The sequence below is a fragment of the Mytilus galloprovincialis genome, chromosome 12, assembly GCF_965363235.1.
Source record: "Mytilus galloprovincialis chromosome 12, xbMytGall1.hap1.1, whole genome shotgun sequence".
NCBI classification, from domain to species: Eukaryota; Metazoa; Mollusca; class Bivalvia; order Mytilida; family Mytilidae; genus Mytilus; species Mytilus galloprovincialis.
Window position 1 is genome coordinate 25,311,449 of NC_134849.1, and position 128,843 is coordinate 25,440,291.

A 128,843-nucleotide genomic window follows, 5' to 3' on the forward strand; every position below is an offset into this window, starting at 1 on the left:
TTAAAATTTAATTATCTACGTTCTGCCATGCCTTAAAACTTTTGCTTGTGCATAAGTTTGTCTGTTCTCAAACTGTTTTGTCAATACGATCGTATTAGTCAAAAGGTTATGATAAACCTTAATTGATTTATGACTACTGAACAGCGGTTTAATACTGTTGTCTGTATGTGTTACATTTCACTAGAATCTGCTTACCCTTCCAGAGCACCTGCGATCATTATTGGTCTAATTAGGGAGGGTTCGTAATATAGATATACAGTAACTTTTGATGTAAACAAATTTACGTGCATACTGATGTAGTTTTCGTTGCACATGGGAAGTTTGAGAGGGTTTGCTAAAGATAAAACAATGAATTTTGAGTAGACGTTAACATCAAAAGGTCAAAACATAACTGCCAAAACTGTCATATTAATACATTTACGGCCGTCAGTAAGGGAAATTATTTTTTTGATTGATTTTATCTTGTGCAGATTTCTTTACTTCTTACTTAAAAACTTAAAACATCTGATTATTATAGCTTCCCTGACTGCAGTAATAGTCCATTTCCGACAGTTTAAACGATATATTCACTAACAAAATTCTATTGCTATTTATTCTTCCATTGTATGTAGATGGTAAGCTTTAAAATGCCAGACATAAAAAAAAACATGAAATAATTTCTAAAAACGAGAAACCTAACGGCCTGATTTATACCAAAACAATTTACGACATAACAAACCAAATAAAATGACATGACCCTTACTGAGATACAGGCTGACATAGGAGATGCATATACATAATATCTTAGGGTTAAACATATGTGTCAGCGCTCAACTATCCCTTGAACTGAAAAGTGATATAACAACACAGACTTGATAACAAACTGTAAAAATCAATAGAACTCAGATTGATTGGAAGTACAAACATAAAATCTCAAAAACAATAGATTCAAATCACCGATCTAAGAGTAGTGTCAGTTTTAAATGCATTGAAGACAAGTCCAACGCCCAGTACTACTAATGAACAAATCATGTTCTCCCAGAAGTATCTTTCTGTACAGATTAAACAGATTTTTAGGGAAAGACATCATAGATATTCTGATTAACGAATGATTGTGTGCCATATCGGAATGTAAGTAAACAGTATATACAGGGTGTAGGATCCTATATACTGATACATATACATATAAAGCAGAACAATTAGTGTTTTTTTTTTTGTTTTTGTTTTTTTTTGATTTTTAAGAAAGACAATGTTTGTAACAAGATTTAAATATGAATAACACAAACTAAAATATAAATTTACATTCATGAAGAGGATTAACAAACATGCACAATATGCTTATATTAATCTGTCTACATGAAGGATATTTTATTACTGTGTTATAATAGAGGGACGAAAGATACCCGAGGGACAGTCAAGCTCATAAATCGAAAATAAACTGACAACGCCATGGCTAAAAATGAAAAGGACAAACAGACAAACAAAAGTACACATTACACAACATAGACAACTAAAGAATAAGCAACACGAACCCCAATTGTAACCTTTAATCACATTTTATTCAAGAGAAAATTGAGTTTATCCGTATTGTATATAAACTTACAGACTATATAAACACCTAATGCTAGTGTTCCCATGCTGTCGTCCTTTCTTCCTCTTGAAATGTCTTCTTCTTTCAAATAGTGTTGTTTTGTTGACTGATTCGTTATTGTTAGGGTTTGTTTTTTTTTTTTGGGGGGGGGGGGGGGTGTCAATTAATGTCATAATACTGTTGGTATTTTTTTTCTTTTGGTATTTGCCACCATTAATTAGAATTTATTATACTTCACGTTACAAAGCCATATTTTGATTGGCTAATACGAGGGTGTTAATTTACTCTTTCACATGGCTGAGCGGGTGACAATTATTTGTGAATGTCACGCTCTCATCCAGGCCATTCAAAATTCCATAATTAAAAGGACAATGAATTGAATTTACATCAATGTATTAAAGACAATGCTTAAATTCTACTTTTTGGCTCAGATTCTATTATCTGACTGTCAAAATAAGAAATAAAACATCTCGCTTCACTTCTGTTGATTCTCTTATACCCATAATATTGTTATGTACGTGACGTCATAGGAAATACTTTTAAATATAATTCATCTGTAAAATACAATAATGATTGGACATTCAGTAAAACATATTAAATAACACATAGCTGAGAGGGTGATCGGATTGGTACCCCTCGAAAAATATTGTCAACCTAGGCTTTTCTGCAACTGACAATCTTTTCTCGGGGTACACAATACTCTATCACCCTCTCAGCTATGTGTTATCTATATAATGTAAACGTCTTTGTTTGTTTTGATCATACATTCGCTAAGCGATGATAAGACATGATCAAAAGTTTCCAAATGTTCTGAACATTTTATCTATGATGAACTCCTTGATCTTAAATGCACGTCGACATGTTGTCTTTCGACATTAGAAATTTCTTATCAATAACAGGTAAGTTTGAATTTTATTTAAATTTTTCTTTAACACATTCATTTCTTTCTATAGTTGAAACAACCCTTCGCATTAGAACGTCTTGAAAGTATAGCTTAAAAATCATATGATACGAGTGACCGGTGAAACATAATGTTAATCCAATCCATGAATCAATGCATATATGTATCATCAACTTAGTCAACTGTGCACGATTTTATCATTTTTACGCATATCGTTTAATCGTCTTTTTTTTTTATCTCGATCTGTTATGATGTGATGGCAGCTTATTATTTGCGGTGTTTAGAAGCCGTAGTTCACCAATTGTCACCATTGTATTAAATAATCAACAAAGAAGCATGGATATTGAGCACGTTTATAACATGTACCATAAGATAATAGTTTATTTCATAACAGATCCATGAGTATTGCGATCACCGGATTTTTACGAGAAAGGTTACTTCAAGTTAACTGCATACGGAAAACATATCAACGAATTATAAACTGGAAGCAAACAATTAAACAAAAGTAAATTTATAGAATTTTCTTAAGAAAAAATATACAGAAGTTTTATAATAAAACAAGCCATTTAGTTGAAAAAAATATATATGCATCATTTGTTTTTAGTTTGAAGTTTCATCTGACTTGAAGATAACTATCAAACTCCTTTATATATTTTTTCATAAAATAAATGGACACATTTTTCAAGGCTACATTTAACATTTTGTAATTGGATGAAATAGTATTTTAAATAAAAGAGGAAACGATTTATAAAAAAAAGAAATAAAAAAAAGTAGATGATAAAATGTCATTAAAATAAATTCGTGTAAACACGCAACGCATCTGACAAAAAATCCTGTCTTATTTATTCAATCATTTAATTAACAAAGACAAACTGCGGTTCGAAATACCCATGTAAGTTACTGTTGATGTAAACATAACCACCTTTAACGAATTCGCTTTAGGTAAAACAATAATATCTATGAAGATATAAACAAAAGTCCGTCAAAACTGTCAATCTAAGATTTTAACCGTCTCTTAGAAAAATCAATTTTTCTTCGAAATTACTAACTTTATTGAATGATTTGTGTTGATGTAGATCTCATGATATCTGACTTAGAAATGAATACAATATGTATTTAGACATCTTGTTTATATAGTTCTCCCCTGACATGCGATAAACGTCAGTTTTCGACAGTTTAGTAGACGATTTTATCAGGACCTTGTTTTGTACTCTATTAAAAAACAGTTTTTCTATTTTTAGTTTTTCTTCCATTGTACGTGGATGCATCATGCAGATCTGGATGGGTTGAATATGGAACGTCTTGTTACTATTTTAGCACAGACTCGCTCAATTGGCGTGATGCCTCGGTAGGGTACTAATATAATCGTTATCATATTTTTCAGTTTTCTTAAAACATGTTTCCCACCATTTAAAAAAAATGAAAATAACAGATTAAACACCTTTCGGAATTTTGGACAAAAACTCGGCGATAGACTATCTGTTTGCAAAATTTTGAATTATTCGAAATACGAAATCATTTCTATACCAAGAAAAACTGTATTTGACAAAACCGTTCGGAAAATTGACCCTCAATGCGAATATTTTTTTTTAATTTAGTCTTATTGTAAAACAAAAATTAGTGAGCCACACTAGTGAGTCTTTTATAGACGTAACGCTTGTCTGACGTACATCATTATTATCATTGTATCTTTGATTATAAACGTATTTAAACTTTTGGTATTTAGCTGAATTTCGCCTCCGAATTACCTTAAATCACCTCCTCCGAATAACCTTCTGACGTCAAGCAACAATATCTTTTTAATTATGACGTGAATTATTTTGAATTGTTATGTCAAAGTTTACCGGAACCTGTGTGATTTAACGTAATGGCAGACAAATTTGCATACAAGTGTAAATACGCCTATTGTTTACATACACATAATCTTTTGACGGTTTGTCAATAATAACACCATTCCATGCCCCCAAAAAATCAAAAGTTTAATGCTACTGTTTTTGTTTCTACCAATAGAATGATTGTCGAGCTCACTCAGCAGAATTAGTCATCATAGACTCTAAAGAAGAGAATGCGTTTATTGCAGGAGGGGTAAATAATCATACAGGTTAGTTTCATTGTCATTAAATATTCATAAAATCTAAATATTTGATGTTTCAACTAAATATGAGGCTTTTTATTTTAAAATGTATTTTTATTTTGTATTCAAATCTTTCTCTGTATGTACTGTCTAATACCGCTAACAATAACAACAGCTTGCAATGCATACAATTTACTTAACGTACTAAGTTTCATATTGTGTTCTCCTGCTTAAATAAAGGCAACAGTAGTATACCGCTATTCAAAACTCATAAATCCATGGACAAAAAACAAAATCGGGGTAACAAACTAAACTGAGAGAAACGCATTAAATATAAGAGGAGAAAAACGACACAACATTAAAACGTAACACACACAGAAATGGACTAAGCATTAGACAAAATCCTATGAGAATAACAAATATAACAATATAACATCAAAACCAATTACATGAATTTTGGATAGATAAGTAGACACGTCTATGTATTGTCTAGTATTGTCTAGTACATATTAAGCAACAACAAAAATCAACAACCAGTCTCTTTCTTGCATTTTAATTTAATGTTTGAATGGATCTTTCTTACCTTGTTTCTATATTTAATTCTAGAACCGATAATAATTTTTAAATTTTTAATAAAGAAATAATTATTAAAGGTACCAGGATTATACTTTAATATGCCAGACGCGAGAAACATAGATAGATTGCAAGAAGTATATGCGTAGTTTAATTTTTTTAAATTTAATATCAATAAGATAGACAAATGTATTAAAGACATAAAAAAGATTTTAGGCGAATAAGTTTGTTACCTAACTTTTAAGGAAACAATTTATTTTTGGACATTTTATATGCAAGTGTGAAACAAACCCAAATCTTCGTAGCTAAACCTGTAAAATTATCATTGATATGACGTTGATAGTTCTTGTTAAGTGATAAATTTTAAAAGGGTACAAGCTATTGTTTGATTTTAGTTTTATCTTTTTCTATCAAGGATCATTCTGGTTAGACGGTTCGGATGAATTTACAGAGGGAACTTGGGAATGGGCGTCCAATGGAGAACCTTTTGGATTTACAAGTTGGCTTCCACATGAACCATCGAATAATCGTCACGATGAAGACTGTCTTATGACACAAAAAGGGTACAATGGCAAATGGAATGACTATGGTTGTTCACACCGAATAAAGTTCATATGCGAACGGAAGTCAGTATAAATACTATTTTATATTTCTACCATTACCTGCTAGAACGCCTTTTAAGATATTATTGTAATAATTACAGTAACATAAATAAAGGCAACAGTAGTATACCGATGTTCAAAACTCATAAATCGATAGAAAAAAAACCAATCCGGGTCAAAAACCAAAACCGAGGGAAACGCATTAAATATAACAGGAGAATGACGACACAACACTAAAATGTAACACACAGAGAAACGAACTAAGCATTAGACAAAATCCGATAAGAATAACAAGTATAACATCAAAACTAAATACATGAATTTTGGATTGAAAAGTATCGTGACACGTCTTAAAATATTGTGAATTCACACTCAAATATAAGAAGAAACAAACGACACAAAAGAAACACAACGTCAAAATGTAACACACAAAGAAACGAACTATAATATAACAATGATCATATTCCTGAAATGGGACTGGACATTTTTTAAAGAAAAATATGGTTGGTTGAATCTGGTTTTGTGGCATGCCAAACCTTCCTCTTTAATGGCCATGTTAAATATAATATTAAAATGACAACACAACATTACAGGACTACAATACAAAAAAATAGGAGAACATATTTGACAAAGAAACACACGAATAATAGCTAACAAAAGGCACAATGTTTAAAGTTTAATACGCCAGAAGTGCGTTTTGTCCACACAAGACTTACTAGTGACGCCCAGATACAAAAGTTTGAAAGCTAAGTACAAAGTACAAAGTTGAACAGCAGTTAAAAAAAGTTGTTCCAAAAACGTCTAGGGTTTTCTGTGTGGGACTAAAATATTAAAAATCAATTGTGGTAAATTAAAACAGCTACAAACACAAAACTAGTTAACTGCACTCGGTCATTTATTGAGAAGACCGACTATATATCACGCAATAATCACATGACTTTCTATCGACACATTTTACATTTCACTCAAACATGTACTAAATCGAAGAGAAAGTCATAATATGTGGATCAATTAACATACAATATGATAAATATGACTGAATGGAGGATAGGTTTATCTGGTTTACACGAATTTGAATTGCATATAAAAATGCATTATGTATTTGTTAAGTTAACACGAACAGATACCAAAGGAATAAACCAACTCATAAGTCTGAATCAAACTGACAATGCCATGGCAATAAAACAGAAAACAACCAAATAAACTAACACCAGTATAGTTAACAACTACAAAGAAACCTATAAGCTTAGCAACACGAACCCTACAAAAATCGGGCAAGCTATAATCTAATTGTCAAAATAATACTTGATTGATGTTTTTTAGATACATCCTTTCTGTTTTCAGTTTCGACAACCCTATCATTGGATGACTTGGGCAGTTGTTTACTTCCAACACTTCGTACGAACCGAAATAGAACAGATTTATCCACCATGAGACTATTGCATTATTTGACTGATTTGCATTAAATTTTGAAAATTTATGTATGTTTGTCTTTCATTTGTTCTAATACATATGTAAGACTCAAATCGATGTCCGGCCTCTAATCGACGTCCGTTCTCAAATCGACGTCCAAATCTGACGTAACATTTTCAACCGACGTCCAAATCTAACGTTACATTTTCAAATCGACGTCGAATATTTTGATTCTCTAATCGACGTCTAAAGTGACGTTGTGTATTGCCAAAAAGGTCCATAAATTGTAGTCGTCTTGAATTGGTGTCAAAAATCAATAAATAATAAATTACTGGACGTCTTATACCCGTACATGTTTGATAGGGTTCTAGTTTACAACTACATTTTCCAATATTCATACATACTTTCCATAAAGTCAATCAGAAAGCAACCCAACGACCGAAAAAACGACACCTATTACCATAATCCAATCTTCAACAATAGACAAAATAAAGAAGTACAGCAAATGGTTTTCAGAGTATCATAATTCGGAATCTGTAAGATATTTAGAGCAAATTTCTGAGTTTTACTCCTGGAGTAAAAACATATACACAAGAAATTGGCAGTATGTGTTTATGTTGTGCTGTAACACCTCTGTTCTAGGTTAAGTGCTCACACACATGTTTAACTCCGACAAATTCTTTATTTTGTGTATGTGCATGTCGTTGGTTTATATGTTTGTCATATTGGTCTTTCATAATTGTGTGTTTAAATATGATTCTAATTTTTATTTGTTTACACTATTCATGCTGTTGCCTTTAATCTTATCGCCTTTGTGGTATGTTTTTTTTATCATTGTTGAAAGCTAAACAGTTGCCTTCAAGTATAATTGCTCATATTCACTTAATTTAAACTCTTGTGGGTAGTTGTCTCATTGGCATACCACATCTCTTTATGTTATGTCTAAATCTCTAATATTTAAAAAATGTTATCTGAACCTGTTTACACACTATGTTATAAATTTTTGAAAATAGTGTTTCTTTAAATAGTTCTAATATGTCACGTGTAATATGATTAAAGTTTAAACGTTTCATTTGCATGCTATCTATTCAATTCAATTGTGTACTCTGTGTCCAAAACAAACCTTGAATAGAGAAGCTAAAAATTGGACGTCGATAAGATAGGCATAAAATTGGCCGTCGATTTGGAATGTTATTTTATTTGTGACATCAGATGTGGACGTCGATTTGTGGAACGGACGTCGATTAGAGACCAGACGTCGATCTGAGTCTTACATGTATATGCTCTTTTTTCTTTGCTTTGTTGTGCTTCTTTCTTACATATTTGTTTGTTTTTATAGTGATTAAGGTATAACACAATATTGACTGCTGTACCCCTATTTCTGACATTTTATCTGTCATGTCTGTTTGTTTTGTCCACACATCGGTGTCAATAAAATGGAATTTGATGAGACCGTCATACAGGTGAAAGGTTTAACTATTGATTAAAACCAGGTTTAATCAACCATTTTCTATATAGGAAAATGCCTGTTTCAAGTCAGGAATACTGTTATCCAATCGTTTGATGTTTGAGCTTTTGATTTTACCATTTGATTAAGGAACTTCCGTTTTTCATTGATTTATGAAAAATAACTTTTAAAAACTATGAAAGTGACTTTATTATCTGTTGTGTCATACATATAATATTTAGTTCTACATTCTTATTTAGTTTAATTTGTCGTTTATACAAGAATAAAAAAAAATCTTGTTTGATAAGAATTTTGAAATTTGCAGACAAAAAAAGTGCATTCGTTACTTTTTCGTTATGTCAACCGATGATTATAAGAAAAAATATGCTGCACTTCTTAAAGAAATCAATTTCCGAAATTTCGAATGATCTTCTTCGCAACGACATATGTTATAAACACTTGTATATTAAGATTTAAGAAATAGATGCGGCATCAAGCATAAACAAATGTTCATATGATCTTGTAGAAGCGAAAAAGAAGAAACTTTAATTAAAAGCATATCGCAATCAATATAGTAAATTTCTAGTCCGATATAAAAATAAAAGACAATTTGCAATTTGCTTAAATCTTTAGGAAGCAAAACTTACGGAAGCATAAAACGTTCTAAAAGATTTTTTTTCTTCTCTTATTAATTGAAAACGAAAAATCGAAATTCTTAATAAGAGTATTTTTTTAATTTTTATTGTCATAACATAAGTTGAAAGTTCAGTGATTTATAATCATAGTACAATATGCAAAGATACGGTAAACCGGATATGACACACACTACTGAAATAATATCAAATTAACAGAACTTATAAATAAATTAACAATTTATCACACGAACCAATTAAAGTAAGATCAAGTAGTGTAATCTAACTGCTTAGAATTAAGGATGTTCGCTCTAATGTTTCAAAATAACAAGATTTTAAATGACTTAAATGAATTTGAATGGACAGTGTCCTCGTTTTTGAGATATAAGCAATACAAAATTTTACAGAAAAACTCTCTCTAGGGGTTTCAACATTTGCACCTTTTTTTCTCACAAATAATGAAAAAATAACAAAGATTTTATCAAATGTTAAAAAAGAAAATTTAAACGATATGTTATGAAATTATAAACGGTAGAGTAAAGATACCGGCAAAAGTGTTCATGGTTGCACATGGATAAAACCAGAGGATCCTAATTTTTTTAATAGACAATAACCGGAGTAGCAAACACCCTAAGTTTGTTCAAACTCAATAACAAGCTTTGTTTAAACCTCATAACACAACTAAAGCTAATGTAACATACACACTTGTAGTTTCACACTGCTTTATAGACTTGGTACTACAATAAAATTTGAAGACTTATTCTGAGACTAAAATTCCTCTACATGTGTTTTTTAACACAATAGTAAGTTATCTAACTAACAAATAAATTTCTACACTCTATGTAAAAAAAATAAAAAATATCAGAGTGATCTATGAAAAAGGTTTTAATTGAAACGCTATACCATTGTAAACAAATGTAACGATCTGATAAAACCGAAAAAAATTTAATTTGTGAAAAATCATTACAGTGGATACTATTACTACATTACTACCCGGAAACGAAGAACATTAAAAATGCGATAACTAATGATTTAGTCAGGTGATATTTAAAAAAAAAAAACTCCAATTTAAAATTGATACTATTAATCAGAAGAGTTTTGTTTATTAAAACAAAACTGAATCGAAAACAGAAAAGTAGGTGACTTGAAACATTTTTTTTTTAATCCAGTATCTTAGAAAAAATCCGAGAAGTATCAACATATGACGAAATTCCCATTACCTGAAATGACTACATTCTTAATAAATTCCTAAATATCTTATTTATTTATACATATCAATGTAAACTTTTGAAAACATAAAAGGTCACAATTTTCAACACAACAAACACGAGGTATTTGAAACAAAATAACAATGAAAGACAGAATTGAAATAAATATTAAATAAAAACAAATATAAACATTATAACAAACAGGTAAACAGCTATACAAATACAAAGATTTAATTACATTACATGTTAATACAATTTTGTATATAATTTATTTGTCGATAGAAAAATCAGGATAGACTACACTTTTTGTCGTCTTTTAGTATTGTGGTAATCGAATTATTCTGCAAAATATCATATTAATGTGAATGTATGTGGAATTAAAATTTATATTTGTTTCTTCGCTTATTTCCTTTCCAAACAATATCGTTAATTAAGTTTTGAATTATAAATAAATGTTGTCATAATTGTTTTTAGATTTAAGGTTCCATAATAAAGACTGCAGTCAATTTCTCTTTTTCTTGATAGAAGTGATAAAAACAATAAAAAAAATAATCAGACTTATATCTATGGTCTTTTAGTGTTTTATCATACGGATGTTTCAAAACCTAACACTCTTGACTGTGGAATAATGTCTTGTCGAACAATTGGTTGCTCAAGAAAAGACGGACCTGTCCGAGCTCGCTCTGCAGACTTGGATCTCTGTCTCTTTTTAGATTTGTCTTTCTTGTCTTCCCTTGCCCTTTTTGTTTTTGTGATTTCATCGGCCATCTGAAATATAAGTTAATCAATTATAAACAAGAATGTGTCCGAAGTACACGGATACCAAATCCGCACTGTTATTTTCTATGTTCAGTGGCCCGTGAAAATTGGATAATATATAATTTTGCATTAAAATTGGAAAGATGATATCATTGGTAACATGTTTACTAAGTTTCAAGTTGATTGGACTTCAACTTCATAAAAAACTACCTCGGACAAAAACTTAAACCTGAAGCGACACAGACGGACGGACGAACGAACGGATGCAAAGACCAGAAAATGGGATATAAAAACTTGTCATTCTGTTTTTTGCCTTTCAAAACATTTTGAATCATACAATATTATTTGCCTACATTACGTGTCTTCATTTTAAAAGTTTAAACACATCTGCATGCATACTTGATAGTGTGTGTTGTAATGCTGCTACAATACTGTTTATGATTAGGTTGAGTGTTGGCGCCGGTTGAAACATTTAAATCCGTTGCATTTTTTGTGATCTGTCCTAAGTCAGAAGCCTGTTGTTCAGTGGTTGTCGTTTATTTGGTGTGGTTCAAACGTGTTTCTCGTTTTTATATAAATTAGACCGCTGATTTTCCTGTTTGAATTGTTTCACACTAGCCATTTTGGGGCCTTTATAGCTTTTTTCGGTTTGAGCCATGGAAAAATTAATAATAAGTCCATAATACAATGGCAAAGTAAACAGCTCAAACACATCAAACGATCAAATAACAACTATCTTATTCCTGGTTTGTTACAGGCATTTTCTAATGTAAACCTGGAATTATAACTAGTGAAACCTCTCACTTGTATGACAGTCGCATAGAATTCCATTATATGTACACCAAAGTGTGAACAAAGAATACAGGCATAATAGGTAAAAATGTAAAAAAAATCAGTATATTGACAACAATTGGGTAATTATTTGCCGTCGTTTGATGCCATGTAAACACATAATAGGTAAAAATGTAAAAAAAGAATCACTATATTGACAACAATTGGGTAATTATTTCGTTTGATGGCATTTTAACACTAGTGGACTGTTCTTCAATAATAGTCACAGAAAAGCACTTTAAATGTCAGTTACTGTTAACAAGGATATATACCGATTGATATTCTTATTTTCATGGACTATTTTTATCTGTTTCTTTTACAAACGCCTACTTACAGTGACTTCGAGATTATCTTCTTTTCAATAACGACTAAATTTTATATTTGTCTATATGTTATATCAGTTTAACTTTTAATACTTAATTTACTTACCAAAGGTAATACTTTCCTCTGCATGGAGGAAATCGGTGGAGTTGGAGGTGGAATGAGTATTGATTTTGGAGGTAAGCCTGAGAGAGGAGGTTCGAATGTATTTTTCATTTCTTGAAGAGAATCTGTTTTAGAAATGGTGGATGTACTACTAGAATTATGGGATCCATTAGTTCTAACTGAGTGTAGTTCCTTCTCTGATAATGACGAAGAACGTTTAATATTCGTTTTAAATTTGCGTTTTACAGCTGCAAATATGTCCGATGGTGTAAGTGCGGAAGGTGCTGCTGGCGACATAACCGACACTCCAGCTTTTGCAAGTGTCTTCTTTACTGATGAACTGTCTAAACTTATAGACCTTGTTGCTGCTTTCCTTTTCTTTTTATCACTTTTTGATTCCTTGACCGGCGAAAGTAAGTCATCTTCTTCTTGTAGCTGCACTTGATCGTCTATATCAGAGGACAAATTTACATATACGTCAACATTTTCGTTTAACGAATTTTCAGACATAGTTTCGTCTTTTTCTATTCCAATATTACCAACAATGCCTTCTCTTTCTCGTTTTGAAACACTATCATGGCTCCGACTGCGACCGGGCCATGGACGGTGAACACTAGGTTCTGAAACATTATCGGCAAAAAACTGTCGTCTTGCAGTTTTAGGCGTGACGGTTTCTGCACTAGCAGATAAAGCATTTCTCGATGGTACTATATGAGTAACCGGAATTGGTGTTAAATTTTGCTGAAAACTACAATGCGTCGTTGTCTCTAATGCGACAGGAGAATGTGATAAACTAGATTGAGCACTATCCTGAGGAGACATCTTTGTTGCTTTCAAAAGACACGTGTCAATAGAGATACTTTTAGGAATTGGTCTTACAGTCGTTGTTTTGTTTGTTTCTTTTGAATATCTTGTGACTGTTTGCGATGACGAAAGTGTTGAATTAATGCAACGAGGAAGTAAAAAGCTCGGTGGAGGATCCGGGAACTTTGTCGTGAGTCCCTGTTCCTTGTGAACTGTTGACATGATGTTGTGTCTTCTGTCGGCCATTGAACCCATTTGGATACCAGGGAGAATATCTTCTGTTTCTTCTTTCATGTTCGAACCACTGATGCTTCTTTGGTATTTTATTGGACTGTCTGGTGTAATAGGTCCATACTTTTGCTTCAGGAATTCAAGCTCTTTAGTTCCTAATGTTTCAGTAACAAAATCTTCTTTCAGAGAGTCGAGTTCAGAACTCGACAGACTCCTGAAATATAAACATACTTATAAAAATTGTAAACCTTCTTAGATTTAATTAGTTTTTAAAAAAACCAACATAGCTCATAATACTATTGTCGTAACTGATAAAACCAATCTAAATATGCTTCTTTCCTGAGAAATAGATGTGAATCTGTGATCAAAATTATTGAGTATTTTTGTAACATATTAGACACGTATCAATACTGGAGAAAAAGTAACTGCTTGTAACAGAATAATGGAATCAACGTATTGTATTACAACAAGATGTACTATCACCCCCTTAATAACCCAAATAACGCACAATGAAAAGATATGAATCGTTTAATTTTGTTATTTAAAAATCAAAAATTTAATTTAACAGAATTTGTTTACAGAATACCGCCATGTGACTGCAGTTATTATAAACCTATAAATGGTTAGCTAACGTTTGACTGCTTCAGCAGGGTTATGTGGACGAAGGATAAAAATAAAAATAAACAGTTTTCAGGTTCAACCCACCATTTTTGTTTTATTAAAATGTCCTGTACCAAGTCTGAAAAATTGCCATTGTAATATCATAGTTCGTTTCTGTGTTTGTTACATTTTAATGTTGTGATTCTGCTGTGTCGTAGTTCTCCTCTTATGTTTCCCTCAGTTTTAGTTTGTAACCCAGATTTGGTTTTTTCTCAATCGATTTATGAATTTCGAACAGTGGTATACTACTGTTGCCTTTATTTATACACTTGCAATATCTTCATGTAAAAATATTCATAAGAAGATTTTGCAACAACGTTTTTTAATAAACAGTCAAAATTAAAAAATAAAATAATATAAATGTAAACGGGAATACGTCCAATTCTTTAAATATGAAAAACAATTGCAATTTTCATTAAAAAAACATTTGCAAACACAAAATACGCGCATATTAGATAAGCCACAGCTTATTACATGTTCTTATCAATTGTAAATTAGCAAAAAAAGCGATCTAACATTCAACTACATGAACTCCAGGATTCACAAAGCAGTGTTACTAACTGATATTTACTATGCATGTCTTAGAACAGAAGGTTAAGCATTAATTACATGTGTTAGTCGACAACCAAATGTCACTGCAAATAACATGGCAATACATTTTTAAAAATAAGAAAAAGCCAACATTTCACGAACACTCGCATTTCCGCACGCAACTAATTGCTATTTGAAAACCGTTATTAACTAGTGCAGCGCATTCTCTGTAGGATATTTTGGTATAGTATATATGTATATATATGTGAGTTGATCATCTTGATACAGCATTGCAAGACTTGTATATTCTCACAGATTTACAAACCTTATGTTGCGTTCGTGGTTTTCACAATTCTTTGAAGAACTGAAAATTGTTTACGCATTATAAAAAATAATTGGAAATGAATGTGTCTTGTATGTTTTCTATTGTTTAGTTATAAAATCTGATAGAAAAAATATTGTTTGTTAATTACTTTGTTCGTCAACTGGAAAGACATCAGTTATCAAAAACCGATTAATTGCAAAATAACAAGACAAAGACAGCTAACTCAGGTTCATTAAATAATAAAATATATCTATATAAATTTCTTAAATCTAATATAAATGACCAAATGAAATACAACCTATCGCACCCAAGTAAAGAAACAAGAAAAATGTTAACCAAATTTAGGATAAGCGATCATTGTTTCTTAATAGAAACTGGACGATATACAAAAATACCACGAAATGAAAGAAGATGTAAAATATGTAATATCTTAGACGATGAATTCCATTTTGTCTTTAACTGTAAAATTAATAAAAAAAATAAAAGAGAAATCTTTCTAAAATATTATATACAAAAATATGTAAATTTAAATACACTTGATTTTACTGATAAACTCGTGATTATACTAAATCCATCAAAACAAAATGATGTAAAAGCAGTTGTTTCTTTTATTAAAGAGTCATTAGAACTAAGGAAAGGAGACCAATAATTGTTTTTATCATATCTATTATAATATTGTCGAGTTTTCATAATGTTTGTTTTGTCTATGAATTTGCTATAACCAAAATTGTTTTTTGTTTGTTTTGCAAATAAAAAATTATAATTATTATGGTCTAATGAAGAGAATTTACAATGGATACTCATTTTATTTTCATTTTATATTGTACTATTTTTTAGTTTTCAGCGTTCTTCATACATGACCACACATTTTGGAAATACAACAACAAGTTAGTAACATAAGCAAAATACAATATGCCACTTTTATTGGCTAACGACTTTCACATTGAATTTAGATTATGTTGATTGTTTAAATCATCTAAACACAAAAAAGTTTCCTCAATGAAAAAAAAAGTTCAGTTAAGAATGAAAGACAGATTATATCCAAATCTGGCTTGTAAATTACAAAACTAATTGTTGAAAATTATGTTTCATTACGGACGAGACTGTACCTTCTTTTTTTTAAAACTGTTTGGCTGAATACATTTGTTGGAGTGACAATATAATGATCCCACAATATAGAGTGTATTTAAATACATTTTGTAATTGTAATATTATATATTCTGTTGTATTGATTGTTTATATGATATTGGCTTGTATATGTCTGTTATATTGGTTGTTTATATGGTTTGTCTTGTATATAGGTTGTGGGACCCCTTAAGTAAAAGAAGGCATTATAGCACTCTTTTACTTTAGGGGTCCCTGTTGAATTATCTTTATATGCGATATATATATGTTGTTTTTTTGGGCTTCTGTATAGGTTGTGGGACCCCTTAAGTAAATGATGGCATTATAGCACTCTTTTACTTTAGGGGTCCTAATTAAATTATCTTCACATAGGTTGTGGCCCAATGAAAAATAAACAAAATTAGTATTTTTTAAAGTTTGACTCAATATCTATCTGAAGGATAAAAATCAAATAAATAATCATGATAATGTGAGGATGGAAAATTAAATACACTAAGAACAAGTAGGGAACTAACTTTTTTATATCATTACAAAAAACATACTATTATGGACTGGGACCCCTAAAGTAAAATCCAAAAATTACGGGACCCCTTAAGTAAAAGAAGGCCATTAATTTTATCTAGAAACTGTAAACATAAACACTTTCTTCTTGACATTACTGATGCATCAACTGACCGGTTAACTCCCAATGAAATAAACTGAAGGCCAAGTTTACAAACTAATAATTTACATGTAATAATCTAAACATTTGCCTTTGTATTCCAATTTTAACTCTTTACAACCCTATGTATCGCGCATGAATACAAAACAGTTAAATCGACAGCGTGTTCATATAGGCTACGAAAACTATTTCGGCAATTTATGCTTTTTACCCCCGATTTTGGTTTTTGTCCATAGATTTACGAGTTTTGAACAGTGGTATACTACTGTTGCCTTTATTTATGCTGTCAAAGTGAAAGCCAAATAAAACCATTCTAACAGACCAATAACATTCAAATGTTTACAGATATGCAAATCATATCTGAATTGTCAGTTAGTACCCTACCTTCTCATTTGTTTACGTTGTTCGTCAGATATATCTCTAGGCCGAGCAATGTTCTCAGCTGCAAAGTGTATTTCCTTCAATGCCTGAAAGTTGAAATTAAATCCTTTAAAATGACCGATTTAGTTCCTCCTCCTTCCTCAATATTTTGTTTTATTTTATTGCACGTCTAACACTGACAGGAACACAATATTATGAAACTAAATGTATGAATATAACGACACCATGTATATTTCTGTTATTTATTTCTAAATTAGACAACAGGCTTATAGAAGAGTCAAAGATTCGTAGCCATACACCGAAGACCACCTCCTATCGTGTTTTAAACAAAAATGATAATCGTATGGGCAAAAATATAGAACGACATCGGTAATATTGCTGTTATTTATTTTTAAGTAAGACGAAAGGCTTACAGAAGATTGATATGTACGCCAAAACAAAGTCGTGTTTTTAAACAGACAATCGACAGTCATATGGTGCCCCTCTGTTACTAACAATTAAAAACTTAACTTTAAAGGCCAAATCATTCTAAATCTAAAATACGTAGACATTAACTGCTTGGTGTCTTTAAGTATCAACTGCATTTGTACGAGGATAAACACAGGTGTAATGCGAGCTAGAGCGAGTTATTGTCCCCTGTTTCGAACCAAGTACAAATACAGAAGACATGGTATTTTATTGCAATATAAAACTTAAACAGTGGTAACATGGGGTATGCCCATCTTGGAATTTTTCAATTTTCCAACTTTTTTCCCCCTTTGTTTTCCCATGTCACACTTTACACTCCTATATCAAACATCCCAACCCTTCTTTACCTCTGTATCCAACCTCCCAACTGTTATCCCCTATACCCCATAACAGACTAATAATGACTTACCTCTTTTATGTAGTTTAACACAACCTACAAATTAAAATTAAAAAAAATCGTATAAAAAATACATCTTGTTATACAGTGAAGGCATCCAAGGCTGTCCGAATGTGCTGTTCACCAAAAACCAGTTTATTTTTATCTATGAGTTTGAATGTCCCTCTGGTATCTTTTGTCCCTCATTTTTAAGTAATATTTCCTTAGAGAGTGGTATGGTTATCATTATCGGTTGGCCGTTCGGGAATATAATGTGTATGAAAAGATTAGCGATATGTTCCATTTACGTTACATATACCTTATTCGCATTTGATTCAAAACTAGATTTGTACTTAACATAAACACAAAACGACATAATCAACCAGTCAGAAAGAAAATGTGTAACATTCCAGCGCCCATGAAGTCATATATGCTCAATTGGGGGCTTTGTGTTGTTCATTCTGTTGTTACGTCAATATTTCATAAATTGGCCTTCATATTTTTGTAGTGTTTACCAAATAATTTAAATCAAGTCTCATTGCTTTTCAGAAACCAGAGACAATTTCGCAGCTTGCAAGAAGCTCTAATAAATTAAAACCAAATATTAATATAACATCATTTGTATTTTTCTATAAGAAAACACGAGAGTTGATTTGTTTAGCACTTCCGAATTGGATTTGTTATAGAACACAGAAAGCGTACAGACAGACAAACAGAGCGTCTACTATAAAGTAACAATTAGTCGTCGGTCGGAATACAATAAAGGGAAAGTTGAGCACTGCAACAGAATTTCCAGTTATTGGTTACTATGAAAACGATGAACATTTGAACCTTTCATGTCTCAATAATAACGATTCTATGAACATATATATAAACCGATTGCCCTCGAATGAAGGCAAATGAAGAAAAGCGGTTCGGCCAAACGAAACTCATAAAGAGTCATTTACATTTATCAAATGTCATGTGACTTATGTCATGTGACTTACGTCATTTATACGTTGTCTTATGTCTTCTGTATGGATGGCCGTCTCTTCAGACGCTGCAGCTCCAACATCTCCTTTTGTCTCCAGTGTCTCAAGTCTTTGTTCTAGCTCATTGTCAGATACCTCGCCATTATTCTCTGATGCTACTACAATTGATGCTAGCTCACGGAGTCTTGTTAACTATAGAAGAAAAAAGTGGTAAGATTGGTTGATCAAATGAATAAGTCTTTGCATTTATTTAAGTAGTGGTATAAGGGATACTAAAAATGGTTCCAATTATCACTTATTTTGCCTAAGCAATTTTTGTATTTATATGTTTATCAATTGGACATTGTATTAGCTTACCAATATTAAAAGTTTGTTCAACTGCAAATCAAATATAATAACACAGCATTTAAGTAGTCTAGTGAACATGGCGAGTTGTCTCAATGGCAATCATACCACATCTTCTAGTTTTAGTACGACAATTTAAAATAATTTTAGCTTTTAAAATTTAATCGTTCGTTGTTCTTCAAGAACGTCTCAAGCGAAAGTGTTTCCAGTAAAATTATCTCTGATTATAAAACTTTAGTTAAGCTTTTTTTATATGAATATTTATTTGCAAAAAAATTTGAAATATGAATTTTATATGTGTTGATTGACAACCTGTGGGTCAAACACACTGTTGGTAGAATGTTGTTCTCCGATGTTAGCATTCTTCGGTAAATTCGTACATTTGTCACTGCACTAATACAGATTTCTATTTAAGAGCCAGCTGAAAACCGCCTTCGGATGCATGAAGTTGTCATTGTATTGAGGACCAATTCAGTGCATGGTGGCCTTTGACTGTTATCTGCTCTTTGGTCGGGTGATTGTCTCTATGACATTGATCCAATTTCCATACTCAATTTCATTGGCATTTTCAATGATGCAACTCGACGGGTGCCAAACAAAAAGAAGATAATGCTTACACTTCCAGAGCACCAGATTTCTTTTCTGATAGTTCGGAAGTTTAGCTTAAGGTCCTGGTGTTCGAACCTTAGTTTTCTTAGAAGTTTTTTTTGTTATTGTTGTCTTTTCGTCATTTTATTTTTTTTGTTATGATTTCGATTGCGACTTTGCTATTCATATCTTTTGTTTCTAAATTTGTTTGTTGATGCCTGGATTACATTTTACAAATAAAGTTTTTACTCCGTAATAGAGGTTTACTTTGATCTAACATATTAATTTCATCGAATACAAAAATGAAGATGTAATATGATTGCCAATGGGACAACTGTCTACAAGAGACCAAAATGGCACAGAAATTAACAATTATAGGTCACCGTACGGTCTTCAACAATGAACAAAGCCCATACCGCATAGTAAGCTATAAAAAGCCCCGAAATGACAATGTAAAACAATCCAAACGAGAAAACTAACGGCCTTATTTATATAAAAAAAAATAAAGTTGTTTTATGTTATACAAACACTCTTTTATTTCTAGATAAGGGCTTATTCGAAAAACGGGTTCGAGCCAACGATTGAAGTTCGTAGTAGTTCGCCTTGATTAATACAGAGACCTAGGAATAGGTATGTTACCATACTTTTTCGTAGATTTAGTGGGATGTTTTTCTTTATATGCTGTTTCTTTTGTTCTATTATTAGTCTGTTTATCTTTTTTTCTTTTTTTAGCCATGGCATCAGTTTATTTCGATCTATGCGTTCGAATGTCCCTCTGGTGTTTTGTGTATTATTATTAGTCTTTTTATCTTGTTTTTCTTTTTTATCAATGGCATCATTTTATTTTGATCTATGCGTTTGAATGTCCCGGTGATACCTTTTGCCCCTCTTATATAATACAGTGAAACCTATTTGGGACTTAAGGTTGTGATAGATTTTGGCCAATATTTGGTTTTATTAGGTTCACAACGCATACAAACTGATATGACAGTGCTTTAGAACATGTTTTATTTATACAGGTTTTCGGTTTATGCAGGATTCGGTTTAACCAGGTTTCACTGTATATAAATATTTACCCCGCTCAGCACATCTTCCATCATTCTCTGGTCACGTTTATGCTGCCTCCTCATCTCCCCCAGACGTCGGACTAAGTCAGCTTGATCTTTAAGTGAAGATTCGTGTTCTTTCTCTGCTTTGTCTTTTACTTCTTTCAGCCTCCGTTCTAAATCACATAACTGTTCATCTCTTGTCCCTGACTGTAATATTAACATAAAATTAATCTTCTTTCAGCCTCCGTTCTAAATCACACAACCGTTCATCTCTTGTCCCTGACTGTAATATTAATATATTTTAGAAGATTTTGATAGGATGAACACGATTTTAAATAAAAGTTTTTTACACAACTGTTCATCTCTTTTCCGTGACTGTAACATAAACAAAATTTGCTGGTACTTTCATAAAGAAGGAACGCTATTTTAAATAAATGTTTTCCACACTTTTTCAGTATATTTTTTTCTGTCTATTCAACGCTAAAACAGTAAACATGATTAACATAAAAGATGGTCTGAGATATTTTCTTTTATCATGTTAATGTGTTCACCTATTTAAATGAAAACGGGAAAGATTCCAAGGCGATATTCAAACTCAAAAAGATAATAGGACAACGTCATGTTAAAAAATCATCACCTGATTCATGTACAATGTAAAGAACGAAAACACGAATATCATTAACAGCAACAAAGGACAACCAGAGTAACAGGCACCCGACTTGAGTCAGGCACATACACAGTATGACGGGAATAAACTAGTCTGAAGGCGACAACACTCCATCTTATATCGGACAGTTACAATGTATGTAACAGTACATTATAAGAAAAATACTATACAAATTATTTGAAAAAGGCCGAACTCATCAGATCGATACAAAGCAGTAAGACGTTTTACAAAAACATAGACCGGACGTGATAAGATATTTATACATCTCCACAACAAAAAAGACACTAAGGGAGCTACCATTTGATTTTGTCCTGCATTTTTTTTTTAGCTATAATCTCTGTGCTGTCTTTTTATTTTTCACTCTGTTCGGTTCTGCCTTTTTTATTTTAGTTTATCCTGACTTTTTTTTACCTAGATTGTCGACCTGACTTTTTTTTTTTTTGCAAGAGTCTCATCCTGCCCTTGTTTTTACTCAAAACTCCTGTCCTGCCTATTTTTTTTCGAATTTCATCCTAGCCCCCCCCCCCCCCCCCCCCCCCGCTAAAAATCAAATGGTAGCTTCCTAAATAAAAGTCAGAGAGTACTCACAGTTAATGAAAGCTAGTCCAACCCCAACACAACCTATTCAAAAAGTTCATTCAACACTAAAAGAAAACTAAAACCAGAGCAACACGAATCCATGTTAAAACAGGGGATGAATCTAGATGCTCCAGAAGGGTTTAACGTAAATTGTTACCTTTGACTGCTGTTCTCGGTGGTTTATTTGCTCTTCGTCAAGTTGTTTCCGAAGAACCCTTAGTTGTTCTAATAGAGCTCGTTTTTCGTGCAGCCGTTCGTCATCTCGACCCTTGAGCTGCTGTTGTAGATCCATGGCTAGATTGTGTGCCTCTGAGAGAAGACGTTTCTGTTCTGCTCTTTCTCTGTTCCAAGCCACCTCCATTCTAGACTGCATGTCCTTTGTTCTTGACTGAGCATTGTTTATCATGGCTAGTCGTTCCTCAAGCTGCAAAGACAAGAACTCATTTATACTTAACTATAAGATTGTACATACAATAATTCTACAGTGCAGGAAAAAGTGAAATGTGTTTGACAAGCTTTAAAAACAGAGAAAATAGTGAGGCTAGTAATTTCATATTTTCCTACACTGTACGAATATTGTTTATCTTCTGTAACTCAGCATTGATCTTACATGTAATTATTTTTCAATCCCTATCGGTTTTTTTTTATAATAAACACAGCTTGACTAAAAGGCGAACCGCGACGAGGTGATTTTTTTTTTAATTTGTTATAAAGACATAGTATAGGGAGATGCCATTTTGTTTCTCTTTCGTTTGATACTTAAAATAGTTGGCAATCTGCCATTATAGTAACAAAATTAAGTTAATTACTTGAGGACTAAAGTATGTCAGCTTTGAAAAGAGTTAAAGTTAATACTTTATGAAATGTTTACTGTGAAATTAAGACTTGAGACCCAAATCAAATTTATTATTCAAATAATGTTAATTGACTGTTGTTTTTCATATGTTCAGTGGCAATTATTTCATCTGTATTCAGGCCGAGAAATTGTTTTTAATTGTCAATTGGAAAACAACAGTCGAATATCAAAAAAATATATTCAAACTCACTTTTTTTGCTATTTCAATAAAAGCTACGCACAGCCAATGCTGTCAAAAGATTTAGTCTCGTTAACATCTTCTGACAAGACAAATATTTTTTTAGAGTATTAGAATTAAATCAGTACAAAAATAAAACAGAACAATTACTTACTTCATTGATTTTGCTTTGTTTATTAGATCTTTCTATTTCCCACTCAGATCTTTGCGCTGTGATTTTGTCAACAAGTTCAGCACGTTCGTACTCCTGGTCCTCGAGCTGACGCTTCAGAGATTCCACTTTCTTCTGTAAATCCATTGCTAGATCACGTGCTCCTTCAAGCTAGAATTTAAAAAAAAAAAATTAGATATAAGAAGATGTGGTATGATTGTCAATGAGACAACTGTCCATCAAAGTCACAATTTACAAAAGAAAACCATTATATGTCAAAGCACTGTCTTCAATACGGAGCCTTGGCTCACACCGAACAGCACGCTATAAAGGGCCCCAGAAATGACTAGTGTAAAACGGGAAAAGAAACGGTCTAATCTATATAAAAAAAAGTCATGTAACTTGTCATTTTGTTTTCCTTAAGTGCTAACAATATTGAAGGTTTCTTATTTTTGTAAATTCCGTTCTACATAACTTAATAAAACAAATGCGCAATAAAGTTTCTAAGCAAAATTACCTTAAAAGCAAACGGTTCTTCATTTTTCTTAGTTTCTTTCAATATTACTTAATAAAATTAATCTGCGAGAAACAAGACAAAATAAAGGCGTTAAAAAAACTTACTTTTATTTTTCGAAATATAACTGTAAACTGAATCAGTGTTAATGTCCTTATTTATTTCCTTTCAACATTGCCTAATTAAATAAGTGCGCCAGAAAGTTTCAAAACAAACAAATGTATTTAAAACACTTACTTATATTTTGAAAATACAGCTGATAAGTGAATCATAAGTACTATTAAGGACGTTACCACAATTGTCATGGGGATAAATTGCGTGTTTTGGTATATCATTTGAGGTCATAAAAACATTGAATATTAATTATAACTTATCGGAGTTATCAGTTTTTCTGAACCAGTGATGACATATGGAAGATTGATGAGTGTCATGATAATACAATACCCCATCTATCTTATAATGTTTTGTAATGCTTGGTGCTACAGATAAGATAACACACAACTTTCGCAAAACAATGGGGAAAATCAGAAGGCATCCCTCTATTTATCGTCTTAAAGAAAGAAGAAAATAATTAAGAATTGAATGCTTCTTTCTGTAAATTTATTGGGATGTAAAAGCGTTGACCAAAGAACATTTTGTATGAAGGTAGATTCGCTTCATTCTAAAATGTGCGCACGGTCAACCGATAAGTCTGTTGCGCTTTACAACCATATAAAATTACTAAAAGAATAATGCCATACTTATAATCACATTTTTCTACTAGGATCATAAAAACACGATTTCTTTAAATCACCTACCTGTGCACTTTACTGTTAAATTAAAATTGGTAGAATTTTTTGATAACTTGTCAAAATGAAGCTGTTGTTATGCTTTTTTCTAAAATATATTAAAAATTATGGGTCACGGAACTTTTTTTGTGCAAAATTGTCAGATTTTGTGTAGATTATGCATGGAAAATCAAATTTTGAGTGATAAAAAAAAAAACCTACATTCAGAACTTTAAGATAAAATGTGAGAAGATAGCTCTTATAACATGCTTTCAGATAAGAAAAAGAAACTAGAGGCTCTTAAGAGCCTGTGTCGCTCACCTTGGTCTATGTGCATATTAAACAAAAGACACAGATGGATTAATGACCAAAACAGCGTGTTAGTGATGATGATGGGTTTGTAGATCTTACTTTACTGAACATTCTTGCTACTAACAATTATGTCTATCTATAATGAACTTGGCCCATAAGTTACAGAGGAAAATGTTTTGTTAAAATTTACAAAAATTATGAAAATTTATGAAAATTGTTAAAAATTGACTGAAAAGGGCAATAACTCCTTAATAGGTCAACTGAACATTTTGATCATGTTGACTTATTTGTAGATCTTACTTTTCGGAACATTGTTGCTGTTTACAGTTTATCTCTATCTATAATAATATTTTAGATGATAACGAAAAACGGCAAAATTTCCTGAAAAATTACCAATTCAGTGGCAGCAACCCAACAACTGGATGTCCGATTCATCTGAAAATTTCGGAACAGATAGATGTTGACTTGATAAACAATTTAACTTGGGCACATTTCATAAAAAATCTAGACCATAGTTATCTGCTACTTCAAAATCCAAGATGGAGGAAGACACCCGAGCCCCCTTTACCTCGTTTCGTTGTGAATGTTACATTTCATTTTGAAATGAAAGTTAATTTCAGGATGACGCAAGATTGATGTTAGCCAATCAAAATAAGGTACAAAAATGTATTACAATGAAACATAAATGTTATGTAATTATATGTCGATAGAAAACAAATTAAAATTCGAGGTCAAATCTGTCATCGGTCTCTTTTATAAAAAAATCTGTTTTTACCGTTCAGCGTTTTGACAAACAACAAAATATTGTAGAGAAAATGGTTTGCGTTAATTGTCTTTCTCTTTTAGAAATTTATATAATTTGGCAGCATGAAATAAGACACATAGGATGTAAATTAAATATATGTATTTACAATAAAGTCGGATAATTAAATACAAAATTTGCATGAGCCGTGGAGAAAAAAGCAAGATAGAGCTTTTCTCCTATTTCATGGCTATTATCTTATAGATCTAAAAAATGATTTACATGACAAAAATTACAAAATATTATTATTGCAAATGCATTTCATACCTTCGAAACGTGTTCTTCTGTCCTCTGAACAATAATTACAGACGGCATACTGATATATAATTATATGGTAGATAACAGATGGAAGACATTACGGCAGAGATGTTTGAATGGCAAAGGCAGAAATGATAGAATTAAACACATTATTTTGTCTTGTATATATTTAACCTAGATTTGTCTTAGAGTATTTTTCATTATAGAAAGACTAAACATGCAACAGTCATTAACCAATATATCTGTCCAGAACAGATTACAACCCCCATTGAGGGTTAGTTCAATTATGTTGGAATTAAGATTAAGACATTCCTATTCTGTATTTTATATCGTGTTAATTATTGTCAAAATAAACAAAAATAACTTCAAAGCAAAGAAATTGTACGAAACACAACGTTTCCGTTATTTGTTTTGGCTCTGTATTTTGCCATTTGACCATAGAAAGCATGCATATTATATGGAACAGAAAACTTTTGGAACAAAACATATATTTATAAAATTTAATATGTTTTCATAATTCATATAAACAAGAATAGAAATTACGTGCATATTACCTCCTTTAAATAATTTGTAAATGAAAACAGTTTATGTTTATTTTAGTGAAGTTATTGTTTCTTCTTTTTTTATTAACCGAGACTTCAATTATTTTATTCGGTACGATACAAGAATGGGTTTCTTATTATTTACCGGGAAAAATCGTAATAGATTGGATAGATGTTCAAATATGAAATTAAGGAGGTGTGGAATGATTGCAAATGAGACATCTATCCATCAAGGTTCAAATGAAGAGGATTTATTACAGCAAAGAGAGGATGCAAATATAGACAACCGTACGGCCTAATTATACATTGTCCAGAGGATAATCATATAAAACAACTCATCATTTAATATGGTTGGAATATGAACCTTAGATGTTTATTAATATTTATTTATGACTGATATGCGATCTTATTTTAATATACAATGTATAAGGTCTCATAGAAATCGCAAGAAATATTCGTATGTTTATGGTTTACCCGCCAAGTGATAGCCCATGGTCTCGAGCACTCGACGTGAGCAAGATAAAATGAGCATGATATACTGGTTTAAACGAACATTAAGGGGACACATCAGACAGACTTTGGGGCACAAGGTGACGTTTAAATATTGCCTCAGGTCGCTGGGTAATTTTTTTAAACATGTATCGGTAGCCCTGGGATGTCTTCTGCTCTTTAGCTGAGTTGTCTCTTTGACACATTCCCCATATGTATTCTCGATTTCATTGAAAGCAACGGAACCATATAACAAATTTAACATGTAATATATACTATTAATGATACATGGTCGCCTACAAACCCTTCTAATGTCACAGATCGGATTTGATAGTTCAAAAATTTATTGATAGTGGATCGGGAAACAAGTTATTACAACTTATAATAACCCTATTCCACTTTGCGGGTACGAGTTCTGCCTTGTACTGACATTATCCTGTTCTACTAGTATTTCGATATCTTTACGTGCAAGGGATATCGATCTCTCATTACACGGGTCGGCCATTTATCGTCCACTTCCGATGGACTATCATCGTTTCTTAAAGACTTTGTTCCTGAACGTTTAGTTAACAACAATAAATCTATCAATGTTCATATTTCAAGACCAAATGATTGTGTTGACACCTCTTCTACTATGATTTTATATGAATATGATAATAAGAATCCGATACTAACCACATTTTTACAAAGCAAAAAAAAATATCTAGAGAACATCTTAGCCATGACCTTTCTAAATTTACTCGAACACATGTCACCTGCTATACTGTTCATCATGAAAACATGTTAGCATGCAAATACCAGTGAATTTATACCACCTTGAAAATGTAAACGAGGCATATGACTCAAACTTTTACAATAAACGTTATATTCAGCATTCAATAATGTGTAAATCCCTTTTCCATTCTACTTTTAGAATTTTCCATGATTTACACCACTTACAGTACTATTTGCTATATACTAATGGGGATCATTTGTGTATTAGTTTGAGCAGGAAGCCAGAGTACATTGTATACAGAGAGAACCATTGACCTTTCGGTTATGCTTTTTAAAGTTCACATGTTCTGACAGGTTTGTTCGTTCATAAATAATGTCATCTTCGTAAATCAATCTGTTAAAAAAGGAGACAAATTAACACTTTTCAGAGATGCATCCAGGGTTCGAGACAAAAGGACAGTAACTATCAACTGTATCAAATGGTAAAAACGCCAGCGAACGAATCTAGGCGAACATGTACTAGTATTCTACGACTTTAAGCCCCGAAAAATAAATACCTCGACCTCTGTATCATATTATAAATGCTATAAACGCTGCTGTGTACAAAATCTTTAATCCACCAGAACCAAATTATTGGAATTTTGAAACCTTTAAAAATAGAAATAAAACACACAAATACTAAACAAGTATCTCTCCCCTTCCCTCATTAAAGGAGCGCTAGCTATGCAGTGGATAATAGATACAACAGACACCCTGTATCAAACAAAAAAATACAGGGCAATCTACCCAAATGAGGACTTAATCTTGATATGCTATAAAAGATAAACATTACTCTTAGACCCCGTTCACACTAGGACATTTTTATCGATTTAAACTAGACCGGTTCACTTTAGATCGATTTAAGGGCCAATGTGAACGCTTTGAATCGATCTTCAATCGGTTTAAACTAAAACACCAAAAGAGGTAGTTTAGTTTGAATCGATCTAAAGTAAACCGATCTTACTTTAAATGTGAACGCAGAGATCGACTTAAACTAGTACGATTGAATCGAAAATAACGTATGCGCATGTACAGCTCCAAAACTATCTCAGAGGTTCGTTGTTTAACCCATATTTCACTGTTTACAGACATTTAAAACAAACTGAAAACATTTTGTCTTCGCCATCGCTTTGATTTGCAAAATCTGTGTCTTCTTTTCTTATGATGATTTTTTTTTTCTTTTCAGGAACCGCAAATATTTCGTCGTGTTGTAACTTCGTTACTACAGATATTTTTTTCAAAATTATAGAAAACGCGGCAATAACACCTGTACCAAAATGTTAACTTCTGATTCAGGAGAAACAATAACTTTATCCATTTTTTTTTTCAAGTGTGTGTGTCAGAGTATCAATAGATGAATTTAATAAATCAGTTCTATTCATACACAATGTTTACAGATTACGGGTAAAAAGGTTAGATCGATTGCGTTTATAATTGTAGTGTGAACGCAGTGGATCGGTTTAGACCGGTAGAGATCGTTATGATTAAAGATAATGTGAGCGCTAACTGGTTTTATTTAGATCGATTCAAATTAGATCGATTAAAAAAAAATGCTAGTGTGAACGGGGTCTTACTTACCTCTTTAATATGACGTCCAAGTGTTCCACTGTAATCTTTCGATTTATCTGACTTTTACTATTTTACTAACCTCTTGGATATGACGTCCGAGTGTGTCATTTTGCTCTTTCGATATTTCTGACTTTTACTAACCTCTTTGATATGTCGTCCGAGAGTTTCACTTTGCTCTTTTGATTTCTCTAAGTTTTTATGGTAGTTATCCTTCATTAGAGACATTTGTTTCTGAACTCCTTTAATGATTTCATGGTTTAAAACTTTCTCGTGCTGCATTTGGTCTAAAATGGTAAGAAGTCTCGAATGTTCCTTCTGTAAGTTGTCAAGCCTCGTTTCGAATCTGACTTTCATTGCCATATATTCTGCACGTAAGACCTTTTCGTGGTGCTGTATTTGGAAGGCAACTTCCTCCTGAAATGTAAAAGGAGATGTTGTATGATTGCCATTGAGATAACTATTTACAAGAATGCAATTAATATAGATATAAAACAATTTTCATAGTAACCATACGTCCTTCAACAATGAGCAAAACTCATACCGTCTCTAGCAAGTCTGTTATAAAAAAAAAGGACATACCATCGAAAATTTGAATCAAATCAACGAGGAAACTAGTAACCTGATGGAAGACACTTCAAGTTTTCAATAAATTTATACCGTGATTTCGTATCATCAACAATGTCATGAAAATGTGTCTATTTAAGTGAATATCGATTCCAGTTTACCATAATGTTCAGATTTTATATCCGCATTTAGATGAACCAAGAATACGAATTATATTTTTATTGAAATTACATTGCGCTGTTTTATTTTACTTCCGTTTTATCTGAGATTTAAATTAGATTTATTCATTACAAGAAGTTGTTATAGTCATCCCAAATTTAATTTGGATCTGTTGGAATACAATTATTTCCCGATCATGCCTAGAACCAAACAAATGTACTGATCCGTAATTAAATGCAATTCGATTTATTGCCCTTTAACCAGCAGCAAGTATTCTTAATGGTTTATCAAATTAACACATTTTTTAGATCAATAAATACCTTTTCATTTTTTTTATTATAACTACGACTATGTTTCCTTTCTTTCGAACAATTTATACACATGGACTCTACACATAGAAAGGACAAACTATATGAACAATTAGGTAACAAAATCAAAGTGTTTATTAACATTTTAACATATTTCCTGCTTCAATCAGATACTGCTTCATTGATAAAGACTAAGTTATATATCTAAATACGCAACAAATTACTCATTTCAGTGTGAACTTGTGCATGTGTGTGTATGTGTTTATTACAAATATTATCATTATTATATTTATCGTTTCAACACAAAAGTTTCGAAGACCACAAAACAATTGAATACTGCCAAAGTATATACGGACAAAATAAACGAAGAAGACAGAGAAAGCAATACACGGGTTTATACAAATAAAGGCAACAGTAGTATACCGCTGTTCAAAATTCGTAAATCTATGGACAAAAAACAAAATCGGGATAACAAACTAAAACTGAGGGAAACGCATTAAATATAAGAGGAGAACAACGATACAACATTAAAATGTAGCACACAGAGCAACGGACTAAGCATTAGACAAAATCCGATGAGAATAACCAATATAACATCAAAACCAAATACATGAATTTGGGATAGAAAAGTACCGTGACACACATAGTAATGTGAATTCACACTCAAATATAGGATAAAACAAACGACACAACGGAAACACAACGTAAAAATGTTACATACACAGAACGTGACGAACTATGATATAACAATGGCCATTTTCCTGACTTGGTACAGGACATTTTTAAAGAAAAAAAATGGTGGGTTGAACCTGTTTTTGTGGCATGCCAAACCTCGCACTTCAATGGCATTGTTAAATATAACATTAAAATAACAACATAATAATACAGGACTACAATACAAATGAATAGGAGAACGTATTAGGCAAAGAAACACATGAATAATAGATAACAAAAGGCATCAGGTTTAAAATTCAATACGTCAAAAACGCGCCTCGTCCATACAAGACTTACCAGTGACGCCCAGATATAAAAGTTCGAAAGTCAAAAAAGGTACAAAGTTGTACAGCTCTGAGGATCAAAAGTTGAAAAGGTTGTGCCAAATACGGCTAGGGTTTTCTGCTTGTGATAAGAACATCCTTATTATTTAGAACAATTTATGCTCTTGCAAACAGTAAATTTTATCAAATGAATATAAAATATTTACCTGATAAAACTGACGTAACAACATCATCTAGCTATAAATACCGTAAATAATCTGACTCATAAATAACGCCTCATTCCAAAATCCTGAATCCATATACTCGTTACTTATTAAACATTCGAAAAGAGTTTGAATGCTTCATTTGTAAAACTACTTAAAAGACAACTTTCCTTTACCGGCAGGATAGGAAAATTCACATATTCCTAATTTATTCCTAACAATTCACATCCGTTAAAATTCAGATACATTTGTCTTTTCGAAAGCCAATAAAAACAAAGGGAGATCACTGATTGAGCAACACAACAATTAAAACCAAAATCAAAAACATTTTACTAAACAGTAAATAAAAAGATCTACATACCTGGTTTTTAAGTCTCTCTAAATCAGAGGCCATCTTATCATTATTACTCATTTCAGTTGTCAGTTGACGTATTGTCTGAGTTAGTTCATCTTGTAATTTCAATTTCTCATTTTTCAAAGTTCGAATATTTGCATCATGTTCCACTTTTAAGATCCTTAACTCATGTTGTAATTTTTCCCTTTGTTCTAAACATTTATGAGTTTCCTTTCGCATCATTTGTGCAGCTTGACTTTCCTTTTTATCGATCGAAGCTTCATAAATCGATAGTTTCTCTCTAGCTACGGTTAATTCTTGGCCTAGTGTAGAACGATCTTTATTCCACAAAACCATTGCTTCACTCAACGCTTGTTTAGTTTTCTCCATTTCAGTTTGTAATGTATTATTATCGGTATGCACTTTTCCAATACTGTAAGCCATATCTTCAAGTTCAAGTTTCAAACGCTCGTTTTCTACTTGAATATTTGACTCTTTCTTATTATTTTCGTAATTTTCTATTCGTTCTGTAAGTTCTTTTAACTTTTCATCTTTTTCCTTTATTTGAGAAATATTGTCAGACATTTCACTGTTAAGAAAGTTAATTTCTTCTTGCTTCTCATCGGTACCATTATTAAGACTTTGTAATATTTCATCTTTTTCTTTTAATCTATCATCACGACTACGCACACTTTCGCGCAACTCCCGGATGTTGTTATCCCTTTGAGAAATTTGATCCAACAATTGCTGTAAGTCGTCTTCTCTTTGTTTAATAATGTCAACGTGTTCTTGAATTATATCATCTTTTCTGTCAAGCATCGATTGCTTCTCCTTAATCGTATTACTATATTCCTTATTAAGTTTTAAAGCCTTGTCCTCTCGCATTTTGAAACTGTTCGATGCAACTCGGAGCTGATCACACATTTCTGTCAATTTCGATAATTCCTCTTCCAATTCAAGTTTCTCTTTTTCTGTGGCAGTACTTTTAGATTTCCATATGTCATTGGCCTTCAAATTAAATAATAAAAAAAAAAAACAAATACAATTAAACGTAATAACAATATAGCATGTGATCACATTAATAGTACCAATTTGTCTGCTCCAGATCCGCGTTTCAACAACAATTTTTTCTTTGGTAATGCGTGAAGCCAAAATATTGGAAAATCCGATTTTTTTTTAAAAAGAATGAAAAGTTTATTAATCAAATTGGACAAAAAGTATAGCTAAAATCGGGATGTCAGAATATAAGTTCTAGTGAAATAAATACCAAAACTATGAGCTAGATTTCTCCTTTAATGTTTTTGGTTTCGTTACTATCGTAAGAAGTACATTACGACTTGCAAGAACTAAAAAACTGATCCAAACAACATTTGTAATATATATAGTTCTAATAAAGGCAACAGTAGTATACCGGTGTTCAAAAGTCATAAATCGATTGAGAGAAAAACATATCCGGGTTACAAACCAAAACCGAGGGAAACGCATCAACTATAAGAGAATAACAAAGAAACAACAGGACCACTGAATGCACCAAAACCAAACGTCAAACCACATATAAACGAACTACTCGATAACAACTGCCATTATCTTGACATGGTACAGGACATTTAAATACAGAAAAAATGGTGGATTATAATCAGTTAAACGTGTAAATGAATTGTGTAGCCTAATTAAACATATTCTCACCATTTATCATTATTTTAAGAGAGAAGCAAAATGTCCCAAGTCAACAATAAACCCACTACGCCATGGCTTAAACAGATAAAGACCAACATGCATACAACAGTAAACAAAACACAACACACAAATTGAAGACTAAGCAACACGTCGCCAACCAAAAACTGGAGGTCATCTCGGGTCCTCCGCCAGGGGTAAGGAGATCCTGCTCCATATGTAAAATGTCGAATTGATCATGTTAGAACACAACCGAATTTAAGTCTAATTCGGTAGTTCACGTTCGGGGGGGATAAATATCTATTTTTCATATTAGAAGTAGACACCTGTCGTTTCTCATTGTCACCAACCTTTGTAATAATATCTAAATAAGACGCAGTTGTCGTTTACTGATGTATCCATTTTAAGTATTCTAGTGTTTAGATAAAAGCAAACCAAAAAAAAATCGCATTCAAGACGAGAACAAATGCGTGGAAGTGTATATCATTTAAATAAATAACTGCATGTAAAATTTTGTACTATACCTTCATGTCTACCTTACTTCTCATCTTAAAGATACGCTAATTGTCTCAAAGTCAAAAACAAACACAATTAATTCTATACACCAAATTAGCGCGTTTTGAAATAAACAAATAAAGTCAACAGCAGTATACCGATGTTCAAATCTCATAAATCGATTGAGAAAGAAAACAAATCCGGGTTACAAACTAAAACAGGGAGAAACGCATCAAATATAAGAGGAGAACAACGACACAACGTTATATCTGTCTGTGATGTGTCATTCACCTGATATGCTCGAGTTTAACATTTAGAAAGTCAACACATGAAATGTAATCAAAAGCATCAAAATCAAAAGAACATTAATTTATGACACAATCAATTGTCACGTCGGGATTGGACATCAGTTTAAGTCTAGACGCATCAAAGATCACTACCGCTTTTTTGTAAGGTTCGTGTTGATCAATGATGACAATCTATTTATGTTGTATTTTGCATACTGTTGTTTATCGTTAGATCTTTTTTCGTTTTTGTTTGTCATGGCGTTGTTAGTTTGGTATCAATAGTTATCGAAGGTACCAGGCTTATCATTTAATACACCAGACGCGCGTTTCGTCTTCATAAGACTCATCGGTGACGCTCAGATCAAAATAGTTCAAGCAGTGAGTTTTGATATCTGTTTTAAATCTATCTTCCGCATCTCCACTAAAGTAACAAAAAACTATACTATGACATTCACAAGGCAGAGAAGATGAATCATTGTGATTTTAAAGCTTCTATCAACATAAAAAGGATACTCCACATGGCCAAGTTTAACATGACAATTTATTAAACCTATAGTTACTTTCTTATTAATCAATTTGTCTCTGGTGTGTTGTTGTCTCCTTTGGAAATCATACAACATCTTGTTTTCGTATTGGTAAAAGGTTTTTTAAATTTTATAAATACTCTAAAAATCAATCGCAAAATGGATTCATGTTTCAAATATTCTTCCTAAAAACTAAAACAAGGCAGGAACAACGTATAATTGTGCATTTTGTTTGGCCACTTTTATACAAAATTGAAAATATAATAAAGATTTATTTTATAACATTATTCAAATATACAGAGAACCTTTTAAATCTAGTTTGAAAATGTCCTAGCTAAAACAACAATTTAACACTAAATTTTCAATTCAGGTTGGTCGAATCAAGTTTTTTTTTTATTCCAATGTCACCTTAACCCGGAATATTGCACAGGACAACTGTGTTCATTCGATCTGACACTACCACACGTGATGTTACGCCACATACCTCTTCTAATCTAGCCTCAAGACTTGCAACTCTTTTCCGGAAATATTCTATATCTTCTTTTTCACTAGCCTCGTTTTCGACGATTGTGTCAATGTATTGGTCACTGTCCCCTACATCTTCGTGTAAACGTTCCTGTAAGGATCATAATTTGCTATTGCATATTCAACTTAGACGAATATATTTTGGATTAACAACGATTATGCATTATAAACATCTGCATATAATAATTTGCCATAATATATAAAATTTGAAATATGATTTAACTTTGGCACATTATTTGACATTTATATGAAATTTGAAATAAGATTTTACTTTTGCACATTTTATGGAATTAAAAATATGATTTTACTAAACGAAAAACAATAACCAATGCTTTTAATGCATATATTAATGAATAATTTTACAATTAATATCCTATTATAGATAAACCCATCATAGATACCAGCTTATATTTGTTTTATAGTTATTCACAATGAATTGTAATTTACCATGGATATAAAACAGTTGCTTAATGTCATGCATGCTAATATTTTATTATGTGATTAATTTCTATGATCCTCACATTGTACAACTTTCGATTAATAGAAATATTGTTATAACTGATTGTACTGCTATTTTGTTCTAGGAGAAGGTTTTCAATTGAGATAAAACTGCAAACTCTACATTAATGGCTTACTGGGAAAATACAAAACATTCTTTAAATAATATCCAATTAAAAGAGTACGAAAGGTTAGTCACAGAAAATATAGTATTGATATACTGAAAGTTGATTATATGATCTTACACTAAAATACCTTTAGGACATGCACTCGCAGAGAAATAATAAACATACAACAATACAGTATCATGCTATAGAAAAATCGTGTTTTTAATTGTTTCACTGCTTTATTTAAAAATAAACGGATTTTCTTCCAGACGGATTCTTTTTGAATTTCTAATGTACTACATGAACCTAAACGACTTTTTAATGGTTTAGAATACACAATAATATTTGTTTGTCAATATTTCTCAATCAATCATCAAGTTTTGAAAATGTTTCAACTGGTCACCATAAAGCAAACCTATCCAAAAAATTTAATAAAAAAACGATTGGTTTTTTGGTAGTTGGTTCACGAAGCATATCAGGGTTATTTTAACAAAAGGACAAAACTATCATATAAAATAAAATAAAATAACTGAGACGGAAATATTTTAGGAAAACTTTATTCAAAATGATATCAAATACTAATACACACTGATGATCCAACGGACAAGACTGTATCGATGCTACCAGAGGGTGTTCCGACTGACAAGACAGTATCGATACTTCCAGAGAGGGTCCTGTCGTCATCTTCTAATGTAGGCTAGAAAGGACATGAGGAAAGTTAGTTAAACAGTTTGTTTGTTGTGTTTAAGGTAAGTAAATACAATACTACTGCTAGTTTCAAAAAATTAAACAAAAAATCATCAAAGATATCAGGCTTATACTTTTTTTACGCCAGACGCATGTTTCGTATAAAGACTCATCGGTGAATTTTAGAACAACCCATACTACTGTTAGCCTTAGTTTGAATTATCAATGGTAGTGTTTATTGCAGACACTTCTGTCATTAGAATACTCAGTAAATTACAAATTTCATCAAAGGGCTAACTGATTTTTGTACGCGGACTTTTGAATATTATTTTTACAATATTGGTCTTATCATCTAAAACATTCAGTGAAAATTACCAAAATAAATGTTCGAAAAAAGGACCATGAAGTACGAAAAAAGACCCACAAATTCATAGAAGACATACAAGTTGAAATTCGACAACACACATTTACATATATCATACCAGTAATAACAAGCAAAGACCACGACAAACCATTGTCTTTACAACTGTAACCGGAGAGCACGAATTTCATTACAAAATTGCTTGTCTCCACCAGGACTCGAACCCGGTACCTCTGTGTTACAAGGCAGCGCGCTAACCGACTCAGCTAAAGAAGAACTTCCTTAGCTCAACCGCTTACCGCTGACTAAGTATCTACTAAGTCTTTCTAAGGGAAGCAATCCCGTCACACAACAAATGTTCGAGCTCAAAGGAATAATTTTACAATGTAAAATAGAAGGTTTGGGTAAGAAATTATGTAAACTGTTGAGTGACCATTATTATTGTTATAAGAAATATGTAAGTTAAAATTACAATATGGTTTACAATAACAACATCAATAAGACAGACAGGTACATTATAGGAAGAGTTTCCTCTGATTGACTTATTTGCAATTGTCAACTATGATCAAAGCAATATCACTGTTTACACGATTGCAGCAGGAACGGATTACCCTTCTGAAGCAGCAGCGTTCACCATCTGTTTTAGTGGGATTCTTGTTTGCAAATCTTTAGTCTTCTGCGCAGTCTTTAGTTCTTTATTGTTTTGTTTTTTGGTCTTTTTTTCTGCTTTCTATTTCAACATCGTGTTGTCTGTTTTTATTGGACTCGATTAATTATGATTGCCTCTTTGGTAATTACTCGCGTTTCTTCTGAACTCAAATTGTCTAAATTTCTTTGTACTCTTAACATGTACATCTTTATTTCAAGATATGTGAATAAAAAGATATGTTATGTAAACTCCAATATCAAACGAGTTGATGTTTTTGTTGGTTAATGCTAATTTAATGAAATCATCTCTCATTCACATTTACCCTCATTCTATGAAATCAATTAGTCGTCTAAGAGATAATACGTCTTATGAATTGAAACGAATTAAAAGTAAAACAGACCACACAAGAAAGTAACGATGAAGATATATTCTATAGTTTGGTAACAAATTCAAAGAGTCTATCTTATTTTGATTGACTTCATGTGGATTAATTAGATCTTAATTCATATTACATGTAAATATTCTTTAGTAAGTAGATTTATACCTGATTTTCCCAAAATGAATTCTTCAGTTTGCTATTTTCATCTTCTAGTGACCCAATTCTTTCCTTTAGCCCATGGATTTGATCGCTTGCTATCCTCAAATGTTTCTTTGTTTCTTGCAGCTATAACATATAAATATAGTAAATCTTTTGTTGCTTTTTCATGAATCCGGTCGTTGGTTTGTGTTTGTTTTCTCGTTTGAATTGTTTTACATTTTGTCGTGTTGGAGTCTTTTAACTACAATATATGGGTTAGCTCATTGTTGACAGCAGAACAATACACTATTGTTTCTTAAAGCATCGCTGTTTAGTCTCTAATGGATAGTTGTCTTATTTGCAATTAGAACACACCTTTTTATATCTATTTCTCTTATTCCTCGCTAATGTATCCCTTTCCGTAACCATTGTATAAAAAAAATTAATCAACGTGTGATTCGTTTGATCTTAGTTCTTCATTGGTAAAAATCCGATTATGACGTCGAATGTTCTAGTTTTCCTCTCTGAATTTCCTATTGTGACGGCATGAAAAAGGTGACCATGTATGATGACGTCACATAGAAAGAATACATCTTTTTGCAGATCAGTCGCAAATAAGGAATAAGTTTGCCTGCGTATTGTTTGAAAATCATTAGAGAAATAGATTCCATCACCAATTCTCGTGTAATACGATATTTATCCACTCTCGACAGTTAAATTTTAAATATTTAAAACGTTCGGCGAGCCTCACCTTTTAAATTTGAAAATTTAACTGTCTAGAGTGGATAAATATCGTATCACACTCGATGCAGTGGTAGAATCTATATGTATCTCCATGTTTGTTTATATATAGGGGAGTCAGATGTAAAACAAAACCAGAAAGACAAATACCACCAGGACAAAATGCCGTTAAACAAAATAACGTACCCAGGTAAATAAAACTAATTTTGTTGTAAGGATAACTTTAGCTGTATTTGGCAACACTTTTAGGAATGTTTGGTCCTCAATGCTCTTCAATTTTGTACTCTATTTGGACTTTTAAACATTTTTTGATCCGAGCGTCACTGATGAGTCTCTTTTTAGACGAAACGCGCGTCTAGCGTAAATATAAAATTTTGATCCTGGTATCTATGATGAGTTTATTTGTTGTAAGGAGTACACGAAGTTATATGCCGATGTAATGTAAAATACAATGTGAGAATAGGCAGTCAGAATGACAATGACTTTAAATATAATAGTAAGACAAGAGTAAGCGTCTGTCATGCTGATATCACACCAGATTTTGGTAGGATTCGTGTTGATCAGTCTTTTGTGTGTTTTGTTTACAGTTTGTATTTTTTTTGCGTTTTGTTATATATAAGATGATTTGTCACTTTACTTTCGGCTCCCTTCAATATCATTTACATCTTTCTATTGAAAAGCCGAATTCAGTAATAGAAACGTCGCAACGTTTATAAGTTATATTTGTTATTCTCGGGGGATTTTTTCTTATGCTTGGTCCGTTTTGTGTGTGTTACATTGTAGTGTTGTGTCGTTGTTCTCCTCTTATATTTAATACGTTTTCCTCAGTTTTAGTTTGTTACCCCGATTTTGTTTTTTGTCCATGGATTTATGAGTTTGAACAGCGGTATACTACTGTTGCCTTTATTTATAAAATAATGTTGTAAACTACACAACCCACTGATAATTGAACCAATAAAGCGGGGTGGGAAAACTAAGGAATCACTAAAAATCCCTAGTGGAGCGAGACCACCAGATGCGTCAAAATAATACGTCATTTCACCGATATCTGAATTACTCGTCGTGCCAATCCAAACTGAATAAAACTGTCTCGAATAATGAAAACGACACAGTCTATCAGATCTTAGACCACGAGCACGTTTTATAAATTAAGTATATAAAAGATGTAAATAATTTCTTCACTTTTACAATAAGTAAAACTACAGTGGGTTCTATTCCAATGGCACTACAGCTGTCAACTGACGTTGTAAAATTATTTCCGACTTATGGTATCTTTCGTCCCGTTCAATTTACAACATAGTGACTTGTATCTTTTACATTCATTAAGTGTGTTGAATATATTATAAAACAGCACTGATCATAAAATGATATTTATTCTGTCGAGACATTTATTTTTAGATTATGTAACACATTTAAGGGGTAGTTGACTTCGTATGACACTACATGCGGCGGTGAAGTCATAACAGATACGTAGGTAAATCTTTTACTTCTTTTTCAATGATCGGCAACACGATCGTCTTTTTTTCTAAGTGACGTTATGAAGCATTGTCTTATTTTTTTCCAATAGGGAATTTCAAGGCCGAAAGGTAGAACATTTGACGTCATTATTGAATTTTGACTAATGAACAACTGAGATCAAACGAACCACCGGGAAATAATTAGAGAAATATAAGTTCTGCTACTTCATCAAGTGTTAAACGATATTTAATCCACTCGAGACAGTTCGCTGAGCGCTTTTAACATTTTAAAAGAAATAACTGTCGAAAGGGTAAACATATCGTATAACACGAGATTTGATGACGGAATATTTTTCTCTTATCATTTTGGACGAATTACAGACAGTCTTATGCAAAACGATTTGTTCTTCCTATGTGACGTCATTATGTATGCTCGCCTTTGTTTTTGGCCTTGATTGATTCAAATCATCAGGTAAGACAAATTTTTGCCCGACTGACTGCTGGTTGCTTAATGTCCATGGCTAAAATTTTATGCATTTCCAGGACGACCAGAAAAACGATGCCATCAAATAATATAAAGAAGAGAACAACAATTAATCAACCGAATGAAGAAGGGATACATCATTGAAGAAGGGATACATCGAAACATGAAATTATGTAAATAACAGCTTGGCCTATACATCCATTTGTTAAAATTTATGATATCTTGGTTTAACAGTAATATCCGATGTAAACATGATGTAAATTATGTTCAAGAGTCATACTCACATCACTATGAAGGATTTCTTTTTCTCTTTCATGAAGTTTAGCGTCGTCAGACATTGCTGTAGAAAGCGTTTCCGTGGAAACTAAAGCTAGTTTCTTCTCTGATGCTGCCAGTTTTTGACGCTCTTCTGCCAGTATTCTTTCGAGGCAATGGATTCTCTTACGAAATTGTCCCTGTAAATATAACTTTTATGTTAGTACAGTCTGTGACATATTTTCTGTAGAACGAGAAACGTATCCTATAATTTCTCAGTATTACATACTACGTTGTAACGCAATAACCCGTCATTAAAACATCATAGAATATACCCCTACTGACCTTAGATAACTACCACATGAAACAAACAAGAAAACATTTGTTAATTGGCAATCAATAATCAACTACTAATCTTAATCTATCAGCCGAAACTGACATCTGCTATGCGTAGACTTCAAGTAATCTATTCACCTTTAAAGTACAATCTGACTTTTATCCAAGAAATCTCACTTCCGTCATGCAATATCTTTTCATACATACGGAAATAGTTGTTTACAATGGAGATTAGTGATAATACAATGTCATTTTTTAAAGACTATAAATACGAATAACAGATGTGCTGTAATCCAAAATACTTTAAAGAATCAAAAACTCAAATCCACTGGCAAAATCCGGAAGAATACGTTAAAGTGGGAAAATGGTAAAATGACGCAAAATGTCTAGCTTTATACAGGCACTCTTGACTATTTAAAACTGCAATATATGATTTTGCCATTGGTAATTTAGTTATAACCTTTATTTGTTTGTGAGTAAATTGGTCGATTTTTATACACCAATAAATTCCTTTAAAAAACGACTAATCCCATAGTACACGAAAATATTTCTTAAAAACGTACCAATGATTTTCATTTGTGCAATAGTGCAGGTGCTCGTATATCGGTTAAAGACCTTGCTGTTCAGCAAGGCGGGAAACAGAACACTACTTTACGCGACAGCCTGTAAGTCAATTTATAATTGAACAAGGAATTCCATCAACACCAATGTGTACCAAAACATGACAGGTACTTAGGTTTTATATCCTTGATGTAATATTCTTTCCTCCTACATGTTGCTCTAACTTGTCATATGCTTGTGTATTATATAAGCTTGTGTACAATAGAAAGATGCTTGTACAGTTTGTGTGTACGCAATATTGTCAAGACTACATTCTGAATCGTTCATTCTGGCATCACAAAGTTTCCAAGTTCTTACTAAATTTTATGAAATGCAACAAATGCGGAAAAAAGTGTCATCTTTCTGTCGTACATGCTATAAGACTTTTTTTTAACACGGTACTCCTCTGGCCAAAATGTGTACTCATGATTTGTAAGTAAAGCCAAAATCTGTTTTCATGACTGGTAAGCTAACATTTGTGCTGATGACTGGTAAGCCAAAATCTGTAATAATGATTTGTAAACCCGTTCTTTATAAACCAAAGTTTGCATTATAATACAGGATATTAAAAAAAAAGTAAAACTGTTTGGATTGAAAATTATAAGGATTAACCACATTTTATCTAGAAAATATATGAAATAGCCTTCACAAGATTCGTAAATTTCCAACCGCAAAGTCTTAAGTTAATATACATGTACCAGTATTAATCTAACAATTAACCAGAATCCTAATATTATCAAACAGTTAAACGATTTTGATTGGCATTTGGGATCTACGTACTTCTTTTAACATTATATCTTTTTTATCTTGTATTTACGGTAACAGTGTTATGTTGAATGGCACATTAAAAATCAATCATTAGTGAAGAAAAGTGATATTTGATGGGTATAGACACGAGGTTATGGCGGAGGTCTGTTTTGCTCATTACTGTAGCACTGTACTAGGAAGTGATCGATGGCACTGACAGCGCCACGTTAATACACGTGATTAACGCCATTTGTCAATGAATCTTAAGGTAAACATGTATATAACTAGAGGCTCTTAACATCATGTGTCCCTAACCTAGGCTAATGTAGATAGATATGAGAAGATGTGGTATGATTGCCAATGATACAACTATCCATCCAAGTCACAATATGTATATAACTAGAGGCTCTTAAGATCATGTGTCCCTAACGTAAGCTTATGTATATAGATATAAGAAGATGTGGTATAATTGCCAATGAGACAGATCTCCATCCAAGTCACAATTTGTAAAAGTAAACCAATCTGTGCTTTGACATTCTCCAACATTGTAGACTAAAATAGAACTCTAGAGAATAATCACGTTTTTGTTGATCTTGCATTTGCGATCATTTTTGTCTGCTTATTTGTTTTCCATCTTCATTAGTTTTAGCTCAAAAACAAAAAAGAGAAAAAAAAATAATTGTCATTCATAAGCAATCACTACTTTACCGAGTCAACTAAAGATTTAAGCAAAATTACTATGCAAATCATTTTGTAGTCTTTTTAATCTTTCATAGTCTTTAAAATAGTAGACAAAACCCCAAATTGGTAAAAAAAATCATAAAAGAGCAAGAATTCAAATACGGAGTTTACTGGTGATTAAGTCTAATATGTTGGTATAATTTGTAGACCTTGTCTTGCTGATAACTTATGATATTTTCAGTATCTATCTACAATGTATCTAGTATACTTTTAACGTTTTGGTATAAAAAAAAATGGGCAATAACATCAAGAAAGAGTCGACTTTCGAGTTTGGCAATTTGTCTTGTATGTATTCTTTCTCTCTTTTTAAAATTTCACTCGATCTTTTCATGATTTTCAAAATAAAAAGCAAACATGAAACAAGTTCGGTAAAATTTGTTATTCCATAGTCCTTTAGATTCTGAAAAGTTTGAATCAAATTTCCCTCGCAGTTTCAAAAGAAACGACGTTTTTAAGTTAACAGACGACGGACGCAAAGTGATGATAATAATTTATTTACTACTATAGACCAGGTGAGCTAAGATAAGAAGATGTGGCATGATTTCCGATGAGTCAACTATCCACCATAACCCTAATGATATAGATGTTTGAAACTTTAGATCACCGTCCCGCCTTCAATTAACAATGAGCAAAATCGAAACCGTCATGAAAGAAAGCTATAATAGATACATTCATGACATAATGTACAACAATTCAAATGAGAAAACCAACAATTTTTAAGTACAAAATGATAAAAGTAAACAAATGTGATGTACAACAACGGTAACCACTGAATAACAGGCTCCAGCTTGTAATTACAAGGTTTTTATCCATAGTACAAACAAATACATGTAGTATTGTTGTTTTTCGGTTTTTATTTACTCATTTAGTAGTGAGATTTTTCCTTTAAGATACTTAATAATAAACTCATCATAGATACTAGAATAGAGATTTTGTATTTGCGCCAGACGCGCGTTTTGTCTACAAAAGACTCATCAGTGATCCACAAAAGAACAAAAAAAAAAAATCATTGTGTAATATATGTTTACTATACATTCAATTAAGTAATACAGATTATCCTGTATGATGCCCAGTCATAGCTACACAAACGTTTCAGAAATTTAGACATAGTGTACCATTGAAATTTAAAGAGGTTTTCCTATTCACTCAAATCTGTATCCGATATACAAACATTTATTTAACAGGTATAATCTATATATAACTAACAGAAACTGATTGCCATGTGTCATGTAGTAACTTACTGCTTACATGTACAAACTGGCCATTTAGAAAGTGATTAGAGAGCTACCATTTGATTTTAAGGATACGGGGGTAGGGGCTAGTATGTAATTGGAAAAGATAGGCAGGACGAGTAAAATAAAATAAAATGGCAAGATGAGCAACTTTGCCAAAAATAGTCAGAATGACAATTTATGTAACAAAAAAGTGAGGATATTTAACTAATAAAAAAGGCAGGACCGAATCGAGTTAATAATAAAAAGGCAGGACAGAGACTACAACTTAAAAAAATGCATCCTAGCCCTCCATAAAAATTAAAAAGTAGCTCCCTCAAACAGCAACAAAAGACATCCACTGAAATGTTCTTGACTTGGAACAGACATTTGAACATATGGCTGAACATTTAGAATTGGCATGTGGGGTTACAATAGGTGTTCACTCAACTATATTTCAACAGTAGCGTAATAACAATACGTAGGAACAACGTACAATTAAAATCCGATTGGCAATCATTATTTTATATCGGAATAGTTTTATATTGCAGCGAAAAAATGTACAAAAAAATGCAATTAAAGATATTAACTCAATGTCAAAGATTCACGATGTTACGGAATGCAAGCGCAAGGTATCCAAAGTACTTCTATGCAATAATTCCTTCTTATGCTTTAATATAGACGGCTGTATGGAGGAATACATTAACTGTATCGTCATCAAAATGGCTGCAGGACATCATTATCATATGCAATCCCCAAAAACTATTTCGATAAAAATTGCAATGCAAAACAAAAATAATGAACATTTGTTCTCTATTATCCTTTATCATAATAATATTATATGCTGGACAAAGCAATATCAAACAAACCCCAAATAATGTTATGCACGTAAAAACTTTGAATCTATAGTAGTTGAAGACTGGAAATAAAGATAGGCCCTATAGATCCATATCGGTGGACTATCAATGCGGAACACAAAACAGGCTGGTGTTGACGGAATGACCTGATACAATCGTCCGACAAAATCAGTGTCTCTGTGATTTAATCTCATCGATAACTAGAACAGTCACTCAGTATACCTAGCCTTTCCACAACCCATAAACATAAAACATTTCAAATGGCAAATTATTCCTATCGCAGTGTGGCATTTAAATGAGAAATTTAACGAATGCAACAAATGCGGGAGACTGTTTCATCTTTCAGTAGTACATGCTACAAGACCTTTTTAACATGATACTCCTCTGGCCAAAATGTGTACTCATGAGTTGTAAGTAAAGTCAAAATCTGTTTTTATGATTGGTAAGCTAAAATTTGTGCTTGTGATTGGTCAGCCAAAATCTGTACTTATGATTTGTAAGCCAAAATTAGAACTTATGTTTGGTAAGCCCAAATATGTTCTTATGATTGGTACGCCAAAGTTTGTACTTACGATTGGTAAGCCAAAATTTGTACTTATGATTGGAAAGCCAAAATTTGTACTTATGATTGGAAAGCCAAAATTTAAACTTATGATTGGTGAACCTAGTAAGTTTGTATTTATGATTGGTAATGTAGTCAAAATTTGTACTTTTGATTGGTAAGCCAAAATTTGTACTTGTAATTGGTGAGCGAAACTTTTTCACTTGTGATTGGTAAGCCAATTTGACCAATTAATTCCTTTTGACCTTCAATTCTGATGACAAGTTACTACTAGCAAAGAGATAAGGAAATAATTAGCCTTGGTTATGATATTTTTGTTAATTGTAATAAACATCAGATATTACCTCCCAGTCTTTATGTATTACTTTTCTTCTGCTCGCTGACTCCGGGGAACCAGGCGCTGAACTTTCCCGTGATGCACCTTCTACGAAAACTTCGTCACTTCCGAAACTGATGTCACTTAATACACTGACAGTTCGTGCACTATTTTCTGATGCTGCACTAGTAGATCTACTTTCTTCCGCAAGGCGTTCTAATTCTGCTTCTGCGGCGTCTGCTCGATCCTTGACAATATCCAAGAGGTTACTTAACACCTGTAAAAAATGACACACAGGAAGTTAGTATTCGTGTTGCAGATTCAACATTTTTCATAGAGATAGGTGAATTATATTGGGCTCAAACTGAAAGGGTGGCGGATTCCAGCCGGCATTTTTTCTGCATTTTTAGAACCCTTTCAGACCTCAATGATTTTTTAGTATGATTAATGGCGGGCCATGGAGTGAACCTAGATGTGCTGACGAGGTAAGATTCTCCTGTAAGGAATGCATTACATACTATACATTTCAATATACGTCCAATCACATCCATGTTCCCGTAAGTCCGGGAAGTTTTACACTCCTACCTAGGACTCTACTCCCGTATTCGGAAATAGAAGAAGTCATGTCCCCGTCAAACACAAGTCACATTAACTCAGATTCTTGATTTTTGAACATGTTAGCATAAATTTTTCAAATGTACACTCGGTACGATGTCTTCTTACATACTTTGTTAAAAAATTAATGCATGCAAATGTATATAAGCTCTCTTCAAAACAACATGTTAACATTCAAAATGTACACTTGGTACGAAGTCTTCTTACATACTTAGTTAAAAATTAATGCATGTATATGTATAAAAGCTCTTTCAAAACAATATGTTATGTACGATAAAGTATCACTCATCTGGCAGCCAAAAAATTAACGGTACCTCGTGTTTCAAATTCCTAAACTTAACCTAAAACTTCTATGACAAGCAATAGACTAGTAACACTGGCGACTAAACTTGTATATCTGAAAATAATTGCATTAGATTTATGTTTCATTATAATACGTTATTCTGATTGGCTACCACTGCAGTCTCGCGTTATTTCTTAAGCAATTGCATTACACAATAAAATGTATCATTCATGATGACACGAGGTCCCACAATAAAGTACACAGGTAAATTAAACAAAAACGTGATAAAAATCGTGTTTTCATGATTCTAGCTGAAAAAAATGTAATTATAAGCATTGAATGCTTCTTTTTGTAACTTCATAGGGTTGTAAAAGCGTTGACCGTGCGCACATTTTTAGAATGAAGCGTTTTCGCGCTTCATATAAAATGTTCTTTGGTCATTTTTTTTTTAACACCACAATGAAGTTACCAAAAGAAGCATTCAATTCTTGAGTAATACTATACACGTTGTAGATCAGGGAATATCAGGGATGATTCTAACTGACCTTTTTAAAAGACCTTATAAGTAGACAGAAAATGCGTATGTTTCCTATATTTAATATATACCTTTTTTCAATCAATAACCTTAAGCAAACTCTCTATGAAAAAAAATGGGGAATGTGTTAATGGGACACATGTGATGCCCCTACTTGCATATCATATATATATAAGTTATAAAGGGACATAACTGAAGTGCGTAAAAGTGTACTTGATCTGAGTTTTGTGGTAATAAGTATTGTGTATAAGTATCATAAAATTTGGTTGAGGCAAAATTTTAAGCTAGAGAACGGAAATGAAAAATTCAGCATTTTTTTTTCCATTTGTAAAGGGGCATAACTCTAGAACGGTTAAAGTGACGCAACCAATATTCAAACTTGATTTGTGTTTTATTGTAATAAGCATAATGTATAAGATTCATAACATTTGTTGAGGCAAACTAAAGTAAAAGAACGACGGAAACCAATTTTGGAACATACGGACGGACGGACGGATGCACAGACGGACAAGGGTAAAACTTAATGTCCCCTCCGTTACACTGAGGGCATAAGACGTACAAGTGAAATAAGATCCAAGTTGGGTATCGTATTTCATTCTCTTCTGTTGTTATAGACAAATTTGAATTGGAAATGGTCCAAATTATTTGATTTGGAAAATATAAAATCATGATATATATGAGACAGATTTTCATAGAACTATGAAAACCAGCTACAGAGATACACCTTACTAAAGCTGATTTCATTAAGATTATGTCAAATATTTCAGAATGTTCAAGTTGCAAAGGACGCCCAACATCATACAGGTTTTCTTCTTATAAGTTAATAATGATCTAGCATTTAAATCAAGATCACAGATTTACTTTTTACTTTGTTCCGTCAATCACGCATACCAAAAAGTAAAATAACAATTAAACAAAAAAACGAACTCCGATAAAAAATTCAAAACGGAAAGACCCTAATCAAATAGAAAAGTCAAAAGCTAAAACATATCAAACGAATTGATAACAACTGTCATATTCCTGACTTAATTGGTACAGGCATTTTCTTATGTAGAAAAGGGTTGAATCAACCTGGTTTTATCGCTAGCTAAACCTCTTGTATGACAGTCGAAAAGTCAACAAGAAAAATACAAAAAGGTATATAGACAATGGACATTAGAAAAAAAGAAAGACAAGATTGCAAAAATGTACGATAGCACAACAACATAATGACGGGATGTATAAGTACGAAGACACGTCAAATGAATATTACAAAAAAATGACTTAACAGTGATCTCCCCTTAAATGGCTTATTTGAAAAATCAATTCTATAAGCACAAATATTTGGTATTTTTAAAAACAAAAAGCGGTAATGAATGAATAACTAAATTTTCTTCATATAAATAAACAGTGTAACCAATAAATTGAAAATCGGTCTCCAAATTTGCAGATTTGGGCAAAGACCGATCATTTTCTGTGATCGTACAATTCAAGATGGCGGTATATCCCTAAACTACCTTAATGTTGCAAATTGCCTTTGGTTTATGCAATTCTATTTTCTAAATTAATCGATGCATAAACTTAGCCAAAAACTCAAATTGTAAATAAGTCAAAAGAATTAAAACTGCCTTTTTGTCTTATGGAATCGTATTTGTGCTCGGCTCAAGGACAGGAGGTCGTGGGCTCACTCCCCTGCCGGGTCAAACCAGAGACTTGAAAATTGGTATTAATTGTTTATCTGTTTATCACGTCGCATGTAAGATTTTTGATTAAATCAAAGAGCTGAATAGCTCTGAGGGGAAAGACGGCAATTGTTTACTCATAATTACTCATCAATTGAGGTGCTCCTGTATTGGAGGAAAGTTTTAAAAACAGAATTTTACAGAAAAAATGAAAAAAATCGTTTCTCTCCCCAATCTCATGTATCCCCACGACCTTTGATTACTTTGAAAGTTAGAAGTTGACCTACAAATTAAAGCATTGCATGTTGATGTTTGAATCATCTACATAATTATGTTTAAATTTAACAAATACCATTTTTAGCTCACCTGGCCCAAAGGGCCAAGTGAGCTTTTCCCATCACTTGGAGTCCGGCGTCCGACGTCGTCGTCCGTCGTCGTTAACTTTTACAAAAATCTTCTCCTCTGAAACTACTTGGCCAAATTTAACCAAAAACTTGGCCACAATTATCATTGGGGTATCTAGTTTAAAAAATGTGTGGCGTGACCCGGCCAACCAACCAAGATGGCCGCCATGGCTAAAAATAGAACATAGGGGTAAAATGCAGTTTTTGGCTTATAACTCAAAAACCAAAGCATTTAAAGCAACTCTGACTGGGTAAAATTGTTTATCAGGTCAAGATCTATCTGCCCTGAAATTTTCAGATGATTCGGACAACCCGTTGTTGGGTTGCTGCCCCTAAATTGGTAATTTTAAGGAAATTTTACTGTTTTTGGTTATTATCTTAAATATTATTATAGATAGGGATAAACTGTAAACAGCAATAATGTTCAGCAAAGTAAGATTTACAAATAAGTCAACATGACCGAAATTGTCAGTTGACCCCTTTAGGAGTTATTGCCCTTTATAGTCAATTTTTAACCATTTTTCGTAAATCTTAGTAATCTTTTACAAAAATCTTCTCCTCTGAAACTACTTGGCCAAATTAATCCAAACTTGGCCACAATCATCATTGGGGTAGTTAGTTTAAAAAATGTGTGGTGTGACCCTGCCAACCAACCAAGATGGCCGCCATGGCTAAAAATAGAACATAGGGGTAAAATGTAGATTTTGGCTTATAATTATAAAACCAAAGCATTTAGAGCAAATCTGACATGGGGTAAAATAATCTATTAGGTCAAGATCTATCTGCCTTGAAATTTTCAGACAAATCGGACAGCCCGTTGTTGGGTTGCTGCCCCTGAATTGGTAATTTTAAGGAAATTTTGCAGTTTTTGCTTATTATCTTGAATATTTAAGTTGCAAAACTTGTTTCCCAATCCACTATAAATAAATATGTTTAAACTATTATAGATAGAGATGAACTGTAAACAGCAATAATGTTCAGCAAAGTAAGATCTACAAATAAGTCAACATGACCAAAATGGTCAGTTGACCCATTAAGGAGTTATTGCCCTTTATAGTCAATTTTTAACAATTTTTGTAAATTTTTGTAAATTTTTAGAATATATTTTCCACTGTAATTACTGGGCCAAGTTCATTATAGATAGAGATAATTGTAGCAAGAAGAATGTCCAGTAATGTAAGATCTGCAAACACATCATGATCACCAAAACACAATTTTGTCATAAATTTATCTGTGTCCATTGTTTAATATGCACATAGACCAAGGTTAGCGACACAGGTTCTTGAGAGCCTCTAGTTTAATTAGTACACGAACTCTGAGAATGATTCAAATAACCAGTGAATGATATCCCTGCTTGTACGTAGTGTGGTATTCCAACAGTGACGTCACTATAAAATATAATGTAGGTTGGATATATTTAGAATATCTCGTCATACTGATTTTTCCGGATTGTAAAATAAACGTAAATATTGTAAAGGAGAGCTCAAGTTACGATAATTTCGCGAGAAACAGAAGGGAAATGTATATATAAAAAAAGTGTTTAAAGTCAATCTATTCATTGTGTCGCCTTCTCATCAATCTCAGTAAGATTTGTTGGGGTGTTTTCCACACTATTAAAACAAAATGAATGACGTGAGGGGATGTCACTCTGATCAACCACATAGGGGATTGGCGACTTGAAGCCGTCTTTCCCAAAAAACATAACTAATCGGTGTGGGTACGAGTATAGTGACATGTCTCCATGCGGACTTGGTATCGCTCCTTAATTATCAAGCTTTTATCGTGTAAGTCAAGTATAGAAATCAGTCATTATATTCATATCATATAACCATATTCTCGTCTTGTATATGCATTTAATTGTCCGAAGGACATTGAAGGGATATTCGGTAGAAATTAGAAAAACAATGAAAATATGTGATTTTTTTTTCAAACAAGTACAAAAGAAAATAATGAGGGGTCAAATTGGGTTAACTTCACCAAAAAAAAACTTAACAACTTGCTTGCAAGTTAATTATTCCAACTCAGTTGAATCCAACTAATTGACCTATATTTAAAATTGGTTACGCATGTGTAGAGAATGTTGTCAGCATGTTATTTCATTTAAAAAGTCAAGAAATTGAACATTTAACAAATAAACAAGGGAACCAAGAAGAAGATATAAGGATGAGGCCCGAAACGGCGAAAATGCTCGGCAGAGCCTCGCATTTCCCCGTTTCTAAGCCTCATCCTTATATCGTTGATTTGTCAAGTCAATGCACTATTATTGTCTATATATGACAATTAGAATCCTTCAGCGATAATCTCTATGGATAATTATATGGCGTCTAGGAGAAAATACAGTTAGAAATGCTGATATATTATTATAACGTATCCATGTATTGTTAATTGTTTGTTTCTTTTTTGACTTTTTATAGTTTGGATATACGTTGTAGTACATCATAATTCAAATATGAGAATTTGGGTCAAATCAGTGAACATGAATTTGGGTCAAATCAGTGAACATGAATTTGGGTCAAATTAGTGAACATGAATTTGGGTCAAATCAGTGAACATGAATTTGGGTCAAATCAGTGAACATGAATTTGACAGCTAATGCCTCTTTACTGCCAGCAATCATTATGATATTAAAAGATTTTTTATGCCCCACCTACGATAGTAGAGGGGCATTATGTTTTCTGGTCTGTGGCTCCGTTCGTTCGTTCGTTCGTTCGTTCGTTCGTCCGTCCGTTCGTTCGTCCCGCTTCAGGTTAAAGTTTTTGGTCGAGGTAGTTTTTGATGAAGTTGAAGTCCAATCAACTTGAAACTTAGTATATATGTTCCTTATTATATGATCTTTCTAATTTTAATGTCAAATTAGAGTTCTGACCCCAATTTCACGGTCCACTGAACATAGAAAATGATAGTGCGAGTGGGGCATCCGTGTACTGGGGACACATTCTTGTTTTTTCATAAGTTTATGAGCACAAGACTCAATTTGCACACGATTGGATCAAGAGAAAATTTTGGTTAATCTTTTTAATTCCGAAAACACATAATATCATACCAGTTTTCCTTATTGCGTTTGATGTTGCAAGCTGCAAATTCATTCACAGTGCTATTTGAAAACTCAGATTTCTCTCAAAAAATAAAGATGAAATTGACAAGATAATTGAATATTTAAAAAGCAACAATGTTTAATGTAACATTGTAAAATAAGAACAAGGTTTGAGTGCAATAAAAGCAATGAAATGTATATAAATGCATTTTCGATTCTAAGTTTGTTCAGGAGGGACGCCATTTTTCTTTAATTATGAAGACGAAAAGGTGAAACAAGTCTAAAGCGTTTATCGTGAATAGATAAAATATAAAATAATCAAATTGATCAATGAAAATGCAAGAGGCAAGAAATATTTAAAATACGTTATCATAATTTCAATTAAATAGCAGAACTTGAACAAATTTACGTTTCACCAAACAGTCAAACCTGCTTAGGAGATCACTTGTATTGAGCAAAAACCTGTGTTAAAAGACCACCAATTTTAGATACCTCTGTAGCTGTAGTACAATTCATATAAATTGAACCTGTATTAAAAGACCACCTGTCTTAAGAGGCCACATTTTTGCTCTCCCTTATGTGGTCTCTTAAAACAGGTTTGACTGTATTTCAAAACTTACATCACTTTTCTCTTGTGCATAGTCAAGGTCACGTAATAATTCCAATTCCTTTCTACGGAAATCACTCTCCTTAATTTCTACCGTTTTCTTCAGTGACGTAACTTCAGACTGTAACGACTTTATCTCTGTATCTTTTTTCTTTAGTTCTGAAGCCAGGTTCTCTACATAGAAAAGTAAGATAATTACAACGAGAATGTATGAAATTATCCTTGTTAATTATCTGTAATGCTGATTACCAACAGACAGGTATCTCTGGCCGTGGGGTGCATGATAATGCACATATATCTTATCCAGGTTTATAACATGCTATTAACGTAGCATACATAGCACAATAATTAGGATGTTTTTGAAAAATATGATAATTTTTTCAACAACCCAGCAGCTTTTTGTAAATAAATCTTTGCATAGATTCTATCCGTTCTTTTCGTGTGGTTTAACATGCTAGTGTACGTTGCACACATAGCACAATAATTAGCGTGTTTTTCAAACATATGATAATTTTACCAACAACCCAGCCGCTTTTTATAAATAAATCTTTGCATGGATTCGATTTTTTTTTTTCGTTTGGTCTTTGATTGGTTGATTGTTGTTTGATTTAAGTCAAGTGGCAAATATTTCATGCATATTAAGGACACAAATCTGACAAATCAGCAATACATTCAATATTGTATCTATTACCCAGTAACTTTTTTGTAGAAATCATCCTTGCATGGATAAGATCTTTTTTTTTTTCATTTGGGCTGAATTAAATTCCCTCCAGTGGCAAGTAGTTCATGTTTATTCAGAACCACACAAAAACAAATAACCAATGCCTTTAATAGTTTACAGATAATTCACTAGCTTTTTATTAAAAATTTTGTCCATGGATTCGAATTTTTCTTTTCGTTTGATCTTTGATTGATTGATTGTTAGATGATTTACGTCCAGTGGCAAATATTAAATGCATACCACGGACAAAAACAAGTGAACAATATCTTCAGAAGTTGACGCTGAACGTCGACCGGGGTAAAAGGAAACAAAGACCGCTAGTGAACACACACAAAAAGGATACCAGGTTTGTAATTACGTTTGACAGCCGCGCATTTCGTCAACATGAAACTCGTAAGTTGCACTCGAATCAAAACAGTTGGAAGGCCAAATCAAATACAAAGTTGAAGGTCATTGAAGACAGAAATGATAAAGTGCAATTCATATCAGGGTATTGGTGTCTTTCGCCATCCTGGATTGTAAAAAACAGATAATCTAAGGTGCAGATTTTCAATCAAGTTAGCAAAATTTAATGCAGGAATGCAGATATCGTATGTTAATTTTCATTTAAAAGAATCAATTTATAAGAATATAAATTAGAAAAAATTAATATTTTTACAAGTGTAGATTATTTTTGGTTGTTATTTAATGATTTTAAAGTGGCATTTTAAGGGGAGGTAACTCTCAAACAGTGCATTTTCTGAAGGAATCTACATGGAATTTTCCTATTTTGTATTTTATCCCGAAAAAACGAATGTCTATCTTTTTTTTTTATATATTCTCAAAGCAATGTCTGAAAGCTATCTTATCCTGATTTATTTTACAGTTCTTTCATTTTGTTTAGTTTCTAATCACACAATGGTGTTTTTTCCTGTGACGTTAAGCACGATATTGCGTCTCAAATGGTAACGTCAATTTCTTACGTTTTACGGTGATTAATGATTATTTGGGACAAGTTTTTTTATTTCGCTTGTAATTTTTGTTTTGCATATCAATATGGATACTTCTTAATGATTAGTTGTACTGAATATGCATGAAATATTTCCCACTGAAAGTAACAAACAAAATATATCGTATTTGGGTAATGCATAAATCTATATGAAATGAGAAGATATATACGGTATGATGAGTGCCAATGAGACAAATCTCTACCAGAGACCAATTGACATAAAACGTAATACTATGCAATGTTTCCCCATTTAGATCCGAAAAGGAGGAAGATATATATTTTGCTTTACTATAAAAAGTTTTTCGGGAATTACAAGTTAAACGGGTCTTGCTTATAAAACTCAATTTACTAATAGCGGTACTATTAGATTAAGAAATGAAACGATTGTCAGAAATAAAAGGTTAATTATAATTCATCTCATATATTTACAAGCTGTGTATGATGTGGAGAGGTATATAGCCAATGGCACGCTTTAGGCCCTATTTCATTTTCACTTTCAAGTTCTATACATATGAATCTTATTGCAGAGAAACAAAAAAAAAATCGAAGTGTTACGCTTCCCAAATTTGAAAATTTGAAAAAGAGGATTTTTTTATCCTCTCATGATACTAACTTTTTCACAACTTAAGAACCTCATCTAAACGAACAACCCCAGTCATCGGATTTTTTTTAAATACTTTGTGGTCTTATTGATAGTATCTGACCATCAAGAAAATTCTGTCTGAGGAAATATACAGATGATCCACCATAAATAGCGTACCCCGAATAGACAACGTTGAAAACGTATGAAAATCGTCCAGTGGACAAACTTGCAAGACATTTGATTTCTATGAAAACGAAGTCATTTTGACTACGCAAATTATTAAAAACTATGTAGCTGTTTTGCAAAGTTAAAGCACAAGTACGGAAAAGCACTATGTAGCATGCAACTGATCTAATTTTTCAATGAATAGCGTCGCAAATGCCAATTTATTTGTAAAAAGCGTCAAAATCCGAGATTGGACATCTTGCAAGACATTTGCCAGAAGCCGTTTCATTTTTATATGAAGTGTGAGTGCTGCAAAAACTCGATTCTGATATGGTATATGAATGTACTTTTGTGAGCATAATTTACACAAACGAAATATCATATAATCTTATATTTTAAAACCTATAAATTTTGATAACTTAACATTTTCCAAAATCTGACCATAATGACAACTATTTGTTTTTACCAAAAACTAGCGTTGATCGTTACAGGAACGCATATTCAGTAATATTGTAATACTTTATATATAAAACATATCATTCATTCGAATTTTCGCGGATATAACACTGTTTTGAAGAACACAAACACCTCTGCTAAAGTTATTATGCGTAAAGTCTGTTACGTCTGACACGCATATTTTTGACGTTTTGTCAATATGTTGTCCATATTTTAGACTATAGTAAAGTATGATAAAACAATTTGCACTTTTTTTCGAAATAGTATTTACCTGTCTAGTCTATGGATAAAGTTTTATATATCTTAAGGCCAATTAAAATTAATTGCTAGATTTTCATCCCCGCCCGCCCCTCTGAAATCGTCCCGCCCCGATTTTTTTTATTTAACAAAAATACGATTTCCGGATTTTGGTCATGTCCGTTACCAGGAACCATCGATAATTTCGTTTCATTCGAAACTTCCTGTTTCAAATTCCTTTTTTGTATTTTTTCGCCGGAGTAATCCCATCGAAAATGATTAAGTCGAAATATTCTGCTGCTCTTTGATGACAACATCATCTACCGAGAATAGAGATTGATAACGAAAAGGGCATGAAATATTCGAGTTACGAGTAAAACGCCTTGTCCTTGAACGCAAATTGCGGTAGTCACCGGTAGTCACAAGTGAATCGAAAATCGTGTTTTTTTTCTTTATTAATACAATGACTTTGTGTCAGGAAATTTGGACTGTGAATGATATCCAAAGCGCAAGAATCGTAGAACAAATTGGTACAAAAACATGACTGGATTAAAGAAATTGAGACAAGCACGAACTAGTTTGAATTATGACCGTATATTGGAAAAACACGCATTTTAATTAAACAAGCCCTTCTATTCACCCATGGCTTTTGTTTTTGTTGACAAACAGCAAACACCCTTTATTACTGTCCCTACCATCAATTTAGTCATTAAGCCACAACTAATTTTTTGGTTAAGTTCATGTTTTACATCATAATTTCTTTCAACACTGAGTTTACATTTTATTCTGTACTCGTAATACTTGTGTTGCATACAATTGTACCAAAACATTTAATTGATTTTATGTCGACTACAAACCATTGCTTATCAAGCAAAATAAATGTGGTGTAGGTATACTAGTAGTCTAACTGAAGACTGAAGAGAGCATTTCTCTTATTTTTGATGTCTACTATAAATAGGTTTCTAAAGCGGCAATTGCATGTATAACAGTGGTTGCCAATCAGGGACTTTTATTTAAGAGTTTCAAAAATAGTGTAGGATTCCTTATACAGCATGTATATACATTATACAAGCTTGTTTCCCACTAGCATATACCCCGCGGTATGAAAAACTCATGACGAGGGTTTCATATGAAATAAAATTTTAAAAATAAAATCCTCCCACCCGCCCCATTTTTTTCAAAAATTTGGATGAAAATCTACTAATTAATTTTAGTTGGCCTAACTGATATGATTTTATAGAAAAGCTGTTTATTAGTGTGGACTTGTTGAATACACGGCATTGACGCAATAACGTGCGTAACGTCTGTATAATCCATACAAAATGTGTCATTTTGTCACTACCTGTAGGTTGAGAAAATGTGCGGTGACCTATCATTTTTATTATATATTTGAACAAATATCAATAGATACTACGTTTTGGCAAAGTATGAACATATTCTATCATTTTTATTTTAGACTCATATACCACCTTCATTTCGAATAATACGACATTCTAAGTGAATTTAGAAAAAGAATATCTAAGTGATAAGGGGAAAAGGGTCTATGATGAATAGGGACATACATTTAGCTTCGATTATTGTTGTCTTAGCGATTGCTGGGTGTTGTTATTTTTACAAATTAAGACTAAGTTCTGTTCTAATTTTCAAATTTATTTCATGGTGTTTGCATTTTCAGTAATTATATATAATTATCATATCAAGATACAAACTATGGCATACAAATATAAAATTCAGTAACATATACTGCGAAAAAGCTAGGGAATGGATTTTTTACAGTAACTTTCTCCGCGTATCCCAAGATCAAAGTAAGTATGTAATAAGATGTTATGTATATAACGAATTCACATCACCAACCTGTACTCATATAATATCATAACATAATTAACTATTGTAACAGTGAAACCTGGCTTAACCGAATCCTGCATAAACCGAAAACCTGTATAAAACAAACATGTTCTTAAGCGCCGCCATATCAATTTGTATGCGTTTTACACCTGATAACACCGAACAAAATGTTTAGTCCCGAAGAGGTTCAGTTTAAACAGGTCTCACTGTATATCTATATTTTTGGTACAAATCATCTTGGAAAATAAAGTGGTCATCACCCAACACGAAACAATTTGTTATAGACAATAAACTTTGATGCTTATGTTTATGATTATTGTAGATAATTTCTACTACTTTTATAACTACTTATGTTCCCATCTGATAACTAATAATACAATATCAATTGATCAACGACGCACTGACAAAGTGTCTGTGACTTCTATGGTATATCAAAAAGGACAAAAATAAAGAGCCACAGCAAACAGAGCCATCTCTTTTACAGAGACAAATACAGAACATCATTATAATGATCTTGGACAATTAATGAGCAAGGATAATAAAGAGCAAACAAATTAGTTTCCAAATGTATAATATCGTTCTATTCTATTTTCACAAATTTAACATGCATGATATGTGGAATTTGTTTTATTTCTATTTTATCAGCGTGTACTCTCGTATGTATAAATACCACTGCAAACATCAAGGGTAGAGTACAAAATTGATTATCAAATACGTTTAATTATTTATATAAACAGCTATTACAGTTTTATTGCTGCTTATTTTGAAGTCATCCTTGTTTATATCTTTGCATTTTTATCGTATTTCGGTATTTTAATTTTTTTGTAATTATATATTTCAACATCTATTATTACTTATTTTATATCTTTGCATTTAAATTTTTTAAATGTAATAAATATTTGTTAGGCAATTACGTCTGTCAATGTTTATCTACGCGCACAAAAAAATCACAAGATTTAATATATGAGCTGCGTCGGATAGAAATCGACCTTATGCAAATTAGTATCAATACATCTATTTACCCCATTTGGGTTGACAAAAATCTCATTGGGAAGTATATAATTGTTTGAAAACTGATTTGTTATAACTAGTTTAAGAACACTTAACAATTGACCAATATTCACCTTTTAATTTCGTATTTTAATGTACCAAAATCATTCAAAGTCATATAGCTGAACATGTAAACGTACATTTGCATAAGGTCGATTTCTATTCAACGCAGCTCATATCTTTGAACCATGCTCATAACACATCTTCCTATACCTCTTTAAAACTTTTTTTAAAATAAGCATAGCAAAATATATAGATCTTAACAACATTTCCTTTCGAGAAGTTATACATCTGTAACGCACAGTTTTGACTCTAACCTCGTCCCAAAAATATCTTGTATCAATGAGCCCGCTACCATTAAGTTATGAAAAACTAAAGTTTAGGTGGATACTTCTTAGTAGACACGGGTCGGAATAGGGTCTACAGAACAGAGAATGATAAATTATAAGTGCAGAATAAATGGCAAAAAAAATAATAAAGAATTATATGGTGCTAGATATGAAGAATACAGAAAATTAAACTACAATGTTAAAAAATACAGAAATAAAGGATCCCCGTTAGACCTACTTCTTGTCTGTTCCCCCGTTAGACCTACTTCTTGTCTGTTAACTTCAGTACACTTCAGTTAAAACAGTCAAAGAACATTCAATTAAAACACAGGTGAACACCTGGAACACTCGTCTCAGGTATCTATTTAATACTTGTTAAGCTGTGGAACTATTCACAGCCTCGCTATCAAACGAAAATACTTCAACAATATAGATTTTTGTTTACGTTTTTGTAATTGAGCACATTGTTCAGAAAAACATCTCAAGCATTTATGTGAGGATGTTGATTATTCAGATGATAAATATAGTACAAATTGTGAATTGCTTGCATGTGAATTTTGAAAACGATAAGCTTTGTAGTTGAGCTACTTGAGAACAGATACTAACAGTTTTGTTTTACTAACGGCGTCTTATCGACCAACGTCTATGGTATTCATTTTGAATGAAGGAAATGACCATACCACAACACATCTTCTTATTTTATATTTGAAATATTCAAATAACATATATTCTGCTTTGTTCTTCGTCAGAATATAACAGATTTCTTTCGGATACATTTGTCCGGCCCTTAACCTGCAAGGGTTTGTTTTAACACAGTACTCCATTAAAATAAAATATGTGTGTTCGTTTTGTCGGGATAGAACCGACAATACATCGCAAAAAAGCTACAAAAAAAGCTACACTAAAGGCGGTTCAAATTTAAAAAAAAACAAGCGTTAAAAAAGACAGTGTACGTGTCTACGCCATACATTCAAAGAATCATAATCAACATTATTAAAATAAAATAATTCAAAAAAGATCGACAGCAATGATTATTTCTGTTCCCAGTAGAGGGTTGCTCAGACTTCCATTTGGCTTCTTGCACTTCAAAAGAATCATTTCGTTTCAACTATTTGTGTATGAAAATGATATCCAGAAAAGCGCTTCAGACACAACAAATTCATAAAGTGTTATTTTCAATTTTTTTTTTCAATATAAGACAGATTTCAAAAACATATTAATATCTACTGTTCCTATAAACGCTATGCACAAAGCAACTTTGAAGAAAAGCGCAACCAAATATCTGTTACACATGTTCAAGTTCATTACAATACCTTTTAATCTAACAGCCTTTTTTTAAAAAGCTATCTTCAAAAGTATACCAGATACCTTGTTTTTTTTTTATTTGCTATTGTACTGAGATAGCACATTACACGTTCTAAAAGATAACGATTATATAGATTTTATTCGTTTATTTTTATGGTAATTAACTAACATTTATAGATTGTTTTGACGCAAAACTTTGAAGTTTTCTTTCTTTGAATACCTTGTACGAGAAAAGCTTTCCAGTATTATATAGCCTAACTTTACGTTTTCTTACTTCTTAGGTTTAATTCATCGTGAATATAAATGTCGACATTATCGTCTAATGTTCCAGCTAAATGATCACCTTTTTTTTACATTAATATTCAGGACTATAACGAAAGAGAAATACAAAGCAACCTAAAATATACGGAAGCAGGTGCGGTACATCTGTACAGTAGTAGACAATGCAAACAAACAAGCGCTATTCTTTCAGCTTATTTTCCGCTTTCTCTTGACCTTATGGTGAAATGCGAAGGCATGCGATAGTAACAAAGAACAGTTATGTTTAAACATACAAGGTTAGGTACCATTATAAAGTTTAAATCCGTTGTAATTGTTTGTACCTGTCCTGAGCCAGGAATCTGATGTTCAGTAGTCGTCGTTTGTTGATGTGTTGCTCGTGTCGCATTTTTTATATAGATTAGACCGTTGGTTTTCCCGTTTGAATGGTTTATAACATGTAATTTTTGGGACCTTATATAGTTTGTTGTTCGGTGTGAGCCAAGGCATGGTGTTGAAAACCGTACTTTGACCTATAATGGTTTGCTTTTATGAATTGTAACTTTGATGGAGAGTTGTCTTATTGGCACTCATACCACATCTTCCTATATTTTTTTAAACGAGGTTTCAGAATCATACTTCCTTAACCCGATTAAAATGAGCACTCTCCATAATCATAGACAATTTCATCAGGGTGGGCTACTTCCAATGTACTATCGAAGGGAACCCCATCGCCGAATTGATCATTTATAAACCATTAATTTAACGGTAACAGTCATTTCTAGTATTAAACACCCAATAAATATGAAAATATAGAAGATATGATATTGCCAAGTGTTATCATAAATGAAAGTGATATATCAAAACACAATGTACCAGTTGTTCAATGTATCAAATATGATATTAAACTTAATAACGTTTGGAAGATGATCAAGCTGACGTGTGGCCTTTGTGTGTGAGACCACCAATTTAAAATCCTCATCTATTCAACAAAATTTACAATTTTTACGGCTTTCTTAATATTTCAACTTTAGTTTAAGTTCATAGAAACTAGGAATATCATGAATGGTACATGTACCACCTTTCTACATGCCAATTTTAAACCCATGTTTGAAGTTTTCTAAGAAAGAACTACCTTTCAGAAACAAAGTACTGCTGAAAATAACCCCTGTAGTTAAAATATTACAAAGCGCATTCATCTTCAATTGTTATTTAAACTCATAGACAAGTAAATTGTTCGTAAAGTCTCACATGAGTACAATCACCACCACAGTTGTACTATTAAGGTACAAAAGTTATAATACAATTTCGAATGGAAACAGGAATGTGTCAAAGAGTCAAAAACCCGAACAAAGAGCGGAAAACGGCCAGTGAAAATGTTTATTTACCTCAAAGAATAGTACTGACAAAATTCCTTGAAGCGTTTGCAATAATGCAAAGTACATTTTAATCGATTGCAAAGTATATTTTAATCGATTGTTATTAAGCATTTTAGACTTTATAACAAGTTTATCGTATTTACATTAGAGTTAAGTATGTGTATTGATAACTTTTGATATGCAGCTGACATGCTTAATGTTTGTTTTAAACTGCTTTTTACAGTCAATTGATAAAACCAAGCTTTCTTCCAAGGTGATACTTACAAAACTTCATGCACCATTCACTAATTCACTAATATCGGTTTAAGGTTTATCATTCATACATTTGAAACATCAGTTGTACGAAAACAGAACAATTATACACTTTCATCATTTCGTATTTGTCTTGAATGGCGTTTATTCATTGTATTAATTAAATAATATCATCATCAATTATGGAAGCTGAATGACGATTTCATAATAAAAATTATATATTCATTTCGGTACAGTTTTACTAAATTTTGGTCCATTTCGATGAATAAACTTAAAAATGACAGACAAGTGAAATTAATGAAAAAATATACATTTTGTTGTGTCAGTGATTTTAGATATTAATTTAATAAATAGAGGGTTGACATTCACATGTAAATTTTTTCTCACTGTGTTTGAAGACCCATTAGTGGGCTCGGGCTATTTTCTGCTCTTTGTTCGGGTAGGTGTCTTTTTGACGCTTTTCCTTTTTTCATTCACAATTGTATGCTCTTTTTTTATTTATACGAGGATATAGAACCAAATATTAAAGCAAAGATACAGAACAATACCCGGTTTCTGCTGTCAAATTAAGATAACATATGGTTCTACACCTCCCAATTCTTTATCAGTTAAATGATTCATACTATTTAGTATATGATTATAAGAAGAATTTTTGAAAGCAATAAATTGTTGAAATATGTGAACCACGTTACCTTCGACTTACTAATAATTGTTCTTTTATTGTTTGGTTTAAAAGTGCATACTTTTTCATGTCAATTTTTGCTTTGAATGATATGTGAAAAAGCATACCATCTTGTCAGAACACCTGCCTAAAGAATAGTTTACATGCCTAAATGTACATCTATATACTTTATTGTCTGCATATTTTTCCTTTGAAATTATAATTTACGGGGATGTAAAGTAAAAGTAGTATTAAAATATATGCGATCGGCAGTATTAACGTAAAATATATAACTTTTGTGTTTAATTCTTTCTATCGTCGTATCTTGTTTCTTTATTTACAAATTGATAAGTATCTGTCATGTTGTGAACGAAAATTATCATCATTAATAGAAACAAAAAGAAATTTATAATGTGAGATGGTCATTTTCTTTAGACACATTTCAAATACACGAATAGATAAAATTGAAGACGAAAAAGTGTAATGTGTCAAACAGAAAACTGCATAACAAGAAGAGTTCGTTTTGAAGTTATGAACATGTGTGTTTGTTTTATAAATCTCTTCATTACTTCCAGATAACTGCTATAAATAACACTAGGGCGGGTCTACTCTATATATTCGAACATTTTTAATCTATTCTAGGGTAGAACTGTCTAGCTATAATGCATGCTCTAATGTAAAACTGTACAGAAACTGATTTTGGATAAACTGTCAGGGTATTTCGTGGGTAGAATTGTTCAAATGTATTTTATGTACAACTATAAGAAATAAATGTAAACAAGAACGGAACGCACCAAAAGTAAATAAAGACCTTTAGGTAATATAAGGTATGTCCTGAGTCTTGAACAGTTTAAAAGTAAAACTTCCAAGGCTGTGTTAGGGCAAACAAGCTTTTGCCAGAAACTGTTCTAAAGGTGAAATAAGACTGATAGTTTCTGCCAGATTATAAGAGAGGCTACAACTGTACATATTATTAACTTAAATATATATAACATACATGTATTTGAAATTTTATTGTTATTGGACAATCGTTTTTTTTTTTTTTTTAATTTATAACCAAATTCAACGGATATTTACAATATGTTGTTGTCGATTCTTACATGTGGACCAGCATCTGCTTACCCTGCCGGGGCATTTGAGATCACCCCATTTTTTGGTGGGGTTCGTGTGGCTATGTCTTTAGTTTTCTTTGTTGTGTCTTGTGTACTTTTATTTGTCTGCTTGTCTTTTCTATTTAAGCCATGGCATTGTCAGTTTATTTTCTATCTATGAATTTGAATGTCCCTCTGGTATCTTTCACCCCTCTGTTATTCTCTAACGAAATTGTATATAACATGGCTTTCATTGTTAACAATTCTAAATACAAGTTTATAGCTGTCTGGCTTAGTATTTAAAAAAAGCTTTCAAGGGTATTACACTTTATATTTAACAGATGAGTTACGTAAGACAAGAAATAAAACAGTAACAATAACTACTGTCAGATACATAATGAGGATGTGGTCACCAAATTACGTAATGTAGATCTTCATAATTATCTACATGCAATGAAAAACAAATTAAGGGAACCAGTTGGGATGTAAACATCTTTTTAAGCATTAAATCGTCTGTCAATTATCGACGATAAACTCGTTTTGAGTATGCATATCCAGGAAAACTCACTAATTCGGGATGTTTGCCACTCTTGATTTTCACGTTTTGTCAGATATTGTAAAAATCCATGTAGTGCCAATTAAAGTTGTGCCCTCTTATCCCTAATATTATCTTATTACATATTCATTTTTAAAAAAGCCATTTTTGAAAACCGTTAAAATTTTTTGCTATATATCCATAGCTTTTAAAAGAAAAAAGGTTTCAAAGTTGAACGTTTTCTAGAGAAACACATTTTCCGCCAAAATTTAGATTGATTATATCTCGACCAATCATTATTTCCTTGCTTTTTATTTTCCGTTATCGGTAACGCAACAATTTATAACAGTCTTTTAAAAAGCTTGTTATTTGAAAACAGAGAAGCGAACATCCTTAATATGATAACCGTACAGTAATTAATGGAGACAAGAGGGTAAAGTATTGACAGAGAATATAATACAAGGATTGCAGGTGTTCTGCGGCTGGCTTTATAGCTACAGTACCCATTATGTAAAGATTGCATGTTCTATATGGCTGACTATGCAGTTACAAAGTTGATATTCTGATTAGAACAACTCAAAAAGAATTGTATTTATGACAAAAAAGATTGTTTAAAAGTAATATTTCAAGGCGGAGCTTTGATAAACTGATTTATCTACAAATAATAAATGCACGTACTCATTATTCGTAAAAATTATATTATGAGTTCATTTCTTCATCTATTAAAGTTGACACCAGCGTCCGATGATAGCTATAAGATAGACGAGTAAAGTCATCACGGGTCATTTATAAAACAATTATGAAGAGGTACAAAGCTAACAGTGCGTATTAATGTCAAACAATAATTGACTTGTTTCTTTGTAGTGCTTGCAATATTTCTAAATATCTTTTGATCGATTGTTTTTCAAAAATGGAAGATTTAATGACAAGTTTATCGTGTTTACATTAGAGTTGATTATGTGTATTTTTAAACTTTTATATGCAGCTGACATGCTTATAACTATGATTTCAACCTGATCTTATAGTTAAAAATATCAAGTTACTTAGTAATTTCCAAAAAGAACCATTAAAAACTTCATGCATCATTCTCTTATACCGATTAGAGTTTTATCATGCATGTTTTGAAACAATGTGTTGAACAAAAACAGAACAATAACACTTTTATAATATGAAGTGGATATTAAATGTGGCCCAACTATATGTAGGACGAGTATTATTGTGACTTATAAATATACAGAAATCATTATTTTCTTGCTGCCTTAAGGAAAAGTTTCTACTGAAAATTAAAAGAATAATAAAAATGTACCATATATTACATTCAGGTACACAGCTACTTTTGCAAAGGTACTATTACTGTACCAAAAACATGTAGTACTGGAAATCTACTTTTAATACTCAGTTCTATTTTGTTTCTTTGAAATTATTGTAGTATTTAGGTATCTGTATTTTACAGTACTTGATTTGTACTTGAAATTTAAGTACTACCGATTTTTGGTTACACGTTACTTTTTCTGCAGTTTGAAAGTTTGTCTATTTCAAATCTCTTAAAATTATAATTTCCAAACATGGAATATTGTTGGTATTATTTCTGTACAAACTTGTAGGCACAAATCAAGTATGGTAAAATTCAGGTAACTAAATAATACAATAATTTCAAAGTAAAGAAATAGTACAAAATATTTTAAGGAAATTTCCAGTACAACAAATTTCAAGTACAGAAATAGTACATATGCAAAAGTAGGTGTGTATTTTACATTAAGGTAAACTGCAAATCAATTCGAATAATTCATAGTACGATTAATTTGCGGTTAGTACCAAGATTCAGATCGGATGCTTATAAAAAAGAATATTATTACCAATGATACAACTCTCCACAAGAGACTAAATGACACAGAAATAAACAAATATAGGCCACCGTACGGCCTTCAACAATGAGCAAATGATATGCTGCATAATCAGCTATAAATTGTCCCGAAATCACAAATGTAAAACAGTTCAAACGAGAAAACTTACAGCTTAAAATGTTCTAGATATAAAATGCGTTGCCTTATTATGAAAGAATACAGGAATAAGTAAAACATAATGATTCTGCTGTAAAATACGTTGACTGAACGTTGGGTAAAATAAAGATGATCTACTAAAGTTTAACAAATCTTTTTACAAGTTTATATCTGTCTTGCTCAGTATTTAAAAACTCTTCCAGGAGCATTTCAATCTATATTTAACCGATGAGTTACATAAGACAAGAAAAAAAGAGTTACAATAGCTACTGTCAGATACATAATTAGGTTGTGGTCACAAAATTACGCAATGTAGATCTTCATAATTATCTACATGCAAAGAAATACAAATTAAGGAAATCATCTGGAATATATAAATCTTTTTTAATAATTACATTGTCTGTCAAATCTAACTGATTAACTTTGTTGTTTATGAATACACAGGAAAACTTAATAATTAGTATGATTACCCTACAGTAATCTATTGAGAAAGAATGAGAACAGTATTGACAATGCACATAATTCAAAGATTGCAGGTGTTCAAATACTATGTAGCTATAAAGTAGATAGTCTGATTAGATCAAATCATAAAGAATTGTATGTATGACAAATAGAATTGTTTTAAAAGTAATATTTCAAGGTGGAGCTTTGATAAAATGATTATCTTACAAATAACAAATGCAGGTGAGAATCATTTGAAAAGCACAGACAATATGAATTATATAATGAGCTCATTTGTTCATCTATTCGAGTTGACGTCAATGATCCCCAGCATAGATTAATGAATCAGTTAGATAGAAATAGCAAATAATCAGTGGTACTGTTGTCTTTAGCCATGTGAGCCATAACATCAATTCATAAGTTGTTGTCCTTCGCAATGTAGTTGTCGTTTGTTGATGTGGTTCATAAGTGATTCTCGTTTCATGTTTTCATATGTATTAGACCGTTTGTTTTTCTGTTTTACACTACACGAGTCATTTTACGGGCCCTTTGTAGCTTACTGTTTGGTGTGAGCCAAGGCTCTGTGTTGAAGACCGTAGTTTGACCTATAATGTTTTTTTTTCTTTTACAAATTGTGACTTGGATGGAGAGTTGTCTCATTGGAACTCATACTACATCTTCTTATATCTCTTTACAATCATTAAGAATAAATTCATCACTCTATCAATTCAATAGTCCTCACAATTGATTTTACATTACTGTTGATAAAATTATTAATAGTATAATTAATATTTTTGTTTCACGTTTTTTTTTAATAGGGTGTTGTTAGAGTGACACAACACTTTGAAGGAGGCATTTGAAGCCCTATATTAATTTTAAAGGTAGGTAAACTCTTGTGTAAAGTACAAAAGAGAAGGAAATATGACAAATATCCGCTGTAAAAATGAAACTTAGGTAGCTCATTAAAAAAGGTGTTTATCTTTTTTACCTGAACATTTATTATAAGTCATTCCGAGTTTACATTATCAATATTAAAAACTTTCCGGTGTAATAGAGCACATGCATATTACATTTATGTACGCATTCTATCCTATTATTCCTCAAAAACTTGTCCATACATTTTGATATCACGATTTTGTAAGATCGGGTTTTCAAGATAATTAATTTCTGGCTAGTGCTGTACTTTATGTTTTCCCTCATAAATATAACTTATACACAATGAAAATAATTAGCATACTGTGGCCAAACAAATATAAAGCTGATAGAAAAATCAAAATTGAAATAAAATACTTCTACGGTCAGTCCCTGAAACAGGTGTTGAGATATTAAATAAAGGCAACAGTAGTATATCGCTGTTCGAAATTCATTAATCGATTGAGAAAAAAAAACAAATCCGGGTTAAAAACTAAAACTGAGGGAAACGCACCAAATATAAGAGGAGAACAACGACACAACAGAAATACTAAAATGAAACACACACAGAAACGAACTATACTATAACAATGGCCATGTTCTTAACTTGGTACAGGACATTTTATAAAAAAATAGTTGGTTGAACCTGGTGTTGTGGCTAGCCAAACGTCCTGCTTTTATGGCAATGTAATATAATATTGAAATGACAACATTACATGACAGGACTAAGAAACAATAATAGCTATCAAAGTGCCAGGCTTATAATTTAATACGCTAGACGCGCGTTTTGTCTAAGTAAGATTCACCAGTGACGCTCAGATAAAATAAAGTTCGAAAGCCAAAACAAGTTCAAAGAAAAAGAGCATTAAAACCTTCGCAAAATCTGTTAAAGAATAACGGCAAATGCTTTTGCCATTTACAACAAGGTTTCATCAAATGTAATAATACTATGCATATATGATGCTTAATCATAAAAAGAAATCGAAAAGCTGCAACATCCCCCGCCTTAAGTATTAAAATCGATCCATTTGCAATAACCATTATCTCTTGGTGAAAAATAAAATACTTGTAACATTGTTTGAACGAACGATTTTGCAGTATATTTTATAATAAGATTTTTAAACCAAATAAATAAATTCAATTACACAACCAAATAATGTTGAAGTCATAATTAACGTAAGGAAGGGGAAATGTTGATGCTGATCAGAAGTCACGTTAGACAAATAACATTGTAATTGCGGTCAATAATCACTTTAAGCAAGGGAAGTTGTAACTTTGATATAAAACATCAACGTGTCTTACCTTTTGAACATTTTATAAAATTAATTCCATTGCCACTGACAAATAACAAAATAATTCCTTAAAACTTAAGAGAACAATTAACTTCTACTCAAGGTGTTGGTTTTTACCTCGTTTAATATCACGTGATACGGTAATTATGATAAACAATCAGGCTTGAAGCTGATGAGGTGGAGTAACCAGATGCTAGAGATTTATCGATGGTGGTTTAACCTGGAGGATTTCATTGATAAGATTAACTGATTCGATTTTTATCTCGCTTTCTTAAAAAGTCTAAAAAAAACATTGAAGAAAGAATTTAAAAATTGCAAAATATTTTGTATTTTGGGAATATTTATTTTACAAGTACTATATTTACAGAATTGTCCAACAGAAAAAAATTTGATAGCAAGAAAAACATACGGCACACATTTTGCTTTGCCACATGTCATATTGGAACGAACCATACACTTGTCGTAACTAAAATAACCATGTTGTTGAGGTTGCTATAATGTGCTTTGGAATGGTAAAAATGAATAGGCATGCATATTTCCTGACTTCGGATTTTTAATGCCCTTTTAGTAAATCATATTTCTAATTGAAATTATTCCACCAACTGATAAGTCCCTCTAGATAGAAGTTATCATCCCTTATTGTGTTGATTGTTCTCTGTATGAATAAAAGATGCTGTGCAAAGTTCTATAAGAAGCTACAACAATTCTACAGTGGTGCATCCAATAAAGCAAACTACATCTAATCTGAAACACGTTTTGAAACAATCAAACTTTAGATTTCCATTTACCACAAATTTTTACCCTCTATCATTATGGCAGATACAACTAGATCTGTTCATGATTTTTACTCTGAACAATTAAGAATCTAAAGGATTATGGGTAATTTCATTGTTCGTTCAATAAAATAAAAATAACCCCACGTCATTGGTTGAATTTCCATTTTTAGAGGTTTTGATCTAATCATGACATGTTGGTATACACTTCTAAAAGTATTACTTAGAATGCAATAGATTCTAAAACGGCGAATCGTTTTTGTTATCGTATTTAGCAGATTTATGTCTGTGTTTCCGATTGCTAATGAAATACAATGGAGTTTGAAATCGTGTACAGCAGATTTGGATCTTTCTTACGTGTTGCATCTGCTTTAACGATAGCAGGTAATAGAGTGTGTGCACAAGATCGTCAAGACGGAAACTTTCCTTCCGCGATCCACAATATACCGATGCACGCATATATATATACATATATTATTGATAAGATTATTCAATCTTACATAGTCACGGAACAGACTTCAATTAAATTTATGTTCTCTGATACGGAAGTATAATTTTGGTAATTTATGTTGGCTCGTGGGGTGAGATAAATGTATAACTGGTATCTATTTGACCTAATAACCCATATTAACAATATTAGCACATAGTATTTATTCAAACACCAAGAATATCGCAACGATATAGTGTTTCATTAAATAACTCTATCAGGGGGATTTATATGTACTTGGTTTTTTTCCATTTATGGAAGGTTATTCGGGAAACTGTTAACAACCTTGTTCATTGGTCTTTGGTAGAGAGCTGTTTTATTCGTTTGTATATTTTAATCAGATATAAGATGTGGTAAGGGTGTCAATGAGACAACAATTCATTCAAGTCACAATTTGTAAGAGCAAACCATTATAAGTCAAAGAACGGTTTTAAACACGGAGCCGTGGCTCACACCAAACAGCACGCTATAAAGGGCTCCAAAAATTACAAGTGTAAAAATCATTCAACGGGAAAACCAACGGTCTTATCTATATAAAAAAAACGAGAAACTAAAAAAATACTTATCAATAAACGACAACCACTGAAAATCAGACAAACAATTTTAGAGGGCCTTTCATATCTTACTATGCAGTATAAATTATGATCATTGTTTAAGCCGTTCGTTGGCATTATAGTAAAAGAGATATTTGAATTTGTATTTGCTATTATAGCTGACTGAACAGTACTCTATCGTACCACAGAAGATTTCTAAGAAATAAGTGTTGTGCTTTTTTTTGAGAAATTTGTGATATACATAACCCGACGTACTAGTTTTTATTTTTTTATATTGGTAGTTAAATCTGATATTCCTTCAAACCGAAATTGTGTTAGTTTTATATCAATTGCCATGACAGTCTATGCATCTTATTCAAAAAAGCTCTTTCAAAATTCAATATGTAAAGTTAAAAAGAATAATGCTGTTTACAAATATTGTAAATGCCAAAATAAATATCTATCCGAAATTGAAGATATAAGAATATCTAGTCTCAGATATTTGGAGCATTTCTTTATCGTTCGACAACAAAACAATGAATATGCCAAAGAACACATCTTCAAAGAATTATTAAGAAATTTTTATGAATTATAGGTTTCATGGATGTTAGCCAAATAGCATGAGAATTTGTAGCAACAGATGGTTTAAGTCAACAAAAAGGACAGGTGTTTCTAAAGGTAAAATTGAACTATGATGAATACTATATATATACAAAATGTATTTATAATATGGGTTAACTGCTTCAACATTTCTATTTGCCTCATATCAAAGTTTGAAATACTTCATAGCTTTTCTAATTCATTGTTAAGATCTAGTATTCAGTTCAAACGATTGAAAGAAAAAAGGGTATAGATTCCGTGCATTCAAACTATAAATAGGATCGAATAGGAAGACACAAACCTATAGACTAAAAATCAGACAGCCTAAAACACAATAACTAAAACAAAAATCTGAGGAACATAAACCGACAAAAAAAAGAGTAAATGCACTTCTACTTCTATTTTTATCAATGTTTCTTTGTGCTTTAACATGCAATGATATCTCTATAATTGAGTTCAGGAGGACGAGTATATCTTGTCAATATAGCACGAAATATATCATCAACTACTACCAGACTACATACTAGTAATACTAAGAGAAAATAGACTGAAATTTGATAACATATAATACTTGCAAATGCCATTATCGTGTCAGAATCTAATGGACTATCGATAATTTTAATGTTCGTATGCTAAAATGAAAATAACTGCATGCCATTGGTTGAACTTCCATTGTGTCTGACGTTTTTACCCAATCAGGACGATTTGGTGTACACATTTGAAAATATTACCCAGAATGCATTCCATTCTGAAACGGCGAGATCCCTCATTATTTTTATTTATCCAACTCCCTTTCCCAATTGATTTACACAATTTAAAAGTCGGCAAACTACGGTCGCCTTAATTATCAACCATTCTAAACATACAAGAAACGCGACTTTTTTGTACTTTGAATACACTCGTATAAGTTTCAACTTTTTGTACTTTGAACACACTCCTATATGTTTTAACGATATGAACAGGCAAAGGGTACGAACACTTTCTGAATGGCAATTCAGGAAAGCATAAAGAGCAATTAGCAACAAATTGATGTAAGAATTAAAAACATCATATAATTGGTGAAACTAATACGAGATCTTAGAATCAACTTAAGAATCAATAGGCGCCTGTATTACACATAACCAAGATACGCAAAAGAACTACTTTCATGTATGCTTCTTTGATTCAGAATGAAATAACCTTTCCTCTGATGAACATAAATCTGGGTTAATGAGATTCTGGAATCAATGGAACAAAAATGAAGATTGTAAAATCTGTTTGTGAATGTGGCTGCCAAAAGTAAATAATAAAAACTGTAATATGTGGATAATAATTCAATTGTTATAAAAATGTAAACAAAAAATGTAAAATATCTGCGGAAAGTACCCCAGCAGTAGTACCAACAGAAGCAGTGTTTATCTAATAATTTATGCCGTTCCTTAAGGTGTAATACCACCAAATAATGATACGTCACATCCGGTTGTATACGAAAGAAGGTCTAAAAAAATATTCCTTTAAATTTGACAGTTGTAGAAAATTAACCCTGCATTTCAATGCACTTAAATTTTTCTGAGTCATAAATATGTATGTTGGGTGTCTCAAAGCATCATTCCTTTTTGATTTGATGGTCTTATAAAATAGTTTACCAAAGCAGGTAACCAGTAAATAACAGTATAAAAATTGGGTTGTTTACTTCCGGTGATGGTTACTTTCTTATATGCAATGAAATGTAGTGTGAAATTTTTACTGTAGCACTGGAAAGGATTAAACTTTATACATGCAAAGTATTTCTTTGGTTGAAATAAAGGTAAATACTGTACAATTTTTTTAAAAGTGCCAATTTAACAAAGACTAATAGGGGAAAATCAATGGTGGTATTACAACTTGAGGCGAAAATCCATTATTAATTTTCCCCCAGCCATGTCTGGCCATGTTTAGAACCTCGCACTCACAAACTCAAATATACATTTGAACTCGTAGTTGTGAATATGGAAGGAATTAATTTCAGCTAAACAATTTTAAACATTAGGAAGATACAAATAGATATAGAAGATGTGGTATGAGTGCCAATTAACAACTCTATCCAAGTCACAATTTGTGTCTTCCACATGGACCGAAGGCTCACACAGAACAGCAAGCTATAAATCAGTTAATACATTAGTTAACGAATTTCATAGTAAACTATTATAGGTCAAAGTACGGTCTTCAACACGGACCCTTGCCTCACACCAAAGAGCAAGCTATAAATCAGATAACTCATTAATTAACAAAATTTGACAAGTTTTCACCATGCAGCTGATAAATGAATAAAATAAAATACCGCCAACCAAATATTTAATTCTCGTTTTTATTCCAAAGAGAACTTCCTTGTTGTGCTAACGTTTACCTATCAACTGATGTAACAAAAAGAAGTATATATCATTTCGGCATGTAGTTGTTTATGTCTAAAAGCAATAAATATATTACCCCTTAATACATACTTCTACGTCAATTTAATTATGAGCAAGTTAGTAAACGGGGACACTTATTGCAATTACAATTGATTTAACTTTCTTCAAGAATCTATGTTTGCCAAAATAATAGAGTAGCACAAAACCGTAATAAATGAATCTCAGCTCTTAGCTACAGACTTGAAGTGAACTTTTAGTTATTATATCAGAACCTCTATATATTATAGTTTGGTACGAGGGACCTTGGTGGCCGAATTGTCTAAGTCCTCCATCAAAACAAGTTGGCAGCCATGAAATATGTTAAAGTACTGAAAATTGCATTAAACACCAAACAACAATCATGTTTACGTCCATTCCGAGTTTTTTATACAATTTCCTGTCTATACATATCTTCTTAAATCTATAAGGTTAATTGTTCCTGACAACGAATAATGTACCAAGTCAATATGCTATCCCTTAACCTTTTAAGAAGTTATGATTACTTTTACCTTTTCTATATTCTTTGTTCATTCCTTCAGAATTTTTGTATTTCAAATAAATAAACTTCTTAAGTCTGCGTTAAGCAATATGCCTGTATATGCGATGACATTATTTAATTCGAAACATAAAGTATTTAATGACACAAATACAGGCAACAGTGTATGCCGCTGTTCAAAGGTCTTTAATCGATTACGAGAAAACTAATCCGGGCCACAAACTAAAACCGAGGAAACAAATCAACTATTATAGGAAAAAACAATATAACAGAACACAAGTGCAACACAAATCAAACAACAATGCAAAATACAAAGAAACGAACTATTAGATAACAACTGCCATATACCTGACTTGGAACAGGACATTTCAAGATGGAGTGGTGGGTTGAATCTGGTTGCGTGGCTAGCCAAACATCACGCCTTATGTCAATGTTAAATATAAATATATACTGTTAAACAAGGATAGTCAAGCTTCCACATCCACAACGTTCAATGTCAATTTGGTTGTTGACGGCTTTTGAAGTTTGTTCCCTTTTCCAACCATTTTCTTTGTAGTTTAGGGATTTACTCATGCTATAACCACTGAACAAGTAATTAAGTAAATTATTTTATATGGTGTAAGAGTTAGATAGTTATAATGTTATAAACGTATGACCTAACGCTTCAGGTATACAAAGATAATTGAATTACCACTGAAATCATATCCCAAAAATATTTAACTGTCAATCAAGGTAACGTGTTATGATCAATCCAGACTTAAATTTTGCTCATTATAAAAACTACATTGTTAAAGATTATTTTAACATATTATTATTTTAACGAGATTATATAAGTTGAATTTATATACAATGCATATTACACCTCTATTGCAATCTACACTCTAACTCCGCTTTGAAAATATGTAATTCATTACTTCAATGTTTTTACCAATTTAAGAATTTGTTTTATTATCATAACTCATGCATTTAAAATGAAAACCAGTCATTCCAACATCATATCTATACACTTTTTAGGACTTTAAATAGAAAAAAAAAATCAGCTGGTACTAAATTGGATGATTGGATGATAAGTAAGAACTATTATTTGGGTTTCGTATTTATATATAATTATCCAGTTTCGTTTTGAGAATAATAGCATTAAAGTAAGCAAATGAGAAATGATATTGCTGGGATCATTCTAATACTGTGTATTAGTATACCCACGAACAAGAAATTCCTAACAAATTTTCCAATATTATTAACTGCTTGAAAACTTTTAAAAAAAGAAGATGCGGTATGATTGTCAATGAGACAACTCTCCATAAGAGACCCAATGACACATAAATTAACAACTTTAATTAGATAATTATCCACGCATCCAATATCGAACATCGAACTGTCTTTGAATTCAATACTATTATATGGCTTGTACCGTTCTAATGCTTATTTACGTTTACGTAAAGCGACAATGAACATTTATTAGACCGTTGGTTGTTCTGTTGGAATTGTTGAACACTTGTAAATTTTGGTCCCTTTATAACTTTATGTTCGATGTTAGTCAAGACTCCGTGTTGAAGGCTGTGTATAATGATTTACTTTTTACAAATTGTGGATTCGATGGTGAGTTGTCTTATTGACACTCCAACCACATCTTCTTATATCTATGTAATAGTCTAAATACATAATACATATTGTATTTATACAGATTGCAAACCATTGGTAATTTAAGTTAACATCAAACAGGCGGACGATACCGGGGGCACATTCAAAGCTCATTAGCCGCAGAGAAACGGACAATGTAAATAAATTTGAATGATTAACAACTACAGTGAAACCTGTTTTATGAGACCACGTTACAAAATGTTAGAAATTATTATAAATTAAGGAATGTATCTCCCTCATGCAAAGCTCTGATTCCTTTCACGGATTTGGCTATTCTTTTTGGATCTTTTGGATTATTGCTCTGCCTCTTTTATATAAGCTTTGGATTTCAAATATTTTGGCCACGAGTATCACTGGAGAGACATGTGTTGTCGAGGTGCGCATCTGGTACCGTTAATGTTATTAATGGTCTCTTACGACAGGTGTTTTTTTTAATAAAGGTTCAATCTGTATGAAATGCACTAACGAGGATCTAAAATTAATGGTCTTTTAATACAGATTAATGTTTAATACAGGTGGTCTCTTAAGCAGGTTTTACTGTACAATATAAGTATAAACTATCAATTTGTCTGAACATTTTTAAAACATCATCGACGTTGCAAACATATCGATAGAAATAGAAAAATAATGGAGGTAAATTCAGGCAACAGTAATTTACCGATTTTCAAATATTCGTTAAAGAAGCGAGACCGGTGCGTTGCTGAGTAAGCACCTTTCAGCTATACCTGAATCACCACCATGCGATCCACACTCAAGTCAAAATGTAACGATTGTGAGTAGAACATAATCGGTAAAATCAAACAACAGACGACTGTACTTTTGTCTAAAAAAAAACGTCACAATCAAATCAAAATACATCACGTCTCCTCCCTTAATTAGAGTACAATCATATGTCTTTACCAACAGCTAAGAATTTCTTCATTTCTAATATACAACACAAAAATAACGTAAATTAGTACTTCGTTGTTCAGTGAACCATTAAGCAATAAACAAACCTGTCAATTATTTCTTATAAGAGGAACAAACAATTCATATTATTAAGTCAACAGATTTAGAAAAGCAGGTTATTTTAGGCAAACATGTCAATTTCAATTATCCAATCTGAACATCTAAAGTATAGACAGTAAAGTGCGTTGCAATTGTTACTCTGGAGTTATTTGTACTTTGTCGTCTTTTATAGTTCTTGTTTAAATTTTATACTTGGGCCAGTGTAAACAAATAACTTACTAACGTACTTTGAACAAGTGTGTTGCGTAATAGTATTGCAAATGTTATTATGGTTATAATGATCAATTAAGGCGAAGCACTTTATCGATGGTCAAATCTCGCAACATTCATCATGGAAAAGACAAATCAACATGATCAAGTTAACAATTCGAAACCGAGGAAATAGCATAAACTCAAAGAAAAGAAAGACCGAGGGCGTAGGCATGATAAGCTTCTCTCGTTATGCATGTATAGACTGCCATGCTTATTCTTATTCAGTCAAACCGTCACAACTGGGAAAAGAACATAACCGGGAATAACCTGATCAAACTGTAATATTTAAGATCAGAGACCGCGAAAACATGTACTTTGAAGTCATAATTAGTATAATCGAATGATATCTTAACTAACTAACGATTATTCAACAATGTTTTCACGATCTTTGATGACAAAATGAAACTAGTAGCCATACACTTTAAATAGCCGAAAATAAACTCATCATAGATAAAACAATTTGATAGCCAATGTGAACACCAAACCCAAAATTAAATGAAAAAAATCAGGACAAAACATAAATTGATCTTTTAATTCTTTTTACCTTTTAAAAAAAAATACATCATTCATTTCAACGCAAAGAAACGCTAATTGATTATATATAATGAGATTAAAATGAAACAGGTTATATTTACAGATGGATTTTAAAATAGTCGTTAACGATATCAAAGATTTATAAATACATATAACGAGTAAAATGCAGAGATAGCAAACCCAAACACATAGTAATCTAAATTATTCAAGAGTAAACAGAAACATGGTAAGATAAATAACTGACCCCGATCATGGTTCTCCCAACACATGCAGATAGAAGAATAAGCAAGGGTAATTAGATGTATTACTAATGTATCTCTTTGTAGATCCTTTATCTTAAAGTCATAAAAAGTTCAAGGATCACAACTAACGTATGTACTGCTACCTAAATAGTTAGAAGTACAAGACAAACATGAATGAATGTAGGTACTGTGTCTATTGTTTGCGTGGAACAGTTCATGTTTATAAGATAAACATATAGATAATGACCCAGAACATCAATATTATGTTGAACCAGTTGTAGTAACAGTAGTGATTTATTTATAACATTCGTGAATTATTCTAACTGCCTTCTCGTTCGGAGCACTTGAGTTCATCACGGACTGATTTTTATTCCCGATGTTTTTTTTTTGTTATTGTTTATTCTTTTTATCAAGTTCATGATGGTCAATCTAAGTTTCTGTATGGTGAATTGTGAACTGTTTCTTATCTAATCGGTTTATTTATATAACCCAGTTTGTTTATCATTTTTCTCCAACTATGGCTTGTGATTACAACCTTTGCGATGTATCTCTTCTTTATGATGTTGTTTTGTTGTGGTAGTAACTGTAGTTTCTAATTCTAAAGTAATTTATATTTTTAACAATAATTGCGATCTGTCTATCTACGGGACGATCATATATCTGACAGTTATTGGCTGTCTATACAACTATTTTGTTTGTGCCGTTGACACAACTTCTACTAGATACTGAGAAACCATGTGTCTATATACAAACCAAGGAAAGTTCAAATTAAATTTCTGATATCTTTCAGTTTGTTCGTAAAATAGAAGAACGTTGTCGGTCATATTAAAATAGGAGATACAAACTAGAAACGAATGCAATTCAGATATAGACTATTCGTTTAAATGAATAAAAAGTATTAAAGGTTATGCTATATGGTTACACATAATATTGTTTCGTTGGTACCTCACATTGCGAATGACTTTAAAGACAGGATTCTGATCGCTAATCAGAATTTGTTCAGCTAATGATTGTTTTACATTACCCAGAAACTGTTCAGTATACTGTATGTAAATAGGACTTTTTAAGAATACATCTTTTAATACAAATGATAATATTACAGTAAATTTTCGTTTTAAAATATAAAGGACTAAGGGATTGGTGTACAAAAAGGGTGTTCCAGGGTTGGAACCCTCCTTAAGCTTCAATCTGTTGGTGTTTTTTTTTTTACTTAATTATGTCAACGTTTCATATGGGTTCAGGGGGTTGGAACCCCGGATTTTAGATGGCTGTATACGCACCTGATGACAGGTAAATTTCTTACGAGATGGTTGACCGTTATGGAATCACCGTTTCACAAATGATACAGGATATGTTCCTTACGTCGTAACTACAATCCCTTTCCCTTTCATGAATGTGACCTACCAAATTAGACTATTTACCGGATTTGTAATAACATGAGAAACACGACGGGTTCAACATGTGGAGCAGGATCTGCTTACCTTTCCGGAGCACCTGAGATCACCCTAGTTTTTGATGGGGTTCGTGTTGCTTATTTTTTAGTTTTCTATGTTGTGTCATGTGTACTTTTGTTTGTCTGTTTGTCCTTTTCATATTTGGCCATGGCGTTGTCACTTTATTTTCGATTTATGAGTTTGACTGTCCCTCTGGTACAATAACACGATTACAACGTCACGCAACAGTCAAATCCGGAATACGTCATTACCAGTTAGCATTTACATTTATATATGTTTTAAAAGTATGAAATTAACTGCCACATTATTAAGTAAAATTTATCTTTCAGACACCTTGTTCTTAAAGATATTAATATATCAGGGCACCTTTTTCGTGAAGCTGTACAAATAATGTAATGATAACAGCTTTAGACTAATAAATTAAGTATCAGTGTTAAAAAAACATGAATGTTTGTCTTGTCATAATTTTAACTTTTTGGGGGAAGATTTTTCTTTGTTAGCGGGGTGTATCTCCTTATCATTGTTATGAAATATAAATGTTAATACGTTGTTTGGGCGTTTTATTCTCTTCCAGTGTATTTGATGGGAAGATACTTCAAGAGAGAATAAACTCATCATAGATACCAGGACTAAATTTATTATATACGCCAGACGCGCGCTTCGTCCACAAAAGACTCACCAGTGACGCTCGAATCCAAAAAAGTTAAAAAGGCCAATTAAAGAAAAAAAAAACGATTTAACAAGGGTACACTTACAGTTACTCAATTATACAATATTATTGAAGCATGGGTTAACCTTTTATCAAATACGTATTCCACTAAAGGCACGATAACATGTTTCAAAATACGTTTTATTTGTTCTTTTAATGAACACTGACTTAAGGTGGTACCCAACACTTTCATTAAAATTAATTTTGCTCGTTTAATTTTCATTAATTTTTAACAAAGTATTTACTTTGCCCCTTTGACAAAAATATAAAAATTTCAAAAAATTTGAACCAACCGTTTTATCAGAAAAATTACACTGGTTATATAGCAGTTTGATAAACACTCATTTTGATCATTGAGAAGCTTAATATTCCTTTAAAACACAACGTAATTAAAACGTTTAGCTGATTTTACAGAGTTATCTCCCTGTAATGTTAGGTACCACCTTAATATACGTATTTTTCGCTTTTGTCAATCTTGTTACTAGAAAATACTTAAAACTAGTATACACTGTTGTTAAGGAACTGGCTGAAGTATGCTTTCGGGTGCAGGATTTTTTCGCTGCGTTCAAGACACTATGGTGACCTTGAGCTGTTGTTTGCTCTATTGTCGGGTTGACACATTCCTTGATTCCATCCTCAATTCTATTCGTTATCTATTTACTTTAAATCTATTGAGGAGACACTAATGGAGTTTTTGAGATGAGTGAAAGTGCCGTTGTTACGTAATGTTCAACGATGATGTATGATATGAAGCATAGAGCCCACATCAATGCAATAGGATAGATAATATTCGTATTCCAGTTCTGTCGAAGGCGTCCTATTTATCATTCTCTGTCGTTCTTATTTTTGTAACATTATTACACAACATAGTCATAAAATCATGTGGTATATACAAATTCTTGTTTGACAAATCACATTATATTATCAACACGTAGAACATTCATATTAAAAAAAAACTTTACTGTATCTATAGGATATGTCACCAATTATGTAGACAAATTCAAAAAGTTGCGAATCATGATTCGAATTTTGTTTATATTATTAAACTGGAGGCCACATATGAAAACATGTGGCCACAGATAATAAGTTCTAACTTTAAAGTATCAGCTTACCTTTTATAAGCCTTCCGAAAAATAAAATAATCTGAAGCAGAATATTAATCGCTTACAAACCACTAGGACGACAACAAAGGACCGAACCCCTTTTTCCCTCGACAGTATGCCTCTTTTCAGAGAGTTTAACAGGTAGACAGTTTAAAAGATCATAATGTGGCCGTCTTTACACCTTTTTAAAATCGACATAAATGAATTTGTAAATATCGTATTGTTTCTTATCCCTATTGGCATGTGTTAAAAGGGTAAGGATTTAAAGTAGAAAATTGCATGGACTCATTCATGAAATTCTGCACAAGACATTTTATGATATGACATTGTATACACCTACAAATATGTTTTTCATATCTTAATAAATAAATGATTCACTTACCAGCATCATCTTCCATGTCTAGTATTTTGTCCATCAATTCTTCTCTTGTCTCCCCTTCCGTATCTTCCGTTTCCGGTGTAAACTTTTCTTTCAAACTCACATTTTCTGCTTCCAATTTAGTTATTTTCTCTTGTAAATTATCAACGCTATCTTGTAACGTTTTAAGCTGTTCCAAATTATCGTTTGAAAAGCTTTGATTTAAAGAGTTTAAAGGTTCTCTTAACTTACTTCTAGAATAAAACTGAGTTTGAATGGCAAAAGAAGAATTGATTCCATCATCGGGCGATTTATTTATTTCTTGATTCTTATTATCTCTGCTGTCATTACAAGTTGTATATGGTTTGTGATGCTGTAATTGTTCTGGAGAATGTGTACCGCGTGCCTCACTAATTACTTTATCTCTAAAATCAACGTTTTCTGACAAATCGAGATCTAAAAGTTTCTTGCGTTCTCCATAGAAATCAGTTTCAAGCGATCGACTTTTACGCAGTTTTGATTGGCGAGTTTGTAATACTTCTGCAGACAGTTTTTCGATTTCTCGGTCTTTTTCGATTATTTTCCATCTCAGTTCATCAGCTCCGAAATTCATTTCCTTCAACCTCTCTTCGTAATAGGTGTTTGGAGAGAGTGGCGGTTGTGGAAGAGCCAGTAAATGTTCCTTATGTGATAATTCGTCTTTCAAAACTTTAGACTGCTCTAACAAATTTTCATTTTCGTTTTCTAGATCTTGTATTTTACGTCGGGCAACCATTAGTTCTTGTTCATTTAATTCCAAATGAACTTTCAACTCTATTTCCTCTTCCGTAAAATCAGGGTCATCCAGTTTCTTGCTGTCCTTATATTTCGTTATTTTAGAGGCAGACATCTTTTTTAACTGAACGCTCAAATTTTCATTTTCTTCATCAAGCTCGTCTTTTTTCCTTCGGAGGTCCTTTACCTCTTCTTCTGCAAATTGAAGTTGGTCTTTTAAATCTGTCTCGCGTTCCATGCTGTCAAACAAATCTCGCGTTAGTTGCGACATGTCTTGTTCTTGGCTGCCTTGTTGACCAATACGTCCAATCAAAACCTGAGAGAAAAAAAAGTCTTGGAATTTAAAGATTTATTAACTAGAAATCTCAAAGAAAAAAGTAAAAACAGCAAAAAAAATGGAAAAATTTAAAAGAGAACGTCCTTTATCAAATGTCAAAATCAAAACCTCAAATACATGAAACAACTTGGAAACTACTGTCATAATCCTGAATTGGCACATTCAATTTCTCATGTAAAAGAATGGAAGTTTAAACTTGGTTTAACAGCTGGCTAAACCTGATAAACACCACTCTCTTAGTCATTTTCATTTGATTAATAGTTTAAGCATACTTCAAGTTTTGAATCTTCGTGTTTGGTTATACAAAGTACAATCGATGTCCAATTATAACATTTAGTTGTATGCAAATGTAGACTATATATTCCAAATAAGGCAAGATATACTAATTAAGGTGAAATAAATAATTTGGGATTAAAATGTATACAACAATGACTTCTATTTTTATACATTAGTGCTGAAAACAGCCGGGTGGAGAGTTGTCTCATTGGCACTCATGCCACATTTTCTTATAGCTTTTGGGTGTATAGATATGCCTGTATGTGAGTGTATATGTTTTACCGGTTTGTGAGTCTGAAAGTATTAGGGTATCTGGTGAAATAGCAATAAAATGGTTTGTGATCGTGTACACGATTGCCAATCTTATGCACAACCAGTGTTCTGCTAATGATGGTATTTGCAATTGTGTTCAGCATGTCAGATGATAACCAACCTTTTATGTATTGGATGGGAGGAAGGCGTCCACCAGTAAAAGTAACATTAAAGTCGCCAATCGCCAAATACATTTAAGGTTATCTTTACCTGGGAAATTTGGGACCTTAGCTTTTTTTAAGCGGATTTTTCTCAAACAGTTAGCTACTCATATGGAGATATGTGTATGCTAACAGTTCAAGAACAATGTATCTAAATTTGTCCGAACTCTCAAATATCTAAACAACCAATGTGTAAATTATAGCTCGAGTTCAATCCATTTAACCAAACTTAAAAGTTTAAAGGGTTATTTATAAAGATGTTTTGTTAATGGTAAAAATTATACAATTAACAGAGAAAGGGTAATTAAAACTTCTGTTTCCATGGTTAATCATCTGTTTTCTGTAAAAGCCTATTATTTTGTTAATTATCACGAGTAGTAACATGTAAGTTTACTATTAATGATGACGCAATAGTATTTTTTCTAAATTTTAAAATCATATGCTGTTTAAAAGAATTTTTAAACAAGGTAATAGTTTAGGGGAGACGTTTTACATACCATGCATTTAGTAAAGTGCTTGTTTCATTATAAGCATCTTTCAACTGCATATTGATGTAAATATTTATGATGGAGAATTTGGAATATTGATAGCAGTTGGGTCTGAACCTAAATGTTAAGGTACAATCTTAAGTTTAAACATGTGATTTTACTATGAAGGCATTCTTTCACGATTGTGCACTAATAAATAATGAAATTTCTTTTGTAATTAAATATGAATGAAATTCTGCAGAAAATGAAATACAAATCCTATTAGAAGCCATGTGTACTGCTGAGGCAACATGTATCAGACAGCGTATATACAAATCATAATGGAGGTTATTGGTACTGCAGGTATCACAAATGAAGAAATAGGGTGTACACGGTTGCAAATTACTTTATGATTTTGCAATAATAATCGGAACGACAGACACAAACCCGATGTTCAAGACAGCATAAAGAATTATTTTAAATTGAAATTAGGAATGCATCTGCATTGCAATTACGACAATATATATTTAAACAAAAATTCAGTAGCACAAACACATGTGCAATACATGGTCATAAGGCCTATGACATATATAAACATTAAATTTAATATGATATTATAGCAAATTATGTAATTAATTATTTTTTAACCAAATATAGATACCTTCATTATGTTCTAACACCAGTTATTTTGGATTATTTCTTATACTAAGACAATCTTGAAAGAATAAGGTAGGTAGGATCAAAATATTTACAATCGAAATACCAACAAAACGCTCCAAATACCACAAAATATACAAAACAAATATTTAAATTCACATACATTGTTCTTCTTTGGTAAAATTTTACGAGTCCTGGTCGGTGATTGAAACAGCAACTCTGTAACAATATATGTGTCTGTCATTCACAATCGGGAGTAGTAATAATGTGATTGTGTATGGGAGTTAGATCAGTATGTGACAAAAAAATAAAACTGTCCCTATTAAACAATGAGTTAAGTCTTCATTGGCAGCCTATTAAACAATGAGTTAAGTCTTCATTGGCAGTTCTTCCACGTCTTTGTAATTTTACATGAGCTTGGAAAAATCATTTGGACACAATTCAAGCTACAGTGAAACCTGACTAAACCGAATCATGTATAAACCGAAAACCTGTATAAACCAAACGTGTTCTTAAGCACCGTCATATCAAATAATGTGCGTTGTGAACCTGATAAAACCGAACATCGGCCAAAACCGAACAAAATCTTAAGATCCGAAGAGGTTCGGTTTAAACAGGTTTCACTGTACAACAAACAACTATACAACCAACCCGTTAAAGATAAAGCAAACAAGCAAAGACACACAAAAAAGTACATGTAACCCCATTCTGTAAACCTTAAATTTGCACACTCAAACGTATATAAAATGTATTTTACATCATTATAACATTTCTGTTCTACGTTGTATCATGAATGTTTGATTGTAAAGACGATCAAATCAATCTCGAGATTAACCGCATATTTCAACTAGAAGAATTACAAAAATGTGACCTTGAAGTAATATAGTTGCACAAAGAGATTTAAAAATATGGCCTGGTTTCAAAACAATAATGGAAACGATGACAGATAATGTCATCAGAGACATCCATTTTAATTGTATTTTGAGAAAAAAATAATTCCTTCTAATTGCTTAACATCTATTCAAAATAAACATTGAAATATCTGACACTTCAGTAAGACAGGCTAATGATAAGAATGCATTGATGCAATGTGGCCTCAAAGCGAATGGTTATGGGTTACAAACGATAACCATCTTTCCTCTTTTAGGTTTTTTCAAGGCGGGATGGATCAGATTATGTTAACTCATTCTGTTTCGTAGCACCCGCATAAAAAACTAGGATACCAGGAATATAACAACGAGGCTGGTTTTAAATGACCTGGACTAGCAATTAGGGTCTTGCATAGTCGGGAAATAACTTTGTTTTGTTATAAGTGTGTTCTCCATACGGGCGTTTCGTCTACAAAGGACTTGTCGATGAAAAAAAATTTAAAAGAAAAAATAAAGTACGAAGTTGAAGCCATTTTTGCTAGCCACTTTATGTAAACGGGTTGGGTATTCATCGTCCTCCGCTGCAACGTGGATTGAAGAACCAGTTCTTGAAATACAGTCTGACCGTCTGTGCTTGCGTTTATCTGGGTTTTTTTCAGACTCAGCAGTATAGGTCGATTGCTCTCCTGGCTAAATGGGTTGCGTCTATATATAACGATATCTTAACGAGTTTGAAAATTAGACCATATAAATTTACATTTCTTGTCCTTCTTCATATCAACTATGTTTAGAACAAGATCGTTAAGTATTGCTGATCAACTAGTTTTACAGAATTTATGATGCTGCAATGTCTTGCACAGGTTGGACATGAGTTATGCCTCTTGGAAATGTTATATATGGTAAATTGCATTTTAAGGGTTCTCTCGGTATTCAGTAATTGATATCAAATGTCAGAGGACCTGATAATGTTTTTAGACATATAACATTAACATTTTTGTTTCTACTTTGACTGTTATGTACTTATCAGTGGCACTTGTTAACCGAATACTGCATGGTAACATGATAAGTATCATAAACATGCTTCCTGTTTTGCTTTCATTAACAGAAAATACTACATGAAACTTGAACAAATGTGTTGAAAGATGTACCTTTTTTTTATTACAAAGGAAAAGTTGAACCAAGTGTATTGGTACTTTTTTTATTACAAAGGAAATGTTGAACAAGTGTATTGGTACTTTTTTTTATTACAAAGGAAATGTTGAACAAGTGTGTTGAAATATGCTCTGTTTTATTACAAGGAAAAGTTGAAAAAGTGTGTTGAAAGATGCTCTGTTTCATTACAAGGAAAAGTTGAACAAGTGTGTTGAAAGATGCTCTGTTTTATTACAAAGGAAAATTGGAACAAGTTTGATGAAAGATGCTCTGTTCTATTATAGGGATACTCTCTACCAATCTCATTCAAGGTACAAATGCAAACTTGTTGAAATACAGACAGAAATATTCTATGTTACCGCATGCAAGATAAGCAGTTTTCTTATTTCACTTTCTGCACTTTTCTGACATATATTTAAAATCAAACAATTTATTTACCTATCTATCAATCGACATGTGCAGACTGGTGCATTTCCGTGCATTAATAAATCACCACATGTATTTAGTAATTGATTAAACCGCTATATGACCTTGACCGCATGTCGTAACCTAATCGCTCATGAATTACAGGGAAAAATGCAGAGATAGAAAAAAAAAAACTCCACATAAATTTAACTACAGATAATATATAGATCATCACACTTTTCTAATCAGCTGTTTAGAAACTTGAAACTTTTATGAGTTGTTATCTGTCATAAACGATATATCTGGTCTTTATTGCTAAACAAAAAAATACTTTGAAGCTCAATGAATAGAAACATCTGATTTCTGTAAAAGTCATTGTAATAATTAACTATGTTTTCATATTATATCATTTTTCTTTCCCCTGTCTTTACGGTATCGCATGAATGTCACTGCCAAGGTTATCAGTTTTGCTTTTATGTTGTGTTTTGTGTGCAAAAATTGAACTTCTGCAGGTAATAGGTAGCTTTAAATATTATATTAATTAACGATGTTTTCACATTACATCATTTTTCTTTCCCCTGTCTTGAATTTCACTACCAAGGTTATTACGTTTGCTTTTATGTCTTTGTGTGTGTGTAAAAATTGGGGTGATATGTAGCATAAAACATTATATTTATTAAATATGCTTTCATATTATATCTTTTTTGTTTCCCCTATTTTTTCAGTTCGAGGATATCGCATGACTGTTCCTGCCATGGAACATTCGTCTTTTTTTTGTTTTTTTTTATGAATCTTTTTTTGAGTAAAGAGATTAACTTCTTCAAGTGATTTGTAGCATCAAATATTGTAAAAAAATAACTCTGTTTTCATATTATATTATTTTTAAAAGGGAGGGTTGAAATCTCACAAAATACGCCTATCCCAACGAATGTTTGGGTCTGACCCAATTCAGGAGCCGGGTGCGGGATTTTTATGCCCCCACATACGGTAGTAGAGGAGCATTATGTTTTCTGGTCTGTGGCTCCATTCGTCCGTCCGTTCGTCCTGCTCCAGGCTAAAGTTTTTGGTCAAGGTAGTTTTTGATGAAGCTGAAGTCTAATCAACTTGAAACTAAGTACACTTGTTGCTTATAATATGATCTATCTGATTTTAAAGCCAAATTAGACTTTTGACCCCAATTTCACAGTCCACTGAACATAGAAAATGAAAGTGGGAGTTTCAGGTTAAAGTTTTTGGTCAAGGTAGTTTTGAATGAAACTGAAGTCCAATCAACTTGAAACTTAGTACACATGTTTCCTATAGTAAAATCCTTCTAATTTTAATGCCAAATTAGATTTTTACCCAATTTCACGGTCCATTGAACATGGAAAATGATAGTGCAAGTGGGGCATCCGTGTACTTTGGACACATTCTTGTTCTCGCTGTGTTGAAGACCAATTGGTGGCCTTCGGCTGTTGTCTGCTCTTTGTTTGGGTTGTTGTCTCTTTGACACATTCCCCTTTTCCATTCTCATTTTTTTTTTTCAACTTGTTTCCGCTGTCTGTACAGTTCGATAACATTGCACGGATTTAGTTACATTTATGTTAAAGAGGGACGAAAGATACCAGAGGGACAGTCAAACTCATAAATCGAAAATAAAATGACAACGCCATGGCTAAAATGAAATAGACAAACAGACAAACAATAATACACATGACACAACATAAAAACTTAAGACTAAGTAACATGAATCCCACCCAAAGCTGGGTGTGAATTCATGTGCTCCGGAAGGAGTTAAAAGTTGTGCATTTTGTGGTGGTTTATTCATTTCTTTTCTATGAAGTTTAACAGGTTATAAGTGGACATCTATCATCAAATTTCTTATTTGTAACTTTATATTGATATAAAAAGATGTGGTATGAGTGTCAATGAGACAACTTTCCATCCAAGTCACAATTTGTAAAAGAAAAACCATTATAGGTCAAAGTGCGGTCTTCAATACAGAGCCTTTGCTCACACCGAACAACAAGCTATAAAGGGCATAAAAAATTACTAGTGTAAAACCATTCAAACCGGAAAACTAACGGTCTAATATATATATTAAAAACGAGAAACATATATATGAACCACATCAACAAACGACATCCACTGAACATCGGATTCCTGACTTAGTACAGGTGCAAACAAATGCAGCGGATTTAAACGTTTTAATAGGTAAATACCTTCACCTTTACCTGGAACAATAGTGTAACATCACAACATAGAAATACACACAATTAAATCAAATTAACTCAATTAAAAGACCTATGAAAAGAAAAGTGAATTATACACTGAACAAATAAATGTGATCTATGACACAATGTAAATACAAAATCAAGAAAATAAAGGGTTAGATTATACATGTAAACAATTTCAAACATATCTCGGAACAAAATGCCTCCATGTACTTGATAGAATGATGTCAACCTTGAACAAAATGCCGCTAAAGAAAATAATTTGCACAAGTAAAGGAAAATAATTTTGTAGAGTAATGGAGAAGGGAAATAGTTTGCACAAAATAAATAATTGTGTTGTTCATAGTACGAGTGCAGAATTGAAAATGTATAGTAATACCAAACAGTTATCAAAGCTGATAATATTTAATTACAAATAGAGAGACGATATATAACTCTTAAAACAGTAACAATAAATGGCAAAAAAGCATAACAAATTGTATCAACAGGTCAAATTAATACAAAAATACATCCCAGAGATTTAGTATTTTAACGTCATGGACATCCAAAGAAGACATATCATGACTTGTGCAATGCTAAAAATAACGGTATCGATAGGCAGTAAGATATTTAGGAGTTCAGTGAAAAAATGGACGTGCATGAATGTGTATTTATTTATCCCGTTTGAAAAGATTACAAATTAAGTTATGTTTTAATTTGCTGATGACAAAATCGATATTTTTGCCAAAGAAAACTATATACAAAGATATAATTACAAAATTAGTAAGATAACCTTTACTTATAAGTTTGTTTAAACGTTCGATGAGTTTACACGGATCACATAGTGATTTCCTCGCTTTAAGTACAATATTACCATAGGATGAGAAATACCGTTTTTAATAAGTTTTCTACAGGTACAACCAAATTTACTTATCAAATCCTTGTATCAATTAAAGAATTTACATAAAGTTCTAAGTAATTTATGGTAACCAAAATGTACACTAGTAAACCAATTCGACAATAGTATTGGCAATCCAATATTTTCGAAGTTCAACAAAAATTCTTCCTTTTTTATACCCGTTTAGTGGACTAATCGTTTAAATAGCCAATTTGATTGTTTTGGCAAAAAAGAGACTTCTATTGACCAATAATTGTATACTATGTACAAACATTAATGTTATTTTATGCCCCACCTACGATAGTAGAGAAGCATTATGTTTTCTGGTCTGTACGTCCGTCCGTCTGTTCGTCCGTCCGTTCGTCCCGCTTCAGGTTAAAGTTTTTGGTCAAGGTAGTTTTTGATGAATTTGAAGTCCACTCAACTTTAAACTTAGTACACATGTTCCCTATGATATGATATTTCTAATTTTAATGCCAAATTAGAGTTTTGACCCCAATTTCATGGTCCACTGAACATAGAAAATGATAGTGCGAGTGGGGCATCCGTGTACTATGAACACATTCTTGTTTTATACTATTTTGCTAGTGGCAAATATTTCATGTATATATATATTAAGAATGACAAGCTATTGCACCTAAAACAATTTTGTTAGTTCCTTTGTTTAAATCCGTGCAATCAAATGATTTTGAATATCTGATATTGATACCGCTATGGTTCTATGAGCACGCAAGTGTTTATAGATCTAAATTTTATCAGATTGAGACCTAGAATAGTTACTCCATATCTCCTCGAATGTAGAGGTTTTCAATGATCGACGTTCGTCCTGAACATGCATGAAAAATTTGCCACTGGACGTTAAGCTACCAACAATCAATCAATCAATGATCGACAAATATTTACATAAAACATCATGCTTCGACTTATCAGTTTGTTTTTTTAGACAAGTTATGAAAAATTTAACTCATATTAAAACTAAAATAGACGTTGTGTATATTTAATGTATATTTAATGAAACTGCAAGCCAACAAAACAAACGAAAGACCAATGTATGCTAGAAAAACAAACTGTCCTAAGGTAAAAATACAAACACGCGAACAATGAGAAATAACAATAACCGCTGACAAAATTCATTCCCATATACGTAAAGTTACGCTAGCAAGAGGATTTGAAGTATTCAGTATTATCACTTTTATACTTCGATCTAAAAATAAATGAAAGTATTCTTTGTAACTCCAACATAATGAAATGGTATAAAATGCCGCCATATAAAAAAGGCGACATTGAATGATTGCAAATAATACAACTATTCATCGAAGACCAAATCACGTAGACAGTAGCAACTATATACTTGAAGGTCACAGTCGGCCTTCAACAATGAGCGAAACCCATACTGCATAGCAAGCTATAAATGGCCAGACAAACAAAATGACAAGAAACTAAATAAAATCGTATTTTACGCAAAAAATTCTTTATAATTATTAACTAATTGATGAGTTTTACGTGTATAAACCCAAGAAAGATAACTCTAAGCATCTACAAACGTGCTTTGCTTTCTAAGCCGTTCACTATGAACATGGAAAATTAATATAATACTTCCATGCTATGAATAAAAGAATATTTGAGATATACAGAATTAAAAAGACAGCAATCCAACGACATAAATAAAATAGAGGTCAATATATGTGTAATACAGTATATCACATTAAATCGCTACCAGTCAAAAATTGTTCATAATTTAAAAAAGTGCGATGTAAAACCCTCTTTTAAATCTATATCACTGGCCGACTATTAAAAAATAATGTAAACAAAATATCACTCGGCAGAGCACAGCACCAAGTAGAAATTGATTTCTCGGTCTTCGTTTAACAATGATATTGGTGGTGATAGATTTATGAGTGACATACAGAAAATATACACAAGAGATAGAAAAAATAAACTTTCATCACTGAAACGCTTTCTTTTTTCTTTTATATTTTGAAAGAAAACTCTTCATTAAACATGGTTTATTTTATAAATAATGTATGACCACGAATTATACCAGATCAAGGTCACTTACACTGCAGACTACTGCAGTGGTCACACTGACCACACGATCACACTGACCACACGAGTTGCTTTCTTAACCGATAAGAAAAACAAACTATAAATTGAACAAAAATAGCTAAGGCAAAGACTGAAAATAAACTTATCGATGATTTCATTATAAATGAATGTTCAATAACAATATTTGTGGAATAGCTTTCGTTGCTGTTTAAAGAACACATCAATCATCTTAATGGTCAAATCACCTTGTTAGTTGATGCAAATGGGATTCCGAAAGTTGGAACCATCTGATCTTTTTCGTGATATGTTTCCTTTACGGAAAAGTCGTAAAGATTGCTTTTAGAGATTTAAAGTAATTGTATCGAATTTTTGGACATTACAATTTTGTAACTGTTTTTTTGCTTATATATACTTAAACAAAGATACTCTCTTAAGGTGGTACCCAACACCTTCTCAAAAATTAATTTGGCTCGTTTGTTTTTCATAAAATTTTGACAAAGTTTTTACTTTGAGCCTTTGACATAAATATAAAAAATTCAAAAAATTTTAACCAACCATTTTATCAGAAAAATTACACTGGTTATATAGCAGTTTGACAAACACTAATTTTGATCATTGAGAAGCTTAATATTCCCTTAACAACACAACGTAATTAAAAGGTTTAGCTGATTTTACAGAGTTATCTCCCTGTAGTGTTAGGTACCACCTTAAGCTCTTTTTTAATTTTCAGCAATATTATGCAGTGTACATTAAATCATTCAAGTCTGTATTACTGGTTACAATAGCTCAACTACTGTGGTACCTTAATGAGGATATATTACTTGCTTTAAAGGACCACAATCATGAATCAACCTTGTATATTTCTAGATCTTATTTTTTGTAGGTTGTCTTTCTTTGGATTATTTACTAGCATGTACTGACTATTAATTGTGAAACATAATAAAATCTACACTAAACAAAATTGCCAATGTGGTAATTTAATAACAAGGTAATCATTAAATTGATGGCTCCAAATTGACCTGCGACCTTGGTGGTTCGGTTGGCGACCTTTTAACCTGACCGTCTCATTCAAAAGGACTTATAACCTTAAAAAATGTTCAAATCAGTGTTAAGGTTGTTTAAAAGCGCCCTTATGACCCGAGTCAATTTTTAAACGTGACATTGTGACATAAGGGGATTCCCTACTAGATCCCCATTTTGATGAGCCTACCTTTTATGTATGCTATGTCCCAAGTCAGGAGCCTCTGGCCTTTGGTAGTCTTGTATGATTTTTAATTTTAGTTTCTTGTGTGTAATTCGGAGTTTAGTATGACATCCATTATCACTGAACTAGTAACATATTTATTTAGGGGCCCGCTGAATAACTCTCCCGGATGGTTTCTCGCTGCATTGAAGACCCATTGGTGTCCTTCGGCTGTTTTCTGCTCTTTGGTCGGGTTGTTATCTCTTTGACACATTCCCCATTTCTATTCTCAATATTATTTAATCAGTTCTTGTCCTGAATGTGCATGTAATATTGCAATTGGCAAATAAATCAATCAAACATCGCGCTATTTGAACACAATATACCTAATAAATCTCAAAAAAAAAAAAAATTGTCGTAATGAAGGAATGTAAATGGAATGAAATATTAGTAACTTACGCCAAACAGATTCCTCGCGAATTTTAGGTCTCGAAATCGAAAAATCGTCGGCATATTATTATGTGGCATTAAATAATTCTTTTTTGCGATTTTTTATATTTTACATATAAAGTGACTTATAGACCCAATGGGTCGGGTGTATTTTATTGTGTATGTAATATATTGTACTTTACTGAAATGTGATTACACACTGTCACTATAATAAAAAATTTACCTACTTACTTACTTATAAGTATTGAAATTCTGCTTTCACACTTTTGGATTCTCATGAACCGGTGGTATATCGTATGTACAAAGTAGAGTAGAGGTTTATTAGAACAAGGTAATAACCAAATCATTATTTGACCTAGAAGCAAAAATCTTGGTTGGTCGTAGAATAAGACAAAATTAGACCAGCAAATGAAACTGCAAATTTACACCGACACATATACGGAGACCCAATACGGATGGAAACAGGACGCAACGATAGACTCCAGGTAGACCAAATAACTTATTTTCCTTGTGGAGTTAAATTTATTTCTATTCTGTTATATTTGGGTTTTTCCCTTATCTATTTCTATCTTTAGTAACTCAGTCGGAAACCCGGTTGAAATAGAACAAAAGAATCGAAGCTCTTTGTTAGAGAAGGCGATAAATGTGTACTGTAATGTTTACTACAGTGACAATTTTAAAAGTTAATAGAAACAAACAAAATTACAATTTTCTTTTCAATTACGAAGTGTTTTATTTTAAAAACACCATTTGCATAAGTTTTTAATTTATCTATTTCATAGTTAAGCAGAACAATTATATATCAAGTCGACGACATGGGTATCTTTCAAGTTGGATGTAAAAAATGCATAGCCTCCGATTGTTTTTAAAAATTAACACGGAAGGAAAACATATCAATCTATTAGTTCAGTAATTTTCGTGTCTGCCCTTCCATTATGTGACTCCAGAAAAAATTTCAAAAAATGGGTAACAATTGTATCGAAAAGAGAAAATCGAGTGCACCTTTTTTTTTATGTTAGGGCGTGTTTGAGTTGAATATTTTGTCTTAAAATCGTACAAAGCAAGAATATTTTATACATCGTCTCGCTTCAGATTCTATCATTTTTATATATCAAAGCTACGGGTTGACTTTTTTACATAACAAAAATCACAGTACTAAAAGATGAAATATATGGGTCAAGTGAAATACCTATCTAATGAATCACAAAAACAGAATAGGTGTGTTCGAATAGCTATTTTTTAACTGGACGTACTTGACGACAGTCTTTCAAGTTGGATGATAAAAATGCATATCTTCGAAAAATTATAATTTTTTGTGTATGATAACTAGGGTTTATAGTCTTCAACCACTAACAAAATCTAGTCTGCCCTTCCACGAAATATTTAATTTCAAATTTCAAATATTTTATTGGACAAAGCACATATGATACAATACGTATTCCAAGATACAAACACATTAAACATGACAATTAATGTTAAAATTTTTTTAAATGTTTGTGAATTTACGAAAAAAACAACCGATCAGACAATAGTTTTAAGTTTAATTAATGCAGACAAGATCATTAACTGATGCTCATTAGGCAGCAACCATTTGATTTTCTGGGGGGGGGCTATGGTTTTTTTTTCTGGAAAAACAATCTATTTTTTTCGCAACAAGTCGAAAACAATTTTTTTCTTTCAATTTTAGCATTACATATAGTGGCCGCTGAGGGTGAAACAAACAATTTTTTTTTTGTCAGAATCAAAAACAAATTATTTTTTTCTCCAAAAACTGGAAACAAACTTTTTTTTCCAAAAAAAACCATAGCCCCCCCCCAGAAAATCAAATGGTTGCTGCCTTAGCTAGTTGATACATTTGTCTTTTAAAATACAACAAACATATAAGGATCGTAATGGTGCAATGTGGATAAATTTATCGGTTTCCAAGAGCAAAATTGGTAGCGCGTCATCCCTACAATGGCTTCCATTTCTACGGTTGTGAAAATGAACTGGCGTAATGGGGAGATAATTTTGACGAAGTATAGTATATTATTTTTTATTTATTTTATAATGATTAAGTTCACAATAGCTAGATGTGTATTTGCTGGGATACATTTGTTATGTCTAATTATCATAATTAAATGTTGTATCGCACAGAAAATAAGTTACTGCGAGCAAACATAACCTACACTTTGTCTTGCCTCTTATTTCGCCATGTAGATAGATAAGAAATGTTTTAAATTCGGACGAATTTATGAGGGAGAATTTGAAATTGACAAGTTTACTAAATGTCCGTTGTATGGCGTTCTAAGAGACGAATTGTAGAAGTATAAAATTTTAAATTTTGAAAATGAAAATTTCAGTGTTTGGCCGAATTCCTGACAGGTTTTCATTTACTAGTAATTTAGACCATAGAAATATAATATTAACAATGATACGTTTTTATATTCCAATTAACCTCCCCGGTGTTCAAGATCTGAACGACTTTGAAATCGAGTTCAGTGTTCTATACTAAAACAATAGACTGGGCTTTGTAGGGTTAATGGAAAGTCAGATTAGACAAAAAACAAGAATGTGTCCGCAATACACGGATGCCCAACTCGCACTATCATTTTCTTTGTTCAGTGGACCGTGAAATTGGGGTAAAAAATCTAATTTGGCATTAAAATTAGGAAGATCATATCATAGGGAACATGTGTACTAAGTCACTAGTTGATTGGACTTCAACTTCATCAAAAACTACCTTGACCATAAACTTCAACCTGGAGCGGGACAAACGGACGCACAGACCAGAAAACATAATGCCCCTCTACTATCGTAGGTAGGGCATCATTATATGACTTTTTTTTAACCATTATTATAAGCAATATCAATCCATTTATCACCTGGAACCACCTTCTATATTAACAACTACAATCTGGCAATATCTCTTGGAACAGCAAATGCACATATACAAACATGATATACATACTGCGATTTACATATCAGCTGCGTTTGTGCATGCAGTTGTCGGAATGTTTCTAAATTCAATCAAGATTGTGAGACAATAAAAAACAGTATCGTAAATTCCTCGATAGACTGATAAGAAAAAAATCACGATTTTGTATACAAATAGTTTTCGGCTAACCTAATCCAAGATACAGTGAAACCTGACTTAACCTAATCCTACACCAAAAACCTGTCTAAACGAAACATGTTCTTAAGCACCGTCATATCAAATTGTATGTGTTGTGAACCTGATAAAACCGAACATCGGCCAAAACCCAACAAAATCTTAAGTCCCGAAGAGGTTCGGTTTAAACAGGTTTCACTGTATCAGAATTTTTCAGTATACAAAACCATCTGTTCCTGTTTGTGCTCTGTCACCATGACAACAAGACAAGATACTAAAGGTATTTTGTGTTTTTTACATTCTTCTTAATTGGTTACGGTGTAACAGTTTTGACATAGATTTCACGGTATATATGTATATAAAAAAATCTATTCTGTATATTCGATTATAATATAGACTGCCAGAAAATAACATGTATTTAAGAATTTGATCAGCCCGAATGTTTTTATTAAACTTTGGTGAGAGAAGCTAGATGGATAAGATTCAATACACATTGATGAATAAGATAAAACACTTCTTCAAATCAGTTCAACCTTGCCACTACTGATTAAATTCCACAAGTACAAACTTGATTGATATTATACATTTTTTTCAATTTGTTTCGGGATGTTTGGAATCAATTTCTATCATATGGTGTTCATTTGTAGCGAGATATAGGTACAAGTCATGACCACCTTGAAAGGTTTGGCGTTGTTTTCTCATTAATTTGTATAAAATAATTTGGTGTCAATTAGTATAAGTATACATAAAAATGAGAATGGAAAGGGGGAATGTGTCAAAGAGACAACAACCCGATCAAAAAGCAGACAACAGCCGAAGGCCACCAATGGGTCTTCAATGTATATATATTCTTTTGTTGTAAATACATTTTGAAAGGTATTATAGCTGATGTGTTTCCCTTTGGGTTTTGTTTTAGTAAACTTTGTAATCCGAATTTGTTTTCTCTTAATCTATTTGTGACTTTTGAATAGCGGATATTACTGTTGAATGTTTTAAGCATTTGTATATTTTAGACTATTTTGATTGCCTCCAATACCTTGCCAAGGACTTGGAATTTTTCGATCATTATAAAAGGACACCCCTTTTAGGGGCGGATCAAGCCAAATTTTAAACGGGGATTCCTATACCATGAAAAGAGGGATTCCAACCATGTGTCCACATTTAAATGTAATGGTCGTAAAAAACCGGAGGAGTCAACCATATGTCTCCATTTAAATGTATTGATTGTAAAAAACAGCAGGTTCTAACCATATGTCTCTATTTAAATGTATTGATGGTAAAAAAACGGGAGGTTCTAACCATATGTCTCCATCTAAATGTATTGATCGTAAAAAAAAACGGGAGGTTCAAGCCATATGTCTCCATTTAAATGTATTGGTCGTAAAAAAGGGAGGTTCCAACCTTATGTCTCCATTTAAATGAATTGATCGTAAAAGACGGGGAGTTTCCAACTGTGTCTCCATTTAAATGTATTGATCGTAAAAGGCGTGGGGTGTCCCAACCCCTGGACTCCCCTGGATCCGCCACTGCCTTTATTCTATCGATGTTGCCAGAAAAGTATCAGATACATACAGACTAAGCACTATTATTGAAGATGGTTTATCTAAACAGGATTACAGAGTTGTTACATATGTTTATATAATTAAGATCTATCCTTTATCTATATCTATATACCACTGACAAACAGTGTGGTAAATTACAGAGAGTACATATACATTGTACATGCATATTTTGTTTTATCCTTCAATTTAACCTTGGCGCTTTACTTTCCATTATTTTGTTTCAGTATATAATTAATTATCAACTGTTGTCTTTGTATATATATACTGATAACATAGATACATGTATATAAATGATCGACATAGCTTAAACGCGGACCGCATGGAGAGGACGACAAAAAAAAATAAGCTGTGATGTAAAACAATAATTTCAATATCGTCGTTCTTATAATCTGTTAATAAATGTAATTGCATTTAAAGTAATTAAATAAGTGTATGTATATAATGTAAAAAGATGCGGTAAAAAAAAAGATTGCAAGTGACAACTCTTCCCCCGCCTGCTGGTGCTGAATACCCATAGTAGCCCTTGAGTTGTGTCTGCTTGTTGGTCGGGTTTTTGTCTATTTGACACGTTCCACGTTTCCATTCTCTATTCGTGTATTTTTTATGTCTACCTCGGAAACAACCATAACATGTATGAATGCTTCGGTCTTGTTCTTGTGCATACGAAATTGTCGTAGAACTAGATATAAATCGGTATATATGGTATAGGTATGAGTGCAAATGAGACAATTCTCCATCCAAGTAATAATTTGTAAAAGTAAACCATTATAGGTAAAAAGCAGTCTTTGTCAGTATTGGCCTATTTACATTATTTGGCCATGGTTAACATAGATTGTAAATCACTTCGTTTCAATGATTTATCGACAACACCTCAGAAGTGATAGCTATCAAATATAACGCCAACAATAGTTAACATCTGACATTTTTACTCATCTAATGACTTTACAATTGAAGTTATTGAGCGTCTAGTGGCAAACAGATCATGCATGTTGAGAACGAGACCAAGTCAATTGTTTAAATTAATACAATATGTAGATCCTGTTATAGGGGTAGTCCGGGATGAAAATCAGTAAATTTGGACTGCTCCTGTAAAATTTGGGTATATTGGACTTAAATTTTGCCTGGTAAAGGACTACATACGGACCACTCATAGAGTTTCAGAATTGCAAGGGCTTTTAACTTTCGGAGAGTGTGGATCTTGCGTACTTGAGCATACCACTAGTCGAACGGGACAACAAACTTTGGCAAGGGTTTTACTGACGGTCGTTGTGGGGTGGAGTGAGCAACTTAGATCTTTTGAAAGACATTTTGTTTCTATTTACTTATCTTTTGCGCTCCAAAAAGTGCTATCGTATATTTGGCACCCAAAACTATTGGAATCGAGCATTCCTTATCAATCACCCGAAAGTGTGTGTCGAGCAGACACCTGTTCAATTCATCTTTTGTTATCTTTATTTAGTTATGATCAAGATTCTTCTTATTGCAATAAGTTAGGTCAAAATTTAAAAATACAAAAGTCTATATAAGTTGTGAATATTTCTAACTGATACAACATTTTATATAGCTGGCTGAGAAACCGTAGCTCTTATGATCCCTGTGATATTATTTCTGATATTTTACAGATGGTTAGCAAATTATACAAAAAGTATCACAGGGACCATAGGAGCTGTAGATCCTTAGAGCTTATTTTCATCCGGAGCGGAATGCACCTTATGATATTTGTAGTTACAATTTCATTAGCAAATCTAGTTATTTGTTTTGGTTGGGTTCGTGATATTTAATCTTGAGTTGGTAATGTTGACAGTTTTTCGTCTCTTGTGTAGTGTTTTATACCTTTTTGTAGTGTTTTTAGTCTCTTTTGTAGTGTTTTATACCTTTTGTAATGTTTTTAGTCTCTTTTGTAGTTTTTAGTCTCTTTTGTAGTGTTTTTCGTCTCTTTTGTAGTGTTTTATACCTTTTGTAGTGTTTTTAGTCTCTTTTGTAGTGTTTTATACCCTTTGTAATGTTTTTAGTCTCTTTTGTAGTGTTTTTAGTCTCTTTTGTAGTGTTTTATACCTTTTGTAGTGTTTTTAGTCTCTTTTGTAGTGTTTTATGCCTTTTTGTAGTGTTTTTAGTCTCTTTTGTAGTGTTTTTAGTCTGTTTTGTAGTGTTTTCTGATGGTTATGATTGTTTTGTCTGTTTTACTTTAACACATGATTGTTTATTGTTGTCTGTGTGTGTGTCTCCTTTTTAATAACTTATTAGTTCCAGTTCAACAGCTATTTTCATTGACGTCCTTCGTGCATATGAATTAAGTTCTTTGAAAGAAACCTAGCGTACACAGCAACAATGATGCCAATATACTGTCCCTTAACTTTACACAAACAATGTCTAAAACAAGAAAGTTTTAAATCAATGAAGTCGAGAAAAATTGTGACCTCAAAAATTACCGATCTTACATTAATACCAGATTCTATAAATAATTAAAAAATAAAAAGATACAACAAAAAAACAACCAATGACACCATCAATAGAATAGTTTTGAGAAGTATTATGATAGTTGGCGCCTCCAAACATGTTAGCTTGACCCTGCCACAATCTGTATGTGCTTGTCCTATAAGTCAGGAGTTGGTATTACAGTGTTTGTCGTTAGTTCATGTCTGTCATTATGTTTTCGTGAATTGTTCTGTCAAAGTTAAGCCGTTATAGTTTTCTCCATTGAATTGTTTCTTATTTGTCTTGTCAAGGCCTTTTAAAGACGGTACGGTTTTTTTTTCAGAAACGAAGATCGTCCGTTGCCCATAATTGCTTACATTTGAAAGTTGGTGGATAGTGGTCTCATTGACAATGATACATCTTAATTTTATATCATGAGCATTTGGAGGAGTTAATCTAAGCTTTTCAGACAACAAACCACCACATTTAATCTCTTAGTGGATTAGCAAAATATACATAAAAGTTCGAACAAACAAAATATACACAAAAGACCGAACAAACAAAATATATACATAAAAGACCGAACAATATACTGAACAGGCAGCTAAATCAATAAAATACCATATAATGAAAGCCAAACAAAAATTATGCAGTAACTCAAACTTATATATCACACCTAAATTATGTCGTCCAAGGCTGATACTAATGGAAGTACTTCCGAAAAGATTTAATACAGCTGCATGTGTAATAAATACAGGAAGACTTGATTGTATAAATTTGATCAAAATTAAAAGTTGCCTCAAAATTATAACTAGAGGCAAAAGTAGACGGAGTTACTCAATAAGTGAAATCCCCTCAATTGTTCTAGATCATAATACTTATAAAATGGTTCTACTAATTCATTTTTAAATAAAAATTTTAAGTTCAGAGCTGGCAATTTTTGTCATATGTCCAACCAAAATGAAAGATGGTCTTCCACAGTGTTGTTTGAAATCAGATTGTAAACAACAAAGATCATGTGGAGAGTATTTTGTCTATGGCATTACTGTGTAGTTTGGTTAGAACTTGACACATTGTTCCAAAAAACAAGATAAAAATAATTTTTAATAGGGTTTTACTGAGAACAATGTTACTCTCATATCTGTTTTTGTGCCTTTTTGTGTCAGGATGTATAAGTACCCGGCCACGTCCACTTGTATTTTTGTCCATCTGATGAGTTAAGCCTTTTTCATGTGATTTTTATAGTTCGTTCTTATGTTGTATTGTTATACCACTGTCCCAGGTTAGGGGGAGGGTTGGGATCCCGCTAACATGTTTAACCCCGCCACATTATTTATGTATGTGCCTGTCCCCAAGTCAGGAGCCTGTAATTCAGTGGTTGTCGTTTGTTTATGTGTTACATTTTTTTTTCGTCTTTTTTTTATATATATAAATAAGGCCATTAGTTTTCTCGTTTGAATTGTTTTACATTGTCTTATCGGGGCCTTTTATAGCTTACTATGCGGTATGGGCTTTGCTCATTGTTGAAGGCCGTACGGTGACCTATAGTTGTTAATGTCTGTGTCACTTTGGTCTCTTGTGGACAGTTGTCTCATTGGCAATCATACCACATCTTTTTATATTGTCATAATACCAACATTTTTGTCAATCAACAGAGCTTAAAAACAAGAAGTCCCCCATAAACATCCCTAGAGTTTCAAAACAGTTCGCCAAGTTGTTTCAGAAGAAAAGATTTTTTATAATCGATGGATCAAAATAAGACTGTGCCTGGTACTTTTTTTTATACCCAACCCCTACTTTTGGCCATTTGTAGGTCTTCTATTCAGCAATCGATTATGAAAATAAAATTTGGGTTTCGATACGGTTTAATGAGAACTGTGTGCCGTCATTTCCCCAATAAATATCCCCTAATCCACATTGGATTCATATAATATAGAATAATGGGCAAAAAGTGAAGAATGAATGAATTGAATAAAACATTAATTAAGGTTCATCATAACAAATGGACAAATATGGCCGTATTTGCACCTCAAAAACTACTCTGTGTACAGACTTACCTGTGCTGTTTGGAAAGTTTTAATGCCTAGCATCCACTAGATATATAAAAGTTAAATGCATTTTGTGTTAAAGAAAGATCAAATCTTTTTGGTTTTTGCGGGGCATTTTTTTTCCTTTCTGCAGAAGGTGTTAAAATAAACAAACACCTGAATTACTTTGATACTGTCCACTCACTGACTCAGATGAACTCTTTTACTCACCTGTAGTTGTGAAGATACCTCTTGTCCATGTCAATTAAGGACAATCAAAACAATACAAACCGGTTTTTTACCTGAGGGAGCATCTCATAGTTGTACCACAACTTAGTTAATTTTCAGACCTTTTGCATGAAGGAAAAAAATGCCCATCGAAATCCAAAAGAGATTTTATCTTTTTGAAACACAAAATGCATTTAACTTTATTATATCTATTGGATGCCAGGCATTAAAACTTTTTTTGGCATGTAAATACAGCCATATTTGTCCGTTTGTTATGATGAACCTTAAAGAATTGTGAAAATAGACAATTAATAAATAATAACGTAATGGGGCAATCGAATATACAGAATAGAGAATTATGGGTAAAATAATTTAGGGATAGAGAAAATGACATTTATATAAACATAAAAGAATGAAGAAAGGAAGACAATCTTCCCTACTCAAGAATGAAATGATGACTTATTGTAGAGGTCTTCTAATCAAGAATGAAAGGATGACTTCTTGTAGAGGTCTTCTAATCATCAATATTTTTAAGTTGTGACGTTCCCCTTATAGTTTCAGAGGAGTACACTTTAGAATTAGTCCAAACTTTTCATCCGAAACGACACTTAAAGAGGACCTGTGATTTTCCGCGCATTATTGCATTTTTCGGTTTAACTTCGATACGTAGATTTTGGGAATCAATTGCAGTATACGGAAGAAATAGTACTCATCATCGATTTATCAATGAGTATATCGGCATTATAGTCAATGGCTAATCAGTGGGCGAACTGGTGACAAAATATTACCTCCCCTGTAAACAGTGCGCTCTTCTGACTAGAGGTAATCGGTAAAGAAAAACGGACGATGCTGTAATTGTTTAGCTTGTTAAAAATGAGCTAGCACAAACGAACTAAGATGTGTCAACATAATGTGAATATGATTACGAATCAGGTAAAAGATTTATTGTTAAGTTTATCACCTCATTGTATCATCATATGATAGGTAAATGCGTGAATTTTTTATTTTCAGTGTCGTTAGGGTTCAAACTTGTAATCATGCCATCCTTTCATTATTTTTTTTTAAATACTATCCAATGGTCGGAACACCTTGATTTTCTCCCAATTTGTAAAGTTGATTATGTTGCATCATATATATTTTTATCGGTGGAAAAAATTGATATGCAGCAAAGATTGGCAGTTTTTAATTTGTGTTGCTATGTGAAAAAAAGGGAAGTAAATTAAAGTAAAAGAAGGCGCGCTTTTTCAAATAGTAAACAATTTAATTCAGATGCATAGTATTTTGTCAAATGATAAAGAATATCGTAGAAACTTGCTAGAAATTCATCTAATTTATAAAAGATATACAACATGACATACTGAAATTTGAAAAGGGGTAAAACCACCATACCTTGAACAAATTCAGTAAAAAAAAGGGGGGGGGAATGCTAAGAAATTTAGATTTTATTTATTTGTTGTCGACAGCCAAAAGATGATTTGACATGCTACTAACTACTTTTTCAATTTCCTTGTAAAGTAAAATTGGCTTTTTTGGGGGTCTCTGTTCATTGTGGTCTAACATTTTCAGGTTCTCTTTCAAGGACGTATATTATGTTAGTTATACCTCCTTGTTCTCTTTGGATTGCCAAATAATATTATAATCATCTAATTGAATGTTCAAATTATTTTGCAGCGATGGTCTGTATGGAAGGAAGACTGTCATAAAACCCAACAGTTCCGGATGGCCCTTTAAACTAATTGCTTAACATCAATAGCGATGTAAGATTCAAGTGTTTGATTTAGCACAAGTTTAGCCAGGTTTTCCTTGTAATTGTGGCAGAAAAACCACAAGACAGTGTCTGGCATTGAAAGGATTTCAAACGGATGTTTTATGGAATGATTCTCCGGCGTACATATGGCAATCATATGCATAGGAATGTGGAGCTAGTCTCTTTCATGCAGCAATTTTTAATTTCCAATATAAACTCCGAAAAGACAAGAGCATAGAAATGTATACCAATGAGAAACATTCTTTGTGAATAAAATCATTCCAAAACTTAAATGTGTCATTAGTGTTGCATTATTTATCAGTAGAGATAATCAGATTCCAGTAAGATTGCCCAACTGAAGGTTTTTGTTGGTAATGTTTTGTAAATCTTAGTTGTTTTGACAAGCTGGGCTGTGCAGGTTGCCCGGCTGCCCCTTTCAGTGTGAGACAATATTTTGTTTATTGTAAACAAAATCACTGATTCAAGACTGGAGCGGGCCCCTTTAAGGCAGTTAGTGCGAATCCCTTAGGTTTCAACCATTACATGCAATACGGGGGGAGGGGGAATATTTTTTTTACCGAGTCAAACATTTTTCCTAATAATAATACATTGAGATTTAACATATACTTTGCTATATGTAGTGTTTATATTAAAGTATTGCCAACAAAATTCATTAAATTTGGGATCATAATATTGTTTAAGAAAAACCCTTACCCCCTCCCCTGTACATCATAAAAGTGCATAATCTTCTGTAACACACGTGCATGGTTAATTCGGATCACATATTTTCTATTCCGATATTATAAGAATTCGAAGGTGACGTTCATATTATTTACAATATCATGCAAAAATTTTCTGGGATTTTTTTTTTACTATCAACGTTGAACCTCGAGGTTATACACATTGTAGTAAAAAAAAAAAATCCAATAAAAACGTTGAATGTAAATGATATGCACCTTTAAAATCTTATATTGTAGGACTCATGTTGTTCTAACATAATGTGTTGATCAATTATGTTATGATGATTTTGATAAACTTCACATTAGGTAATCTTTCACGTATATTGATTACATTATATCGAGTTGTCCCAACGATATACTTGTCGGTGTGCTCGATCATACGAATTTACCGACATTCGTATAGACAAAATGACACAACTTTGAAAAATTCTTGTGACGAAACTACATTTCGGAACACGTTAAAAATTGGGTACTCAGAAAGCTACATTATTAAGGTTTGATATATATTTTTTTCAAAAAAAAAGAAAAATATGCAGTCAAATCTGGCAGTTTTTTACACACCCCTATGTTGAATAATAGGTTGTTTAATTAACGGCATGTTTGGCAATAAAAAAATCATATATTAACAAATTTAGCTTTAACATATACTTTATTTATAGTGGTTGTATAAAAGTTAGATAATGGTTTTGTGTTTTAAGAGATATTCATCCCTATGCATATCGGTTTTTATGCGTAAATTGTCTCTCCTGTTTTTAGACCTTTTCTATCTCTTTCATAAGAAGAGTGACTTTTCTATTGTTCTAGTGTCACTGGAAATCCCACTGCTAATACGGAAACATGTACACATTGAATTTATGAAACCATAAAATTATTTTTTGACTCTTCACATTTTACATAATCCGCGAAGGTTCAATAAATTCAAAATAAATAATTACCATTCATTATAAAAATTTCTATCAAAAATAAGGCTCAAAGAACTTTTTATATCATTTATATTAACAATAACAACGTACACATATCTTGGCGTATGAATGGGCGTGTCGCCATAAAAATTGACAACATTGAAAATAAAAGTAATACTTTTAACCAAAAATAAAAGTAATACTTTTAATAACCAATCAGAAGAGAGTAAATACACCAAATTTATTTATTCTGTATAGTTCCTTTATTTGGCTATCCTTGATAGAATTTCACTGATTAATTTGCCGTTTTGGAATCCTTTTAATGGGTATTATCAAAGTTCTAATCCCCTAAATGAGAATAACGCCCAAGTCATTGGTTTGTTATCCATGTTATGGTTTTGATGTACGCTTTTGAAAATATTACCCAGAATGCATAAGTTTTTGAAAGGGTGAATTTTACGCTGTAACGTTAATGAAAATATACATTTATGAAGATTCCTTCATGCCTCTGTAAAATAGTTGCAACAAGCTAAAGTTAAAATGCATATTTTATTAAGCCATGCACCTTAAGAGCATTCCATAAAGAAAACCAGGCATGCAAATCGTTCCGAGCAAGAACACAAGCCATAATGCTTTTAAGGAAAAAACAAGACTTAGCAAAAAACTTTTTTATTTTTTTAAAAAGTCTGAACGCGAGTTTTGAGCATCACATATAAATTATCAGTCGGTCTGTATACTCATGCTACTTTTTGTTAGTTGCGAAAAATTTGCTAATTTAAATTAACCGTTGCACATTTCTTTTCTTCTATTAAATGGAAATAAAACACGAGCTGATTTTTCTCAAATGTAAAAACTGATATGTAAATCGAAGAAATGAAATGTGTTCTTAAATGCTTTAAAATTCGAAAGTTTTGTTTCGTCGGAACGATTGACACACACACTGCTGCTGGCTTTCTTCTTGGAGCGCCCTCTATGATGATGGCTGAGATGTCACATGATAGCACATGAGATGTAGGGATGTGTTCAACCGTCGAAATGTCAAAACTGCAAGCAAAAAATATATATATATTCTACTAGCCTTTATCAAAAGATAAATTGGGTCTTTTCTCAAACAAAAAAGAAAAAAATAACCCCGACAAAACTTCAAAATGTGTTCATTTATTTATTTACTTTATTGTTTATTTATTTACTTTATTGTTTATTTTAAAGTTGTAAATGGTGTATATAGCATTTCTGACCTATCGACGACTCGACAAAACCAGAATAGAATAACCAGAAAAGACGACTAAATATATGAAGTTGGAGTCAATAACAATTATCTAAAAGGACTTAAAAAACAATAAGTTTCATGGAAAACGGTTTACAAAAAATAATCATGCAATCTCAACACTAGCTTCGTTTGATGTGTTTGAACTTTGGAATTTGCCATTTGATTTGGGACTTTTCTTTTTGAATTTTCCTCGGAGTTCAGTATTTTTGTGTTACTACTTTTTACATAGTACTAGCTCTACATTATATTGCTTTGTCAGCACTTTTTGGTAACATAATGTTATATCTATCACTGGCTAGTATGAAATGTTGGAAATAGAGGGTCGGGATGGGATTTACAATAGAGAATATAATGCAAAAAGTTCAAAATAATGTGCAAAAGTGGAAGAAGAGAGAAATATACATGTCCGAAAAGAGGAGAGAGCATTATGGGCGGCTAGAAAATAAAGATAGAAAAAAAATGGACTGCTAGAAAATAGAGAATAATAAATTAAGAAAAATGGTATAATAGAAAAGGAAATAAAAAAAAACGAGGACCCCCCCCCCCCTTTCCTCTCCTCTCCGTCCTACTTCAGACCATAATAGTAAAAGTACTCACCCGACGATCCTTAATATCATCCTGAGACACAGGTGTACCGGGGGTGGATTTTTCTGATAACTTTTTTCTCAGTTCTGCTGTCTGCAACATACCAAAAAAGGTCATGTAATGTTTTTATTCTCATATAATTGTTGTGAAAATTATACAACTAATTTGACACATGGGAAGTACGTTATTTATCATATTATAGTATCGGCAACAACAAAACACGTATTCATCTACTGATGATCAATATTACCTCATTGGCTTTCAAATAATTTTTTTGCGTTCTTGTCTATAGTTATGGCCATGCATGGTTGAAACAAAATTGCTTCATTGCTTGCTGGCCTTCGACTGTTTTAAGCTCTTTGTTCGGGTTGTTTTCTCTTTGACGCATTCCCCGTTTCCATTCTCAATTTTATTTAATGTTATTACCACGATTCCATTAAATGAGGGAAAAGATCAAATAAAATAAATGGACATCACCTTTAAAAAAAGTAGAACGACAAAAAGACAAACATCAGTCCAAATATCACCACACAACAATCTAACGATCAAGCAATTTAGGGCCCGTATAACGATACATAACCTTTATTCTGCGAGTATAATTATAAGACACAAAACATATGGAATCTATATACACATTGTTTTCCTATTACTCTTTGTTGATTACACACACTAACCAATCATCTCAGGTCTGATGCCAAGTAAATTGTAAATCCTATCTATTCTTTTCATTAACAATTGTGTTTCTTTGGAGAACAATAAGTGAGAAGTATAAATAATGATTTTGTACTATTGAGAAATGTGTGAGTTAGTGAGTCGACTATCAGAATTGGAGACATAGGTACTTTTATTTCAATTTTGTTATTTAAGGAGTGCATCCCCTCCCAGACCCCCCCCCCCCCGTTTTTTTTTAAAGTTAGAAGGTTTTCTAATACATTTTAATAGATATTCAACAGACAAGGTACTGAATCAAAATATTTGGTTTTACTTATGCACAGTGTGTGTGTATGGGCTGAAAAAGAGGGGGTAGTTTTAACTCACTCTTTGGGGTGTATATAGATATAGGATGATGTGGTGTGAGTGCCAATGAGACAACTCTCCAACCAATTAACAATTTATAAAAGTAAACCATTATAAGTCAATAAACGGCCTTCAACACGGAGCCTTGGCTCACACCGAACAAAAAGCTATAAAGGGTCCCAAAATTACTAGTGTAAAACCATTCAAACGGGAAAACCAACGTATATGCACTACATTGCCATGTTGGAATGTAAACATAATATATGAAATGTATCGTGTATGGAAATTGGAAATCTTTGTACAGGCTTAGTTTTATTCTGCTCCTAACACGACTTTTTAAGAAAGAAATATAAATTGTCTGTCCCGGTCAAACGTTCTTTTTGCACCTCTTTTCATCTTCGTTGATCTACTAGCATTCTGTATAACCTTCAGTGATTTAGTTTGTATAACCAGTGACCAGTAGAAAAGAACACTGTAAAGTGGGGAAGGAGAATGTTAACTTCTAATTACTAGTTTTAAGGATGGTTAGTGCCCTCTTTCATTTTAATTTTAAATCTTGCTATTTCTTATATGTGTTAATCAAAAAAGGGGGACCAAAACATATTTGTAAACTGACTCCTACGTTCCCGTAAGAAGGAGCATCAATATCACCGGACATATCTTATACGAAATACTCCCTATTTCTATAATACAAACCTAATTGGTTGATCGAGTGCTTTTTGGTTAACTTTAAATATTGGTGAAATAGTTGTCACTGCACTTTTGTTAATGTTTAATCGATCACCGATTTCAACAATATTAACTGGCTATTGGGCTGTGGGGAAGTTATATCAAAGAATTTCAGAAACAGTTGTTTGAAAGTCTAGAAAATATAAAGACATTGCTGTCGTTTACAAGGGCTTTTTCGTGTTGGGATGTACAAGTACCCGTCCACGTCTACGTTTTTTTTTTTTGGTTTTTTTTTTGTTAGATTACTTGTATCCATCTGATGAGCTTAGCCTTTTCAACATATCTTATAGTTTGTTCTTATCTGTTATACATCTGTCACGGGTTAGGGGAGGGTTGTTCTTATCTGTTATACATCTGTCACGGGTTAGGGGAGGGTTGTGCAACCGCTAGCATGGTTAAACCCGCAACATTCTGTAAGTGTCTGTCCCAAGTCAGGAGCATTTACATGTAATTCGGTAGTTGTCTGTTGCTGTGTTAGATACCAGTATTTGTTGTTAATTATTATTTTTACACATTCATTATGTCGTTTATTTTCTCGTTTTTCTCGTTTGACTTGTTTACCATTTGTCATTTCGGAGAATGTAATAGCTGACTGTTGCGTTATGGGTAACGGGTTTTGCTCATTGTCAAAGGCCGTACGGTGACCTATATATAGTTGTTGATTTCAGTGTCAGTTTTTTTTGTCTCTTGTGGAGAGTTGAATCATTATCAATCATACCACATCTTCTTTTTTATATATCAAATGGTTAAAAGGGTATACCTCAACATTATCAGTTTGTATCTTAGATATTATATTTGTAGAATGCTATAAATAGATAAACAAGAACATCTTGTTTCAAAATTATGCATTCGAATGATGTACGATATTCGCCAGATGTGATTTCTAATTATTCAGCCAGAAAATATATATATTGATAATGGATAAATTTTGCACGTGGTGTATATGCAGACGTCGAGATAATTCACGTGCATATTGACAGGCGCGTGAGTGCATTACTGCTATTATCTGTATATATCACGTTATAAAAACATAGGGAGGGTCTAGATTTTACGATTACCCCCCGAGTTGTTTGATATAGCATTACTTGAAGATAAATTTTAATATATTTGAATGGTACAAGGAATTAATTAAGACTAGGTTGTTCAGATTTATTTTAAGACAAGCCACTTAAATTTTGAATGGGGTGCTTGTTTGATTGAAGTACAGATTCTTAGAGCCTTCTTCGTTGAATAAGAGGTATAGGGGGTATGAATGAGGATCTAAATGGGGCTCATATCTTTTTTCTTTTATCTTACTATTCCATATTTTCACTTGTCTTTTATTGATTTGGCCCATTATTATCCGTTCATTAGAATTGTTTGCCTATTTTTTATTTTGCTTGTTTTTTATTCTGCAGTTTCTGTCCATTAATCTCTGTACTGTACTGTAAAACCCATACAGATCATCAGAGGCGGATTTAAGGGGGGACCGGGCCCTACCTTTTTTTATGTTTATTTAATGTATAAATCAAAAATCATTAATACATGTTATAATATAATAATATCTTATTTTTTACGGTATTTATTCAGAAAATTGCAGTCAGATTTTTTATTTTGCACTTAATGAATTTTGAAATATGTTTTTTTCTTTACAAAAATCAAAGTTTGTCTTAATGATCTGTATTGGGTGATTTCTCATTGGCCATTACATTATATTTTCTTCTTACAAAAATATGTACCAGCGAAAACCTCCATACCAACAAACATGTAACCAAGGAAACAAAATTTCCCTGATGAACCCCACCTGCAGATTTAAGAGAAACTGCTATTTTGAAAAGAAAACGAATTTGAACACTTGTTGAATGTTTCTGGTAGATGAGAATAGATAATCGCACACCGAGGAATTTTTCACTATCTCTCAAAGATATTTCGGTATATAATACGATGAAGCTGATATTGTTGATCTAATGTTCATTCAACAAAATTAAATCTCCTGGCATTTGATTCATGACAAAAGTTGAGCGAAAAAAAAAAACTTTCGGTAAAATGAATTATTAAAATATCATTACAATGTATAATATAAATAATATAATATACCAAGGAATATTTATAAATACATTTGATTTACATGTATATATGTTAATCTTTACGGTGACCTATAGTTGTTAATGTCTCTGTCATTTTGGTCTTTTGTGGATAGTTGTCTCATTGGCAATCATACCACATCTTCTTTTTTATATTTACATATGTATGATTGTATAAAGGCTCTGGTGGTAACTCACGCTGTAGGGTAATCCAGTTTAGGGGGTATATAGGGTGACGGCAAACTTGCAATATAAACAAAATAGTTTACCTCAGTATTTCAGATCTTTCAACATTAATTTACTTGCTCTAATGAAACTCGGCAAACGAACATCTTACAATTAACTATGAGCACTTTTTATTTGTTTGGAAAACATACGTAATTTATGATATTTCTTGTTAGAGGCGACTTTCTATTGTGTAGTTTTGTGAACGACATTTACCGCCCCCCCCTTTTTTTTACAAATATAGTTGACTGTCTACTTATAGAGTAACATTCTTTTTCTCCCTAAACCGTTAGTACTGATCATCTCAAAACATAAACAAGCACCATTGTTATATTGAGCTATTTACCAATAGAAACAGAATACGGAAAACATATTTGGAAAACAAAACATTTGTTTTAAATATAAATTGATTATGGGCAGCTTTAGCACGACTCCAGATGCGAGTTTTTTTTTTTTTTCGCTGTATTATTGGTAACCCTGGGCTGCTGTCTGCTCTTTGGTCAGGTTGTTGTCCCTTTGAAATAGTCCCAATGTATATTCTCACTATTCTAGGAGGATGTACGCAAGGGAAAAGGGTGGGGGGGGGGGGGGTCTTTGACTTAATCCATCATTTATTTTCACTATTTTAGGATAAACGCGGAAACTAAAGAGAAGGGGGGGGGGGGTTAAACCTGAAAAAAGTATACTGATGAAAGGATAACTCACCTGATCCCTGAGTTTGTCAACCTCCATTTCAAGTTTGAACTGTTTTTTGTCCGACTGTTCTAGAATCTGAGTTAACTGATGGTTTTCGTCCTCAACCTTGCACTTTTTTTCTTCTAAAATGTCTAATTCGTCATGTAGTCGGACAGAAACTTCCTTTGCCAGCCTCAGTTCATCTTCGACATCTCGTATGTGAGATCTCATATCGCCATCAGAAATTTGATTTTGTAATGATTGAATTTTATCCTCGTAATTTTCTTTTTCTGCCTCATATTGCTCATTCTGGCGTTCGTATTTTCTCAATTTGAAACTTAAAACCCGACAGTTTTTAGCGTGCATTTCCATTTCCTTTTGAATTTCTCTGAATTCCTCGGCTTCTTGGTCACGAAAAGTGTCGTACATTTCTTCCATTTCAGATTTCAAGTCCAAGATTTCTTGTTTTAGATTTTCATTATCATCTCTTAATTCGTCCACAATATTCTCACCCTTGCCAAGCCTCTCTCTCAGGTAGTTTAATTCCTCCATATGGGCTGATTTGAGGTCCTCAGTAGTTGAAGATTTAGACTGCACTTTTTTTATTCTTTCTACCAAATTTGTATTTTCGGTTTCGAATTTTGAACATTTTGATTCTAAAGACGACAAATTTTTCTGTAAAACTTTGATTTGATTTTCCATATCCTGTTTCTGTTTCATTAACCGTCCGGAATGCTTTTCGTTTTCCAATAAGCCATTTTTCAGATTTTTATTTTCCTCTTCAAGTTCACTGCATCTTTCTTCCATTTGTTTTAATTGTTTTCTCAACTTTTCAGCCTCACTGTTGAATTTTTCGTTGAAAACATTTTCAACGTCATGTTTTCCTTGCTGTTTTTTGGATACAGAACTATTTTCCTGGACCGACGATTTCTTATGTGACCCTGTTTTATCGTCTGCTTCTGATTTAGCAGACGATTGTAATGATGGTGTCGCCTGCTGAGATGGTGTCGATTTATTCCCACTAGTTGTTCGACCCAGGCTATTATATCTACCGTCATCAAAATCATCATCTAGCAAAAACTTGGCAGCATCTTTGATTTTGTTTATCGCATCTGTATTTAATTTCGGTAACGATTCTTTAGATGCTGTTGTCTCTCCTTCGTCCTTGACCTCATCATTGATGCCAGAGAATTTCTCCTTTTGATCCTGAGTGGGTTGGATGATTGGTGATCTACCTATCTTTCGTTGCGTATCTGGAATCTCTGATTGTTTAACGTCACTCGATTTTGATGACAAATTATGCTCTTTTTTGTCACTTGATGGTTGCATTTTGACAGATGTTGACGTCACTGAAGATTCTTTCTCGTCTTTGTCTGTAACTAAAGTGTCTGACTTGCTACGGGAATATGCCTTTTTATCCAGAATTTTACCAGGAGTGGTTGTTGTTGGTGTTTTAGACAACTTTTCGTACTTTTCCTTTCGCCAATCGGATACGGACTGTCCACTGTCTTTTCCAGACGTGTTTACACTTTCAGCCTTTTTAATGTCAAGTTTTAACTTTCCTTCTAACTTTTCATTTTTCTTATTCTCTATTTCAGATTTCGTTTCTGTCCCTCCTGATTTATCATCGGGTGGTTTTGAAATTTTACCGTCCGATTTTTTTAATTCGATGTTGAATTTATTTGTTTTCTTATCATCGATTTTATTGGTTTCAAACTTTGATTTCGAACCCCATAGACTTGTTTTTTTGTCGTCAAGTTTGGATTTGGAGTCATCAGTCTTTTCTTTCGCGTCTTCTTTCTTTTTTATATCTTTTTCAGCCTTTTTTAATTCTTCAGTTTTGTCTTTCAATGTATTTTTTTGTTCAAACAAATTTGCTCTATTGTCACCGAATTTGGATTTCTCGGGTTCTTTATTTACTGCGGGTTTGTCACCAAATTTAGTTTTTTCTGGTTCTTTTACAGAAGTTGTCATTTTATTGTCCCCAAGTTTCGATCTAGTGTTATCTTTTAAATCACCAAATTTGGATTTTTCAATTTCTTTTGGAATGTTTTTATCACCGAATTTAGATTTCTCAGTTTCTTTCAATTTATCACTTTCTTTTAAATTTCTGTTAGCCCATGACTTTCCTTTATCTTCTTTTATATCTTTGCTCTCTGTTTTCTTTGTACTGTCTTCCTTTTTCTCCTCAGCTTTAGTTTTTTCTTCAATTTTGTCTTTGATGCTGGGTTCAGTTTTTTTAGTAACGCCAAATAGGTTGCCTGTTCCTTTAGACTCGAATTTTGATCTTATTGAATCCTTTCCACTTTCATTCTCCTTCCCCTCGATTTTCAATTTATCTTCCGTTGTTTCGTCCTTCTTTGAATCATCTTGTTTTTTATTCGCCAAAGTGGAACCCCACGCATTCTTCCATTTCATTTTTGTATCCTGTTTTTCCGGGGGTTTAAATTGTTTAACTCCAGCTTTATGCTCATCGTCACCAACCTTTTTCTCGTCCTTCTTTTCGCCACCTATCTTTTCGTCCTTAACATCTTGTGACTTCGGTTCGAATTTTGATTTTGCTCCCCATGTTTTCGTCTTTTCAATTTCTTTCTTTTCGGAATCGGTTTTATTTTCTTTTTCGCTACTTTTCTGTTCGAATTTTGATTTACTTCCCCATAGTTTAGCTTTGTCATTATCTAGTTTTGGTTCTGGTTTGTCTGTTTTTGTGTCAACTTTGCCGTCTTTGACGTCGGTTGTTTTGTCGTTTGGTTTTTTGTTTATTTCGAACTTTCCCTTTAGTTTATTAGTAACTGAACTTTGATCTTTATCGTCGTGCTTTTCTGTTGCTTTTGTGCTGGTTTCAGATTTTCCTTTCTCGGAAAGTGCACTTCCGGTAATCTTTTTATTAAATTTGTCGGCAATTGAAGACGTTTTAAGATCATGTTTTTGTGGAGTTTTATCACTTTCAGAATTTGGTTTATCAGTAGAGGGTTTATTCGATTTGTTCTTATCGTCTTTTGCTAATTTATCTTTTAAAATTTTATCAAATTTCTTGTCTGTAGTTTCATTGTCTTCAGCTTTCTTTAATAAATTTTTCTCAATATCTAACTTTTCGTGACCCGTTTCTTTCTCGCCGTCTGTCGAATGTTCATCTAAAGAATGGAAACAATTTTTACAAAATTTCTTCCGCCAGGCTTGAGGTTCAAATTTTAAACATACAGCACATATAACTTCAGGTTCTTTAGATCCTTCTCGAGAACGTGCAAGATCTTCGGTACTCATATTGTAGATAAATAAAGTCACTCACCTCGGTTTCGATCTAATAATTAGTTTAGTTCCAATTTAATATCCCCGGTATAACCCTTGTCTTTAATTTCCTTAGTATACAATATGGCGGCTAATTAATACAAACTTTACATGTGAAATCATATATAAATAGTTCCATCATTAGTATCTAGATATTTCCCCTGTAGTACTTTACAGTCAGACATTTGTCTTCCACGTCATCAGTTTTCGCGTACTGCATAAGCCATATTCGGCCCGCAGGTGACGTTCCTTGCCAACTATCTCATTTCTCATTTCATGTTCATCAACTACACTCATAGAGGTGCGCAATGGGAGCTTCCGCAATTACCTTACACACAGATTAGCAATTACACGGAACAATTGCGCAATTCTGACAAAAGGAATTTTTAAGACAATATGCATATCATAAAAACGTCAAGTCTGCTTCAGACGAAGATAAAATACCGCAATCAGCTTGTTATTATAATACACACGGATTTTTTTTTATTTCGGTAAAAGTGAGTTCATCGTCGTTTAATCACTTAACAGTAACCGTTGATTTGTGATTGAAAAACAATCTTAATTCAGTGTATATTTTTTTTAGCTATGATAAGCTAGGTTAATCGTTAGTTTTCCACATGCAGCCAGTGTAGCTGTGAGACTACTATCGATGAATAAAATAATAGATTAGGCGATGATAACTATATTAAAGAGCAACGAACCAATTTTATATTGAAATATTTCACTTTTGCTAATCTGAAAAAGAAAGAAATTTGAAATAAACATTTTATATTGTTATTATCATGTAAAAAAAAAACCCACATGAAATACAGACTATTGATGCCTTGGCCATGATTAAAATGACATTCCTTCGACGACAAAGTTCAATTACTTGTTGTAAAAAAAGTTCCATTTACACTACGTATACAAATAGCATTGTAAATCATGTGATTATATAAGCATGTCTAGTTGTATATTTTTTGTCATTTTGATCCCATATTTATCTGTATTTTTCTCACAAACCAAATAACAAAAGAATAGAGAAAACTATATGTATAAGTCAATATAATTACATTTATAAAATGTTTGGCACTGGACGTTAAGCAATCAACAATCAATCATATATAAATAATGTACGAAAGTAGAAAATGACATTTTCAATTGATCACCAAGAAAAGTTCGCTTTGTTATTGATCTTTTCAATTAGTTTACACGGCTCATTCAGTTCTGAATATGTTTTAAATTCATTGAAACTTCCACGTGCTGTGTCTATTCCCAGTGGCGGATCCAGGGGGGGGGGGGGTTCCGGGGGTGCGCACCCCCCCTTTATTTTTGCCGATCAATGCATTTGTATCGGGACATATGTTTTGCACCCCCCCTTTGCCCTGGGTGCCCTGGGTTAGCACCCCCCCTTTCGAAAATTCCTGCATCCGCCCCTGATTCCTACAATGTTAAACATTGTTGACTACAGTTACTTAAAGCTGAACAATAAGAAATAAAATGGTATTCATCACCAAAAGCATCTAAATTGCAAAATACCATACAATCTTTCTGTTTTCTCTTTCTAAGTTTTGTCATTTTAGTTTCAATTTTAATTGGAAATTTCATTTTCAGAGTTCGAAATTTTAATAACAAAGCCTTGACAACTGTTTGTCATCCGAGAGTGACTGGGGAATATAAATATGGTAACTTAATTGGTCCTCTTCCGACCGGCAGTAATACACTTTCCAAAATGTGGCGTCCGTCTGTCTGTGCTCTTTGAACGTTAAGAACCCTTGCAACAACTGTTAATTTGAGAGGTCCGTATGTGGCCTGTTACAAGGCAAAATTTTTGTCCCTATCAAATATATTATCATTTTCCAGTGACAGTCCAAATTTCCCGACCATCATCCCTGATGGCCTCTATTACATGACCTACCTAATATATGGAAGCGCTTCATACTAAAAATGTGCGCACGGTCAACGCTTTTACAACCCTATAAAGTTATAAAAAAAGCATTCAATACTTATAATTACATTTTTACCTATAGGATCATGAAAACACGCCTTTTATCAAGTTTTTATTTCATTTACCGGTGCACTTTATTGTGGGACCTCGTGGGACCTCGTGTCATCATGAATGACTTTCCATTATCAATTTATTAAGGAATATCACGAGATTGCTAGTTAGCCAATCAGAATAACGTATTACAATGAAACATACATTTAATGTAATTATTTATTGATAACTTTTTGTCGTACTGAACATGCATAAAATATTTGCCACTGGACGTTAAGCAACCAACAATTAATCATTCAATCTAAAATATTTCTCAAAACTCCAATTTATCCTTAAATAAATGCTTTTTGGTCATTCCTGTAGCTAGTCAATTTTCTTTAAACGGATCTAATGAAGTTGTGTTAAATGGTTACATTTAATAAATTGTAATAAATAAAATGTAAATCAGGAATGTGTCAAAGAGACAACAACCCATTCAAAGAGCAGAAAACAACCGAAGGCCACCAATGGGTCTTCAATACAGCGAAAGAAAAAAACAGCATGTTTTGTTTAACAAAAAAAAAGATGTTTTTCAAACAAATTACAAGCCACACGGATCTAAAATTAATTTGGTGTGACTTTACTATACAAGAATCATACAATATTTGTACCACATTGGGCAGTGGCTAACTTTTTTATTGTACCACATTGGGCAGTGGCTAACTTTTTTATTGTACCACATTGGGCAGTGGCTAACTTTTTTATATACAAAATAAAAGGTAATGAATCAAACTAAGTGAAGGTTGTATTTTAAAGAGCTAAATTCGAATGCGATAGATCAATTAAAAAGGGTGCACATGCTGAAATACCTCGCCCGAGATTGAATTTGTGTTATAAGAAAAAAGTGTTACTACAAGTATCACAAAATTTAAATACAACATAAATCTGATTTAATATCAAATGAACAATGTCATGCAGACAGACATACACACCATACAAACATTCCATATAATAAACATAGTACCAATATTGCTTATATGGTTATTATATATTTGGAGTTTAGTATGACGTCCATCTTCTCTGAACTAGTATACATGTTTGTTAATAGGGGTCATCCGCTTCCGGGTGCTGGATTTTCTCGCCGTATCGAAGACCTATTGCTGGACTTCGGCTGTTCTCTGTTCTTTGGTCGGATGGTTATCTCTTCGACACTTTCCTTTTTTTCCATTATCAATTTTATCTTATAAAAAATAATGTGTCAAAGACACGCTATGAGACTATCGTCGCAGGCAATACAAAACACAAAAAAGGGGGGAGGTTGATATCGGGTGTTAATATAGGATGAATTCATTATATATGTAATTTGGGGGATTATTTTTTATATTTATAGTTTCTCTCTACCTAAGAGAAAAATCAAAGCACTGTGGGTGCAGAAACAGACCTTACCACGAAATATTCATGTTGACAAAATGATCATGAAAATGATGTAACGGTCACGTGATTTAAGCTAGCCAGACAGGTACACCTAACAATAATTTCATACATCAAATATAGCTGTCTGGTTGCGTATGGGTTCGGGTAACACTTATCAATTCAAAGTTTTAAAAAGTTTTGAAATTTTAGATTTTTGGAATTTTGATCAAAGTTTTAAAATATCAAAATTTCAAATTGTGTAAAAGTTTTGAAATTTTGAAATTTAAACCAAATTATTAAAATATTAAAATTCTAAATATCGTTTATAAATTTGATAGTTTAGGAATCTGATCAAACTTTTAAAATACTAATTCTAACGTGCAATTTTGATTATTTCACTTTTTGAAAGTTTGATTTTTTAAATTTTTGATTAAAATATCAAAAATAGAAAAGGGGCGAAAAGAGGGGTACCTGTAAACACTGATCTAAACACGGCTCTGATAACAATCATTCTTAGTTATACATAAATAGCACGAAATATATCAAATCATTTTTAATTACAAAATAAATAATGAAAAGAAGAAGTCGTGTTTTTTTTTTATGAAACATATTAGACATCACATGGGATAACAGTATCCTGAAATTTTAGGGTTGTGCATCTATCTAAAAAAAATAGTTAACCCTATTTAAACCGGAATCAAATAAGTTAATCAAATTAAATCTCTTATATAAGGTTGGAGTTTGAAATAAATAATTCAGAGCTATTTGGTGTTCCAGTGCCCAACATTTAAAAGTAACAGTGAAAGCTGACCAACTCGCAGTAAACCAAATAGTGTTATTCGCCTTTCTGACGTTCCTGGTGAAGGTAGATCAAGAAAAAGCGCTTCGGTCGCATGCAACTTTAAACGTTTTGTTTTCTTTTTTATCGATTGCATGACGATATAATAAATTGCCTTTTATGATTTATTTCAGTTCCAAGAAATGATACGGAAGGAATACCGGCTTAATGTATAGCGTCGCAATGAACGTTACATGCTAGGCGTGCTTCAGTTGGCCCCTAGACAACAAAGTGTACTGGTTCAGTGATTATAGACGTCATACTAAACTCCGAAATATAACAATAAACTAAAATTAAAATCATACAAGACTTGAAAGGACAGAGGCTCCTGAATTGGGACAGGCGCACAAATGCGGCGGGGTTAAACATGTTTCGTGAGATCACAACCCTTCCCTATACCTCTTCTAGCCAATAAAGAATGAAAAACACACAGTAATACGAACAGTAAAACGCACTTAAAAAGGAAATACAAGTCCTATGTCAGAATAGGAAACAAAAGAAACTAATCAAAATGACAATGATAATGATAATAAATTAACAAAGGACTACTCTATATAAGGCTAGCAGTTACTGCCATACGCCAGCTCCAGACCTCAATTAAACTAATTGAAAGGTTATGTCTTCATTATGCACACTCTCTCCCTGTTGTATATTTATTGCTAATTTGTTCCGGAACATTCATGAAATATTTGTCACTGGAAACAAAACATCGATGATTTAAAATATCTAAATATTTATTGTTTACGTACAAATTACGTAGGATTCAACTCCCTAGGGCAAAATAGCCCTTACAGCTGGATTGAGATGTTTTAACTTCACTTTGGCCAAAGACCTCTTCAATTGTTTCGGTTCCTTTTTTTCTTGACTTTCAAATTTCGGTTTCAGCGTTCCGTAGGTGAATTGTTTACTTAAAATTCAGCGTTTTACATTGTACTGGGTTTTCGAGAGCAACATTGGTGTACGGCCAAAAATGGAAAAATCCATCATGCAGCTGACAGTGTGGCTTCTCTTTACACGCCCCATTCTGACTGGATGTACATGTGTTCTTTTATTTTGCTCAAAGTCGATTGTCGTACGATAACTTAAAAATGCTCAAATAACAAAATGCAAATACGGAACAATAACATCCCTTAATACAAAAAAAATCCCTTCCCTTTTATTTACTATTTAAAAACACTGGTTGATTTAGGACCCATAATGGAGCTACGTATATGATAACCAGTCCAAATGTTGTCTATAAGGGAGCAACCATTAACTTTAAAAGTAGGTGTGGTTGTTTTGTCGAAGCACTAACAATTTTATTTAGGTTTTTATCGCTATTAATCAACTTGTCTGGTTCAGACATGGAGAAAATTTGGATTAGAATTTTTCTATTGTCCTTTGATGGCACAGAATATTATTTTTTCATCAAATTGGGGATCAGAATATTTTAATGTACCCTTATCGAATCCCCTCGTGGTAGTATCAAAGTAAAAAAAAAAGTGACTTTCTATATATTTGATTCCCCAAAAGATTACCATTTATCGTTGATATAAACTTTTGAAAAGAACTTTCAATTTTCAAAGTGCCGACACCTACAAATGGACAGATGGGCGCTTAATGTAGTACAGCGGCAACTATTACATAAATATGAATGCTCGTGAAAATAATGTGTATGGTATACGTTTATATATGATATGAAAGTTTCAACTTTTACAAAACCAGAGCTATAAGTCAGATTTAAACGTTTACTTTATTTGGCCTTTTTAATTTTATTTGACTTGCCTTTTTAACTTAATTTGATTCGAGCGTCACTGATAAGTCTTTTGTAGACGAAACGCGCGTCTGGCGCAAAAACCGGCAAAATTTTAAATGCTGATATCCATCTATGATGAGTTTTTGTAGATACCTTGTAACAGTATCTTGGCTCCAATCTACTAATATTTGATCTTAGTACTCTTAATTTCAGCGTAAATAAGATATATATATATGTATATATATACGAGTCTAAATTGAAAACTACGTTCAAACCTATGATTGCTTTGGATAAAAACCGCAATTTTTATACGTGTGCATGTAAAACAAATTTCGTTGTAGAAGGGTCTAAAAACAGCACAAACAACATTTATATATATATATATTAAAAACCTCCCACATTGTAGACTAGCACAACCTTAATTGGGACACCATGCATTCAGTATTCCTACCGTACCAAAAAAATATTAACTAAAATCATTGATACAGGTCAATAGAATTATTTTCGTCATACAACCGATAAAAATGAAAACAACGTTAAAAGTTACGACCGAAGCGCTTTTCTTGATCGACCTTCTTAGGGAACGCTCAAAGCTTAATATTTAGTGCCAACAACTTACAAAGAACAGATGAAAACTTTAAAGATGATCGTTCATAATGTACATGAAATGATATATTCTTTAGCCAACATGATTGCAGAAAGTAAGAAGTCGTAGAGCAGAAAAATTTGAAATCAAAAGAGATAAAACACAGTGTTCTGAGCCTTTTTATTGCTTAGAGGTCAGTAGAAGATATATATATATATGCTCAATCTAACCATACAATATGACTTACTGCGAGTTGTTCAGTTTTTACTGTTACTCCTGTTTCTCCTAAAATATAGGTGCTAGAAAAATCAGCAAGGAAAATGGCCAATATCAGAGCCGTACGTCTGGTTTTGAAATTAATTCTCTTCTTTTGAGAAATATTTATTTTGTCATCCTTTTTTTGACCGCAAACAACTGTCTGTCTGAGGTTTTATTTCATATATTAACTTTTAAGTATCAGTATGTTTTCAATTCATATTGTTTCGTTTCGTGTCGCTTTTATCTCGTTTCGCTTTATACAGGTACCACTCTTTTAGCCCCTTTTCTATTTTTGATATTTTAATCAAAAATTTAAAAATCAAACTTTCAAAAAGTGAAATAATCAAAATTGCACATAAGGTTTAGTATTTTAAAAGGTTTGATCAAATTCCTAAACTATCAAATTTAAAAAAGATTTTTAGAATTTTAGTATTTTAATAATTTGGTTAAAATTTCAAAATTTCAAAACTTTTACACAATTTGAAATTTTGATATTTTAAAACTTTGATTAAAATTCCAAAAATCTAAAATTTCAAAACTTTTTAAAACTTTGAATTGATAAGTGTTACACGGACCCGTATGGTATCAACCCTTATGAAAACAGATCCTTGTCGATTACTGCTCCATGGAATGATTTGAGGTCATGTAAACTGTAACTAACGGACATGTTGACCATGTAAGAATCTCACATACTAAAATTAAGTATAGTATCCTCACTCATAAAAAGTCAAAAATCTAAATGACCAAATCATTATAGTTCGGTGAACCATTAAATTAGATCATGGTTGACTGGCAAATGACAGACAGAAACTTCGTGACAAAAGGCACCTCTTTATATAAGATAGGAAGTGAAAAGGTCTTCTTCCATTTGAAATGTAAAGTTTTTTTTATAAATTGTTTACGTCGTCGCCTAGAACAGCAATATTAAGTCTCCCTATGAGACTATCGTCGCAGGCGATACAAAACAAGATTTTGCATATCATAGAACCCCAATAATTCATTTTTTGATGAAATCAAACAAAGTTTAATTTTGGACCCATTTGGCCTCCAATTCCTAAACTGTTGAGACCAAAACTCCAAAAATCAATCCCAACCTTCCTTTTTTGGTCATAAACCTTGTGTTTAAATTTCATAGATTTCTATTTACTTATACTAAAGTTATTGTGCAAAAACCAAGAAAAATGCTTATTTGGGACCTTTTTTTAGCCCCTAATTCCTAAATTATTCTGACCAAAACTCCTAAAGTCAATCCCAACCTTCCTTTTGTCGTCATAAACTTTATGAAAACATGTCATGGATTTCTATTTACTTATACTTGTGTAATTGTGCGAAAACCAAGAAAAATGATTATTTTGGACCTTTTTGGCCCCTAATTCCTAAACTGTTGGGACCAAAGCTCCCAAAATCAAAACAAACCTTCCTTTTATGGTCAAAAACCTTGTGTTTAAATTTCATAGATTTCTATTTACTTATACTAAAGTTATAGTGCAAAAACCAAGACAATGCTTATTTGGGACCTTTTTGGACCCTAATTCCTAAACTGTTGGGACCAAAACTCCCAAAATCAATCCCAACCTTCCTTTTGTGGTCATAAATCTTGTGTTTAAATTTCATAGATTTCTAGTTACTTATACTACAGTTATTGGGCAACCAGGTGCTCCGCAGGGCGCAGCTTTATACGACCGCAGAGGTCGAACCCTGAACAGTTGGGGCAAGTATGGACAAAACATTCAAGCGTGATACAGCTCTAAATTTGGATTGTGATCAAATTTTTGACATTATATGGGTTTTTTACACAAAACAAATGTCAAGATTTTACAAATCAATTAAAGATTTCTTCTTCAAACTTATCTAAATCTAAAATTAAATAGTTGACACAGCATAGGTTTCTGACACAGAATGAATGTGGTCTAATGAACTTAAACATTTTTTTTTTACCTTTGAGCAATTCACTATGCTGTTGAATATTAATCCTCTCAAAAAAATGTTTGAAGAAATTTTCTTTTTATTCATGAAATCTGAAATGAGAAAAATTTAACCCCCCCCCTTTTTTTCACATCCCCCTTTCCCCTTTTCCAAAACTGATATCAATTCAAATTTCTAATGGAGTTTGCAACAATAACTACTCTTAAATATTGGTTGGTAGTAAAAGTGAATATACATTGTATATTGTATAAAACAATGATTGAAGTTGATTCAACTACTATTCTGAACAAAGAAAGATAACTCCAATTGAAAATTTCTTGCTATTGCACAATATTGTGCAATTAGATATTTCTTGCTATTGCGCAATACTGTGCAATTGAAAATATTTGCTATTGCATAATACTGTGCAATTGAAGATTTCTTGCTATTGCACAATACTGTGCAATTGAAAATTTCTTGCTATTGCACAATACTGTGCAATTGAAGATTTCTTGCTATTGCTGAATACTGTGCAATTGAAAATTTCTTGCTATTGCACAATACTTAATATAATAATTTTGGATCCTGATTTGAACCAACTTGAAAACTGGGTCCATAATCAAAAATCTAAGTACATGTTTAGATTCAGCATATCAAAAAAGCCCGAGAATTCATTTTTTGTTAAAATCAAACTTAGTTTAATTTTGGACCCTTTGGACTTTAACGTAGACCAATTTGAAAACGGGACCAAAAATTAAGAATCTACATATACCGTTAGATTTGGCATATCAAAGAACCCCAATTATTCAATTTTTGATAAAATCAAACAAAGTTTAATTTTGGACCCCGATTTGGACCAACTTGAAAACTGGACCAATAATCAAAAATCTAAGTACATTTTTATATTCAGCATATCAAAGAACCCCAAGGATTCAATTTTTGTTAAAATCAAACTAAGTTTAATTTTTGACCCTTTGGACCTTAATGTAGACCAATTTGAAAACGGGACCAAAACTTAAGAATCTACATACACAGTTAGATTCGGTATATCAAAGAACCCCAATTATTCAATTTTTGATGAAATCAAACAAAGTTCAATTTTGGACCCTTTGGGCCCCTTATTCCTAAACTGTTGGGACCAAAACTCCCAAAATCAATCCAAACCTTCCTTTTGTGATCATAAACCTTGTGTTAAAGTTTCATAGATTTCTATTAACTTATACTTATGTAATTGTGCAAAAACCAAGAAAAGTGCTTATTTGGGACCTGTTTTTAGCCCCTAATTCCTAAACTATTGGGACTAAAACTCCCAAAATCAACCCCAACCTTCCTTTTGCGGTCATAAACCTTGTTAAAATTTCATAGATTTCTGTTTATTTACACTGAAGTTATTGTGCAAAACCAAGTAAAATGCTTATTTGTGCCCTTTTTAGCCCCTGGGACCAACACACCCAAAATCAGTCCCAACCTTCCTTTTATGGCCATAAACCTTGTGTTTAAATTTCAAAGATTTCTATTTACTTTTACTAAAGTTAAAGTGCGAAAACCAAATGTCCTCGGATGGGGGGGTTGACCATTTAAATTATAATATTTTATATTTTATTAGAAGAAATATTAAAAAGAATGTTTAATTGGTTGCAGTTGGTGCATCATATACTCTAGTTAATACTGTAACTTCAAATTTTCCAAAAAGATGCCTGAATAAAAAAATAATTGCTGGTAAAGTGTGGGACATGGAAATTAAGACTTTTTCAGATATCGTCTCATATACAGGATTAACAGATCAACTATGCCCATCAATTCTGTTTGCTGATGTCAGTTAAAATGATTGAGATAGTATTTATACAAAGGAAGCAAGCAAGCCAACAAAGTCATACTCTACAAGAATTAGGAAATTAGCTCTAAGCCTGGAAACTTCATAAAGAGAAAACAACAAGAGTGCACACACTGAAATGTCTCGCCTTCTTTACTAATCATTGATAGTATGTTGATAGTCCTAAATATAAAACTTTATTACAGCTGTCACATAAACTTCACATTAACCAAGAAAGCCAAACATTGACCAATAAACCATGAAATTAAGGTCAAGGTCAGATGAACCATTTCAGAAAGACATGTACAGCTAACAATTCTTTCATACAACAAATATAGTTGACCTACTGCTTATAGTTTAAGAAAAAAAGACCAAAACATTAAAACTTAACACTGAGCAATGAACCGTGAAAATGAGGTCAAGGTCAAATAAAACCTGCACAACTAATATATAGATCATAAAATATTTCCATACATCAAATATAGTTAACATATTGCATATAGTATTAGAAAAAAGACCAAAACTCAAAAATTTAAATTTGACCACTGAACCATTACAAGAGTGCACACGCTGAAATGTCTCGCCTTCTATACTAATCATTGATATTATGTTGATAGTCCTAAGTATAAAGCTTAGTTTTATTACAACTGTCTCATAAACTTAACATTAACCAAGATAACTAAACAAAGACCAATGAACCTTGAAAATGAGGTCAAGGTCAGATGAACCATGCCAGGCAGACATGTACAGCTAACAATGCTTCTATACAACAT

General features: G+C 32.3%; 2 protein-coding genes and 1 long non-coding RNA gene across 4 annotated transcripts; 2 read left to right on the forward strand and 1 right to left on the reverse strand.

Moving 5' to 3' along the window:
* The first annotated feature begins 2,348 nt into the window (after positions 1 to 2,348).
* On the forward strand, positions 2,349 to 7,200 carry LOC143053906 (perlucin-like protein). The gene is made up of 5 exons (XM_076226699.1): positions 2,349 to 2,469; positions 3,713 to 3,819; positions 4,482 to 4,572; positions 5,534 to 5,744; positions 7,065 to 7,200. Exons 1-5 carry the CDS (start codon positions 2,418 to 2,420, stop codon positions 7,087 to 7,089), a joined length of 486 nt encoding a protein of 161 aa, XP_076082814.1. The 5' UTR covers positions 2,349 to 2,417; the 3' UTR covers positions 7,090 to 7,200.
* Positions 7,201 to 8,772: 1,572 nt separating this feature from the next.
* LOC143055001 (uncharacterized) lies at positions 8,773 to 117,824 on the reverse strand. 2 transcript variants are annotated; one of them, XM_076228114.1, is made up of 20 exons: positions 114,308 to 117,824; positions 109,581 to 109,661; positions 82,847 to 83,912; positions 53,738 to 53,898; positions 46,614 to 46,862; positions 41,245 to 41,415; positions 38,306 to 38,425; positions 36,654 to 36,761; positions 35,419 to 35,550; positions 31,982 to 32,962; positions 29,530 to 29,802; positions 23,386 to 23,553; positions 22,355 to 22,621; positions 20,979 to 21,158; positions 18,985 to 19,161; positions 18,032 to 18,055; positions 17,158 to 17,240; positions 14,988 to 15,026; positions 12,440 to 13,685; positions 8,773 to 11,188 (listed from the first exon to the last, which is right to left on the reverse strand). In XM_076228114.1, exons 1-20 carry the CDS (start codon positions 117,539 to 117,541, stop codon positions 11,006 to 11,008), a joined length of 8,943 nt encoding a protein of 2,980 aa, XP_076084229.1. In that variant the 5' UTR covers positions 117,542 to 117,824; the 3' UTR covers positions 8,773 to 11,005. The 2 variants fall into 2 exon arrangements, with proteins under 2 accessions (XP_076084229.1, XP_076084230.1); XM_076228115.1 differs by lacking the exon at positions 14,988 to 15,026.
* LOC143054821 (uncharacterized) lies at positions 105,089 to 106,364 on the forward strand. Its single transcript, XR_012971835.1, has 2 exons — positions 105,089 to 105,257; positions 105,996 to 106,364. It is a non-coding gene; the product is annotated as an uncharacterized LOC143054821 (long non-coding RNA).
* Positions 117,825 to 128,843: the final 11,019 nt, after the last annotated feature.

Coding starts and splice junctions, on each gene's coding strand:
- LOC143055001 (XM_076228114.1), bottom strand. CDS start 117,541: ATGAGTACCGAAGATCTTGCACGTTCTCGAGAAGGATCTAAAGAACCT. Junction 46,863..53,737: donor ATGCACAAGAGAAAAGTGAT/GTAAGTTTTGAA, acceptor CATTTTTTACAG/GTGTTAAGTAACCTCTTGGA. Junction 29,803..31,981: donor TAGAGAGACTTAAAAACCAG/GTATGTAGATCT, acceptor TTTACATTTCAG/GAGGAAGTTGCCTTCCAAAT.
- LOC143053906 (XM_076226699.1), top strand. CDS start 2,418: ATGCACGTCGACATGTTGTCTTTCGACATTAGAAATTTCTTATCAATA. Junction 2,470..3,712: donor AAATTTCTTATCAATAACAG/GTAAGTTTGAAT, acceptor TTCTATTTTTAG/TTTTTCTTCCATTGTACGTG. Junction 5,745..7,064: donor AAGTTCATATGCGAACGGAA/GTCAGTATAAAT, acceptor TTCTGTTTTCAG/TTTCGACAACCCTATCATTG.